The sequence below is a fragment of the Pelodiscus sinensis genome, unplaced genomic scaffold (genome assembly GCF_049634645.1).
Source record: "Pelodiscus sinensis isolate JC-2024 unplaced genomic scaffold, ASM4963464v1 ctg80, whole genome shotgun sequence".
NCBI lineage: Eukaryota > Metazoa > Chordata > Testudines > Trionychidae > Pelodiscus > Pelodiscus sinensis.
The window spans coordinates 20,001-122,168 of record NW_027465901.1 but is presented as its reverse complement, the minus strand read 5'-3'; the positions used below and the strand labels follow the sequence as shown (position 1 = coordinate 122,168).

At 47.0% G+C, this 102,168-nt stretch overlaps 1 protein-coding gene across 5 annotated transcripts; it reads left to right on the top strand.

Moving 5' to 3' along the window:
* Nucleotides 1–1,115: 1,115 nt before the first annotated feature.
* Nucleotides 1,116–94,500, top strand: GPN1 (GPN-loop GTPase 1). Of its 5 annotated transcripts, XM_075916264.1 has the most exons (14): nucleotides 1,121–1,320; nucleotides 1,440–1,533; nucleotides 8,628–8,667; nucleotides 14,748–14,814; nucleotides 26,102–26,139; nucleotides 27,135–27,213; nucleotides 27,314–27,408; nucleotides 39,462–39,507; nucleotides 44,361–44,507; nucleotides 46,585–46,667; nucleotides 58,715–58,754; nucleotides 74,430–74,520; nucleotides 78,616–78,726; nucleotides 93,948–94,500. In XM_075916264.1, the coding sequence occupies exons 1-14, from the start codon at nucleotides 1,234–1,236 to the stop codon at nucleotides 94,031–94,033; spliced, it is 1,104 nt and encodes a 367-aa protein (XP_075772379.1). In that variant the 5' UTR covers nucleotides 1,121–1,233; the 3' UTR covers nucleotides 94,034–94,500. The 5 variants fall into 5 exon arrangements, 4 of the variants coding, with proteins under 4 accessions (XP_075772381.1, XP_075772380.1, XP_075772379.1 ...); XM_075916265.1 differs by lacking the exon at nucleotides 78,616–78,726 and having other exon boundaries at nucleotides 1,118–1,320; XR_012899290.1 differs by lacking the exon at nucleotides 58,715–58,754 and having other exon boundaries at nucleotides 1,119–1,320.
* The last annotated feature ends 7,668 nt before the right edge of the window (nucleotides 94,501–102,168 follow it).

The window sequence follows — 102,168 nt, the reverse complement described above, 5'->3', positions numbered from 1 at the left end:
TGCTGGGGGGCGGAGGGGTGTGGCCGGGCAGGGGGCTGGGCAGTACAGGCTGCGAGGGGAGGTGCTGGGGGATAAGGGGGTGTGGCCGGGCAGGGGGCTGGGCAGTACAGGCTGCGAGGGGAGGTGCTGGGGGATAAGGGGGTGTGGCCGGGCAGGGGGCTGGGCAGTACAGGCTGCGAGGGGAGGTGCTGGGGGATAAGTGGGTGTGGCCGGGCAGGGGGCTGGGCAGTACAGGCTGCGAGGGGAGGTGCTGGGGGATAAGGGGGTGTGGCCGGGCAGGGGGCTGGGCAGTACAGGCTGCGAGGGGAGGTGCTGGGGGATAAGTGGGTGTGGCCGGGCAGGGGGCTGGGCAGTACAGGCTGCGAGGGGAGGTGCTGGGGGATAAGGGGGTGTGGCCGGGCAGGGGGCTGGGCAGTACAGGCTGCGAGGAGAGGTGCTGGGGGATAAGGGGGTGTGGCCGGGCAGGGGGCTGGGCAGTACAGGCTGCGAGGGGAGGTGCTGGGGGATAAGGGGGTGTGGCCGGGCAGGGGGCTGGGCAGTACAGGCTGCGAGGGGAGGTGCTGGGGGATAAGGGGGTGTGGCCGGGCAGGGGGCTGGGCAGTACAGGCTGCGAGGGGAGGTGCTGGGGGATAAGGGGGTGTGGCCGGGCAGGGGGCTGGGCAGTACAGGCTGCGAGGGGAGGTGCTGGGGGATAAGGGGGTGTGGCCGGGCAGGGGGCTGGGCAGTACAGGCTGCGAGGGGAGGTGCTGGGGGATAAGGGGGTGTGGCCGGGCAGGGGGCTGGGCAGTACAGGCTGCGAGGGGAGGTGCTGGGGGATAAGAGGGTGTGGCCGGGCAGGGGGCTGGGCAGTACAGGCTGCGAGGGGAGGTGCTGGGGGATAAGGGGGTGTGGCCGGGCAGGGGGCTGGGCAGTACAGGCTGCGAGGGGAGGTGCTGGGGGATAAGGGGGTGTGGCCGGGCAGGGGGCTCGGCAGTACAGGCTGCGAGGGGAGGTGCTGGGGGATAAGGGGGTGTGGCCGGGCAGGGGGCTGGGCAGTACAGGCTGCGAGGAGAGGTGCTGGAGGGGCGTGGCCAGGCAGCGCTAGAGGGCGGGGTGCTAGGCCGCCTGGGGGAACTGCTGTCGCGGGGTAGGAGCGCTGAACATCCGGGCCGAAGAGTAGCCTGGAGCGAGCCGTTTCCGCTTCCGGTCCCAAGCACCTTTCTGTGTGCCGGAAGCGGAAGGGACAGTAGCGAGATGGCGGCTGCAGCGGAGGAGGCGGCCCCACCGGTCTGCGTGCTGGTGCTGGGCATGGCGGGCTCCGGGAAAACCACCCTGGTGCAGGTGAGGAGATTCGCGCTCCGCGTGAGGCGGGGGCTCCGCTTTCCGGGGGTGGGGGGACGGGAAAAGTGTGTGTGTGGGGGGGTCACTCACGTCACGTCACATCGCCCTCTCCTCCGCAGAGGCTCACCGCCCATCTGCACAGCCAGGGGCGCCCGCCCTACGTCATCAACCTGGACCCTGCGGTGCACGAGCTTCCGTTTCCTGCCAACATCGGTGAGTCGCTCGCTCCGCCCTCGGGCGGGTCTCGCGCTTTTCCTCACGTGCAGTTCGCTGTCTTCTCAGCGCTCTGCGGTGTCTGTGCGTCTTCGTTCAGAGCCGGACGCCGCGCCCAGGCGTGCACAGCTGTGCAGGGCACCATAGGGATGCCCTAAGTTTAGTGGTGCACTGTGTTATGCATAGGGATGGGACGTTAGGCAGCTACAGGCAGCACTAGCTCTGGTGGCCCATCTTTTGGCCCACCACAGGTTGTAAAGTAAAGCCATTGTGGAGAAACTAAATGATTTCTTTGCTTCAGTCTTCATGGCTGAGGTTGGGGAGAGTCCCGAATCTGCACCGTCCTTTGTGGGTAATGAATCTGAGGAGCTGTCCCGGATTGAAGTGTTGTTAGAGGAGGTTTTGGAACAGATAGAAAAACTTTGTTAACAAATCTCCGGGACCGGACGGCATTCATTCAAGGGTCCTAAAAGAACTCAATAGCTCAGCAATTTCCCATTTATCTGTCGTTTGTAACCTATCCTTTAAACCGTCTTCCGTACCTAATGACTGGAAGGTAGCCAACGTGACACCAATATTTAAAAAGGGCTCTAGAGGCCATCCTGGCAATTACAGACCGGTAAGTCTAACTTCAGTACCGGGCAAATTAGTCGAAACAATAGTGAAGAATAAAATTGTGAAGCATGTAGAAGAACATAATTTGTTGGACAAAAGTCAACATGGTTTCTGTAAAGGGAAATCCTGTCTTACTAATCTGTTAGAGTTCTTTGAAGGGGTTAACAAACATGCAGACAAGGGTGATCCAGTAGATATAGTATACTTGGATTTTCAGAAAGCCTTTGACAAGGTCCCTCACCAAAGGCTCTTGTGTAAATTACATGGCCATGGGATAAGAGGGAAGGTCCTTTCTTGGATTGAGAACTGGTTAAAAGACAGGAAACAAAGGGTAGGAATAAATGGTAAATTTTCAGATTGGAAAGGGGTAACTAGTGGTGTCTCCCAAGGATCAGTCCTGGGACCAATCCTCTTCAACTTATTCATAAATGATCTGGAGAAAGGGGTAAGCAGTGAGGTAGTAAAGTTTGCGGATGATACAAAACTGTTTAGGATAGTCACGACAGAAGCAGACTGTGAGGGACTCCAAGAAGATCTCACCAAACTGAGTGATTGGGCAACAAAATGGCAAAAGAAATTCAATGTGGATAAGTGTAAAGTAATGCACATTGGGGAAAAATAACCCCAACTATATGTACAGTATGATGGGGGCTAATTTGGCTACGACAAATCAGGAAAGAGATCTTGGAGTTATCGTGGACAGTTCTCTGAAAACTTCCACACAGTGTGCAGTGGCGGTCAAAAAGGCAAATAGGATGCTAGGAATTATTAGGAAAGGGATAGAAAATAAGACCCAGAATATCTTACTGCCCCTGTATAAAACTATGGTACTCCCACATCTTTAATACTGCGTACAGATGTGGTCTCCTCACCTCAGAAAAGATATTTTGGCCTTGGAAAGGGTTCACAAAAGGGCAACTAAAATGATTAGGGGTTTGGAACAGGTCCCATATGAGGAGAGGTTAAAGCGACTGGGACTTTTCAGTTTAGAAAAGAGGAGACTGAGGGAGGGATATGATAGAAGTATATAAAATCATGAGTGGTATGGAGAGGGCCAATAAAGAAAAGTTATTTATTAGTTCCCTAAATAGAAGAACTAGAGGACACCAAATGAAATTAAATGGGTAGCAGGTTTAAAACTAATAAAAGAAAGTTCTTCTTCACACAGCGTGTAGTCAGCCTGTGCAGCTCCTTGCCAGAGGAGGCGGTGAAGGCTAGGACTATAATAGAGTTTAAAGAGAAGCTAGATAATTTCATGGAGGTTAGGTCCATAAAAGGCTATTAGCCAGGGGATAAAATGGTGTTGTTGGCCTGTGTTTGTCAGAGGCTGGAGAGGGATGGCAGGAGACAAATCGCTTGATAAATGTCTTCAGTCCACCCTCTCTGGGGCACCTGGTGCTGGCCACTGTCGGCAGACAGGATGCTGGGCTAGATGGACCTTTGGTCTGACCCAGTACGGCTGTTCTTATGTGCCCAGCCACTGGCACTGCTCACTGTTTCCTTCTGGTCAGCTCCCCCGCCCCCCCCCCCCCCCTCGTATCTTTCAGCTAGCTCACAGCTTTACAGGGCCATTCCTGGGATGTTGGGACAATACCCCTCCCCCAAGTTCCAGGCTCTTGCACCCTGCTTGCACCCTCCATCCCCCTATTCCTTTCCCCAGTGCCCCTCCCCCATACTCTTGAGTGCAGTGCTGCAGTGGGAGCCTGCAAAATAGAATGAGGTGAGGCCCTGTTGCACCACTGCTTTCCATCAGTGAGTGTGGGAGTAGGCCTGACCCCTATTGTCAGCACCAGCCCGTCTCTCTTCCGCCCCCCCCCCCCCCCCCCATCCTCTGGGTTGCCCTGGGGCCTGTGTTTCTGCATCTCTATGATGTTTGGGGCCTAGCACAGAGTAGTTGCTGGGATGGCTCCACCTGTCCCCCTTCCTGTTCCCCCACTAACCTCTCCCTTGTTCCTGTCCCCCACAACTCCTCTTCTTCCTCCTCCCCACCACAGCCCTGAGCATAGTCACCCCACTGCAGAGGGCGCCACCCTCCCCCCCTTCCCCAGTGGGTGCTCTGGCTGCATAGAGCCCCACAAATGGTAAGGATAGCCATGGTTGGGGTGTTCTCATATTTGAGGAGTCTGAATGCTAATGTGGGGGTTTATTTAGGATAGATTAAGGGGGTATAATTAGGGAGAAATTGATTTTATTTATTTATTGCATTGCATTAGCAACCAGAAACTTTAATTAGGGTTGGAGCCCATTTTTCTGGTCATGGTGCAAATGCTCAGGTAAAGAGCTCCTGAAAAGCTTGCAGTCTAATTTGAGAAATGATATAACTGACCAGAGGTCAGAGAAGCTAACTGAGGTGTCTCAGAGTGGACTATAAAGAATGCAGAACCACTCCCCAAAACTAGCACTTATTTCAGTACTTAGATTCACCAAGCCAGCACAAAAGAGCTTCTATAATTCCTTACTGCTTACCCCAAAGATGAAACACAACTCCTTTAACTTAGCTTTTGGCATCAATCTAGACACCCAAGTCAAATAAAGTTTTGCCAGCCCTATAAGATGGGGCACATTACCTGCCAGGTCAATGAGTAATTCAGATCTTATCCAGATACGTGCTTACAGCTTATCTATTATATATTTCAAAGTTTAAGCAAAATGCAGGACAATGTAGCACTTTAAAGACTAACAAGATGGTTTATTAGATGATGAGCTTTCGTGGGCCAGACCCACTTCCTCAGATCAAATAGTGGAAGAAAGTAGTCACAACCATATATACCAAAGGATACAATTAAAAAAAAGTGAACAAATATGAAAAGGACAAATCACATTTTGTTCACTTTTTTTTAATTGTATCCTTTGGTATATATGGTTGTGACTACTTTCTTCCACTATTTGATCTGAGAAAGTGGGTCTGGCCCACGAAAGCTCATCATCTAATAAACCATCTTGTTAGTCTTTAAAGTGCTACATTGTCCTGCATTTTGCTTCAACTACCCCAGACTAACACGGCTACATTTCTATCATATTTCAAAGTTTGTCTGTCTGTCCAAGAACTTTTTAACAATAAGCTAGGGCCACCAAATTTGGTGCATCGCTTCCTCTTATAACTGAAAGCAAGGTAAGGGTTTGGTTGTCATGTCTGAAGCTCTCCCCCCATCTCCACTAGAATCATCTGGGGACACTTCTGACTGTTCCCATCCTTCATCAGAGATTAAGGGGAAAGTGCACAGTTTCTGATTTCTTCAGTCTGGTTGGGGTATCCAGGGGGCAGATAAACCTAGACCTGCCCCAGCCAGGGGATATGCACCCCTCCCCTAGCTGTGCCTGGTGCAACTGCAGTGTCCATGGAGCGGTGCTTCTCACCTGGCCCTAAGCTGCAGGAGGCAGTCCTCTCTCCCAGAACCATCCTGCATACTGAACCACTCATCCCTGGCCCTACCCCAGAGCATTAATTTAAATGAAACGTCTACATTTTCATTTTATTTTTCAAAAAACCAAATTGAGTTAAGGACCCAAGCAATGCCAGGTAAATCCTCTAGTTCTTATTAAACTAATACTCTCTCTATTCTTTTAAATAAGTAATGGTTAAGAGATCACCATACATACAGACATGATTACAGTTTTGAGATCAGATGCATAGTAGAGATGGTGAGCTTTGTAGTTGGAAAATGTTCTTATAGTCAGTCCATAGGTTATAGTCCAAAGTCCTTATTCAGTGTGATCCAAATGGGACTGGAGATCTCAGTAGTTTTCCCTGATGAAGCATCAAGCAGATCTGTAATAAAAAGGATCAAGACCCAGTGTTTGTTATGCAGTCGCAGGCTTCTTTTCACAGTTCAGAGTCTTTAGGTGAACAACAAGAAGTCCTGAAGATGTACTTTGTAAGCATCATTGGTAATTATCTACAACTATTAACATAAACAATTGCCTGTCATTTGCAGATTTGCTGTACAGTTCAAAGAGAGATAAATATAGTATAGACATTAACATAAGAATGGCCATACTGGGTCAGACCAAAGATACATCTATCCCAGTATCCTGTCTGCCAACAGTGGCCAATACCAGATGCCCCAGAGGGAGGGAACACAACAGGTGATCCCTCTTCTGTCCCCCATTCCTGGACAAACAGAGGCTAGGGACACGATTCCTACCCATACTGGCTAATAGCTGTTGATGTACCTAACCTCCATGAATCTACCTAGCTCTGGTGTCCCTAATGCGGTGCCCGCGGGCGCCATGGTGCCTGCAGGGGCATTTATGTGCGCCCGCCTAGTCTGCATTAGGCACACCCTAATGCAGGGGTGGACTGGCCCGGTGGGACAGAGCCACCGGGCTCCGGGAAAACCACCCTGGTGCAGGTGAGGAGTCTGCGATGGTACCTCTGAGGCACCACCAGCTACCTCCTCACCTCGCAGGATTCAGTTTGTCCTAGGTTGGTCCATTCCCAGTAAAGGAATCCCTTCTCCCACAGGGACCCGGCACCGCCCTGGCCGGCCAGAGCACTCAGCTTCTCTAAAGAGGGATCCCTGGGCAGCTCCATCTGGAACTCCGCTGCAGGGCTGGTGGTTATGGCCCCGGAGGGTTGTTCCTCAGTTCCTCCACCCTGGCCTGGAGGCTCCAGGCTGCTACTGTCTAGACCCGTGGTCCCCAACGTGGTGCCCGTGGATGCCATGGCACCCGCCGGGGCATTTATATGCGCCCGCCTAGTCTGCATTAGGCACACCCTAATGCAGGGGTGGACTGGCCTGGCGGGACAGAGCCACAGGGCTCCACATTCCTGCACAAGAGCCGGTAGGGGCGCTGCTGGCACAGCCCCGCCAGAAGACCCCACCGGGCTGAGGGACTCTGACAAGGAGGCCGGCAAGCTGACCCCGACTGGGGAAGGTACCAGGCCGGGGGAAGGGAAAGCGGGCATGGCTGCAAGAGGCGCGAGCATGCGCCGTCAACCCAGGTGGAGCCAGGGCTGCACCGGGGGTGAAGTCACGTCGGTGTGGCGTTGCGGCACCATTTTTTAAAACTGCCAGCTATGGATCGGGGAAGGAGGAGGAAGGAGATGTGCCGAGTGGGACGTGGGGGAGCAGAGCCTGGCTAGAGGAGGGACGGCGGTGAGCGCACCTGGTGGGGCGGTCGTTTTGTGATGGGCCGGGGCTATGAACACTGAGCGGCCCAGCTCCAGGTCCGGCACATGGTCTGGAGCCCAGGCTGCAGGGACTTCTGGGGCCTGATCGCAGCAGACTCCAGCCTTGCAAACTGGAAGGCAGAGGGGAGGGGAAGAATAGGGAAGAAACTTCCCCAGGTGTATATTCCATAAGTGTCATCTATAGGGTTTCATGAAGCTTTCTGTAATGTATTTGGCATTGACCACCGGCAGGTATGGATGACAGAAATATAGGAATTTTCATTTTAGTCTAGTTAGAATCATAGGGCTGGAAGAGACCTCAGGAGGTCGTGTCCAGTCCAGTTAAGTGGGGGAAACTAATGATGGGGAGAAAGGAATGATCTTGCGGTATGAAAAGAATGTGAACATGAGAGGACCTGGGGGGAGGGAGCTGAGGGGTGGTTGAAAAATGAAAAGGAAGTTTAGAAAATGAGTGAACACAGTGGACAAAGGGGCTGTGTCTAGACTGCATCCCTTTTTCGTAAAAGGGATGCAAATTAGACATATCGCAATTGCAAATGAAGCAGGGATTTAAACCCTGCCCGCTTCATTAGCATAAAAATGGCTGCCGCTTTTTTCCGGCACAGAGTTTTGCTGGAAAAAGCGCCAGTCTAGACGTGGATCTTTCGGGAAAATAAAGCCTTTTCCGAAAGATCCCTTATCCATCTTGAAATGGCCCTCTTGATCCCTTAAAATGAGGGATAAGGGATCTTTCGGAAAAGGTTTTATTTTCTGAAAGATCTGCGTCTAGATTGGCACTTTTTTCCGGCAAAGCTCCGAATCGAAAAAAGCGGCAGCCATTTTTATGGGGGGGATTTAAATCCCCGCTTCATTTGCAATTACGATATGTCTAATTTGCATCCCTTTTACGAAAAAGGGATGCAGTCTAGACACAGCCAGGGAGTGATTGTAGTGAAAGGTCTGCAGTGCAAGATGAAAGGTGAGTTCACAGGATTACAAGCAAACAGTACAGTAGAGAAATATGCATTATGGTGGATCGCCTCACTGTTCAGGTAAATGCACATATTTTGTTCACCATTGTATCTGGATGTAGCTCTTCTGACAACACATGTAGTCCAAATGGTGACTGGCAAACATGTAAACTTTTGGTGGTCTCGTATTGATTTGTTGCTTTTCAAATGTGGTGCAGTTGGAACATACGGCTAGTGTTGCTGAAGCATTAAAGTCCACTGTGAAACTAGTCTCACGTATACTGGCTTCCTTCATTTTGAGGCAGGGAGGGTGAATGCTTAGACCTGAGGAACTGTGTTCCTCTTCTAATTCTAAAACTATAACTTATTCAGTTTATTCCTTTTTTCTTTTCTAGATATCAGAGACACCGTGAAGTACAAAGAAGTTATGAAACAGTATCCTTTCCATGGCTTAATATTACCTGTGCATACTCAACTCCTACAGACATGAACTGTCATCTCTGTACACTGAAGAAAACAGAGCTGTGGATTGGGGTTGTGCATACTTCAAGGCTGCGTCTAGACTGGCATGATTTTGCGCAAATACTTTTAACGGAAAAGTTTTTCCGTTAAAAGTATTTGCCCAAGAGAGCATCTATACTGGCATGTGCCTTTGAGCAAAAGATCTGATTTTGCTCAAAAGCATCCGTGCCAGTGTAGATGCTGTCTTGCGCAAGAAAGCTCCAGTGGCCATTTTAGCCATCGGGCTTTCTTGCGCAAGAAATTAACATTGCTGTCTACACTGGCCCTCTTGTGCAAGAGGGCTTATCCCTGAGCGGGAGCGTCAGAGTATTTGCATAAGAACTACTGATTTTGTACATTACAAAGTCAGTGTTCTTGCGCAAATACTCGCAGCAAGATTTTGCGCAAAAGCAGTCGCTTTTGCGTAAAATCATGCCAGTCTAAATGCACCCTAAATGTAGCCAGAGAGTTAGAATTTAAGCCAGGATATGGTGGACTGGGGTTGGTTGGGAAGCAAGGGCCTTGATCTGCTTGTTGGCTGCTTCTGGGATTTGACATTAGAATGAGTCTATGTAAAAAGGCCTGCATTCCATGTAGGACATATGTTTCCTTCCTGTAGTAATGTGCCCTTTGATCTACAGTTGCAGTTTTGGAGAATGAAGAGTTGCTCTTTGTGCCAGTGATTTTTGTGTCCAGTTAATTGCTTCTGTCCCATTGCTTTTGAGAGGGTATAGATTTGCTTCTTTGGTATGTCACCCATCAACTTTCTCAGATATATCTGCAAATCCAATTCTGTTTTTGTAATTCCCCTCTTTTCCCCAAAACCCTCCTAATTGTTCATAGTGAGGGAGACAAAGCAGTTTTTGCAGAATGTAAGCATTAGGTGTTCACTTTGAGTTCTGAAGAAACTCAAATGTGAAATTGCAGAGCTACTAGCTGTAGTTTGTAACATATTTAATTAAATTAGCTTCTGTACCAGTTGATTGGAGGTTAACTCTATGATACCAGATTTTTTTTAAAAAAGGGCTGGTAAGCATGACTTCATTTCTGGGCAAACAGGCTGAAACTATAGTAAAGAACACAATTGTCAGACAGAGATCAACAAAAGTTGTTGGGGTCAGTTCTGTATGGTTCATATAAGGGGAAATCATTTAACACCAATCTACTATTCTTTCATCAAGCATGTGGAAAAGGATGATGCAGAAAATATTGTGTACTTACATTTTCAGAAAGCCTTTGACAAGGTCCCTCACCAAAGACGCTTAAGTAAATGTAATCTGTCGTGCTATAAGAGGTCCTCTCATGAATTCATAATTGCTTAAAAGATAGGAAACAAAGGGTAGGAATAAATGGTCAGTTTTAGGAGTGGAGAGGGGAAAATAGTGGTGGTCTCAAGGGTCAGTTCTGGGATTTGGGGGGAGGGGGCGGGGCGGGGGAGAATAAAAAGTGTGTGCGCAAAATTTGCAAATCATAGAACTGGAAGGGTCCTCGAGGTAATTGAGTCCAGTCCCCTGCCCTCACAGCAGGACCAAGCACTTTCTAGATCAGTCCTGACAGGTGTCTGTCTAATCTGCTCTTAAATACCTCCTTTGCGGGAGATTTCACAATCTTCCTACACAATTTATTTCAGTGTTTTACCACCTGACAGGAAGCTTTTCCTAATGTCCAACCTAAATCTCCCTTAATGAGCTTAAATTGCATCACTTCTTGTCCTAACCTCAGAGGCCAAGGAGAACAATTTTTCTCCCTCTTCCTTGTAACACCCTTTTAGATACAGGCAGTCCCTGACTTATGCGGATCCGACTTATGTCGGATCCACAGTTACGAACGGGGCTGCCCTGGAGGACACGGACTGCAGGACCTCGTGGTCCTGCCGCCCGTGTACTCCGGGGCTTTCTCCGCGTCTCCCTGGTCTGCAGACCAGGAAGATGCAGAGCAAAGCCGCAGGGGGGCTCGGGCAGCGAGGCAGCCCAGGCATGCCTGGGCTGCCTCGCTGCCGGCTTCCCCGAGGCTTTGCAAAGCCGCGGGGGGGCTGAGGCAGTCCAGACGCCCTGCGGCTGTCCTGCTGCTGGCGTCCTCAGAGGCTTTGCTCCCCGTCTCCCTGGCAGACCAGAGAGACGGGAAGCAAAGCCGTGGAGGACCCAGGTGGCGGGATCGTGGTGCGTCTCGGTCTGCCGCCCGCGTCTTCCTGGTCTGCTGGGGTGAGGGGGGGCGCAGCTAGTACGCCCCCCCCTCCCAGCAGACTAGGCTTTTCTCCAGACGCCTGTGGCAGAGCAGCTGGGGCGCTGCTGGTTGGTCCTGCGGCGCCGCTCTGGGCACTACTGGACCAACCCGGCAGCACCCCAGCTGCTCTGCTCCAGGCGTCCTGATTCAGCCGCTGCTGGTCAGTTTCAGCAGCGGCTGAATCAGGACGCCTGGGGCAGAGCAGATGGGGTGCTGCTGGGTTGGTCCAGTAGCACCCAGGAGCGGCGCTACTGGAGCAACCCAGCAGCACCCCAGCTGCTCTGCCCCAGGCGTCCCCAAGTCAGCTTCTGCTGAAACTGACCAGCGCTGACTACAGGAAGCCTGAGGCAGAGTTGCTCTGCCCCGGGCTTCCTGGAATCAGCTGCTGATCAGTTTCAGCAGCAGCTGACTTGGGGATGCCTGGGGTTCTTAAGTTGATTCTGTATGTAAGTCAGAACTGGCGGTCAGTTTCAGCAGCGGCTGAATCTGGACGCCAGTTCCTACTTACATACAGATTCAACTTAAGAACAAACCTACAGTCCCTATCTTGTACGTAACCCGGGGACTGCCTGTACTTAAACTCTTATCATGTGCCCTCTGTCATCTTTTTTCTAAACTAAACAAGCCCAATTCTTTCAGTCTTCCCTCATAGCTCATGTTTTCTATACCTTAATCATTTTGATTACTCTTCTCTGCACTTTCTCCAATTTTTCCACATCTTTCTTGAAATGTGGTGTCCAGAACAGGGCAGAATACTCTAATGAAGGCCTATTCAGCAGAGTAGTGCGGAAGAATGACTTCTCATTTCTTGCCTCCAATGCTTTTGTTAGTGCATCATCTGTGCTCTGCTGTGTTAGTTTCCCAATATGTATCTGGATAGTTAAGTCACCTATCACTACCAAGTCCTGTGCTTTGGATGCTTTTGTGAGTTGTTTAAAAAAAGCCTCATCTACCTCTTCTGCCTGGGTAGGTGGGCTGTAGTGGATCCTTAGCATGACATCACCCTTATTTTTTACTCCTTTTTAACCTAACCCAGAGACTTTCCACATCTGTCTTTTATGTCCATTTCCACCTCAGTCCAAGTGTGTACACTTTTAATATACGAGGCAACACCATCTTTTTTCCCTGCCTCTTCCCTATGCAAGCTGTACTCTGGTATACCAATATTCCAGTCGTGTGTATTATCCCACCAAGTCTCTGTGATATCAACTATGTCATAGTTGTGTTTATTTATTAGGACATAGTGTTCTTCCTGCTTATTACCTATACTTCTTGCATTTGTATAAAGGCATCTAAGATACTGATTTGATTTTTTTTTTTTTCCTTCCAAGTTCTGCCTTGTCCCTCCTTTATCTCGGCTATTATAGCCCATGGTCCCTCCTATTTCTGACCCATCTCCCAGGTCTCCATGTTTTTCACTTACTTGTGGGCTTTGGTCACCTGCCCCCATTGAACCTAGTTTAAAGCCCTCCTCACTAGGTTATCCAGTCTGTGTCCAAATACTGTCTTCCTCTTCCTTAAAAGGTGAACCCCATCTCTGTTTGGCAGTCCTTCTTGGAACAGCATCCCATGGTCAAGGAAACCAAAACTCTCTTGGCAACACCATCTTTGCAGCCAGGCGTTCACCTCCAGGATGCACTTATCTCTGCCTGGGACCCTACCTTTGACAAGAAGGATTGAAGAGAGAACCACCTACTCTCCAAACTCTTATCAGCTGTACACCTAGAGCCCTGTTGTCACTCTTGTTCTGTTCAAGGTCATACCTTGCAGTATCACTTGTGCCACATGGATGAGTAGCATGGGGTAGAAGGCTGGATAATTCTCAACAATGCCTCCGTAATGTTTTGGATATGGACCCCTGGCAGGCACCATACTTCCCGAGATGACACGTTAAGGTGGCAGATGCATGTCTCTGTCCTCCTCAGAAGAGAATCTCTGACTACCACTACCCTACGTTTCCTCCTTGCAGTGGTGGCTGCAGACCTTCCAGCCTTGGGGGTACAAGGCTTCTCTTCTGCTTTAGGGGGTAATTCCTTATCTCCTGTATCCAGAACAGCATAATGGGCCTACAGAACTACGGAGGGAGGGTTGGGAGCAGTGGTGTAGCACTGCCCACTGCCAGAAATGACAGCTGCCTGTACTGCCCCCACAACTAAGCCATCTGCTCCTCCACCAGTGGTGTGTAAGCAGCCTTTTGTGATGGGATAGCTTCCTCAGCAGTCTCTACATGAATACTATCCTGGAATTCCTCAGTCAAATGCACTTCAGCCTAGCTACCTCCTTCTGTAGCTGTCCCACCTGCTTCCTGAGAGATTCCACAAGCCAGCATCTTTCACATTGGATGGTCTCCCCAGCTTGCAATTCCCAGTAAGTGGGAATTGCAAGCCACAGTCCCTGAAAAAACCATACCATGGTCACGTGGTCTGTCTTGCTACAGACTCAGGTGGAGGAGACAAACAGCGCTGGCACAGGTTTTGCAGGTCTTCCTAACCATATTAGGATTCCCTCTCAAACTCCCCTGTCTGTAGTCTGCTGTCCACTTTGCTGTCCTGGTCGCTCTGCCTCTGGCTTCTAAAGCCCACTGACCTAGGTCAGGCCTACTCCCTTGTTAGCCACACAGCGGGAGGCTGATCAAAAGTAATCAAGGGAACAAAAGATCAAAATGATACAAAACTACTCGAGAGCTAAGTCCAAAGCAGGCTGCAAAGAGCTACAGAGGGAAAACTGGTGACTGGGCAACCAAATGATAGATAAAATTCATGTTGATAAATACAAAGTAACGTACATTGGAAAACATCCCAACTATACATATAAAATGATGGAATTTAAATTAGTTTTTACCACTCAAAGATCTTGGAGGCATTGTGGATTGTTCTCTGAAAACACTCATTATGCAGTGGTAGTCAAAGCTAACAGAATCCAAGAAACCATTAGGAATGACTGATAAGCCAGAAATTATCATATTTCAATTAACAGGGCTTGCCAAGCGGCGGCGAGCCCCACTCGCCAGCTGCGCAGTTCTGCAAGCTGCGTATGTGCAGATTGCGTGGCGCCAGCTGTGCCAGCTTGTAGTCTACTCACCATGGGTGAGTAGATTACGTGATTTGTCGAGCCCTGGCAATTAGAAAAGGTCAACAAAACGATTAGTGGCAGGGAACAGCTTCCATATGAGATGAGCTTAATATAAGACCTGAACTTCTCAGCCTGGGAAAGATGCAACTAAGGGGATATAATTTGAGGTCTATAAATCATGTCAAATCTGCAAAAGCAACAAGGAGTCCTGTGGCACCTTATAGACTAACAGATTTATTGGAGCATAAGCTTTCATGGGCAAAGACCCACTTTGTCAGATGCATGTTGTAACAGTCATGTAACAAATCTGTCGAGATATTGGGACATAGACCAAATACAAAATTTCTCTGCCACTGTTAGCAGCTACATACTTAAAACATTTCTAAGCGTGGTCATTATCCCTGCTCCATTGTAACAAAGTGGACAGAAGAATGGTTAGGAAACATAACCCAGTGAAGAGAGCACTGGACTGGGACTATTCCTACCTCTGGCCTGCTGGATGGATTTGGGCAAGTCACTTCACCTCTCTGTTTCTCATTATGGGGATTACCATGTAAAATTCTTTGCAATCTGAGGGGAAACTCTGTCCTTTCCTATTATTTATTTGGTTGCATCATCTAGGAAACTAGATTATAAACTCTCCAGGGCAGAGGCTTTGTCTTTTACTTGTCACTAACTAGTACATTTCTATAACCTGCTTTCCTGAGCTGTGTGTCCAGATATGGTTTGGGCCCTAATGGTGGAATAGTGACATCTCTCAATCTCTTTGCCACAAGATTTGACCAGGTAACAATTTCTTTGTGCTTATTATATGAGGCTGTGTTGTATGGTAGTAAGAGGCAGCACATTGCTTATAAGCCAGTTTCAAAGTCTTCCACCTCTGCAGTTCCACAGGGCATAGCTTCACTGAGAAGAGAAGTTAGAAGCTGCAATAAAAAGTAGTTGCTTTGAGGCAGGGTAAGTGCGGTTTGTGGCATTTAAATCATATATCTAGTTAATTGACTAAAATGTTAAATTGAGTTTGATCCAATTATTTGTTGCTGTGAAAATAAAATATTCTAGGGATACACACTGGAAGACTACATCTACACTGCAGCAGAAAGTTGACTTTAAAATATGCAACTCTGGCTATGTGAATAATGTAGCTGGAGTCTATGTATCTTATGTCGAGTTACCACAGGATCATAGTATGCTAGAACTGGAGGGGAACTTGAGATGATCAAGTCCAGGCCCCTGCCCTCCTGGTAGGACCAAGCACCACCTAGATCAGGTGTGGTTTGGGTTTGTGGGGATCAACATGCAGCCCGCAGGTGGGATCCTTTGAACATGGCCTCCACTGGGAACATGCTCCACAACGGCAAGGCATCTCCCAGGCGGGGTGAGCATTGAAAGATGCCAGTGGATGGGCTGGCTGGAACAGATGGGTACAGGGTGTTGGCATTTCTAGCTCCTAGAGAGGAGGTGCCAGGAGCACCAGGGCATTGTGGGAAGTTCTGGCTGCTTAGCCTTGTGAGCAGAACCTGAGGTGCGCTGACTGGCTCTCGCTGACCACGTTTTAGTCCGTTGTTGTGGCTGGGCAGCCCTGCCTCTATCCCACATGGAGTGATGGACTCCCGCATGGAGACATCAGCCCTGCTGGGAATTCAGGACAGGGATCCTGGGCACCCGTCCTTTTTTGTCTCTTGTGTTTAGTTTGACTCCCCTAGGTCTGCCGCCTGCAGGTTGGAGTGCTCTGACTTGGAAACTTTTCTTTTTAGGGTAAAATCACTCTAAGAAACTCATAACCTGAAGCTTCAAGCTAAACACCTAAAACACTAGTCTACAATTTTTTTTAAATAAGCATTAAAAATGACAACAGACTCTTGTTGGATGAACACAAGGTTTTGAACCCTGTTTGGGAGATGGAATTTGCTTTTGCAGAGAAATGAAAAACCAATGTATCTCAAAGTTCACAATTCTAAGGGAGGGTAGAAAGGGGAACAGCAAAATAGCAACAATGGATTTCGGGAAGGCGGATATTGGTAAGCTCAGAGAGCTGATAGGTAAGGTCCCATGGGAATCAAGACTGAGGGGAAAAACAACTGAGGAGAGTTGGCAGTTTTTCAAAGGGACATTATTAAGTGCCCAAAAGCATGCTTTTCTGCTGTGTCGAAAAGATAGAAAATATGGCAAAAGACCGCCTTGGCTTAACCACAAGATCTTGCATGATCTAAAAATAAAAAAGGAGTCCTGTAAAAAATGGAAAATAGGACAAATTACAAAGGATGAATATAGGCAAACAATTCAGGAATGCAGGGACAAGATTAGAAAGGCAAAGGCACAAAATGAGCTCAAACTAGCTATGGGAATAAAGGGAAACAAGAAGACTTTTTATAAATACATTAGAAGCAAGAGGAAGACCAAGGAGAGGGTAGGCCCACTGGTCAGTGAGGAGGGAGAAACAGTACAGGCAGTCCCCAGGTTACGTACAAGATAGGGACTATAGGTTTATTCTTAAGTTGAATCTGTATGTAAGTTGGAACTGGCGTCCAGATTCAGTCGCTGCTGAAACTGATCAGCGGCTGATTCCAGGAAACCCGGGGCAGGGGCTTCCTGTAGTCAGCCACTGGTCAGTTTCAGCAGCGGCTGACTTGGGGACGCCTGGGGCAGAGCAGCCGGGGTGCTGCTGGGTTGGTCTAGTAGCGCTGCCACTCCTCGACGCTACTGGACCAACCCGGCAGCACCCAAGCTGCTCTGCCCTAGGCGTCCTGATTCAGCCGCTGCTGAAACTGACCAGCAGTGGCTGAATCAGGACGCCTGGGGCAGAGCAGCTGGGGTGCTGCCGGGTTGGTCCAGTAGCGCCCAGAGCGGCACTACGGGACCAACCAGCAGCACCCCAGCTGCTGTACCACAGGCGTCCGGAGCAAAGCCGCGGAGCACGGGGGCAGCGGGACAGCCCAGACGCGCCGTGGCTGTCCTGCTGCCCTCGGGCTCCGCGGCTTTGCTCTGCTTTGCTCCCCGTCTCCCTGGTCTGCAGACCAGGGAGACAGGGAGCAAAGCAGAGCAAAGCCAAGGAGCACGCGGTCAGCAGACAGCCCAGACGCGTCTGGGCTGTCCGCTGCCCGCGTGCTCCGCCACTTTGCTTCCTCTCCCTGGTCTGCTGGAGACCAGGGAGACGGGCCCCGTTTGTAACTGCGGATCCGATGTAAGTTGGATCCGTGTAACTCGGGGACTGCCTGTAACAGGAAACTTGGAAATGGCAGAGATGCTTAATGACTTCTTTGTTTCGGTCTTCACTGAGAAGTCTGAAGGAATGCCTAACATAGTGAATGCTAGTGGGGAAGGGGGTAGGTTTAGAAGGTAAAATAAAAAAGGAACAAGTTAAAAATTACCTAGAAAAGTTAGATGCCTGCAAGTCGCCAGGGCCTGATGAAATGCATCCTAGAATACTCAAGGAGCTGATAGAGGAGGTATTTGAGCCTCTAGCTATCATCTTTGGAAAATCATGGGAGACAGGAGAGATTCCAGAAGACTGGAAAAGGGCAAATATAGTGTCCATTTATAAAAAGGGAAACAAGAACAACCCAGGAAACTACAGGCCAGTTAGAAGATAATGGAGCAAGTAATTAAGGAAACCATCTGTAAACACTTGGAAGGTGGCAAGGTGAAAGGGAACAGCCAGCATGGATTTGTAAAGAACAAATCATGTCAAACCAATCTGATAGTTTTCTCTGATAGGATAACGAGCCTTGTGGATAAGGGAGAAGTGGTGGATGTGGCATACCTAGACTTTAGTAAGGCATTTGATACGGTCTCGCATTATATTCTTATCGGTAAACTAGGCAAATACAACTTAGATGGGGCTACTATAAGGTGGGTGCATAACTGGCTGGATAACCACACTCAGAGTAGTTATTAATGGTTCACAATCCTGCTGGAAAGGTATAACAAGTGGGGTTCCACAGGGGTCTGTTTTGGGACCGGCTCGGTTCAATATCTTCATCAACAATTTAGATATTGGCATAGAAAGTACGCTTATTAAGTTTGCAGATACCAAGCTGGGAGGGGTTGCGACTGCTCTGGAGGATAGGATCATAATTCAAAATAATCTGGACAAATTGGAGAAATGGTCTGAGGTAAACAGGATGAAGTTTAATAAAGTCAAATGCAAAGTGCTCCACTTAGGAAGGAACAATCAGTTCCATACATACAAGATGGGAAGCGAGTGTCTAGGAAGGAGCATGGCGGAAAAGGATCTAGGGGTCATAGTGGACCACAAGCTGAATATGAATCAGCAGCATGATTCTGGGATGCATTAACAGGTGTGTTGTGAGCAAGACACGAGAAGTCATTCTTCCGCTCTACTCTGTGCTGATTAGGCCTCAGTTGGAGTATTGTGTCCAGTTCTAGGCACCGCATTTCAAGAAATATGTGGAGAAATTGGAGAGGGTCCAGGGAAGAGCAACAAGAATGATTAAAGGTCTAGAGAACATGACCTGTGAAGGAAGGCTGAAAGAATTGGGTTTGTTTAGTCTGGAAAAGAGAAGATTGAGGGGGGACATGATAGCAGTTTTCAGGTATCTAAAAGGGTGTTATAAGGAGGAGGGAGAAAACTTGTTCATCTTGGCCTCTCAGGATAGAACAAGAAGCAGTGGGCTTAAACTGCAGCAAGGGAGGTTTAGGTTGGACATTAGGAAAAGTTCCTAACTGTCAGGGTAGTCAAACACTGGAATAAATTGCCCAGGGAGGTTGTAGAATCCCCATCTCTGGGGATATTTAAGAGTAGATTAGATAAATGTCTATCAGGGATGATCTAGACCGTATTTGGTCCTGCCATGAGGGCAGGGGAGTAGACTCGATGACCTCTCGAGGTCCCTTCCGGTCCTAGTATTCTATGATTCTTTGTCAAAAGACTTATTGCTGTGTTAAATAAAACAAACCTGCAATGGCACCATGAATCTTGTCACCCTGAGTTCAAAGACTTCTATCCACCTGATAGCAATTTAATAAAGTAAAATATGTTCCTTACTAGAAGGTTACTGTACTCACAAGATATGTTCTGTTTGCAAGTGAAAGACAATGTTGCCATTACAGAAGCTTTCTTCAAAATGGCTTGGCACATAGCAGAATCAAAAAGACCTCTTACTGAATGTGAATTGATGAAGCAGTGCTTCTTGGGCTGCAGTGAATGATTTTTTTTTTTTGTGTGCAGAATTTAAAAAGATGGATGATATAGTTAAACATCAATACAGCAAGTGACTGATTCAACTGTAGTAAGACTAATTGAAAGCATTTTTGGCCATGTTTTCTAAATTGCTAAAAGGCATTGACAGCACTTTGTGTTTCAATCTGGCAATGGACAAATATACTGATCAGTCAGACATATCTCAGCTCATAATATGGGTGCATTTTTTCAATGGCTAAAAGTATATAGAAGAAATGCTTACTCTGCTGCCTTTTATGGGTCAAAGTAGGGGAGAGGACGTTTATTCTGCGCTGATAGCGTTTCTTTGAAGGACCAGGAAAATGTAAGTTGCTTCGAATCAATGCTTTGGTAACCACTGATGACATTCTGTCCGTGGTTGGAAAAGAGAAGGAGCTAGTTTCTCTGCTGAAGTAAAATCCAGTATCCAAATTTCTTTTCATCCCATTTCATTCTGCACCAAGAACAGTTATGCAGCAAACTGAAGAGAGGATTTCTCAAGAGCACAATGGATAGTGTCACAAAAATAGTCAACTTCATTGTTGCAAATGCCTTGAAAAGCAGACAATTTCAAGCTTTAGTTGAGAAGTATGAAACACAGTATGACTTTGGCAATGCTTGCAGAAGTTAGATGGCTGAGTTGAGGCAAAGTGTTAGATCGGTTTATGGATCTACTGCCTGCTGTACGAGTGTTTTTTGGAGGCAAAGGATCGCCAGGATTTACTGTCGTCTTTAGATGAAAAGACATTCCTGCTAAACATGGCTTTTCTCACTGATATGAGACACCTCTTAAATGCACTCGATCTTAAACTTCAAGGCAAAGAGAAAAAATCTGCCCCCTCTAATGTGCAGTGTTTCTACATTTGTAACAAAACTGACCCTTTTTGCAGATCAGCTTTGTGAGAGACTTAACTCACTTTCCTATCCTCAACTCGCAAGTGACACAGCTGAGTGAACATGCATCTCTTTTGCCTGTTTTTAAACGGAGTACATCTCAGAGCAGAAAACTAAATTTTCTTCTTTTCTAGATGCCAAATCACTGACAACAGTTCTTGAATATACTGAAAATCCATTTTCAGTTGAGGTACAGGCAGCCCCACCTTCAGCAGTGAAATCTGGTGTTGAGAGGGTCACATTTGAAGAGATGGTAGAGTTGCAAAACCAATAGTATTCTAAAAGCTAGGCATAAGGAAGAGGATACTGAAACATTTTGAATGATCTATGTATAGGAAAACGTGTATCCTGCATTACTGAAATGTGCCAAAAAAGTGCTGACTTGCTTTGAGTCTACATATGTCTGTGAAAGTCATAGGAATCTAGTCAAAACTGCACCTCTCTTACTGACAGACATCTGACCGACTGTCAGTTGTACTGCTACAATGGAATAAAAGTCTGATGTGAAATAGATGGTGAAAAGTTTGCAAACACACTCTTCACATTGATTGTACTTTTACTCCAGTAAATTCCAGTACAGGCAGTCCCCGGGTTACGTACAAGATAGGGACTGTAGGTTTGTTCTTAAGTTGAATCTGTATGTAAGTCGGAACTGGCGTCCAGATTCAGACACTGCTGAAACTGACCGCCAGTTCTGACTTACATACAGAATCAACTTAAGAACCCCAGGCGTCCCCAAGTCAGCTGCTGCTGAAACTGATCAGCAGCTGATTCCAGGAAGCCCGGAGCAGAGCAACTCTGCCTGGGGCTTCCTGTAGTCAGCGCTGGTCAGTTTCAGCAGAAGCTGACTTGGGGACGCCTGGGGCAGAGCAGCTGGGGTGCTGCTGGGTTGCTCCAGTAGCGCCGCTCCTGGGTGCTACTGGACCAACCTAGCAGCACCCCATCTGCTCTGCCCCAGGCGTCCTGATTCAGCCGCTGCTGAAACTGACCAGCAGCGGCTGAATCAGGACCTGGGGCAGAGCAGCTGGGGTGCTGCCAGGTTGGTCCAGTAGTGCCCAGAGCGGGCGCTGCAGGACCAATCGGCAGCGCCCCAGCTGCTCTGCCCCAGAGTCCAAAACAAAAGCCTGGTCTGCTGAGGGGGGGGGGGGGAGCACACTAGCTGCCCCCCCCCCCACAGCAGACCAGGGACACGGGGAGCAGAGCCTCTGAGGCTTTGCTCTGGCAAAGCCTCAGAGGCGAGGGACCCCCCCGTGGCTGCGGCTTCAGTCCGGGAGCCTGTGGTCTGCTGGGGACGGTCCCCAGCAGACCACAGGCACCCAGATTGAAGCGGCAGCAGCGGCGGTTCCCCGCGCCTCTGAGGCTTTGCTCTGGCAAAGCCTCAGAAGCGCGGGAACCCACCCGGTGCCCCTGGTCTGCTGGAGACTGTCTCCAGCAGACCAGGGGCACCGGAGCAGCTTACCAATGGAGCTTTCTCGCCCCGACTTCCGGGGCGAGACAGCCCCGTTCGTAAGTGCGGATCCGACATAAGTCGGATCCGCGTAAGTCGGGGACTGCCTGTACTGCTTTGGCAATTTTCATTAAAATTGTGAAGCCAAACCAAAAAAAGTAGTCAATACAATAGTCTTCTGTTGATATATGCTTTAGTAGCATGGTCATCAACTGGTCGATTGTGAAACCTCGACCAGTCAATCACGAGGCATTCGGGGGCCCCCTACATTTTCCCCCCATTCCCTAGAAGCCCTACTACCTACCTCCAGCAACAATGGAGGTAGTGCCAGCTTCCCGCAGGTGAACAAAAGTCCTGCAGCTTGGTGCCGCTTCCTGAGGTTCTGGAAGTGCACTGGCTGTTATCCTCCCTCAGGTCTGTGGTGTGCTGGGCGTGCTGTGGGAGGAGTGAGTCGGCCCCGGAGGAGGAGCGCGGGGTGTCCCCTGCACCACGGGAGGGGGCAGTTGGCCCCGGGGGAGGCATGTGACAGGAGTTCCCTGCTCTGTGGGAGGGGGGAGTCGGGCCCCGGGGGAGGAGCGCGGGGTTTCCCCTGTGCCGTGGGAGTTGGCCCTGGCAGAGGCACGTGCCAGGTTCCCTCGGGAGGGTTGGGGTGGGGGGAGAATCCTGGGAGGGAGGCGGGTGCAGGGGATTCTCTGCCCTGTCCCCACTCCTCCCGGCACCCCATCCCCACTCGCAGAACCTTGTCTCCACCCTGTCCCCTGCCGAAAGACCCACCAGCACCCTTCCCCAGTGCTATGTCCCCTGCTCCCACCAACACAGTTGGGGTCACATTAGTGAAGCTTGGGGTGGTGGTGGAGGGGAGGGGGTTGGAGGAGGATTTTTTTTGCATTTCACTTGTGTGGCCCCAACTGACTTTTTTCTGTGGGTCAATGACCCCTGACAGGTTCCCTGCCCTTCTCAGAAATAAAGACAATGCAGAAACTTTTTGTGTTTGACATAATATTTTATTTAAAAATGGCCAACAAGCCCCCATCTGGCCACAGCATCATAACACTCCTGCACTCCCTTTTCCACCAAATCCTACATCTGAGCCTATCATACACTGGAACCCCCTGCCCTGAGCCCCTCACATACCCCCAACCCAAATTCCTGAACCCTCACATCCAGAAGTCTGTACCTTGCTTAATACCCTAACACTACATCTGATCCCCAACACTGCCCAGCCTGGAGCCTCCTCCCCGAGCCAGCCTCCCCTTATCGACCTCCTCCTGCATCCAGATTTCCTCCCAAAGTTTGCACCTCTCACTCCTTCCCACACCCCAATCCCTCATTCCCACCCCAGAGTCTACACATCCTGTCTCAACCCAGCAAGGGTACAGCTAGACTGCAGGAGTTTTTCAGGATTCCACAGATATCCTGGAAAAGCTCTTCTGCATCCAGGGATGTGTGTTTTTCCGCTTCTTTTAGTGAAAGAGCAAACAAACAATCTTTCGATCACCCCTATATTCCTCTTTCCATGAAGAATAAGGGAGCTTCCAAAAGAAGGGGTTTTTCTGACATTTGGTCCAGTCTAGACAGGCCAAATTTTGGAAAAATCTCTTCCTACAGAAGAATTGATGGGGGGAGGGGGGAGAGGGAAGCAGCAATATAAGGGTTGGGGATAGGAAGTGATGCAGAGGAGGAGAATAGAGAGGGTGTGGCTTCAAGGAAGGGGCAGGGTGGTAGATCTTGGCTTGTTCTGTCATTTAAAAAGTGATCTTGGGTGTAAAAAGGTTGGAGACCACTGCTTTAGTAGTTAAATTCCTGGACTGTTGTTGCTCATTACAAGTGCTGTCATTATGGGTGGAAATCATGTAAATATTTCATTTTATTAATATTAGCAGAACTGACTTAAATGGGGTCGGCATGTTGTGTAGTCTTACCTTAATCTTGGATTCATGCCCAATGGTGTGAACGAAACTATTTGCATATATATGCCACCACACTTAAGTTGCGGCCCTCGGCCTGTGCTGAGAGTATCTTTGGAAGCCCCGGGGACCACAACGTTGAGTAGCTCTGGTCTAGATCATCCTTGATAGTTGTCTATCCAACTTGCTCTTAAATATCTCCAGTGGTGGAGATTCCACAACCTTCCTAGGCAACTTATTTCAGTGTTTAACCACTCTGATCTACACCATGGGGGGAAAGGGGTTGATAGATTTTTTTTTCTTTTTCTGGGTAGAATAACAAGGTCTACCAGGGAGCAGTGGGGTGGGGAGGAATAGCTCAGTGGTTTGAGCATTGGCCTGCTAAACCCAGGGTTGTGAGTTCAGTCCTTGGGGAGGCTGTTTAGGGATTTGGGGCAAAAATTCATCAGGGATGGTACTTTGTCCAGCTGTGAAGGCAGGGGACTGGACTCAATGACCTTTCAAGGTCCCTTCCAGTTCTAGGAGATAGGCAATCTCCATTAATTTAAATGTTTGTGGCTGATTTGGCAGGTCTTCTAAATCAAGTGCCAGCGGATCAATCTCTGGGCACAGTAGTCTAGATCTAGGTGAAGAGTGTAAACAACTGGTGACCCTGCCCGCTCCACATGGCACATGGTGCTGCCTTCCATGTGTTGCTCCCTAACTTTTGATACCTGACTTAATGTGGGAGGGAAAACATTGTGGAGAGATGATAGTTGAGTTTGTGGTCATGGCCCATGATGATGTTGGTTATAGTAGTGCCCAAGTACCTCATAATCCTAAGCACTGTACAATCACAGAGCAGCAGACAGTATGGCTATCTAGACTGGCAAGTTTTTGCGCAAAAACTTGCCAGCTGTCTACACTGGCCGTTTGAATTTGCGCAAGAACACTGACGATCTAATGTATGATCATCAGTGTTCTTGCGCAAATACAATGACTCTTCCATTCGGGCAAAAGCCCTCTTGCGCAAATGCTTTTGCACAAGAGGGCCAGTGTAGACAACGCGGTATTGTTTTGCGCAAAAAAGCCCCGATGGCGAAAATGGCGATTGGGGCTTTTTTGCGCAAAACCGCGTCTAGATTGGCACGGATGCTTTTGCAAAAACATCCGTGCCAATCTAGATGCGCTTTTGCACAAATACTTTTAATGGAAAAGTTTTTCCGTTAAAAGTATTTGCAATCTAGACACAGCCAAAAAGTCTTGTATTCTCTTCTTTTGTAACTTTCCCTGATAAATGTATTTTTGTGCTTATTTCCTGATATTTTGAAGGTTTACAATAATTACTGTTAAACACGATCTGGAACAAAGGCTAATAAAATACAGATTAGCTTTATTGTTTAGCAAGAAAGATTGCCTGGTTTGATATATTGGGGTGCATTAGTAGGAGTATTGTCAGCAGATCTAGGGAGGTGGTTGTTCTCCTTTATTAGGCACTGGTGAGGCCACATCTGGATTGCGTCCAATTCTGGGCACCTTATTACGGAAAGGATGTGGTCGCATTGGAGGGAGTCCTTTGGAAGGCAACAAAAATACTAGAGGTATAGAGCACATGGCTTGTGAGGAGAGGTTGATACATTTGGGCTTCGTCTACAGAAGAGAAGAGTGAGGGGGGATTTGATAGCAGCCTTCAGCTACCTGAAGAGTGATCTCAAGAGGATGGAGAGAGGCTGTTCTCAGTGGTGACAGATGGCAGAATGAGGAGTAAAGGGCTCAAGTTGCGGTGTGGGAGGTCTCGGTTAGATATTAGGGGGGAAATGTTCCCTAGGAGGGTGGTGAAGCACTGGCAATGGGTTCCCTAGTGAGGTGGTGGAATCTCCATCCCTAGAGGTTAAGTCCTGCTTGACTAGCCCCTGCTTGACTAGAGGGACACAGGGGGAAGAGAAGGGCATGTGCAGGGGTCAAGGACGATGGGGCGGGGGGGCAGGTCCCTAAAGGACTGAGGGGAGTGAGAAGGGCAGGAGCCAGGACAGCAGAAGAGGTTGAGGAGTGGGGAGCAGCAGTTACCAGGGGAGCAGATGAGGAGAGGGGAAGAGGTATGTCAGTAGAGGGAAAAGGGAGAGGTTTATAAGAAATTCATTAATAACTTGGGTGCCACAGTGGCACATCCAAAGAAGCTCAGGTGAACTCAATACTGGTGCACAAGAAAAAACTCACTCTGCTCATGGGTGGAAAATCTTAGAGGGAGCACTGGTGTTGGTGGGGAGGCTGCAGATCCCACAGCTGGTGTGCCTGTGAGCATTTGCAGGGCTGCTACTGGAGCTTGTGGGCTGCTGCAGCAATGCCAGGTAGCTGGGTAGAGGAGTTTAGTGGAGAGGCTGGTGCTGTCCCTCTCCCCCCCCCCCCCCCCCGCCAGAACCTTCCCTAGTCCAGAAATCTCCCTTGCCTGGGACCGGTCAGATTCCAACTTGTATATGCAATGACTGAGTACTTATCCATTTTCTCAACAGTTAATTTCTGTAGCTTTTTTAATGTACACATTACTTGGTGTACGTACATAGTAAACTTAATATGATGTTAAAGCATATCTCTTAATAAATAATATAATCTTTGCTTTGTAATGGATCTGAATAAAAGGCCTATTACGGATTTCTTTCCAATCAGGTGATGAAGTTTATTGAAAAACGACAGAACACATCCCAGTGAGTAAATTCCAAAATAATACACTATTTCTCTGTAGGAAAGCTACTTGGGGAAGCTGCAATACAGGGTCTTTACTTGAGCAAAGCTGTCTGAAATTACTAGTCTTGTGCTGGGAAAGAATCTCCTATCCATGGAAAAGAATTATTTGCCACTTAGGTGATGGTGCTTGAGAAGAGCTACAGCTTGAAGCAGAACCACAACCTTCCAGTAACCAGAGTGCAGAAACACATTTCTAAAACAAGACTGGTAATTTTATCCCCTCCTCCCCAAGGTTGCCAAGAAAGGAAGGAAAAAGTTCAGTGCCGCCTGCTTGTTGATTTTCCTGTAGCCTCAATATTGATAATATCTAAACAAAAGACTTGGAATTTGATGGATACAGGCTGTCCTCGCTATAAGTCCAAGATACATTCCAAAAAAGTTGGACTTCTAGCGAAACAACTTAAAGCAGGGAATCTTTTTTCCTATAGCTGACTTCCATATGCGCAAATTGGATTTTTGTGTGTGTGCAACTTAAGAGTGGGGAATGGGAGGATTTCTATAAACACATGAGTTCCTACAAGCATCAGCAATTTTTTTTTTAAGTATATTGGGGCGACTTATAGCAGGGATGTGCTGTACTTAAAGCATAGTCTTTTGTGATACAGCCTCATTAATAACAGTTTGAAGTTGTTACAGAATGAGTCTGCTGATTTTATGAATTGTATTAATATAACTTTGTAAAGCACCATTGTAATATGTGATGTGTAAACCCAGGGAATCAGTTTTTGTTCTAAAGAGCTTAAAAGTAATGTGCAAAGAACAGTAATGATGACCTTTTGCTAGCACCTTCAGTGAAGGAGATCTTCAGGTTCTTTAAGTCTTGGAACACTTTTGGAGAAAATTGAGCTGTAACATAAATTCACAAGGTCTGCCTGTTCTCATCTTAGGCTAATCACCAGGACATTGTGCTTTTGACTAATTGTTCCTTTGTTTGTGGGGGTTGCTTATTTCACAGATATGTTCTTATTGATACACCAGGACAGATTGAGGTGTTCACCTGGTCAGCATCAGGCACTATTATCACCGAGGCACTGGTAAGTGTTTTTTGCACAACATGCAAGTGAGAGTGACTGAGGTAAGTGGTTGCAGAATGGCATGTTTTATTCAGCTAAAACTTGTTTTAATCTATTTCAGGCTTCTACTTTTCCTTCAATTGTTGTTTATGTGATGGATACATCTCGCAGCACCAGCCCTATCACCTTTATGTCTAACATGTTGTATGCTTGCAGGTAAGAAACTTTGGGTTCAGAAATCAAATCTACATATACTTTCAAAAATGTACATACTTTTCTTATCCTCTCAGAGAAATGAGGGAACCCACATCATCTTGAAAAGATATCAAAATTGGAACAAAGTTACTGGCTTTGACCATTCTTGTCTCACTCACAATATTCTTTCCCAAAGAAAACAGTGCAACACTGACATTCAATTATTCTTCTCAACCAAGATCTCTGAAAACTCTGACAAGCAGCTGTTCCTCCCCACTCTGGGAAGAGGGGATTAGCACATAAGGAGCATAAATCAGGCAATTTGTGGTGCACCAGAAGTGCTGGGAGGGAGGGATATGAGAGGATTATTGGGTAGTTCTGAGGTCTACAATTGGCTCTTAGGACTCCTTGGGCCTGAATTGCACAGACTTGGAATAGTCATGAGAATGATTAAGGGATGTTTTCTAGCCCTTTATAGTGACAGACTTAAAGAGCTCAATTTATTTAACCAAGAGAAGGTTAAGAAGTTATTTGATTACCGTATATACTCGAGTATAAGCCGACCCGAATATAAGCCGAGGCACCTAATTTTACCACAAAGAACTGGGAAAAAATATTGACTCGAGTATAAGCCTAGGGTAGGAAATGAGGCAGCTACTGGTAAATGTAAAAAATGAAGATAGATACCAATAAAATTACATGAATATTTATTTCAAAGAAAAACAATAACCTAGCTCTGTAAGTGGAAAAGGGGATCAACAAAAACAATATCATAGAATAGAATCATAGAATAATAGGACTGGAAGGGACCTCAAGAGGTCATCGAGTCCAGTCCCCCGCCTTCAAGGCAGGACCAAGCTCCGTCTACACCATCCCTCACAGATGTCTATCTAACCTGTTCTTAAATATCTCCAGAGAGGGAGATTCCACCACCTCCCTTGGCAATTTATTCCAATATTTGACCACCCTGACAGTTAGGAATTTTTTCCTAATGTCCAATCTAAACCTCCCCTGCTGCACTTTAAACCCATTACTCCTTGTCCTGTCCTCAGAAACCAAGAGGAACAAATTTTCTCCTTCCTCCTTGTGACACCCTTTTAGATATTTGAAAACCGCTATCATGTCCCCCCCTTAATCTTCTTTTTTCCAAACTAAACAAGCCCAGTTCATGAAGCCTGGCTTCATAGGTCATGTTCTCTAGACCTTTAATCATTCTTGTCGCTCTTCTCTGTACCCTTTCCAATTTCTCCACATCTTTCTTGAAATGTGGCGCCCAGAACTGGACACAGTACTCCAGCTGAGGCCTAACTAGTGCAGAGTAGAGCGGCAGAATGACTTCACGAGTTTTGCTTACAACACACCTGTTGATACAACCTAAAATCATATTTACTTTTTTTGCAACAGCATCACACTGTTGACTCATATTCAACTTGTGGTCCACTATGACCCCTAGATCCCTTTCCGCCATGCTCCTTCCTAGACAGTCGCTTCCCATCTTGTATGTATGGAACTGATTGTTCCTTCCTAAGTGGAGCACTTTGCATTTCTCTTTATTAAACCTCATCCTGTTTACCTCTGACCATTTCTCTAACTTGCTACGGTCATTTTGAATTATGTCCCTATCCTCCAAAGAAGTTGCAACCCCACCCAGTTTGGTATCAACTGCAAACTTAATAAGCGTACTCTCTATCCCAATATCTACATCATTGATGAAGATATTGAACAGTACGGGTCCCAAAACAGACCCTTGAGGAACTCCACTTGCTATCCCTTTCCGGCAGGATTTAGAACCATTAACAACAACTCTCTGACTACTGTTATCCAGCCAATTATGCACCCACCTTATCGTGAACCTATCTAAGTTATATTTGCCTAGTTTATCAATAAGAATATCATGCGAGACCGTATCAAATGCCTTACTAAAGTCTAGGTATATGACATCCACCGCTTCTCCCTTATCCACAAGGCTCGTTATCTTATCAAAGAAAGCTATCAGATTAGTTTGGCATGACTTGTTCTTCACAAACCCATGCTGGCTATTCCCTATCACTTTATTACCTTCCAAGTGTTTGCATATGATTTCCTTAATTACCTGCTCCATTATCTTCCCTGGGACAGACGTTAAACTGACCGGTTAAACCACCACGATTTCAACAGCTTCCACCCCACCATCGACCTCAGCCTGGACCAGTCTACGCAAGAGATCCACTTCCTGGACACCATGGTGCAGATAAGTTACGGTCACATAAACAGCACTCTGTACCAAAAACCTACCGACTTATGCCCGCCTTCATGCCTCCAGCTTCCATCCCGGACACACCACCCGATCCATTGTCTACAGCCAAGCACTAAGGTACAACCACATTTGCTCCAACCCCTCAGACAGAGACCAACACCTACAAGATCTTTACCAAGCATTCTTAAAACTACAATACCCGCACGAGGAAGTGAGAAAACAGATTAACAGAGCGAGACATGTACCCAGAAGCTTCCTACTACAAGACAAGCCTGAGAGAGAAACCAACAAAACACCACTGGCCATCACCTACAGCCTTCAGCTAAAACCTCTTCAGCGCATCATCAGTGATCTACAACCCATCCTGAACAATGATCCCTCACTTTCACAGGCCTTCGGAGGCAGGCCAGTCCTCACCCACAGACAACCTGCCAACCTGAAGCAAATTCTCACCAGCAACTATACACTGCACCACAGTAACTCTAACTCAGGAACCAATCCATGCAACAAACTTCAGTGCCAGCTCTGCCCACATATCTACACCAGCGACACCATCACAGGACCTAACCAGATCAGCCACACCATCACTGATTCATTCACCTGCACATCTACTAATGTAATATATGCCACCATGTGCTAGCAATGCCCCTCTGCTTTATACATCGGCCAAATTGGACAGTTAGATGTCTCCAAGTCACCAGGACCTGATGAAATGCATCCTAGAATACTCAATGAGCTGATAGAGGAGGTATATGAGCCTTTAGCTATCATCTATGAAAAATCATGGAAGACAGGACAGATTCCAGAAGACGGGAAAAGGGCAAATATAGTGCTCATCTATTAAAAGGGAAATAAGACCAACCCAGGAAGCTACAGACCAGTCAGTTTAACTTCTGTGCCAGGAAAGATAATGGAGCAAGTAATTAAGGAATTCATCTGCAAACACTTGGAAGATAATAAAGTGATAGGTAACAGCCAGCATGGCTTTGTAAGGAACAAATCTTGTCAAACCAATCTGATAGCTTTCTTGATAAGATAACGAATCTTGTGGATAGGAGAGAAGTGGTGGATGTGGAATATCTAGACTTTAGTAAGGCATTTGATACGGTCTCGCCTGATCTTCTTATCAGTAAACTAGGCAAATACAACTTAGATAGGGCTACTGTAAGGTGAGTGCATAACTGGCTGGATAACCATTCTGGGAGAGTAGTTATTAACTGTTCACAATCTTACTGGAAGGGCATAACAAGTGGGGTTCCACAGGGGTCTGTTTTGAGACCGGTTCTGTTCAATAACTTATCAACGATTTAGATATCGGTATAGAGAGTACACTTATGAAGTTTGAAGATGATACCAAGGTGGGAGGGGTTGCAACTACAGTAAAACTTGTGTTATCCGACATGCCTGAGGATTAGGGCGTGCCAGTAACCTAAAAATTCTGGTTATCTGAGGGATGGAGGAGGGCGGGAACCATGTGGGGCCTATGGCGGAGGGGAGGGGGGTACAGGAGCCATGCGGAGGCTGGGATGTGGTCTGCTTAAGGGGGGCCACGAGCTGCGGGTGGAAGGAAGGGGAGGATGCGGCCTGGTGAGGGGGGTGGAAGCTGGAAGGCAGAGATGGCGGGGGAGCTGGCCTGCCTGGGGTACCAGGAGCCGTTGGGGGGGAGAGGAGAAACCTGGCCTGCTGGGGGTGCTAGGAGCCGTGGGGGGAGCGTAGATGCTTTGTTTGTCTTCTGAGTGATGTCCCTGTGGGTGCTCCGCTGTAGGTGCTGGGCTTGCCCCAGCACCGCAGGATGGAGATGTTCAGAGCTGTACCTGACTAGACCATGCATGCGTGGCAGGGCGTCTTGTGGTGTTGGTAGTCTTCCGTGCTGTGCGGTCCGGTCCCAACTTGTTCCTCTTCAACCGCCTCAGGCTGCAGATGGAGCACATCTTCTCTCTTCGTTATCCACTGTTTGTAAGACAAAACTGTTAAATTTTTCAACTGACCCTTAGTTAATACCTGTTCCCGTTACGTTTTCTTTTCCTTTTAAAAAAAAAAAATTCTCTTCATAATAGCTTGTTCGAACTCTTCTACAGCTAAGTTTCTGTTTTCCCCTTACCCAGTTACCTGTTGTTGTATATACTTAAAAAAAAAAAAAAAAACCCTTGGAGAAAAGAAGTTTTTCATTGTCGGCTAAAATGCCTGGGTCCCCGGGTTTCAAAAAATGCTCCCTATGGTGTGACACCATGCCGGCGTGTATCCGCTGCCTGGGAGAAAGCCATGTGCCGCAGAAATGCATGTATTGCTCTAAGCTAACGGCAAGGGCTTGCCGCGACTCTGAAATATGGCTAAGGATGATTTTATTTGACAGAGCTCTTCAGCCCCAGGGGATCATCATTGCCGCCAAGCACAAGTCAACAGCCACAAAAGAGGAGTGCCTCCTCACCAACGCGGCCACCTCCAAAGAAGTCCAAGCCATCCCCAGCCAGATCGCTTCCCTTGACCTCTCAGGGCAAGCCTAGCTCAGGAATTAAGTCAGCTGCTTCGTCCACCAGTGCTTGACCTTCCTCTAAAGTTCCCAAAAAGGCAGAATTGGCTAGAACATTGGGCCACTTAGCTGCTGCTTCCACAACGGCGGCACTGATAGTTTCGGCACCACAGCCATCAGCACCGTCCGCAGCGATGGAACCGCAAACAGTCGGCACTGACCAGTGCCCTTCTGGCACCAGAGCTGGACTCAGCACCGACTTGGGCATGGGAGCTCACGGAACCAGCCCCAGCATGAGACCACACGGTACAATCTACAGCACGGAACCATGAACTGCTAAGTCCTCCACGGCACCGTCCGCATGTGGCTGTGATGCGGAACGGAGACGAGATGCACCGTCTTGACCTCATTACCACACGGCCCCCCCTCGGTGCCAGAAAATACAGCACCGGCTTCGGCATGCCCGGCACCCTCAGCACCGGCAACATCAGCACCAGCTAATGCGCAGGCGAAGACTCATCACCTTCCTAGCTCATCACTGCCTTTAGCATTCTCGCCAGCTCCATCTCTCTCTCTCCACCATCACAATCTAGCAGGAGATCTCCATGGCTTTCCCGGAGATATGCAGCACCAGATAGGAATGGTGATGGTAGCCCAACTCCTCCAAGGGCTGCCAGAAGAGAGACTCATTGATTCTCTGCGTCTCCATCACCTCTTCCCATACAATCTTATTCTCCATCACTTCATTCTTGGAGATCCTATTCCAGACATGATTAGCCCAGCTACCACCCCTATAGGCGCTCTCCGTCACGGTCCTCATACTGTCATTGGGACTGCTATGACGATTATCGACATTGCAGGGACTACTCACCTTGTTACCATCGTTCCCGCTATTCGCCCATATCCCCACCAAGATCCATGACCAGATATTCATCCTCCAGGTACTCTCCACTCTCGGCTCCTGCATTCTCAGAACAAAACCCATCTCCTGCCTATCCTCCCCCTTCTGACCAGGGTGAGATGCAATCGAATACGGCGGATGCACAGCCACCAGAGGTATCCCCAACGGATCAGTCTTCCTCACCGGATAAGGCTGTTATACCTGGTGATGTTTCTCCACCAGATGATGAGGCAATTTCAAGGCCTTTTTAAAAGAGTTGTGGCATCACAACAAATACAATTATAAGAAATTAAAGAAAAACAGCTTCGCCTGTTAAAAAAAATTTACAAACAACCCAGAGCGCCATACTAGCTATACCTCTGGATAAGGCAGTATTAGAGATGGCCAATGAATTATGGCAGACACCTGCTTTGGCCCTCCCAACTAACAAGCGCACCAATAAGAAGTACTTTGTCCCCTCCCCCGGAGCTCTAAGTTCTTGTTTTCTCACCCCCAACCCAACTCCCTTGTGGTTGATGTGGCCCATCAGAGGGCAAAGGCACCTCAATATAAAACTAATGCATCTGACAAGGAGGTGAAAAGACTTGATTTATTTGGTAGAAGGGTCTACACTTCTTCGACTCTATACTCCTAAGGATAGCTAATTACCTTGCTCACCTATCCAACCATAATTTTGATAATTGTACTAAATTGACTCCATTAATGGAAGCATTGCCAGAGTCCAAAAGGCCACTACTTAAATCCATCTTCCAGGAGGGTTACGCATCTACGCGGGCAAGTCTGCAAACAGTGATGGATGTTGCTGACGCTGCAGCTTGAACCACCGCTACTGCTGTGGTTATGAGAAGGGCCTCTTTCCTGAAGTCAGCTGGAGTTCCTAGAGAGTTACAAACAAAAGTAGAGGACTTCCCTTTGATAAAGACAAATTATTTGGTGAACAGACAGATTCTGTGCTACATTCCAGTAAGGTCTCTAGAACAACACTGAGATTACTAAGAATGTACACCCCACCATTCAGAAGAAGACTTACTCCATTTCAAAGAAGTTATGATTACTTTCACACCAGACAGCAGTGGCAGCATCAGCCACGACAATTTGATCAACCTCGACACCCCCAACATCAGAGACCTCTGAGACACAGGAATCCGGCCAACCGTGCGCAAACTCAAATCAGGTAACAAGCAGCACGTTTGACATGTTGGTCGAGAGCAGGCAGACAACCCCACAAAACTTCCATATGTTTCACCACCGGCTGAGGCCTTTCTACCATAAATGGCTCAACATTACCACTAACAGATGGGTTCTGGAAATAATCCAGTCAGGATACGCCATCCCATTCCTATCTCTCCCTCCCACAAATCCACCATCCCGTCCCTTTTCAGGGACCCATTTCACAAGGACTTATTACACACCGAGATTACTCACCTACTGCGTATTGGTGCCACCGAAAGGGTTCCTCCTCAGTTCCAAGGGAGAGGGTTCTACGCCCGCTACTTTCTGGTTCAAAAGAAAACTGGTGGATGGAGACCTATATTGGACCTCCGACAACTAAACAAATACCTCCACAAGCAACACTTCAAGATAGTGACCTTGGCTTCCATACTTCCCACTCCTGGAGCAGGGCGATTGGTTTGCTGCTGTCGACCTCAAGGATGCTTATTTTCACGTAACAATTCATCCCACCTACAGGAAATTTCTAGGATTCACAGTTGGTACAGATCACTTTCAGTACCAAGTCTTGCCCTTCAGCCTTGCATCAGCGCCCAGGGTCTTCACAAAGACATTAGCAATGGTTGCTGCACATCTTCGACGCAAGGGGGTGATAATAAACCCTTACCCAGGCAATTGCCTTCTGAAAGCAGGCTCGTCGACGGAAGCATCAGAAATGCTGCAAGTTACAATCAAAACCTTCCTTCTCTTAGGCTTCCTTATCAACAATGACAAATTCATTCTTCATTCAACCCAAAATAGAGAATTCATAGGAGCTTGTCTGGACTCCATTTCATCAAGAGCTTACCTGCCTACCGACAGATTTCAAGCAATACAGACACTGCTGGATGAGCTCCTCTTCAAGTGATCCGTTCAGGTTATAACAGTGCTCAAGCTGATGAGCCATATGGCCTCTATGACATACATTGTACCCCATGCCAGATTACACTTTTGGCCACTACAGCATTGGTTTCTAAAGGTCTACAATCTGATAAGGCACAGTGTGCACAGAACAGTGACTATGCCCGATACAGTCAAAGCTTCTCTCCCCTGGTGGACCAGAGACAACAGCTTGCTCTCTGGTACCCCGTTTTGCCAGCCCCAACCTCATTACCACATAACTACAGATGTGTCTCTTATCGGCTGGGGGTCCATATGGGCAATCTTTCCATTCAAGGCCTCTGGTCTCCGCAGGAGTCTGCTGCACATAAATCTCCTAGAGCTCAGAACCGTCGCCAACACCTGCAACATTTTTATGCACACCTCCGCAATTCTACGGTCACTGTCTTCACAGACAACATAGCGACTATGTACTACATAAATCATCAAAGCAGTGCGCGATCCCACTCGCTCTGCACAGAGTCAACTCGATTATGGAATTGGTGCATTGCCAATGGCATAGCCCTTGTGGCATCCTACTTACCTGGCATCACCAACACAATAGCGGATTCCCTCAGCAGGAATTTTGCAACAGACCACGAATAGGAGATTCTCCAAGGAGTCCTTCATTCCATATTTCAGTGATAGTGCACTCCTCAAGTAGACTGGTTCGCCACCAATACCAACAAAAAGTGTCGTTGCTATGGCTCCAGAGCTGGTCTCGGCCCCAATTCTCTGGGGGACACCTTCCTACATGACTGGGGGGGGTCCCTTCATGCACGCTTTTCCGCCTATGCTTCTTATCTCCAAAGTCCTTCAAAGGATCAAAATAGACAAAGCTACCGTGATATTAATAGCACCCACATGGGCATGCTAACATTGATATCCACTTCTCCTACGACTAGTGCAATATCCTCCATACCATCTCCTGTTAATTCCAAACCTCCTCACTCAGGAGCAAGGCTCTCTTCTGCATCCACAGTTACACTCCCTACACCTTACAGAATAGTACCTAGTTGGCTAAACTCTCCTGAAACCTTTTGCTCTGACCAAGTAATGAACGTTCTCGTTCACAGCAGAAAGCACAACACGCAATTTACTTACCTTGCAAAGTGGACACAATTTACTTCTTGGTGCTCTCAGCGACGTATGGATCCTCAGACAGCTCTTATCCATGTTATCCTGGACTATATAATGCACCTGAAACAGAGTGGACTTGCCTTAGCATCTCTTAGAGTTCATCTCACAGCACTCATAGCCTTTTGGCACTCGATTGATGGCGTGTTAGTGTGTGCCCACCCTTTCACTAAGATTCCTGAAGGGCCTAATGAACATAGATCCACCCACACGGGCTCCCCCTCCTTTGTGGAATCTAGACTTGGTCCTTTGGGCTCTTACAGCACCACCCTTTGAGCCTCTAGCTACGATTTCTCTTCAGACTCTCACGATGAAGTTGGTCTTCCTCATAGCCATCATCTCTGCGCGATAAGAGTTCAGCTCTGATGACAGTACCTCCATATACCATCTTCAACAGAGACAGTGTGATGCTCAGACATCAGCCAGCGTTCATCCCTAAGGTGTCCTCAGAATTCTACCTTGATGAACCAGTGGTGCTATCCGCTTTCTTCCCGAAACCTCATGCATCGTCATGTGAGACTCTTCCACATGCTTGACATCCGTAGGGACCTAGCCTTTTACATAGAACGCACAAAGACCCTTAGGAAAATGGATAGATTAATAATCTTCCTTGCTGAACGCTCTAAAGGGGAGCCCTTACCTTCATAGCATATTTCCATCATTATTGTTTCCTGCATCACCCAGTGCTATGCTGCACTAAGTGTGCCACTCCCACAGTGCCCTAGAGCCCACTCTACAAGGGCAGTAGCTACCTCCACCGCTTTCTTAAAGGGTGTCTTTCTGATATTTTTAGGACAACCACTTGGGCTTCTCACGGCATGTTTGTCAAATACTATGCCATTCAGTGCAGGTGGCTTCTGGATACTTCCGTGGCATCTGCTGTCCTTTCTTCCATTAATAAATAGTAGCCTCAGATTCTCCTCCCCCCCCCCCCCCCCACCTTTCCTTTCCACGGGTGGGTACTGCTACTCAGTCACCTACAGTGGAATACCCAAGGGGACATCACTCGAGGAAGAAAGTAAAGTTACTCACCTCGGTGCAGTAACTCGTTCTTTGAGATGTGTGTCCCCGTGGGTGCTCCACTACCCACCTGCCTCCCCGCTTCAGTCTTTCTCTTTATTGCAGATCCTGAGGCGGGTCAGAGGAACCGGTTGGGACTGGCTCGCGCAGCGTGTCAAACTGCGAATGCCATGAGACACCCTGCCACGCATGCGCGTTCTGGTCAGGTACAGCTTTGAATATCTCTGTTCTGCGGTGCCGGGGCAAGCCCAGCACCTACAGTGGAGCACTCATGGGAACACACATCTCAAAGAATGACAGTTACTGCACCGAGGTGAGTAACTTCATTTTCTGGCTGCTGTTCGCCCTTGCATGCTCGTCTGAGGAACACTTAAAGGGCCAGTTTCCTTTTTGCTTTTCCCGGCATCTCAAATTTTCCTGTTTCTACAGTTTTCCGGATGCTTAAGTTCCGGATAGCGCAGGTTTTATTGTATTTTGGAGGATAGGGTTATGACGGGAAGGCCCCGCCCCACACTCAAGCCCAGGGAAACCACCTGGCACAGGGGGCGGAGAGAGCCCCACCCACGCAGCCCTACTGGGTACGCTTCCAGGGGAGCCAAGGTATAAAAGGCTGCAGGCCTGCTCAGAAAGGGCAGACCTAGTGCCCAACCTCCCAAGTCGCAGACCGGACTGCCAGAGAGGGAGTCGCCAGGCCCACTGAATGCGCCGCTGCCAGGCCCAAGCCGGGCTCAACCCCAACGACAGAGCCGCCAGCCAACCCCCCGTGACCCAGGCACTGGACTGGCCACTGCAAACCCTGACGCTGACTTGGGAAGTACCGTTACCGCCACCTGACTCGTGCCAACAGGTGGGACCACGACGGGCCGGGGGAAGGGGGTAGGAAGCGACCCAGGGCAGGGAGCTGGAAAAGCCCCCGAGGGCTTGGCGCATTGCGGGGAGGACCCCCCGCCAAGCCAGTGGTGGGAGCCGCGTGCCACTGATAGGGCCCTGGGTTGGGGCCCAGTGGAGAGAGAGGGCCTGGGGCCCCCTATCCCTCCTGCCCTGGACCCCGGCGAGTGGGGGTCGGCTGAAGGACTAGGCCTTAGAGCCTGTGTACAAAGGACTAGGCCGGGAGGTCGTATTTCCCCTAATACAGGGGCAGCATACTGTGAGACTAGGCCAGTGGGCCGTATTTCCCCTAATAAAGGGGCATCGTACTTTGAGACTAGGCCCGAGTGGTCTAAACTATGCCCCAGACTTGGGCGGCACCTGCCCTGGACTTGGGCGGCACCCCCCCGAGGAGGGGTGGGGGGGGCTGCCCCCAGACAAGGGTCATAATTCAAAATGATCAGGACAAACTGAAGAAATGGTCTGAGGTAAATAGGATGCAGTTTAATAAGGACAAATGCAAAGTACTCCACTTTGTGTGAAACTGATTGTTCCTTCCTTACAGAATGGGAAGTAACTGTCTAGGAAGGAGTACTGCAGAAAGGGATCAAGGGGTTACAGTGGACCACAAGCTAAATGAGTCAGTGTGACACTGTTGCAAAAACATCAAACATGATTCTGGGATGCATTAACAGGAGTGTTGTGAGCAAGACACGAGAAATCATTCTTCCGCTCTGTTCTGTGCTGAGTAGACCTCAGTTGGAGTATTGTGTCCAGTTCTGGGCACCACATTTCAAGAAAGGTGTGGAGAAATTGGAGAAGGTCCAGAGAAGAGCAACAAAAAATGATTAAAGGTCTAGAAAACATGAGCTATGAAGGAAGACTGAAAGAATTGGGCTTGTTTAGTATGGAAAGTAGAGAGACTGAGAGGGGGCATGTTATCTATTTTCAGGTATCTAAAAGGTAACAAAGAGGAGGGAAAAAAATCGTTCTCCTTGGCCTCTTAGGATAAGACAAGAAGCAATGTGCTTAAACTGCAGCAAGGGAGGTTTAGGTTGGACATTAGGGAAAAGCTTCTTAACTGTGTCAGGATAGTTAAACACTGGAATAAGTTACTTAGGGAGGTTGTGGGATCTCCATCTCTGGAGATTTTTAAGAGTAGATTAGATAAATGTTTATCAGGAGTGGTCTAGATGCTACTGGGTCCTGCTGTGAGGGCAGGGGACTGGACTCAATGACCTATCAAGGTCCCTTCAAGTTCTAGTGTTCTATGATTCAAGTCTATCTGCTTCATGCTTTGTTAAAAAGATATTAATCTGTCTTTTTTCTGACTGCTTCTCCTTCTCTCCTTTCAGTATCCTGTACAAAACGAAACTACCTTTCATTCTGGCCATGAATAAGGTAAGTGGAATCTAGTGTCAATGTCCAAGTGACTAAGTTACCTTTTTATACATTTTATCTAAACACGAATTATTTGCGTTCAATACAGGGGTAATTGGGTGAACCTCTGTGGCCTGTGTTATACAGAAAGTCAGAGTAGATAATGGTTGTTTCTGTTCTGAAGGAAAAAACCCTCTTTGAATAGGAGGCTTATTGCTGATGTAGAAAAGAAAGTCAGTTAAGCTTGGCTGTAAGGTAACTGATAGATATGATTAAATCTAGGTAAGTGACAGCATTTCAAGTTGGTAATCCATTAAATATTTTTGAAGGATGCTAGTTATGTCATCCTATCTGGTATCTCAACACAGGAGTTGAACTGAGTGGAATAGAAGAGTTTTGCTCTCCAGGAAATTCTCTCGAAACTGGATAAATTGCTAGATTCCTTCCTTTTCCTCTTTCTCATACCAAAGTGTTAAACTTTCTGTGATGCCTCAGTCTAGAGATGTTATTTTGTGGGGTCCTTTCCGGATGCTAAGTTTTGTAAAAGCATGTATGCAACTTAGAACACTATACTCCTAAATCACTTAAGGATCTTTTAAAAAAAAAATTCTCACAGAGGTTAGAATCTAAATATAAGATGAGGCACAATAGGTAAAAGTTTGACAGGCAATAATAGGGAGAAGGGAATTCAGGGCCAGGGTAACACTGCTAAGACTCTTCAGCTACAGAGGTAGCTAGTGCACAACATGATTTTTTTTAATTCAGTTCTGCCTTTAAAAATACCCTTTAAAACTGTCTGTTGCTGCTTTTTTGTTACGAACATACTTGTGTGTCCCTACACATAAGTGATCACCCCCATTTCTGTTCTCCCAGTGCCCTTTCCAGAGTTTACAGTGTGCCATCTCCCAGAAGACAGCTTTTCCTTTTTAAAAAAAAAAATCAGAGCTTTTGAAGTACTGAGATTATTTGCCTCTACTGCTCCTTCTCACTGCGCTGGACCTGCCAGACAGAACGTATCCTTTCAGCTAGACATGTAGTTCAATTCCATATCTACCCCCATAGTCCTGCTCTATCCTGATGAATTAGAGAGACTTTTCTAAACCTACCACTTCTCAATAATGGGCTGAGTTTCCTTGCCCAACAGAAAAAGTACAAATGGAATCTTGTAAACAAATGCCTTTCTCTTGCCTAAATCCTTTCATTTATGAGTCTCCTATGCTGTAATGCACATCCTGTGGCAAAGCCTGTTGGTTCTGTTCATTGGCACTACTAAATTGTGCACTTGGCAGACACCAGTCAGCCTAAGGATGTGTTTCCATGCCTGTTGTATATACCAATGTATACTCTTAAAAGGGATGTTGTTAGCTTGAAGTCTAGTCCACTTTTACAAACATGAAAGTTATTTCAGGTGCTGTGTATTTCCAGGTGTTACTCTTACTTCTCTCTCTCTGTTGCCTTGGTGTATCTCTGCCTTGAATGCCAGCCTCACTTCCTCCCTGATCAACAAGCCATTGTCCTGAATGCTCACACTACATTCACCCCTGCTATGGAGGCCACCACTATGTATTACCTACTTGTAAATGTCAGGACTGCCTCTGGATCTTTTTTGTTTGTTTTAATTCAGCATTTCATTAGCTGCCTTCCAGTCATCTGACACCGAGGCTGATTTAAGGGTTAGGTTCTACACCACAGTAGTTCTTCAGTTTTGTAAGAACTTCAGAATACTTTGATAAATACCATGTGGTCCTAGTGACTCATTATTGTTTGTATCAATCTGTTCCCAAACCACCTTATAGAATCAAATGAAATACAAATATTAAATGAATCAACATGTTCCATAGAATCGCTATGGATAGTAATTCCATGCTCCAATAATAAGAAATTAGCAGTAGGGATATATTACTTACCAGGACAGCGATACTGACCTAGAAATACTGAGGGAGATTAGAGAGGCTACCAAAATAAAGAACTCTATAATAATGGGGGATTTTAATTATCCCTATATTGACTGGATACATGTCACCTCAGAAAGAGAAGCAGAGAGAAAATTTCTCAATGGCTTAAATGACTGCTTCTTAGAGCTGCTGGTGCAGGAACCCGCAAGGGGGGAGAGGCAATTCTCGATTTAGTCCTGAGTGGAGCGTAGGATCAGGTCCAGGAGATAACCATTACAGGACCGGTTGGGAATAGTGACCATAATATAATAACATTTAACATTCCTGTGGTGGGAAGAACACCTCAGCAGTCCAGCACCCTGGCATTTAATTTAAAAAGGGGGATTTACACAAAAATGAGGAGGTTAGTTAAACAGAAATTAAAAGGCACAATGGCTAGAGCCAAATCCCTGCAAGCCGCATGGAAACTTTTTAAAGACACCATAATAGATGCCCAACTTAAATATATACCCCAAATTAAACATAGCAAGAGACCTAAAAAAGAGTCACCGTGGCTTAACCACCATGTAAAAGAAGCAGTGAGGGACAAAAAGGTAACTTTTAAGAAGTAAAAGTCCATTCCTAGTGAGATAAATAGAAAGGAACATAAACACTGTCAAATCAAGTGTAAAAATGTAATAAGAAAAGTAAAAAAAGATTTTGAGGAACAACTAGCCAAAAACTCAAAAAGAAATAACAAAATGTTTAAGTACATTAGAAGCAGGAAGCCTGCTGCTAAACCTGTGGGTCCCCTAGACGATTGAGATATAAAAGGAGCAATCAAGGATGATAAAGCCATTGCGGAGAAACTAAATGATTTCTTTGCTTCAGTCTTCACGGCTGAGGACATTGGGGAGATTCCCAAATCTGCACCGTCCTTTGTGGGTGATGAATCTGAGGAACTGTCCTGGATTGAAGTGTCATTAGAGGAGGTTTTGGAACAAATAGAAAAACTTAATGTTAACAAATCTCCAGGACCAGCTGGCATTCATCCAAGGGTTCTAAAAGAACTCAAATGGGAAATTGCTGAACTATTATCTGTGGTTTGTAACCTATCCTTTAAATCGGCTTCCGTACCCAATGACAGGAAGGTAGCCAACATGATACCAATATTTAAAAAGGGCTCTAGAGGCGATCCTGGCAATTACAGATCGGTAAGCCTAACTTCAGTACCGGGCAAATTAGTCAAAACAATAGTAAAGAATACAATTGTGAAGCATGTACAAGAACATAATTTGTTGGACAAAAGCCAACATGGTTTCTGTAAAGGTAAATCATGTCTTACTAATCTACTAGTGATAGAAATGTAGCCGTGTTAGTCTGGTGTAGCTGAAACAAAAAACAGGACTATGTAGCACTTTAAAGACTAACAATATGGTTTATTAGGTGATGAGCTTTCGTGGGCCAGACCCACTTCCTCAGATCAAATAGTGGAAGAAAATTGTCACAACCATATATACCAAAGGATACAATTAAAAAAAAATGAACACATATGAAAAGGACAAATCAAATTTTAGAACAGAAGGGAGATTGGGGGGGGGGAGTAAATGTCTGTGAGCTAATGATATTAGAGGTGATAATTGGGGAAGCTATCTTTGTAATGAGTAAGATAATTAGAGTCTTTATTCAGACTTAGGCGTAAAGTGTCGAATTTAAGCATGAATGACAGTTCAGAGGATTCTCTTTCAAGTGTAGTCTTAAAAGGCCTTTGAAGCAGGATGCAAGTAATCAAGTCGTTGAGACAATGTCCTTTCTGGTTGAAATGGCAAGAAACTGTTTTTTTTTGTGATCCTGTCTAATATCTGTTTTGTGAGCATTGATCCTTTGGCGAAGTGTCTGAGACATTTGTCCAGTGTACATAGCAGATGGACACTTTCGGCACATGATAGCATAAATTATATTTCTGGATGCGCAGGAATATGTGTTCTTGATCTTATAACTCACTTGGTTAGGTCCAATAATGGTATCAGCAGAGTGAATATGTGGACAAAGCTGACAACTATTCTTCCACTATTTGATCTGAGGAAGTGGGTCTGGCCCACGAAAGCTCATCACCTAATAAACCATCTTGTTAGTCTTTAAAGTGCTACATAGTCCTGTTTTTTTGTTTAATCTACTAGAGTTCTTTGAAGGGGTTAACAAACATGCAGACAAGGGGGATCCAGTAGATATAGTATACTTAGATTTTCAGAAAGCCTTTGACCAAGGTCCCTCACCAAAGGCTCTTGTGTAAATTACATGGCCATGGGATAAGAGGGAAGGTCCTTTCTTGGATTGAGAACTGATTAAAAGACAGGAAACAAAGGGTAGGAATAAATGGTAAATTTTCAGAATGGAGAGGGGTAACTAGTGGTGTCCGGCCCCGAGTCCTCCGCCGCTTGCTCCCTATCTCCCTGGTCTGCTGGCCACCCCAGCAGACCAGGGAGACGGGGAGCAGCTTTTCTCGCCCCGGAGGAGGTGGGCGGCAGGACCAGGCGTCCCGCCGCTCCAGTCCTCCGGGGTGAGAAAAATCCCCGTTCGTAACTGCAGATCCGACGTAAGTCGGATCCGCGTAACTCGGGAACTGCCTGTACCCCCAATACATCAATTTCATACACACTGTCAGGGCCTCATTGACTTCAGTGGAACTGTATAAATCCTCCCATGTTGATCAAATTGCAGTAGCACTGCCTTAAACTATAAATCTGACCTTTTAAAATTGGAATACTATTGGGATTTGTGCGCTTTTCAAATTGAAACACCTGAACCGACACAAGAAAGCATGGAATATTTCCGACCAGAGAATGTTTTGGAAAGTTATGAGCATTTGAAAATGGAGATGGAAATAAATGTGTTTACTAACCTTTACTCTCCAGTACTGTCACTTGTCCTTGCTAACACAGAACCAACCAACCACCATTATCTCTGAAAACTGCCTTTTCCTTTCCTTATACATTCCAGACAGATATCATTGATCACAGTTTTGCAGTAGAGTGGATGCAGGATTTTGAGATCTTTCAAGATGCCTTGAATCAAGAGACAACATATGTTAGTAACCTTACCCGTTCCATGAGCCTGGTATTGGATGAGTTTTACAGCTCACTCAAGGTAAGCTTCCTGACCTGTTTCCTGCTGCCTATGCAGGAATCTCTCTTCACTGCTCTGGGCTGTGGGTCCCTTGTTGAGTCCTGCACCATGGGGTATAGAGGGCACTATTTCTCTGCATCATTCTTCAAAGAATAAGGACCAAATACTTTGGATTACTTTATTCTGCCTCCGAGGAAGAGGAGTCTACAAGCTGGCAGAGGGGTAATATAAAATTAAATTGCAAATAAATCACCAGAGAAAGCAAAGAATGAAGTAGAGGTGCTTTTTGGAGTGTCCCTGTGGGTGCTCCACTGTAGGTGTTTTGACACCCCTGTGCTTCTAATCGGAAGTCTTCGGCAGCAGTATTTCCCCCGGGTACTGGCACTGCTTGTGACTCAGTGAGCATTCTGACACGTGAGCACCATCAATCGTTGCCTCAGTTTCTTCTCAACTGCTCCTGGTTTGGTTGGTACAGAACAGCGCTCCATGATAGAAGTTGTTAGAGTTTATGTAGTTTTATTCATGGTTCTCTTTCTCTCTCCTCCTCTTCCCTATTAGTGTAAAAAAAGGGGGGGGATCACCGTTTTTATTCTATAGTTCTTATATAGTTAGGTTCACTGGGCTTCAAGAGATGCCTGGCCGGCAGAATGTCCATTCCAATCTTGGATGGGCATGCCTAGTGCATTAGATGCCTTACTAATAACCATTCACCAAAATCCTGCTACCACTGTAAGAAGCTCTTAGCCAGGTTACTCAAGACGCAAGCTCCAGCATAAGCTTCTTTCTATGGAAAACACTCAAAGACTGGCGTTGGAACCGCCTTCAACTACATTGCCCCTTTGTACATATCCAGCGGCAATATCAGACCAGGGTTCGGCACCGAGGGACGAGCCCTCCAAAAAAAGGTGAAGAGAAAGCATTCTTTACCTCCTGCTGACAGACCTACAAAGAAGACATCCCTGCAGCACAAGCCCTTTTCATCCAGGGCTAAAGCCTCTAGGGAAGTGCAGGTATCGGGGAAGTCCAGCACGGACAAGCCCCGAGGGGCAGGCTCATCTAAGGATGCATGCCCTCTGGTACAGAAGGCCTTGGTTCTGATGAAGCTGGCACCCAGGACGCTATCACAACCTATGGTGAAGGGGTGACCGCATCCGACTTTGATAACTCCTACAAAGTACCAAGAGCCTCCTGGCACCATAGACATCCGAGGCGCGTGAAGACTTGATACCAAGACCATTGACCACTCAGTGAAATTTAGTGGTATGTCAATACTAGGCACGCTGCTCTTCAATACCAACACAACACCATTATCAGTGGGGCATAGCAGATTAGCCACTCCTGCAAGATCGGTACCTCACTTCTCTAGTGACAGTGAGGATGAGCAAGATGTACAGTTCTGTGTTCAAGATACCCTCAGCGTGTAGACTCACAGGCGGTCTTGTCCTCTTCTTATAGTTTATCAATAAAAAAGTCATCTGAAAATGGTTTTACATATATTTTGCAAGGAGAACAGAGTAATTCACAATTCTAATTAGCAGGGATGCAGAGGAGTATGATTTCCCGCCAAGGAGGTCTAGCCTTTTCAGTTTTTGTCGTATGGGATCGACTTCAGTTGTGCTTTTCCTCGTTATTTGCCACATCAACCACCAGAGTTCCGTGGGATGTGAAAAGAGAAACTTGGCACACATCTTCTATTACACTTTTTTTACTGTGATACAGCTAAACATTATGAATTTAAAGTTACGATGTTGTCACGTTATCTTTAATGTTTATGCTATGAAAATGCTTGAGTCCCATGAGAACTGGGATAAATGGAGCTATATTGTGCAGGGCACTACATACATATATAGAAAGGATCTAGTCTTTGCCTCAAAGAACTTAAAGACGACAATAAGTGGGCATAACAGAGTGAGTAAGGAAGAGATGATGAATGTAACAGACACAGGAATGTAGGCTGTATACCATCCTGATAGTTCTGGGTCATTTAAAGGATGGGTCATTTCTGCAGTCATAGCAATGCAAAACTATCTCCAGAATTCCTTTCCCATAAAGTTTATTTAGAACCCCTTATATGAACAGTTTCTCGTTTCTTTTTCAGGTTGTTGGTGTTTCTGCTGTACTGGGTACAGGACTGGATGAATTTTTTGTGCAAGTCTCTGAAGCTGTAGGTGAATATGAGAGGTGAGATGGTGATTTTCAGTGAGAGGAGAAGGTGTCCTTGAGCTAAAGAATGCTATTCAACTACCCGTTCGTGTGCTTGTTGCTTTGTTTGAATGCGTGCTGGTCTTTTGCAGCTCATTTGGCCAAGAGCAATGGTCCCTGAACTGTGGGGAAAGCCCTCGTAGTATGGTCCAGAAGAATGTTGAGTAAGGCGTGGTATGGCTGGGCCAGCCCTCATAGGAGGTGGTGAGAATGTGCTGCACAGTCCCTCCCCCCGCCAGCCCCAAACGCTGCTCTGCTCCTGACCATGGCAGTGGCCCTGACTCTTAACCACAGAGAGGGTAGGGGGAGGGTGTGACCAAAAAGTTTGCAGTCCACTGGTTTTATTTGTTATAAAACACCTATCGTGTGTGTGCTAGAGTACAAAAATAAGACATTCAAAATGCACAAACTGTCCAGCCATTAATTTCAAAATGGTAATTGCTCAGTAGAAAAAAACAACTCCAGAATAGAGAACCCATTCAAGCCACCTCATTCTTGGAAGCCTCAGAATAGACTAGGTTTGCATTGTGTCCAGAAAGCACACATCAGGGCACTGGCAGACTCAGATATTGAGCAAATTCAAGGACCCTTCACAGGAACATCCTGCCAGAAGTTCTCTCCTCTTCAGACTGATGAAGTTCCAGTTGAAGCCTCGCTGAGATTGAAGTTGTGCCTCTTCTCTCATGGAATACTGTCAGACTGTCTGGTTGCTTTGTAAGGTTGAACTCAATACCAGGGGTCTAAGACTCAGTGCCAGTCCTCACATGCCAGCAACCACATGCTGGCCAGATCGTGGAACTGCTTAGGCTGTAGATGGCTCACAAGCCTTGTGTTTGAAACCCCTGCTCAACACATTGAACTCCCTAAAAAGAGTCCTAAAAAGAGTCATCGTGGCTTCACCACCATGTAAAAGAAGCAGTGAGGGACAAAACGGCATCTTTCAAGAAGCGGAAGTCCTATCCTAGTGAGATAAATAAAAAGGAAGATAAACACTGTCAAATCAAGTGTAAAAATGTAATAAGAAAAGCAAAAAAAGATTTTGAGGAACAGCTAGTCAAAAACTCAAAAAGAAATAACAACATGTTTTTTAAGTACATTAGAAGCAGGAAGCCTGCTAAAAAACCTGTGGGTCCCCTAGATGATCGAGCTATAAAAGGAGCAATCAAGGACGATAAAGCTATTGCGGAGAAACTAAATGATTTCTTTGCTTCAGTCTTCACGGCTGAGGACGTTGGGGAGATTCCTCAATCTGCACCGTAACTTTGTGGGTGATGAATCTGAGGAACTGTCCCGGATTGAAGTGTCATTAGAGGAGGTTTTGGAACAAATAGAAAAACTTAATGTTAACAAATCTCCGGGACCGGATGGCATTCATCCAAGGGTTCTAAAAGAACTCAAATGGGAAATTGCTGAGCTATTATCTGTAGTTTGTAACCTATCCTTTAAATCGTCTTCTGTACCTAATGACTGGAAGGTAGCCAACGTGACACCAATATTTAAAAAGGGCTCTAGAGGCGATCCTGGCAATTACAGACTGGTAAGTGTAACTTCAGTACCGGGCAAATTAGTCGAAACAATAGTAAAGAATAAAATTGTGAAGCATGTAGAAGAGCATAATTTATTGGACAAAAGTCAACATGGTTTCTGTAAAGGGAAATCCTGTCTTACCAATCTGTTAGAGTTCTTTGAAGGGGTTAACAAACATGCAGACAAGGGGGATCCAGTAGACATAGTATACTTGGATTTTCAGAAAGCCTTTGACAAGGTCCCTCACCAAAGGCTCTTGTGTAAATTACATGGCCATGGGATAAGAGGGAAGGTCCTTTCTTGGATTGAGAACTGGTTAAAAGACAGGAAACAAAGGGTAGGAATAAATGGTAAATTTTCAGATTGGAGAGGGGTAACTAGTGGTGTACCTCAAGGGTCAGTCCTGGGACCAATCCTTTTCAACGTATTCATAAATGATCTAGAGAAGGGGGTAAGCAGTGAGGTGGTAAAGTTTGCAGATGATACAAAACTGTTTAGGATAGTCAAGACAGAAGCAGACTGTGAGGGACTCCAAGAAGATCTCACCAAACTGAGTGATTGGGCAACAAAATGGCAAATGAAATTTAATGTGGATAAATGCAAAAGTTATGCACATTGGAAAAAATAACCCCAACTATACATACAGTATGATGGGGGCTAATTTGGCTACAACAAATCAGGAAAGAGATCTTGGAGTTATCGTGGATAGTTCTCTGAAAACTTCCACACAGTGTGCACCAGCTGTCAAAAAGGCAAATAGGATGCGAGGAATTATTAGGAAAGGGATAGAAAATAAGACCCAGAACATCTTACTGCCCCTGTATAAAACTATGGCACGCCCACATCTTGAATACTGTGTACAGATGTGGTCTCCTCATCTCAAAAAGGTATTTTGGCCTTGGAAAGGGTTCACAAAAGGACAACTAAAATGATTTGGAGTTTGGAATGGGTCCCATATGAGGAGAGGTTAAAGCGACTAGGACTCTTCAGTTAGAAAAGAGGAGACTGAGGGGGGATATGATAGAGGTATATAAAATCATGAGTGGTGTGGAGAGATTGAATAAAGAAAAGTTGTTATTTATTAGTTCCTATAATAGAAGAAGTAGAGGACACCCAATGAAATTAAAGGGTAGCAAGTTTAAAACTAATAAAAGAAAGTTGTTCTTCACACAGTGCGTAGTCAACTTGTGGAACTCCTTGCCAGAGGAGGCTGTGAAGGTTAGGACTATAACAGAGTTTAAAGAGAAGCTAGATAATTTCATGGTGGTTAGGTCCATTAAAGGCTATTAGCCAGGGGATAGAAATGGTGTCCCTGGCCTCTGTCTGTCAGAGGCTGGAGCTGGATGGCGCAAGACCAACTGCTTGATCATTGTCTTCGGTCCACCCCCTCTGGGGCACCTGGTGCTGGCCACTGTCGGCAGACAGACTACTGGGCTAGATGGACCTTTGGTCTGACCCAGTACGGCCATTCTTATCTTATGTTTTTAGTAGACTAGCCAGCTGGAACCCTCAGGCGGGGAGCAGCACCAAGCCTCTCAAAGCATCTGTGCCTCTCTGTGCTGCGTGCCTGGAGGGGGATGTATTTGCACCCCTAGCACAATCTCTCCATTCCTATTGGCCAATGAGTGGGAGATTATGATGGGAGCAGAGGCAGTGTACAAAGCTCCCCACCCCTTTGGGTGCAAAGCGCAGAGAAGTACACAGAGCGGGCAGATGCTTTGAGCGATCTGGGTCTGTGGCAGACAGGGATCCTGCCTGAATGACCCAATAGGCTACTGGCTGGGAGATGCCTAGGTAAGCATCTCTCAGCGAGAGTCTGCCTCTGGCACCCCACTCCCTTCTGCATCCCAACTCCCAAAAAGCTTGGAAAACTAAGTCCTGCATCTCTCTCTCTTTATTGGGTAAGATGCAAGAAGTGTTCTAAGCTAATGAGCACTGCCAAGAATTAGCCCTTCTAATCAGGCTCCTGAATTCCAAACCTGTGAGACACTTGTCTTTCTCCAACCCTGGTTGTCACCTACCATGCCACACTGGAACCTTTATGGAGTATTATCAAACTACTACAACCCATATTCAATAGAACACTCCACTGCTGCAGTACACCTTTTAGGGTCTAGAGGTCCTACACGTACCTTTTATAACGTGTGGAATACCTCATCCAATACATTTTAAATGCCCCAATAACAGCTATGTGGATGAAACCAGAGAAGCACTATGTTCTTAAATTAACTTTTACAGGAAAATCATAAGCCAACACCTTATCACCTGTGGGTGAACGTTTTTCACAAAATAATCACTTTATATCTGACCTAACGGATGTTAACATTATTAGATGTAGCATTATTAGAATCATAGGAGACTGAGTCCAATCCCCTTGTTAAAAACAGGACCATTCCCAATTAAATCATCCCAGACAGGGCTTTATCAAGCTCGGACTTAAAAACTTCTAGGGATGGAGATGCCATCATCTCCCTAGGTAGCCCATCCCAGTGCTTCACCATCCTCTAGTGAAATAGTTTTTCCTAATATCCAACCTAGATCTTCCCATTGCAACTTGAGACCATTGCTTCTCATTCTGTCATGTTACCATTGAGAGCAGCTTCTCAACATCATCTCTTGAACCCCCCTTCAGATAGTTGAAGGCTATTAAATCCCCCCTCCCTCTTCTCTTCTGTAAGCTAAATAAGACCAAATCCATCAGTCTCTCTCCTCATGTGCTCCAGCCCCCTAATCATTTTTGTTGCCCTCTGCTGGACACTTTCCCCTGTGACTACATCCTTCTGTAATGGAGGCTCCAGAATTGGGCGCATTACTTCAGATGTGGCCTCACCAGTGCTGAATAAAGGGGAATAATCACTTCTCTTAATCTGCAATGCTCCTCAATATGCTGTTAGTCTTCTTGGCTACAAGGGCACACTGTTGACTCCTATCCAGCATCTCATTCTCGGTAATCCTCAGGTCTTTTTCTGATGAACTGCTATTTAGCCAGTTGGTCCCAAGCCTGTGGCAGTGCTTGGGATTCTTCCATCCCAAGGGCAGGACTCTGTACTTGTCCTTGTTGAACTTGATCAGATTTCTTTTGGCCTAATCCTCAAATTTATCTAGGTGAGGGGTGGGCAAGATACCTTTCGCCGGTTAGATCCAGCCTGCCAAGCCACTGGGTCTGGCCTGCGGACACCTTGCTGGGACCCTCAGGCACACAGCAGCCACTGTTTTAGGCAGAGGGCTGTTCCGTGTGCCTTTGCTTTGGAAGGAGGGGGAGGCTTCATATGATCTTCCTGCCCCCATGCCCAATCCTCAACTCCTATTGGCTGGAAACAACCAGCCAATAGGAGCTGAGAGAATGGCCTGGGGGAAATGGGGTCAGCACAAGCCTCTCCCTCTCCTGAAGCTGAGCGCCACATGGAGGGAACAGCCTGCAGTTTTAAGAGATCTGGCAGGGACCCCAGCCTGCCTTGGGGGTGCAGTAGGGCTGCTGGCCATGAAACCGTTACGTAAGTGCCTCCCAGTCCAAGCCTGCCTCTGGTACCCCTACCCCTCCCGCACCCCAACTCCTTTCCCCAGGTCACAACTCTGCACCCCCCTGCCCCGGGTCACAACTCCCTCCCAGACTCTGTTCCCCTTCCTACACCTCTCTTCCAGGCCAGAATCCTCTCCTGCACCATACCCCCTCCCTGACCCTACACCCCAATCTTCTGACCCAGACCCCATCCCCCTCCTTCACCCAAACTCTCTGACCTCACACTGTCGCCTGCACTCTAGTTCCTTAGGGTACAGAAGGGCACACAGGCTAACTCCATCCTAGTCCTCGTACCAGTATCTTAGATGCCTATATACAAATGCGAGAAGTATGGGTAATAAGCAGGAAGAACTGGAAGTGCTAATAAATAAGTACAATTATGACATTGTTGGTATCACAGAAACTTGGTGGGATAATACACACGATTGGAATGTTTGTATGGAAGGGTACAGCTTGCTCAAGAAGGATAGATGGGAAAATGGGAGGAGGTGTTGCCTTATGTATTAAAATTGAACACACTTGGAGTGAGGTGGAGATGGACATAGGAGACAGAAGTGTTGAGAGTCTCTGGGTTAGACTATAAAAGGGATTAAAAACAAGTGTGATGTCATGCTAGGAGTCTACTACAGGCCACCTACCCAGGTGGAAGAAGTGGATGAGGCTTTTTAAAACAGCTAACAATATCATCCAAAGCCCAAGATTTGGTGGTGATGGGGGACTTCAACTAGCCAGATATATGTTGGGAAAATAACACAGTGGGGCACAGCTTATCCAATAAGTTCTTGGACAGCATTGGAGACAACTTTTTATTTCAGAAGGTTGAAAAAGCTACCGGGGGGAAGCTGTTCTAGATTTGATCCTAACAAATAGGGAGGAACTGGTTGAGAATTTGAAAGTGAAAGGCAGCTGAGGTGAAAGTGATCATGAAATCATAGAGCTCATAATTCTAAAGAAGGATAGAAGGGAGAACAGCAAAATAGAGACAATGGATTTCGGGAAGGCGGATTTTGGTAAGCTCAGAGAGCTGATAGGTAAGGTTCCATGGGAATCCAGACTGAGGGGGGAAAAACAGCTGAGAAGAGTAGGCAGTTTTTCAAAGGGACATTAAGGACCCAAAAGCAAGCTATTCCGCTGTGTCGGTAAAATAGAAAATATGGTAAAAGACCACGAGATCTTGGCTTAACCACGAGATCTTGTATGATCTAAAAATAAAAAAGGAGTCCTATAAAAAAATGGAAAGTAGGACAAATTACAAAGGAAGAATATAGGCAAACAACACAGGAATGCAGGGGCATGATTAGAAAGGCCAAGGCACAAAATGAGCTCAAACTAGCTATGGGACTAAAGGGAAACAAGAAGACTTTTTATGAATATATTAGAAGCAAGAGGAAGACCAGGGACAGAGTAGGCCCACTGGTCAGTGAGGAGAGAGAAACAGTAACAGGAAACTTGGAAATGGCAGAGATGCTTAATGACTTCTTTGTTTCAGTCTTCACTGAGAAGTCTGAAGGAATGCGTAACATAGTGAATGCTAGTGGGAAGGGGGAAGGTTTAGAAGATAAAATAAAAAAAGAACAAGTTAAAAATCACCTACAAAAGTTAGATGCCTGCAAGTCACCAGGGCCTGATGAAATGCATCCTAGAATACTCAAGGAGCTGATAGAGGAGGTATTTGAGCCTCTAGCTATCATCTTTGGAAAATCATGGGAGACAGGAGAGATTCCAGAAGACTGGAAAAGGGCAAATATAGTGTCCATTTATAAAAAGGGAAACAAGAACAACCCAGGAAACTACAGACCAGTTAGTTTAACTTCTGTGCCAGGGAAGATAATGAAGCAGGTAATTAAGGAAATTATCTGTAATCACTTGGAAGGTGTCAAAGTGCTAGGGAACAGCCAGCATGGATTTGTAAAGAACAAATCATGTCAAACCAATCTGAGAGCCTTGTGGATAAGGGAGAAGCGGTGGATGTGGTATACCTAGACTTTAGTAAGGCATTTGATACAGTCTTGCATGATATTCTTATGAATAAACTAGGCAAATACCACTTACATGGGGCTACTATAAGGTGGGTGCATAACTGGCTGGATAACCGTATTCAGAGAGTAGTTATTAATGGTTCACAATCGTGCTGGAAAGGTATAACAAGTGTGGTTCCGCAGGGGTCTGTTTTGGGACAGGCTCTGTTCAATATCTTCATCAACAATTTAGATATTGGCATAGAAAGTACTCTTATTAAGTTTGCAGATGATACCAAGCTGGGACGGGTTGCGACTAATCTGGAGGGATAAGGTCATAATTCAAAATGATCTGGACAAATTGGAGAAATGGTCTGAGGTAAACAGGATGAAGTTTAATAAAGACAAATGCAAAGTGCTCCACTTAGGAAGGAACAATCAGTTTCACACATACAGAATGGGAAGCGACTGTCTAGGAAGGAGTATGGCAGAAAGGGATCTCGGGGTTATAGTGGACCACAAGCTGAATATGAGTCAGCAGTGTGATGCTGTTGCAAAAAAAGCAAACATGATTCTGGGATGCATTAACAGGTGTGTTCTGTGCAAGACACGAGAAGTCATTCTTCCGCTCTACTCTGCACTAGTTAGGCCTCAGTTGGAGTATTGTGTCCAGTTCTGGGCACTGCATTTCAAGAAGGATGTGGAGAAATTGGAGAGGGCCCAGAGAAAAGCCACAAGAATGATTAAAGGTCTAGAGAACATGCCCTATGAAGGAAGGCTGAAAGAATTGGGTTTGTTTAGTTTAGAAAAGAGAAGATTGAGAGGGTACATGATAGCCGTTTTCAGGTATCTAAAAGGGTGTCATAAGGAGGGAGAAAACTTGTTCATCTTGGCTTCTGAGGCTAGAACAAGAAGCAATGGGCTTAAACTGCAGCAAGGGAGGTTTAGGCTGGACATTAAGAAAAAGTTTCTTACTGTCAGGGTAGTCAAACACTGGAATAAATTGCCCAGGGATGTTGTGGAATCCCCATCTCTGGAGATATTTAAGAGTAGGTTAGATAAATGTCTATTAGAGATGGTCTAGACAGTACTGGGTCCTGCCATGAGGGCAGGGGACTGGACTCGATGACCTTTCAAGGTCCGTTCCAGTGCTAGTATTCTATGATTCTATTCCTCCATAGAACAGTACTGCCCATGACCATTTTGCAAAATCTTGTAATGACCCTGCCCCCCAGTAAAAATTATTGCCCACCCTTGGTCTAGGTCACTCTGGACCCTAACCCTACTTTCCAGTGTAGCTACCTCTCCCGCTAGCTTTGCGTAATCTGCAAACTTAATGAGGGTGCAGTCTATTTCCTCATACATGTAATTAATCAAGATGTTGAACAAAACCACCTCCAGAACCGACCCTTAGAGCACTCCACTTGATACTGACTGCCAACCAGACATCGAGCTGTTGATCACTACTCATTGAGCCTGATTATCTAGCTAGCTTTCTATCTACCTTGCAGTCCAATTATACAATCCATACTACTGTGCTAGAAACCAAAATGTAGACACTGTGTAGATTCAAGCAAGAGGGTTTATTACACACAGTGCTGGCGTAGTGCCACCTTGCCACTTGGGCTCAGCAAACACTGCCAAGAAAATAATTACAATAGACTATATTGTAATTACAATAGACTGATGGGCAGAGAGAAACAATGGGGCGGGGAGTTCCTGAGCCCCTGGATAGGTTCTAGCAGCAAGGTATTATGATCCAGTGAGCCAATAGTCTAAAAGATTAGATAATAGTTTTGCCCATGTCTCAGGTTAACCCAACTGCTAAATGGAAGTATATGCCCCAACCCCTCCCACCAAGAGTTGCAATCCATAGCTACGTTCTGGTCGGGATCCAGAGAAGTGATGACGGTGCTTTTCCCAACAGGTGCGGGGTATGGTTCATAGGTGCTTGTGTAGGGGTATAAAGCAAAAACAAAACTGAGTGAGGTACGCAGCAAGCAATTGTTTATAATATGCCTTTAGTAAATTTTCAAATTGGGCTTATTAAAGGGGGGAGGTGCTATCTCTAGTTCCTTGGCAGCAATTCGTGGTCGGCCTTGAGAAGGCAGCTCTTGTCTCTTTCCCATGCAGACTGTGAGGCACCTTGCAGGGCCGTAACCTTGAGTGTGTGTGTGTGAAATGCATGATAGTGGTACGCAATTATTGCTTTCCATTTGGTGTTGTGCTGCCTAGCTTATAAACAGACAGGACTCCTTTCCTGTGTTCGTTCTGTTTTCCCAAAGCTTTCTGTTACTGTTTGGCTCACCAGGGCCTTGTGTCTTGGTTCGACTGTATAGCAAGGCCTCTTTGAAGGCTTAACCGGAGACCATAGCCTACCTATATATTAATGGGCTACCAGCTATCCCCACAGTGGGTTAAAAACCTGTTCCTACATACTGTAACTTGGTGCCAAGAATACTGTAGGAGACCATATCAAAAGCCTTGCTAAAATCAAGATATATCCTGTCCACTGCCTTCCCCATGTCCACAGAGCCAGTTACCTTGTCATAGAAGGCAGTCAGGCTAGTCAGACATGACTTTCCCTTGTTGAATCCACGTAGACTGTTCCCAATCACTCTCCTCTCTTCCAAGTGCTTCAAAATGGATTCCTTGATATTCCCTCCATGATTTTTCAAGGGCCCAAAGTGAGTCTGACCGATCGATAGGTCCCCAGATTGTCCTTTTTGCTCTTTTAAAAAGATGGGCACTACATTTGCCTTTTTCCAATTATCTGGAATCTCCCCAGATAGTTTTCAAAGATAATGGTCAACGGCTCTGCAGTCACATCAGCCAACTCCCTCAGCACTCTCGGATGCATTGTATCTTGCCCTGTGAATGTGTGTATGTCTAGCCTTTCTGAATACTTGTTAACCTGTTCTTTCTCCTCTGAGGGCTGCCCACCTCCTTCCCATAATATGCTGTCTAGTGCAGAAGTCTGGGAGCTGACCTCTGTGAAGATGGGGGGGGGGGGAGGGAAGCATTGAGTACTTCAGTTTTACCCACATCATCTGTCTTTGCTTTGTGAAATGTGTTCACCCTAAGGAAACCTGCACAAGCCTTTCAAAAGATGGATCTGGGAGCTTAAATTCATCAGTTAAAAAAAAATCATTGTCTTAAGGACAATATTACAGTGTATATTACAGGGTATATTACAGTGTGTAATCCACTAACCCCCTCGGGTCACTTCACCGTTATTGGTCCCTTTAGGCTAGTCTACACTAGCTCCATGAGAGGCAGAAGCTATGTCAACAGAAGAGCATCTCCTGTCAATATAGTGCCAGTTGTGGACATCACCTACGTCACAATAACTTGCATTACTCAGGAGTGTGAAAAAAGCTTCCACCCCCTGAAGTGATTCAAGTTATAGCAACATAAGCGGTAGCATAGACCTGCCCTTAGAACAGGGGTGGGCAAAAGGGCCTCTGCGGATCGGATCAAGCCTGCCAAATGGGTTCATCTGGCCTGCGGAGGTCATGCTGCTCCCCCACCCCATGGCCAATCAGGGCCTAGGGACAGGGGAGTGTGCAGTGCTTAGAGTAAACCTTGGCAGTTAACCCTAAGCATTGCGTGCCGGAGGGTAGGAAGTGAGAGACTTCGTGCTCCCCCTTCACCCAGGCCAGTCAGGGCCTACGGGGAGGGGGGTGGTGGGGAGGGAGCATGCAAAGTCTGGCCTGGCCTGCCCTGCCCTGCCCTGCAAGGGATCACCACGCTTAGTCACCTGCCAGCTGAGCAGTAGTTGGCGGTTGACTCTTAAGTGCAGAGCCCCTGGCAGGGCAGGAGAAAACTTCAGGTGCTCCCGCTTCCCAGGCCAGTCGGGGCCTGGGCATTGGGAGAAGCACATGAAGTCCCCTGCCCTGCCCTGCCCTGCCCTGCCCTGCCCTGCCCTGCCCTGCCCTGCCCTGCCCTGCCCTGCCCTGCCCTGCAACGAGTGTGCGGTGCTTAGAAGTGCTATGTGTTACTTGCAGGATGGGGGCAGGGTGGGAGGAGACTTTGTATAGTCCCCTCGCCCCCTGGCCCTGATTGGTCGGGGGAGAGCTCATGAAATTTCCTTCTGTCCTGGAAGGGGTTCTGCACTTAGTCAACTGCTAGCTGCTGCTCAGCTGGTGGGTGACTAAGCACAGTGCTCCCTTGCAGGGCAGGGCAGACTTCTCATGCTTCCCCCGCCCCCAGGTGCTGATTGATCCCTCTGGGGGCAGTAGGGGTGTGCACAAAGTCATCTCCCACCACCAGGAGAGGTGGGGGCAAAGACTTCCCATGCTCCCCTGCCCACAGACCAGTCAGTCTGTGGGTGGGGAAGAACGGAAGTGTCCTGGCCTTGCCCCTTCCACCTGAGGCCCTGCTCCTTCTGGGACTGTCTGGGGTCCAAATTTAGTACCCACCCCTCCCTTATAATAGGCAGTAATTGCTTATGCTAAATGATCTATTTGACTTTGTATTTAGCTGTGACGCTCCCAGTAACTTTCCCTGACTTGTAGAAGAGCTCTGTTGTTCAAAAACTTCTGTCTCACCATCAGAATTGATCCAATAAAAGGTATTTCCTCACTCACATTGTTCTCTAATATCCTGGAACCGACATGGCTACTCCAACACTGTGCACAATGTCATCCTCACTAATTCTGGCAGTTTACCTCACTATAGTAGCCTTATCTCAGTCATCTCTGAGTTGAATCTCTGCCGGCTTGCCTCTGTGAGAGAAAGCTGCAGTTTTTGTCGTTGTCCTTATTTTCTCATCTTCTGGGTGAAGAGGGACAGCCCATGTATTGGTCCTATGTTTTTTGAAAAAAATCTTTCTGGAATAAGGTGCCATTGTACACTCAGTTTCTGGTTTTATTGTGGGTAATTGAAAATTCAGGCTGCATTCTAGATGTAGCTATAATGTTAAATGTCTTAATTGTTGGAGTTATGGAAATATGCTCAGAGGTTTAAGTAACGGGTAGATATTGTTTATAAGTAAATGTTCAAAATGTTTCTCTTTTCAGGGAGTATCGTCCAGAATATGAGCGTCTGAAAAAATCATTGGTAAAGATTTACAAATATTTTACATGTTCTGGTTGAATTGTCTGTTCAATTTTCCTGCAGAACCCCAGCTTCTCAAAGTATATTCTGATTCCTAATCTTCTGGAATAAAATTTCCACAATATTTCAGAGGCCCATTATTTAATTTAATCATACTTAGTGACAAGCCCATCCTCCGTTTCTAGAATTGGAATGTTGTAGCTTTAATTTTTAAGGTAGTCTTTTCCACAAACCACACTCCATTCAAATGCATTAGTGCTAGTAAATGAATGTGAAAACATTGGAACACAGTGCCTGAGAGCCATGAGGAAGGCATATAAGGTGTAGAATGTTTACAGTGGGGAATAGATGATAAAGCAAGGAGAGAATAATTCTACTATACAAGCTGTAGAGAAACTACTATTGAGAGTCCTGGGAATGGTAAAAATCCCTTAGCTTCAAGGAGTATTTACCCAAGAATTCTGAAAACTCAAATGTGAAATTGCAGAACTCTCAACAGTAGTCTATAACCTATCATTTGAATCCATTTCTGTACTCAATGACTGGAGATTAGCTAATGTGATGCCAATTTTTAAAAAGGGCTCCAGAGGTGATCCAGACAGTCTGGTAAGTCTAACTTCAGTACTGGGCAAACTGGTTGAAACTATAGTAAGGAACAGAATGGCCAGATACGTAGGTTAACATAATTTGTTGGGAAAGAATCAACATGGTTTTTGTAAAGGAAAATCATGATTCACCAGTCTTCTGGAATTCTTTGAGGGGGTCAACAAGCATGTGGACAAAAGGTGATCCAGTGGATATAATGTACTTAGTTTTTCAGAAAGCCTTTGACACAGTCTCTCAGTAAAGGCTTTTTAGTAAGGTAAACTGCGAGGTCCTCTTGTAGATTGGTAAAATATAGGAAACAAAGGGTAGATAAAAATAGTCAGTTTTCAGGAGAGAGAAAGAGAGAGAGAGGTGAATAGTGGCATACTTGAGGGGTCTGTTCTGGGATAAGTCCTTTTCAACACTATTCCTAAATGATCTGGAAAAAGGGGTAAATTTGGAGTTAGCAAAGTTTGCAGATGATATGAAACTACTTGCAGATGATACCAAACTGTTTAGGATAGTCAAGACAGAAGCAGACTGTGAGGGACTCCAAGAAGATCTCACCAAACTGAGTGATTGGGCAACAAAATGGCAAATGAAATTTAATGTGGATAAGTGTAAAGTAATGCACATCGGGAAAAATAACCCCAACTATACGTACAGTATGATGGGGGCTAATTTGGCTACGACAAATCAGGAAAGAGATCTTGGAGTTATTGTGGACAGTTCTCTGAAAACTTCCACACAGTGTGCAGCGGTGGTCAAAAAGGCAAATAGGATGCTAGGAATTATTAGGAAAGGGATAGAAAATAAGACCCAGAACATCTTACTGCCCCTGTATAAAACTATGGTACGTCCACATCTTGAATACTGTGTACAGATGTGGTCTCCTCACCTCAAAAAAGATATTTTGGCCTTGGAAAGGGTTCAGAAAAGGGCAACTAAAATGATTAGGGGTTTGGAACGGGTCCCATATGAGGAGAGGCTAAAGAGACTGGGACTTTTCAGTTTAGAAAAGAGGAGACTGAGGGGGGATATGATAGAGGTCTATAAAATCATGAGTGGTGTGGAGAGGGCTGATAAAGAAAAGTTATTTATTAGTTCCCATAATAGAAGAACTAGAGGACACCAAATGAAATTAATGGGTAGCAGGTTTAAAACTTATAAAAGGAAGTTCTTCTTCACACAGCGTGTTGTCAACCTGTGGAACTCCTTGCCAGAGGAGGCGGTGAAGGCTAGGACTATAATAGAGTTTAAAGAGAAGCTGGATAAATTCATGGAGGTTAGGTCCATAAAAGGCTATTAGCCAGGGGATAAAATGGTGTCCTTGGCCTCTGTTTGTCAGAGGCTGGAGAGGGATGGCAGGAGACAAATCGCTTGATCATTGTCTTCGGTCAACCCTCTCTGGGGTACCTGGTGCTGGCCACAGTCGGTAGACAGGATACTGGGCTAGATGGACCTTTGGTCTGACCCAGTACGGCCGTTCTTATGTTATATTCTTATGTACTCAGAGTTTAAGTCCCAGGCAAACAGCATAGAGCTATGAAATGATCTCTTTCAGCTGGGTGAGTCTGCAGCAAAATAACAGATGAAATGTAATGTAAGGTAATGCATATTGGAAAACACAATCCCAACTGTACTTATAAAATGATGGGATTTAAAATAGCTTTTATAACTCAAAAAAGAATCTTGGAATCATTGTGAATAGTTTTATGAAAGCATCCACAAAGTGATCAGAAAGTTGGGAATCATTAAGAAAAGGATAGATAATTAGACAGAAAATATCATATTGCCTGTATATAAATCCATGGTATGCCCACGATGTGCAGATGTGGTTGCCCTATCTCAGAAAAGATATATTGCATTTTTCTGAATCTTTTCTGATTCCACCAAAACCAATGAATAAAATAGAATGGCTATATAGAAAGACCGGAAAAGAGGTGTCGTGGGGGGCGGGGCGCTACGATTGCGGTCTATAAAATCATGACTGGTGTAGAGAAAGTAGATAAGTGCTATTTAATCCTCAAAACATAAGAACTAGGGGGCACAAAATGAAATTAATAGGTAGCAGGTCTAAAACAAAAAGAAGTATTTCTTCACATAACACAATCAACCTGTGGAACTGTTTGCCAGAGAATGTTGTGAATAATTAGCATGAATGTGGTCAAATTAAGTATAAAAATATAATAAGAAAATCCAAAAAGGAGTTTGAAGCCAAAAATGCAAAAATTAATCGTAAAATATTTAAGTACATCAGAACCAGGAAGCCTGCTAAACAACCAGTAGGGCCCTTGGATGATAAAGATGTTAAAGGAGCCCTCAAAGATGATAAAGTAATTGCACAGAAGCTAAATGAATACTTTGCTCTAGTCTTCATGGCTGAGAGTATTGGAGAGATGCCCAAATCTGAGGAATTGTCCTAGATTGAGGTGTTTTTGAGATTTGAAGAGGTTTTGAAACAAATTGATAAACTTAACAGTAACAAGTCACCCGGACCAGATGGCATTCACCCAGGAGTTCTGAAAACTCAAATGTGAAATAGCGGAACTATTGACTTTAGTTTGCAACCTATCCTTTAAATTAGCTTCCGTACCTAGTGACTGGAAGATAGCTAATGTAACACAAGTATTTAAAAAGGGCACTAGAGGTGATCCTGGCAATTATAGACCGGTAAGTCTAACGTCAGTACCAGGCAAATTTAGTTGAAACTATAGTAAAGAATAAAATTGTTAGACTTGTATATGAACGTAATTTGTTGGGGGAAAGTCAACATGGTTTCTGTAAAGGGAAATCATGCCTAACTAATCTCTTAGAGTTCTTTAAGGGGAACAACAAACGTGGACAAGGGGAATCCAGTGGATATAGTATACTTAGATTTCCAGAAAGCCTTTGATAAGGTCCCTCCCCAAATGCTCTTAAAGTAAGTTGTCATGGGATAAGAGGGAAAGGCTTTTCAATGGATTAATAACTGGTTAAAAGACAGGAAACAAAGGGTAGGAATAAATGGTAAGTTTTCCAAATGGAGAGAGGTAACTAGTGAGGTCCCCCAAAGGTCTGTCCTGGGACCAATCCTATTCAACTTATCATATATATAGTAGCCTATTGTCTGTGCGTCTGTAACAATGCCGTACACAGCCACGTCCCCCTGGCCGTGTACGTCAGCGCCCTGCCCCCCTCCCCTCCCTCCGTGGCGCGCTGCACCGCTCAGCTGGCTCCCGGCGGGGGAGCAAGCAGCGGCAAGCGGCCGTTTGGGGTCTGTGCTCCTCGCACGGCTGCTTGCTGCCGCTTGCTCCCTCGCCGGGGCCTAGCTGAGCACTCCTAGCTGAGTGTGCCACGGAGGGAGGGGAAGGGGGGCAGGGCTGGCCGGAAGGGGGGACCCGGAGGCAAGGAGGTGGGAAGCAGCGCTCGGGGGGGATGTCTGGGGGCCATGGGGCTGTACCGGAGGAAGGAGGGCGGGAAGCGGACCTGGCCGGAGGGGGGGAGGGTGCAGCCACTGGCCGCAGCAGGAGTCCTTCCAGTCACGCCCCTGGCAGGCACTCCCTTTACTTGCCAGCAGAAGCCTGGTGGGGGTGGGGCTGGGAGCCACTCCCCCCGCCCGGCTTCTGCTCACAACCAGAGGCTCCTATTCGATCGTTAGAAACATAGATAGCTGGGTTTGTGATGACCGGGAGAACCGTATGGTCACTTGCCTGCCTGGTGCGAAGGTTGCGGATCTCTCGAGGCATCTAGATAGACTTATGTGTAGTGCTGGGGAGGAGCCGGTGGCCGTGGTACATGTAGGTACCAATGACGTAGGGAAGGGTAGGAGAGATGTCCTGGAGGCCAAATTTAGGCTGCTAGGAAAGAGACTGAAATCCAGGACCTCTATGGTGGCATTCTCGGAAATGCTTCCAGTTCCACGCGCAGGGCCAGGTAGGCAGGCAGAGCTTCAGAGTCTCAATGCGTGTATGAGACGATGGTGTAGGGAAGAGGGGTTTGGCTTTATTAGGAACTGGGGACACTTTTGGGAGAGGGGGAGCCTATACAGGAAGGATGGGCTCCACCTAAACCAGGGTGGAACGAGACTGCTGGCACTAAACATTAATAAGGCCGTAGAGCAGTTTTTAAACTAAGAGATGGGGGAAAGCCGATTGGTGCGGAGATGCACGTAAATCGGAGGGAGACTTCTCTTAGAGGAAAATCCATTGATAGAGAATCTCTAAGCTATAGTCAGAAAGAGAGGAGGGGAGAGGGCAAACCATAGGCCCGAGCATACAAACAACCGCATACAAAGTAATCCAATGCATCAGGGAAGGGCAGACAAATAACCAGTGGCAAATCTCTAAAGTGCTTGTACACAAATGCTAGGAGTCTGACTAATAAGATGGGTGAACTAGAGTACCTCGTATTAAATGAGGAGATTGACATAATAGGCATCACTGAAACCTGGTGGAATGAGGAAAATCTGTGGGACACAATCATACCGGGATATAAAATGTATAGAAAGGATAGAGCAGGCCGGGTGGGTGGCGGAGTGGCACGGTATGTGAAAGATAATGTAGAATCAAATGAAATAAAAATATTAAGTGAATCAACATGTTCCATAGAATCGCTATGGATAATAATTCCATGCTCCAATAATAAGAAATTAGCAGTAGGGATATATTACCGACCACCTGACCAGGACAGCGATACTGACATTGAAATGCTGAGGGAGATTAAAGAGGCTACCAAAATAAAGAACTCTATAATAATGGGGGATTTTAATTACCCCCATATTGACTGGATACATGTCACCTCAGGAAGAGAAGTGGAGATAAAATTTCTCAATGGCTTAAAAGACTGCTTCTTGGAGCAGCTGGTGCAGGAACCCACAAGGGGAGAGGCAATTCTCGATTTAGTCCTGAGTGGAGTGCAGGATCAGGTCCAGGATATAACTGTTACAGGACCGCTTGGGAATAGTGACCATAATTTAATAACATTCAACATTCCTCTGGTGGGAAGAACACCTCAGCAGTCCAGCACCCTGGCATTTAATTTCAAAAAGGGGAATTACACAAAAATGAGGAGGTTAGTTAAACAGAAACTAAAAGGCACAGTGACTAGAGCAAAGTCCCTGAAAGCTGCATGGAAACTTTTTAAAGACACCATAATAGAGGCCCAACTTAAATGTATACCCCAAATTAAAAAACATAGCAAGAGACCTAAAAAAGAGTCACCGTGGCTTAACCACCATGTAAAAGAAGCAGTGAGGGACAAAAAGGTATCTTTTAAGAAGTGGAAGTCCAGTCCTAGTGAGATAAATAGAAAGGAACATAAACACTGTCAAATCAAGTGTAAAAATGTAATAAGAAAAGCAAAAAAAGATTTTGAGGAACAGCTAGTCAAAAACTCAAAAAGAAATAACAACATGTTTTTTAAGTACATTAGAAGCAGGAAGCCTGCTAAAAAACCTGTGGGTCCCCTAGATGATCGAGCTATAAAAGGAGCAATCAAGGACGATAAAGCTATTGCGGAGAAACTAAATGATTTCTTTGCTTCAGTCTTCACGGCTGAGGACGTTGGGGAGATTCCTCAATCTGCACCATCCTTTGTGGGTGATGAATCTGAGGAATTGTCCCGGATTGAAGTGTCATTAGAGGAGGTTTTGGAACAAATAGAAAAACTTAATGTTAACAAATCTCCGGGACCGGATGGCATTCATCCAAGGGTTCTAAAAGAACTCAAATGGGAAATTGCTGAGCTATTATCTGTAGTTTGTAACCTATCCTTTAAATCGTCTTCTGTACCTAATGACTGGAAGGTAGCCAACGTGACACCAATATTTAAAAAGGGCTCTAGAGGCGATCCTGGCAATTACAGACTGGTAAGTGTAACTTCAGTACCGGGCAAATTAGTCGAAACAATAGTAAAGAATAAAATTGTGAAGCATGTAGAAGAGCATAATTTATTGGACAAAAGTCAACATGGTTTCTGTAAAGGGAAATCCTGTCTTACCAATCTGTTAGAGTTCTTTGAAGGGGTTAACAAACATGCAGACAAGGGGGATCCAGTAGACATAGTATACTTGGATTTTCAGAAAGCCTTTGACAAGGTCCCTCACCAAAGGCTCTTGTGTAAATTACATGACCATGGGATAAGAGGGAAGGTCCTTTCTTGGATTGAGAACTGGTTAAAAGACAGGAAACAAAGGGTAGGAATAAATGGTAAATTTTCAGATTGGAGAGGGGTAACTAGTGGTGTACCTCAAGGGTCAGTCCTGGGACCAATCCTTTTCAACGTATTCATAAATGATCTGGAGAAAGGGGTAAGCAGTGAGGTGGTAAAGTTTGCAGATGATACAAAACTGTTTAGGATAGTCAAGACAGAAGCAGACTGTGAGGGACTCCAAGAAGATCTCACCAAACTGAGTGATTGGGCAACAAAATGGCAAATGAAATTTAATGTGGATAAGTGCAAAAGTTATGCACATTGGAAAAAATAACCCCAACTATACATACAGTATGATGGAGGCTAATTTGGCTACAACAAATCAGGAAAGAGATCTTGGAGTTATCGTGGATAGTTCTCTGAAAACTTCCACACAGTGTGCACCAGCTGTCAAAAAGGCAAATAGGATGCGAGGAATTATTAGGAAAGGGATAGAAAATAAGACCCAGAACATCTTACTGCCCCTGTATAAAACTATGGTACACCCACATCTTGAAAACTGTGTACAGATGTGGTCTCCTCACCTCAAAAAAGATATTTTGGCCTTGGAAAGGGTTCAGAAAAGGGCAACTAAAATGATTAGGGGTTTGGAACGGGTCCCATATGAGGAGAGGTTAAAGCGACTGGGACTTTTCAGTTTAGAAAAGAGGAGACTGAGGGGGGATATGATAGAGGTCTATAAAATCATGAGTGGTGTGGAGAGGGCTGATAAAGAAAAGTTATTTATTAGTTTCCATAATAGAAGAACTAGAGGACACCAAATGAAATTAATGGGTAGCAGGTTTAAAACTAATAAAGTTCTTCACACAGCGTGTAGTCAACCTGTGGAACTCCTTGCCAGAGGAGGCTGTGAAAGCTAGGACTATAATAGAGTTTAAAGAGAAGCTGGATAAATTCATGGAGGTTAGGTCCATAAAAGGCTATTAGCCAGGGGATAAAATGGTGTCCTTGGCCTCTGTTTGTCAGAGGCTGGAGAGGGATGGCAGGAGACAAATCGCTTGATCATTGTCTTCGGTCCACCCTCTCTGGGGCACCTGGTGCTGGCCACTGTCGGCAGACAGGATACTGGGCTAGATGGACCTTTGGTCTGACCCAGTACGGCCGTTCTTATGTTCTTATGTTATGTATGTATGGGGGGGGGGGGGTGGTATGTGGCGGGGAGCCCCCGGCCCACCTGGCTTTTGCGCACGACCACAAGGCTCCCAAAACCAATCATGCTCCGCTTCTCAGTCGCTCCCGCGCCCCCGCCAGGCTTCCCTCTGGCGCCTCCAGCCGGAAATTCACAAAATACCAGACATTGCACATGTCTGGTATTTTCTGAATTTTTCTACTGGGCAGATGGTGCAAATACTGGACTGTCTGGTAGAAAACCGGACACCTGGCATCCCTTACCCCGGCGGGAGCGCCGCTCAGCTGGGCCCTGGGCAGCAAGCGGCCATTTGGGGTCCGCACTCCCCATGCATGGTGAGCGTGGACCTCAAACGGCCGCTTGCTCCCCTGCTGCGGCCCAACTGAGTGGCACTGGCGCTGCACTGCTCAGCTGAGCCCCGGTGGGACGGGAAGGGGGAGGCGGGGGGGGGCCGTGTACGTCACCGCCCCCCTTCCCCTCCTGCTGTGGCACTCAGCTGAGTGCTGCGCCCCTCAACCGGGTCGCTGGGGGAGCCAGCAGCACAAGGGGCTGTTAGGGCTCCCCCACGGTGGGAGCGGAAGGGAGGGCGGTGACGTACACAGCCCCGCCCCCTGGCCTTGTACATCACCGCCCTGCCCCCCTCCCTTGCGGCAGCACTCAGCCAAGCGCCACGGTGGGAGGGAAGGGGGGCGGGAGGCAGGGAGAGAGGCAGGAGGAGGAGGAGAAGAGAAAGGGAGAGCGAGAGGCAGGAGGGGGAGGGAGAGAAAGAGAGGGAGAGAGAGGCGGGAGGCGGAAGAGAGCTCTGAGAGCTGGGTAGGCAGTAGGAGGAGAGAGAGGGAGGGGGTGGGGGAGAGAGGGGAAGAGCTCAGGAGAGAAGACCTGAAAATCCTGTCTTATGATGGGCTAATTGGCTAGTCTACTATATAAAGGAGAATGTTTTTGATTTTGTGTGCTAATAGCTTGGACACCATAAGAGCTACCACAACCAAACTTTGCATGGGTAACTTTTCATCCAGGCGAAGGTTTTACAGTACTTTTGGACCCTATCAGGCCCAAGCTCAAGCTGTAAAGATAAAAAAGTAACCTGCTGCGCTGCAGGGGCTGCCCCGCCCACCCTAGGTCCTGTGTCCACTGTCTGCAGCCTCCAGTGCCATCCGGGATTCGCCCCCTCCCACCCGCAAGGTTACATAAGTGACCCTCTTCTCTCCTCTCCCCCCTACCTTGCGCTGGCACGCAGTGCCACGACCCCCACGCACACAACAACCCTGCCCCCCGTGGCACCTGCAGCCCCGGGCATGAGCTAGGGCACCCCTCCTGCATGTAACCTCCCCTGCACCCGGGGATGATGCAGACTTATATTTTAATCCCTATAGAACTCAGTGCAACTTTTCTACCATTCAAAAAAAGATAATGGACTAGTGTTTTTCTACAATTAGTTCCTCCGGTTTTCTGAGCAACGCTGGGTAACTCCAGCTAGTTTATAAATGAATTAGAGAAAAGGATAAGCAGTGAGGTGTCAAATTTTTCAGATGATACCAAACTGCTCAAGAGAGTTAAGACCAAAGCAGATGATGAAAAGCTTCAAAAAGATCTCACCACACTGAGGGTACGTCTAGACTACAGGCTTTTGTCGACAGAAGTTTTGTCGACAGATACTATCGACAAAACTTCTGTCAACAAAGAGCGTCTACACTACATTCAGTTCTGTCGACAAAACAAGCTGCTTTGTCGACATGGTAGTGTAGACGCAAAGGACAGTTTACATGCAATAACACCTTCTGTCGACAGAAACTCTGTGGACAGAAGGCATTATGCCTCGTAAAATGAGGTTTACCAGCGTCGACAAAACTGCCGAGTTCTGTCGACGTTATGTCGACAGAACTCAGCGGTAGTGTAGACGCAGGTATAGTTTTGTCGACAAAAGTCCACTTTTGTCGACAAAACTCTGTAGTCTAGACACACCCTAAGTGATTGGGAAACAAAATAGCAAATGAAATTTAATGTCGATAAGGTAATGCATATTGGAAAAAAATAATCCCAACTATACATACAATAAAGAGTGTCACAGGGAGGAGGGGGGAAATTGTTTTCCTTGGCCTCTGAGGATAGGACAAGAAGCAGTGGGCTTAAATGGCAGCAAAAGAGGTTTTGGTTGGACATTAGGAAAAACTTCCTAACTGTCAGGGTGGCTAAACACTGGAATAAGTTGCCTAGGGAGGTTGTAGAATTGCCATTTCTGGAGATATTTAAGAGCAGGTTAGATAGACCAGTGTTTCTCAATTTTTTTTTTTTTTTTTAATAAAGTACTCCTTTTATAAAAAAAAAAAAAAAAGAACCCCCGGTACCTACAGTTTTCAGACACACAACATTTTTTTCTACCATTGCAATACATTTGTTTCAACAACTTAATTGTAGCTGAGCAGGCGACGAAATTTTTGGGTGTGTAAAGTACAAAAATAATAACACTGTAAAACTTAAAACAATTCAGTTTTCTCCAAGTTTCAGTTCTGTTGATGTACCCCCCAGACTTATCTTGTGTACCCCTAAGGGTACTTGTGTGACGGACTGGGCCGTGTCTGGGCACAGCTGAGGGCGTCTGCTCAGGGCGAATTGCTCAAATTTGGGGCTCCTTACAGCCCCCAGACTGGTGACCTCTCCAACAGGCCACAAACCAGTCGCACAGAGCGCTTCAGCTGCCTGCCTGAAGCCTCAGAAGCAAAACCCCTCCGACACCCCAGCAATATCCGTGCCCCAGATGGCCCCGGGCCTCCTACACAGGGTCCCAGCACCCAATCCCACCTACCCCGAACAAGTTCTGTCCGGTTCCAAGAAACCAGCCACAGATCCCCGGTCAATTTACCCTCTGGACCTTACCCACAAATCACACTGAGCCAATCCTTTAGCATCTAACAACTAAAGGTTTATTACCACGAGAGAGAAAAGCGTGAGAGTAAGGTTGTTAAAGGAATAGTACATTACATGCATCGAATTTCCCAGTTCTCGATGCAGGCTCTAGCTGAGATGTTACAGCTGCTGTTTTAAAAGTCCTTGTTGCACATCCTAGGATCAGGATGGGTCCACGGGTCTTTCTGGCTCTTCGATCCCTGCATTGCTGCCTCTGGGATGAAGTGCTGAGCTGAAGACCAAGATGGAGTCCACCACATGGCCTATTTATCCCTCCTTCCTCGTCTCCTCTTGGCTACAGCAGGTTACCTGGCCCACGGCTTATTCCTCTGTGTTTCCTGCTGGTAGCCCTTAGGTATGAGTCACCACTCATTCTTTAGGTGTGTCCTTGGCCCATTGAGTGCCATTGTCCCACAGGGCCTCACTGATTAGCATGTCCATAGGCCGGGCTCTGCCCACTGCTCAACCACATGCAGAGAAATATTCAGTATCTACACAGATTAGACTCCTAACTACACACACAGACATTATACAATCACGTGACTAGCGTACATAGGATTAGCAGACAGTAAGCTTCTATTCAATGCCCCACATGGCCCCCTTTTATACCATTTTTGGGGCCCACACCCCCACCTATGGGTGCATCAGTGATCTGGCTGCTCCCCTCAAAATCCAGTAACGTGACAACTTGTACCATTGGTTGAGAAACATTGGTCTAGATAGTACCAAGTCCTGCCGTGAGGACAGGTGACTGGACTCAATGGCCTCTCAAGATCCCTTCCAGTTCTAGTATTCTAGGATTCTATGGTGGGGGCTAATTTGGCTACGACAAATCAGGAAAGAGATCTTGGAGTCATCGTGGATAGTTCTCTGAAAACATCCACTCAGTGCGCAGTGGCAGTCAAAAAAGCAAATAGAATGTTAGGAATCATTAAAAAAGGGATAGAGAATAAGACAGAAAACATCTTATTGCCTCTATATAAAACCCTGGTATGCCCCCATCTTGAATACTGCATGCAGATGTGGTCACCTCATCTCAAAAAAGATTATATTGGCATTGGAAAAGTTTTGGAAAAGGGCAACAAAAATGATTAGCGGTTTGGAATGGGTCCCATATGAAGAGAGAGTAAAACAACTTGGACTTTTTGGCTTAGAAAAGAGGAGACCGGGGGGAGGGGGAGAGGAGACATGGTAGAAGTCTATAATATCATGAATGGTGTGGAAAAAAGTGAATAAGGAAAAGTTATTTACTTATTCCCACAATATAAGAACTAGGAGTCACCAAATGAAATTAATAGGCAGCAGGTTTAAAACAAACAAAAGGAAGTTTTTCTTCATACAGCACATGGTCAGCCTGTGGAACTCCTTGCCAGAGGAGGATGTTAAGACCAGGACTTTAACAGGGTTTAAGAAAGAACTAGATAAATTCATGGAGGTTAGGTCCAACAATGGCTATTGGCCAGGGTGGGTAGAAATGGTGTCCCTAGCTTCTGCCAGAGGCTGGGAATAGGTGACAGGAGAGTGATTGCTTGATGATTCCCTGTTCTGTTCGCGCCCTCTGGGGCATATGGCATTGGATACTGGGCTGGATAGTCCTTTGGTCTGACCCAGTATGGCTGTTCTTATGCATGTTTAGGTGTTAATAGTGTTTGAAGGCCTCTTGCCCACATTTTGTTTGCAGTGGCTCAAGAGTAATTCATTGATGTCAAAAGCTTCAGAGAGATGGGCATGTTAGTCTGTAATTGGAAAAACTTAAACAGTGAACAGTTTAGCAGCACCTTAAAGACAACAAAACATGTAGATGGTATGAGCTTTCATGGGCATAACCCACTTCTTCAGATGAATGGAATATTAAATGTCCAGTTCCAAAATAAATAGGAGATGGGGGAGGAGGAAGTCAATTAGGGTATGTCTACACTACCCCACTAGTTCGAACTAGCGGGGGTAATGTAGTCATCCGCAGTTGCAAATGAAGCCCGGGATTTGAATTTCCTGGGCTTCATTTGCCTGAAGCCGGCCGGCGCCATTTTTAAATGCCGGCTAGTTCAGACCCCGTGCCGCGCGGCTACACGCGGCATGGACTAGCTAGTTCGGATTAGGCTTCCGAACTAGCTAGTCCGTGCCGCATGTAGCCACGCGGCACGGGGTCCGAACTAGCCAGCATTTAAAAATGGCGCCGGCCGGCTTCATGCAAATGAAGCCCGGGAAATTCAAATCCCGGGCTTCATTTGCAACTGCGGATGACTACATTACCCCCGCTAGTTCGAACTAGTGGGGTAGTGTAGACATACCCTCCGAGTGTTCGTGCTACAAGAAGCGGGTAGAGAAAGTGCAAATTGTTCTTAGTACCCATTGTTTGTTTTTTTTTAAAGTCAATAGGATGTGGAAGGAAGTGTGCTAGACATGTCTTTATTCATACCTTTGTGATGGGTCCCTAGCCTGTAAATGAAGTTAAGGTCTAAAGCTTCCCTGTGTATTTGGCTTGTGGAATTGGCCTGAAACAACATGGTGACTTTGAGATCCATTAATGAGTGCCCAGGCAGGTTAAAGTGTTCTCCAACAGATTTTTGTGTGTTGCCTTTTCAGATATCTGATTTGTGTCCATTAATTCTTTCCCGTAGAGACTGTGCTGTTTGGCCTATATACATGGCAGGGGGCATTGCTGGCATTTCATAGAATCATAGAATAATAGGACTGGAAGGGACCTCGAGAGGTCATCGAGTCCAGCCCCCCGCCCTCAAGGCAGGACCAAGCTCCATCTACACCATCCCTGACAGATGTCTATCTAACCTGTTCTTAAATATCTCCAGAGAGGGAGATTCCACCACCTCCCTTGGCAATTTATTCTAATATTTGACCTCCCTGACAGTTAGGAATTTTTTCCTGATGTCCAATCTAAACCTCCCCTGCTGCACTTTAAGCCCATTACTCCTTGTCCTGTCCTCAGAAATCAAGAGGAACAAATTTTCTCCTTCCTCCTTGTGACACCCTTTTAGATATTTGAAAACCGCTATCATGTCCCCCCTTAATCTTCTTTTTTCCAAACTAAACAAGCCCAGTTCATGAAGCCTGGCTTCATAGGTCATGTTCTCTAAACCTTTAATCATTCTTGTCGCTCTTCTCTGTACCCTTTCCAATTTCTCCACATCTTTCTTGAAATGTGGCGCCCAGAACTGGACACAGTACTCCAGCTGAGGCCTAACTAGTGCAGAGTAGAGCGGCAGAACGACTTCACGAGTTTTGTTTACAACACACCTGTTGATACAACCTAGTATCATATTTGCTTTTTTTGCAACAGCATCACACTGTTGACTCATTCAACTTGTGGTGCACTATGACCCCTAGATCCCTTTCCGCCATGCTCCTTCCTAGACAGTCGCTTCCCATCTTGTATGTATGGAACTGATTGTTCCTTCCTAAGTGGAGCACTTTGCATTTCTCTTTATTAAACCTCATCCTGTTTACCTCTGACCATTTCTCTAACTTGCTAAGGTCATTTTGAATTATGTCCCTATCCTCCAAAGAAGTCGCAACCCCACCCAGTTTGGTATCATCTGCAAACTTAATAAACGTACTCTCTATCCCAATATCTACATCATTGATGAAGATATTGAACAGTACAGGTCCCAAAACAGACCCTTGAGGAACTCCACTTGTTATCCCTTTCCAGCAGGATTTAGAACCGTTAACAACAACTCTCTGACTACGGTTATCCAGCCAATTATGCACCCACCTTATCGTGGCCCTATCTAAGTTATATTTGCCTAGTTTATCAATAAGAATATCATGCGAGACCGTATCAAATGCCTTACTCAAGTCTAGGTATATGACATCCACCACTTCTCCCTTATCCACAAGGCTCGTTATCTTATCAAAGAAAGCTATCAGATTAGTTTGGCATGACTTGTTCTTCACAAACCCATGCTGGCTATTCCCTATCACTTTATTACCTTCCAAGTGTTTGCATATGATTTCCTTAATTACCTGCTCCATTATCTTCCCTGGGACAGTCGTTAAACTGACCGGTCTATAGTTTCCTGGGTTGTTCTTCTTCCCCTTTTTATAGATGGGCACAATATTTGCCCTTTTCCAGTCTTCTGGAATCTCCCCTGTCTGCCATGATTTTTCAAAGATCATAGCTAAAGGCTCAGATACCTCCTCTATCAGCTCCTTGAGTATCCTGGGATGCATTTCATCAGGACCTGGTGACTATTTGATGGCATAGATCACATTAGTGGATGTGCAGTTAAACGAGTCTCTGTTGTTGTGACTGATGTGGTTGGGTCCAGTGATGAAATTGCTTGTATAGATGTGTGGATAGAGTTGGCACTGGGGCTGATTGCAGGGGTGGGTTCCTGAATGATTATGATGGAGTTTTGCTGTGAGGTTAGGGGGTTGTCTGTAAGCAAGGATTGGCCTTTCCCCAAAGACCTGTGATGGTGAGGGGTCATTTTCCTGGATAGGTTGTAGATTGTTGATAAAATGTTGGAGGGGTTTAAGTTGTAGGCTGTAGGTGATGACAAGTGGAATTCTGTTGTTTTCTCTTCTTGGCCTGTCTTAGAAGTAGTTCATGTCTGGGTACTCTTCTTCACTGAAGTCAGTGTACCTCTATATGCTTTGAGTCCTGGCTGTTCAAGAAACACTGTTCTCAGTGCAGTAATGGAGGTTCTGCAGCTCCGAAATTCACTTCTGTCCTCTGGTCCAGTAAATTCTGCTATAAAGTCCATTTATTGATTCATGCCTTTACCCAAAGCTTGGGTAGTCCTCTTCTAGAGAAGGAAAATTGTTTATCTTGTATTACTTTAACTATGTCCCTAGATCCTGTGGTGGGAGTTATGTTAACCACACTAAAATGTTTCCTTTTGCAGGAGAGAGCTCAGAGTAAGAAGCAAGAAGAGCAGCTGGAACGTCTGCGGAAAGACATGGACTCTGTGGCTATGGAGAGCAGCTCGCTTACAGGTAATGAAAGGGCTTTGAATGCTGGAGTGATTTAAACTTAGAGTCTTCATAGAGTTTGCCTTAAAGTCTCTTGAGCTTTTTTTCTCTGCCATACAAATATAAAAGCAACTTAGTCCCAGAGAAGGGCCCTGACCATTGTCCTGTGGGGATGGGCAAGAGTCTCATCTTTTATGATTAAGCCATAGTGAGGAAAAGATGAAACTCTGGTGCCTAACATAGGGGAGTGGGCATGCTAGAAATAGATTCAGCTGATGATAAAACTTTCTAGGGAGGGTGACATAGCAGGTAATTGTGGATGAATTAAGCAATATGAGGGAGGCTGTAATCTGGGGTGGTTCTTAGAGTCCTTTTTCACTTTGATTCCAATCAGGTGTATGCACACCTCGTACATGAGCATTGGAAACTTTTCCCCTACCAGCTCCCATAGGGTCGGCCACGGAGACCCCCTAGAGCGGCGCCGCTATATTAGCGCATATATACCACTGCCTTCCCTGCCCTCCCTCAGTTTCTTCTTACCATCTGTGACAGCATTGGAACTTCCTAGCTGTGGCAAGTGTCTAGTCCCTAGCCTATAGCTCTCTTTGTCATCTCTTCGACTAACAGGTTTTCAGTGTTAGCAGCAGCGAGCAAGTGCCCAAGAACTGTAGCCCTCAGGGCACCGGGGCATGACTTTAAATAGTGTGCAGCGTGTAAGCATTACATGCCCAACAGCGATCCATGCAACGTGTGCCTTTGCTGCTTGGATGATGAATACCGCACTGAAAAGTACAAGATCTGCAGGAGTTTTAAGCCCCAGAAAGGACCAGGAGTACAGCAGCTCCTTAAGGAAGCGGCACTAAAACCCCCTCAGACTGAGAAGTTGGCACCTGAAGCCAGCTCGGTGCTCAGTGCTCTGGCCTCCATGCGCAGTAGAGCACCAACATTGAGCTTGGCCCCTGGCGCCAAAGACTGCGGTGTCGAGGCATAAATCCTCCTCACCAGCAGGAGGGAAGACAGGTAGATTTCTTCATGAGTCCCAGCCGAGAAAGGATCAAATGTGTTGGGAGTTTCCAGCACAAGAGGTCCAAGATGTGCTGTCGATTCCGGGACTGACGCTTTTGAGTCCAGCATGTGGCCTGTTACTGAGAGACATAAGTCTGATGTCTATGAGGCAGCCCAAGACCTCATTGAAATTTTAGAGGCTGAGCCATCCAGAGGCTGAGATACTGCACTGCTCGCGGGGGAAGCGAGCGATGCTGCGTTGACCACAGTCTGTAGAATGGCACCAGAACAGGTCATCCTCTGAGGGATCACTTCTGCTGGCACAGCACCCATCACCACTGGTGCTGACTGAGGGCATGGCACCAAGCTCCAGGTTAGCACAAGGAGAACGGCGCTGAGATCGATCTGATGTAGGTCGAGGCCCAGAAGCACTTGGCATCATTCTGGGTCCAGACTATCCAGGTACCACTCAAGATCCCCAAGGAGGTCTCAACATGTGGCACCAACACCAACTTCATCGGCACCTCCGTGGTCATCGCAGTCTGAGTCCGAATCTGATGTTGTGTTGACCCATTCCCGATGGAGCTGCACTGGTTGTGGTAGATGGGGGACCCCTCCCCCCCCCCAGCACCGTGGCAGCAACAGAGGCCTCCACCTCTGTCAGCACTGGCCTTTTTGGGCAGCCTGAGCATAACATCTGTTCCAGGGTGCGCCTCAGTTGATGGCATTGATGAGTCTCAGGTCCAGATCCCCTCAGGTTAGGCAACATTCGAAGGCAGCATCAGCAATGGAATCCCATCCACAGAGATGTGACAGCCCACTGCCTGAACCCCATGATCAGCCTCCCAGGTCAGGGCATCAGACGTGACCAGACAAGGGACCCTGGGCCCAACAACCCCTGGAGCCTTTGGGGGATACTTTGCCTGCTCACGCATATTCCGCCTCGTCCCCAGATGAAGGAGTGGTGGGCGCACATCCATGTCCCCCTCTGTTCAACTATAGGGCTTATCAGGAACTATTATACTGGGTTGCCCAGAACATGAATCTCCCTATAGAAGAGATATGCGAGCCCGAGGACCTCATGGATTCGGCTCTCAATGAGGAGGAGAGGCAAGGTCAGCAGGCCCCAGACCCCAAAGCCAAGGAGGCCAAGAAGACCGACCTGTTCAGCAGGAAGGTCTACTCTGCAGGGGGCCTACAGTTGAAGATTGCTAATCAACAAGCCAGGACCTGCCGGGGCCACAGAATATATTGAGGGATGCCCTCAGCAGGATCTTCATGGTTCCCGAGTGGTCTGTCAGGGAAGATGTGATCAGTTTTCCACAGGTGGGGGACTCCCCACCTAGACCTGTTTGCCACTCCAGAGAACAAAAAGTGCAGGGACTTTTGTTCATTCCAGAATCACTATCAGGGTTCCATGGGCAATAGAAACCTCTCTACCAGGGTGGCATATTTGGCCAGCTGGAATAGGTTTTCAACCTGGTGTGCGAAGTGAAACGTTTCCCCTAGGTGGGTGCCTGTTCCTGTGGTGTTAATTATCCGTTCCACTTATGGACCCAGGGCCTAGCTCCCTCTTTGGTGAAGATACACCTGCTATCTGCCTGCCTTTCACCTACTTGCTCCTAGTGTTCAGGCACTCCATAGTGACTTGCTTTAGGAAGGGGTGGACAGTTAATTCTATCCATCTTATCATTCACCTGTACCTACTCGGGATATAAACTTGGTGCTTAATAAACTTATGGGGCCACCCCTTGAACCAGTGGCTGAGTGTTCACTGCTTCATCTTTCCATAAAAGTGGCCTTCCTGGTGGCCATCACTGCGGCAGGGAGTGAGTTGAGAGCTCTCTCCTCAGAACCCTTATACGCGATCTCCCACAGGGATAAAGTGCAGCTCAGGCCACATCTGTCCTTCCTACCAAAGGTGGTCTCCCAATTCCATCTAGGCCAGGAGATCTTTCTCCCAGTCTTTTATCCCAAACAGCACTCTAGTGCTAAGAAAAGAGCATTGCATATGCTAGATGTATGGAGAGCCCTGGCTTTCTACATAAATCATAGACTCATAGAACACTAGAACTGGAAGGGACCTTGAGAGGTCATCGAGTCCAGTCACCTGCCCTTATGGCAGGACCCATCCCTGATAGATATCTGTCTAACCTGCTCTTAAATATCTCCAGAGAATGGTACTAAGCCATTCTGAAAGTCCATGCAGCTATTTGTGGTGATAGCGGAGCAAATGAGGGTGAACCTCTCTGGACAGTGCATAGTCATGGATAGTACAGTGCATACGCACCTGTTATGACCTAGCAGGAGCCCCACCTCCACCGGTCACAGGCTCTCAACTACACCTCATCGACTGTCTTTGTGGCACAAGTTCCGCTACAGGACATTTGTAGGGCGGTTACATGGTTCTCTGTTTATACGTTCACAGCCCACTATGCTATCAGTACATTTTCCAGGAAGGATGCAGCTGTTGGTAGGGCAGTGCTCCAGTCAGTGTTTCCTAACTCTGACTCCACCTCCATGGGGTAGCAGCTTGGGAGTCACCTGATTGCTTTTGATTGTTCTTATGATTAGAATCAACATGAACAAGCACTTGAAAAAGAAAAGACAATTACCTGTTCTTGTAACTGGTGTTGCTCGAGATGGGGTGTTCACATCCATTCCAATACTCACCCTCCTTCCCCAATGTCAGAGGAGCTGGCAAGAAGGATCCAAGGGAGGGTAGGGTCAGCTGTAATATATATGCGCTAATATAGCGGTGCCACTGGGGTCTCCATAGCTGACCCTATGGGAGCTACTAGGGGAAAAATTTCTGATGCTTGTGCACATGACATGCATACACACCTGATTGGAATGGATATGAACAACACATCTCGAAGAACACCAGTTATGAGAACAGGTAAATGTCTTTTTTACAGGGAACCTGTTGCTTTATAGCATCACACGTTCTAGAGCATCTATTTGTATCTATGGGAGTCATGGGTGTGTACTTGTAGGGTAGGTACCAATAGCTGTGGTTGCTGTGTGGCAGGTGCTTACATTGGGAAATATCAGTGAATTAGGTTCTTGTCAGTATGAGACTTTTTGTCCTTAGAAGCTTCTATTTCTGATTAGGTGCTTCTGAGACTTCTGCATTGGGCCCCTCTGACTTGATCATGACACGAGGAACTGTAGATGAGGAAGATGAAGAGAGAGAGAGTGATACTGATGATATTGACCATCAAGGTAAGGGAAAACAAGACTGCCTGTGGCTTGGAATTACACAATACACCCCTGGAGAAGGGAGATCAGAGGTTAATTGCATGGCTAATATGGTGAGTGAGAGCTGATTCAGGGTTGAAAGGCAAATGAGGTGGTAGGCCAAGTATCAGACAGGTCATCAGTATAGTCATTGAAGACACTGAGGGTGAGTTTGGGAAATTGTGAAGCGAGGAAGAGTGAGAGTTATGAATCCAAAATTGGAAAGGAAGGTGAATGGGTTAGTGTCAGGGAGAGGCAGGTAAATGTAGTTTGGAACAGGAAGGGGGAGTGAGATGGAGTCTGTCTTTAAAAGAATGGGGTGAAGGAGAGGTTGAAAAGGACAAGTGCAGAAGCAGAACTTGTGCCCAACATGTGTGACTGCTCAGGGCGACTGCACCTTTGTTTCCCTTCAGTGGTCCTGCAAAGACCTGTAATTCTCAGGCTTCCAGCTCTCCAGCAAGGTTCCCTGTAAGCTGCACACTCTTGCAGCAATTTTCTGAGCTCTGCTCAGAAGTTCAAAGCTCCTGTGCAGGCAGAGATCTCAGCTGATTAGCAGTGGGGAGGGCCATCTCACTGAGCAAGCAGTTAAACTGAACTAGCTGCTTGCTTGAACTTAGGGGCTCTGGAGCCCGTAAAAAGGGAGATGAGACAATTAGTTGCTGGAGATATGCAGAGGGAGTGAGCGAGTTAGTTAGCAAGTAACTGGCTGATGAGTCAGAGGGGAGCCATTTTCAAATGTGTTTGTTAATAAAAAGTCATATCACACCAGAATATCAAAACATTTCTTTTCGAAAATATTGAAATGAAAGGCTTAAGAGTTTTGGCATTTAATGTTTTTTTTACCTAAGCAATTTGATGAAATCTACAAAAATTTGCAAAAAATTTTGATGCCATTTATGTCAGTTTCATGCAAAACATTCACATTTGTACTTCATATGAATATGTTGATTAGAATGTATGAGATTTTATTAATTTCCTTACCACTTGATGCTTATCTGTTTCTGTTCATTCCCTCTGGGGCATCTGGCATTGGCCACTGTTGGAAGCTAGGATACTGGGCTACATGGATCTTTGGTCTGACCCAATATGGCTGTTCTTATGTTCTAAGGCAGTGTTTCCCAATTTTTTTGACCAATTTTTCAAACTCAGAAAAATTTCAAGGAACCCCCTAGCCAGGGATTAAGTTTGTCGAGCAAAAAGAAACCACACCCAAACACACACAGACTGCCAGTACACCACAATTGGTAGTAATAAGATGCTAAATACGGTCATGAAATCACCATTCATTTATATTCAACAAAAATCATATTAAATATGTACAACAAAATAAAACTATCAAATAATATTAATTATATTCATAGTTTTCAATGCGAAGAATGGTTTTTCTTCTTTTCTTGGCAAATTCTTTTTATATTTGGTTTAATACTAGAAAGTTGGATTCGCATATCTGGCGCAGCATTCAGTCGATTTCTGTATTTCGTTTTCATTGCTGCATAGTTCGAGAACCCAGTTTCGCACAAGTATGTACTGGCAAAGGGTAACAGCTGACTAATTGCGCGTCTTGATAAAGATGAATATTCTTGACTTTGACATAAGTCACTCCAAAATGTAATCAGAGAAACTTCTTTAAATTTTTGTATTAATTGGCCATCTGAAGCGATTTCAATTAGGTTTTCATAATCTTGTGTAGAAAAACTGACTGGCTTTTCTGTTAAACTTAATGGATTTCGAATCCAGTTATTGTTGTCATTGATGTTTGGAAAATACTTAATGATGTTCATGTATAAATCGCAGAGATGATCTGCAATGTCGCTGCGAATATCTTCATCAAGTTTGTATCCATTTTCTTCAAGGAAATCATTCAGAGTTGGTAAACAATCCAAATCATTTCGTCCTACAGATGAGATCCAAAACTGTAGCTTCCGTGACAATGACAAAATTTTGTCTTTCGCATTACAAATATTTACATTCTTTCCTTGCAGCGACAGATTTACTTCATTTAGTTTTGTAAAGATGTCTGCAAGATACGCAACTCTAGATAACCACAAAAAGTCTGTTAAACGATCAGACAGTTGGAATTTGTGATCCATCAGATTTGCGGAGAGCTCATGACACAATTCAAATAATCTAACCAGCACTTTTCCTCGTGATAGCCACCTGACTTCTGTATGTAGAAGCAGGGCTGTGTGCTGACTACCCATATCTTCACACATAATTTTGAACAGTCTTGATTGTAATGGTCGAGTTTTTATATACAGGCAGTCCCCGGGTTACGTACAAGATAGGGACTGTAGGTTTGTTCTTAAGTTGAATCTGTATGTAAGGCGGAACTGGCGTCCAGATTCAGCCACTGCTGAAACTGACCGCCAGTTCTGACTTACATACAGATTCAACTTAAGAACCCCAAGTCAGCTGCTGCTGAAACTGATCAGCAGCTGATTCCAGGAAGCCCGGGGCAGAGCAACTGTGCCTCGGGCTTCCTGTAGTCAGCGCTGGTCAGTTTCAGCAACGGCTGACTTGGGGACGTCTGGGGCAGAGCAGCTGGGGTGCTGCTGGGTTGCTCCAGTAGTGCCCAGAGCGGTGCTGCGGGACCAACCGGCAGCGCCCCAGCTGCTCTGCCCCAGGGTCCACAACAAAAGCCTGGTCTGCTGGGGGGGGGGGCACACTAGCTGCGCCCCCCCCAGCAGACCAGGGACACAGGGAGCAAAGCGGCGGCGGGGGGGGGGTGCCTCGCCTCTGAGGCTTTGCTCTGGCGCCGGACCGCTTTGCTCCCGGTGCCCCTGGTCTGCTGGAGACTGTCCCTGGTCTGCTGGAGAAGGTCTCCAGCAGACCAGGGACACCGCGAGCGAACCCGCAGCAGCGGCGGGTTCCTGCGCTTCTGAGGCTTTGCTCTGGCAAAGCCTCAGAAGCGCGGGAACCCACTGCTGCTGCGGGTTTGCTCCTGATGCCCCTGGTCTGCTGGAGACGATCCCCAGCAGACCAGGGGCACCGGGAGCAGCTTTTCTCACCCTGGAGCTCGAGGTGGCTGACCGCTGCCTGTGAGCTCTGGGGCGAGAAAGCCCCGTTCGTAAGTGCGGATCCGACATAAGTCGGATCCGCGTAAGTCGGGGACTGCCTGTAATTAATAATCTGTACTGCTTCGTCCAACACATTTTTAAGAGAGGGAGAAATATTCTTAACTACCAGAGCGTGTCTGTGGAGAATGCAGTGACTGCTGGTGCAGTTTGGTGCTACATTTTTTATTCGTGTTACAGCGCCAGCCACTGTTCCTACCATTGCTTTGGCACCATCACTGCACACATCAACACATTTTTCCCAGCTTATTTGATGTGTTTTCATAAAGTTATTGATACAATTGAATATATTCTCACCAGTTGTATTGGTTTGCAAAAATTCACATAAAAATAAAAGTAAGTTTTCTTCAATAGAACTATTAAAATCATAACGGACAAATACAAGCAGAACTGCAAGACCTGCAACGTCAGTGGACTCGTCTAATTGTAATGCATATGCATCACATAAATGCAGCTGAAAAATAAGCTCCTTCTCGATGTCAGCAGCAAGATCGTGAATACGACATGTGACAGTATTGTTTGATAGTGGCACAGCCTCAACTTTTTTACTAGACTCCTGATCCAACATACACATCACAATATCTTTTGCACATGGTTTTATGAGTGATTCCCCAATAGTGTGTGTTTCTTCGGCGAGCGATATACGATAGCTTACTTTGTAAGATGCCTCTGTTGCATTTTCATTATCAGATTTGGCAATTTTTGACATGAAGAGTTTACTTTTTTCAAGCAATTCAAGCTTTTGCTTAAAAAAATGAATGTCTTTATCTTTGTATTCTGGATGATTTGTTTCAAAATGTCTTCGCAATTTAGCAGGTACTAAACAACTATTAGATAATATTTTGTTGCACACTACACACTGGGCACCTGGAGCATCTTCATTTCCATTGCTTGTGAATCCAAATGCCAAATAGTCCTCACAATACCTGCGTTTCTTATTAGTCAGCTGAAATTTTTCATAATTAACATGAGCTGCCTCAGTATTTTCCTTGCTGGTTTCAGTAAAAATACTGGAGTTTGAAGTACTCACTTTTCTCTTTAAAGTTCCTTCTTTTAACCAACAATCCATGGGGAATTTTGATATTAGATTGAATTCTTAAACTTAGTCACACACAGGAGCCACGTGTCCTCACAGTGTGTATGGGGATTTGTTCTGATCCTCACAGTTAGTAGGAGTTCCGGTGTTCCACTCACTGATAGTACTCTTCCCCCCCCCCACACACACACACACATGCTGCCTTTACCAAGGGACCTAGCAGCAGCAACAGCTGCTTGTCCCGCTTCTGCCCGATCAACCCAAGATCCCTCTCCCGCATCCCCCGCTGCCACTCTGCTTTTTCCGGTGGTGTGCGCTAGCCAGGTCCAAGAAGGTGGCTCTGTCGGACTTGAGCACCAGAGACTTCCTCTAATCTAAGCATTCCAGGAAGAGATCTTACTCAAAGAAATGGGGGCAAGCACCTAGGATACCCCCTGCACCATATCTATCAGGGCACTGGACAGGGAAGTACCGGGACTGTCTGGTACCAACAGTTCCCGAGCGTCCAAGGACCTTACCAAGACAGGCACCAAGGCTCCAGTAAAGCCAAAGTCTAAATCAGCACCACTGGCAGTCTGAGACCGCTTTGGCACTAACAAAAGCAAAGACCAAACTGGCTGAGGCACCATTAGCACTGAAGGAAGCCAAGCCTCACTTTGTCATCGTTGGCACCAATACCATCTCTGGTGCAGAAGAGGGCACAAACATGCAGCACCAATGGCCTCTCATCTGGCACCAGTGGCACCACAGATTACAGCGGTAACACCCTCCACACTGTCACCAGCTCTTGTGATCCTTGGATCGCTCCCTTTTACTACTGTGGAGGACTTCAGGATCACTTCGGTGCCCAAAACCACGTTACTGAGCACCGACTGCACACCCACATCCAGCAAGTTTGTGCTTTCCACTTCTGCAAGGTCAGCACCACTGTTTTTGAGTGATGAGGATGACAAGCCCTTGGTCGGTACCCACACCCCAAAGCACGCAGAGTAGCAGCAACAACCAGTACTGCAATGGCAACCACCTCAATGGCTGCCCCCTCGTATGCCACTTCCAGCCAATTGGCCTCTAGGCATCATGTTGAGCACAGTAGATACAGCCTTAGCCAACTCCATCAGCACCATCAAGAGCCACTCCTTGCCATCCCTGAATAGGTCAGCCTACCAGGAGGATGATGACCCAACCTCGAATGATGAGGACTCTTCTGTGTCATCTCACCCTGAAACTCATAGAATCATAGAGTTGGAAGAGACCTCAGGAGGTCATCAAGTCCAGCCCCTGCCCAAATCAGGACCAATCCCAACTAAATCAACCCAGCCAGGGCTTTGTCAAGCTGAGACTTAAAAACCTCCAGGGATAGAGATTCCACCACCTCTCTAGGTAACCCATCCCAGTGCTTCACCACCCTCCTCGTGAAAGTTTTTCCTAATACCCAACACAGACCTCTCCCACTATAACTTGAGACCATTGCTCCTTTTTCTGCCATCCATCACTACTGAGAACAGCCTCTTTCTATCCTCTTTGGAACCTCACTTCAGGAAGTTGAAGGCTGCTATCAAATCCCCCCTCGCTCTTCTTTTCTGCAGACTAAACAAACCCAAATCTCTCAGTCTCTCCTCATAGGTCATGCGTTCTAGCCCCCTAATCATTTTGGTTGCCAATCTGCCAGACCCTCTCCAATGTGTCCACATCCTTTCTATAGTGGAGGGCCCAGAACTGGACACAATACTCCAGATGTAGCCTCACCAGAGCCAAATAAAGGGGAATAATCACTTCCCTGGATATCCTGGCAATGCTCCTCCTAATGCACTCTAATACACCATTGGCTCTCTTGGTTACAAGGGCACACTGTTGACTCATATCCAGCTTCTCATCGACTGTAATCCCTAGGTCCTTTTCTGCAGAACTACTGCTTGGCCAGTTGGTCCCCAGCCTGTAACAATGTTTGGGATCCTTCCATCCCAAGTGCAGGACTCTTCACTTGTCATTGTTGAACCTCATCAGATTTCTTTTGACCCAATCCTCTAATCTGTCCAGGTCACTCTGGACCCTATCCCTGCCCTCCAGTGTATCTACCTCTCACCCTAGCTTAGTGTCCTCTGTGAACTTCCTGAGGGTGCAATCCATCCCCTCATCCAGGTCATTAATAAAGATGTTGAACAAAACCAGTCCTAGAACAGATCCCTGGGGCACTCCACTAGAAACCGACCGCCAACCTGACATCAAGCCATTGATCACTACCTATTGGGCCCGACAGTCTAGCCAGTTTTCTATCCATCTTACAGTTCATTTATCCAATCCATATTCCCTTAACTTTCTGGCAAGAATATTGTGGGAGACTGTATCAAAAGCTTTGCTAAAATCAAGGTACATCACATCCACTGACTTCCCCGTATCCACAGAGCCTGCTAATCGTACCTCATCATAGAAGCTAATCAAATTGGTCAGGCTGACTTTGCCTTCTTCCAATCATTCGGGATCTCTCCCTATCTCCACGAGTTTTCAAAGATCATGGCCAAAGGCTCTGCAGTGACATTTGCCAACTCCCTCAGAACCCTCAGTTGCATTAAACCTGGACCCATGGATTTGTGTATGTTTAGCTTTTCTAAATAATTCCTAACCTGTTCTTTCCCCACCAAGGGCTGTCCACCTCCTTCCCATACTGTGTTGCCTAGTGCAGTAGTCTGGGAGCTGACCTTGTCCGTGAAGACAGAGGCAAAGAAAGCATTGAGTACTTCAGCTTTTCCCACATCATCTGACACTAGGTTACCTCCCTCATCCAGTAAGGGCCCCACACCCTCTCTGATCACCCTTATTGCTAACATGCTTGTAGAAACCTTTTGTTTCCATAGAACCACTAATAACTACTCTCCGAGAACAGTTATCCAGACAGTTATGCACCCACTTTATAGTAGCTGCATCTAGAGTGTCACAACAGCTGATCTCACAGGTGCGTAAGTGTGGGATTCCAAGGGGCACTAGGGGTGGCCCTGTGGATACCATTAAATTTCCAGCAACTGTGCATTTGATTTGTGCACAGATAGAATGTGTTGCTCATGTTCATTCCATCTCAAAGAACAACAGGTACATAGGGTTTGTAACTGGTTTTCGTGGAGCAGCACTCAGTTGTCCTAGGTGATGTACAAACAGAGCAGAAAAACACTACCTGCCTCAGAGTTTACAATCTAAATATAGGACAAAAGAGATAAATGGACAGAGGAATACAAGGAGTCAGCCATGTAGCCAATGGTCTTTGCTCAGCGATAGTCAAAATATCGTCAACTTTTTTGTTGGCATCATGGCAAAGAGTTTTGAGAAGGAATTTGAAGGTGAAAATGAGACACCTTTGTGGAAGTTTGTGGGGGCACCACCCATGAGTTAAGAGCAGCAATGGAGAAACACTTTCAAACAAGGACTAACAGGTATGCTGTGGAGGCTGCCCTTGTGGATGGATCAGAGACAAGTATCAGCAGCTCAATAGCAAATGAGATGATTGATGTAGTAGGGATTGATGTTGAATATTCTGGAAGAGGAATGCAAGTAGGTTTGTTTGATGTGATAAGGGAGAGCCAGAAGAAGGATGCAAGAGGAAAAAAGGGAAATAACCCAGAAAACTACAGACCAGTCAGTTTAACTTCTGTGCCAGGAAAGATGATGGAGCAAGTAATTAAGGAAACCATCTGCAGACACTTGGAAGATAATAAAATGATAGGGAACAGCCAGGATGGATTTGTAAAGAACAAATCATGTCAAACCAATCTGATAGCTTTCTTTGATAGGATAACGAGTCTTGTGGTTAAGGGAGAAGCGGTGGATGTGGTATACCTAGACTTTAGTAAGGCATTTGAAACGGTCTTGCATGATGATATTCTTATAAATAAACCAGGCAAATACAACTTAGATGGGGCTACTATAAAGTGGGTGCATAACTGGCTGGATAACTATTCTCAGAGTAGTTATTAACGATTCATAATCCTGCTGAAAAGGTATAACAAGTGGGTTTCTGCAGGGGTCTGTTTTGGGACCAGTTCTGTTCAATATCTTCATCAACGATTTAGATATCGGCATAGAGAGTACACTTACGAAGTTTGCAGATGATACCAAGCTGGGAGGGGTTGCAACTTCTTTGGAGAATAGGGTCATAATTCAAAATGATCTGGACAAAGTGGAGAAATGGTGTGAGGTAAACAGGAAGAAGTTTAATAAGGACAAATGCAAAGTGCTCTATTTAGGAAGGAACAATCAGTTTCACACATACAGAATGGGAAGCAACTGTCTAGAAAGGAGCATGGCAGAAAGGGCTCTAGGGGATATAGTGGACCATAAGCTAAATATGAGACAGTGTGACACAGTTGCAAAAAAAGCAAACATGATTCTAGGATGCATTAACAGGTGTGTTATGAGCAAGACAAGAGAAGTCATTCTTCCGCTCTTCTCTGTGCTGATTAGGCCTCAGTTGGAGTATTGTGTCCAGTTCTGGACACCACATTTCAAGAAAGATGTGGAGAAATTGGAGAAGGTCCAGAGAAGAGCAGCAAGAATGATTAAAGGTCTAGAGAACATGACCTATGAAGGAAGACTGAAAAAGCTGGATTTGTTTAGTACAGGCAGTCCCCGGGTTACGTACAAGATAGGGACTGTAGGTTTGTTCTTAAGTTGAATTTGTATGTAAGTCGGAACTGGTACATATTGTAGGGGAAACTCTAGCCAAACATTTCTCCAGAGCTCAGTTTTATTCTCCCACACCTCACTTCTCTCAGTCCTTTATTCTCAAGCTTTATTCTCAAGACCCTCCTTCGAGCCGACAGCGGGGAGTGTTGGAGCTGCCCAGGGGCGTCCACAGGGCCAATGGACCCAAAGCTGGCGGGGCGGGGTGCCTCCCCCACTGTCGCCGCCTCCCGCGGCGTGGGGGGCGCTTCCCCTGCGGCGCTCGGGGCAGCGGCGGCTGAACCGCCTGTCAGGCGGCGCGTCTCGGAACAGGACCAGGTACCTACACAAAATAAACCCAAGGACAGGGAATAGCAACACAAGTGAGGGATATCTACAGGGTGAAAAACTGCAAACGAGCATTTCTCCATTGAGTGTAGCGCTGAGGGCTCCAGATAGACATGGCTCTGGGACACCTTAAATTTCAAGCTGCTGCCTTTAAAGGCAAGCAAGGGCCTCTACTGCTGCTCTTTGTGCAGCCGTGTGGGAGCCCGGCTGGCGGTGCACAGGAAAGAGCCGCGCACACAGCAGTCCCCTTCCAGCACCCCACCCCACCCCTGGAGGCTCCTCCACAGAGCTGTGCAGAAGCGGGGGTGGGGGGCACGGACGATCTCCCTTACACACGAAATTATTACCAGGAAAAGCGCGGAGGAAGGGGGGAACAGGTAAAATGTCAGCAGGAGCAGAGTTAACCCTTCACTGCAAGCAGAGGTGCCGGGGCAGCCTTTGGAGGCGAAGTGCCGCAGCCTCCCCCCATTGCCGCCGCCGCAGCCCTGGGGAGGGCGGGGAGAGGGTGGAAAGTTCCCCACGAGCGGCACGCGCCAGGCTCCCCGACCAGGGGACTCTACGGCGTGGGGCCCCAGCAGCAACAAAAATGTCGGCGGGTGAAAAATGTAACCTGTCGTCTGCCGGCCTCAGCGCGGGGAGTTTTTTAAAGCGGCCCCGGCAGCGCTTCTCATCCCCTTCCCCCGCCCCTCCCGCGGCCAGGCTCTGGGGCTGGGGCCAAGCGTGCACCCCCACCGGCCGCTGCAGTGCCCGGAGGCTGCAGCCCGGTGCAGGGCAGGGTGTTTAACGGCGGAGGCAGATTCCCCTTTAAATCTCCCCGCCTGCCCCCCTCCCCCCCCCCGGTCTCCCTCTTACCAGCTCGCTCCTCGCCCTCTCTCCGCCTCCTCCCGTGAACGGAACTCCCAGCCCAGTCCCACAATGCACTGGGCACGCCGGGCTCCCTCAGCGCCGCCTGAATGGAAATGCCACCGCCGGGGTGCAGCTAGTGCGGGGTGCCTCCCCCACTGTCGCCGCCTCTGGCAGCGCAGGGGGCGCTTCCCCCCAGCAGACCAGGGAGACACGGAGCGGCTTTTCTCGCCTCAGAGGACATGGGCGACGGGACCACGGCGCGTCTCGGTGGTCCTGCCGCCCGTGTCCTCCGCAGAGAGAAAAGCCGCTCTGCGTCTCCCTGGTCTGCTGGGGGTGGGGGGGCGCTAGCTCCGCATCTCCCTGATCTGCTGGGGGGAAGCGCCCCCCGTGCCGCCGGAGGTGGCGACAGTGGGGGAGGCATCCCACACTAGCTGCGTCCCCCTCCCCCCCATTTGTAACTAGGGATCCGACGTAAGTCGGATTGATGTAACCCGGGGACTTCCTGTATGGAAAAGAGAAGATTGCGAGGGGACATGATAGCGGTTTTCAGGTATCTAAAAGGGTGTCACAAGGAGGAGTGAAAAAAATTGTTCTTCCTCTCCTCTGAGGATAGAACAAGAAGCAATGGGCTTAAACTTCAACAAGGGAGGTTTAGGTTGGACATTAGGAAAAAGTTCCTGACTCTCAGGCTAAACACTGGAATAAATTGCTTAGGGAGGTTGTGGAATCTCCATCTGTGGAGATACTTAAGAGTAGATTAGATAAATGTCTATCAGGGATGGTCTAGACAGTACTGGGTCCTGCCATGAGGGCAGGTGACTGGACTCAATGACCTCTCGAGGTCCCTTCCAGTCCTAGTATTCTATGATTCTAAGAGACAAATGACCTGGTCAAAGAAGCTTGGAAAATTCTTTCAACCAGCATTCTGAATGGATATAAGCAGGGCAAGATTGCATTTTTCAAGGCTAGAGAGAACAATGCTGCAATAATTGAGATGTAAGACTTGGATGGCTGTTTAAACTACGTGGATGGAAAAGAAAGGCTATATCTTAGCCTATGTCTACACTGTGGAGTTTTGTCACAAAGTTTTGCCTTTTTAATTAAAGCACTTTAATTAAACCACTTTTGCATGTCCATGCTATGTTCTTTGTGCCAGCAGAGTGCATACATACAAGCATTGACACTGTGGGTAGCTAGCCCATTGTGCAACTGGCCCCAGAGTGCTTTGGGGAGGGTTTGCAATGCCTCATGGGCTAGCTACAGCATCAAATGATGCAGGTTTCTCAATCCCTTTGTTTCAAGGGCATCCTACTAGATTGCCTGCCACTTTAAAACTGCAATGGGGGAGAATGGGGGAACGTGTGACAGGGAGTTTGGGAGCAAGAGAATGGCAGTGTGTATTGGGGGGAGTATTTATAGAATCATAGAATAATAGGACTGGAAGGGACCTCGAGAGGTCATCGAGTCCAGCCCCCCGCCCTCAAGGCAGGATCAAGCTCCATCTACACCATCCCTGACAGATGTCTATCTAACCTGTTCTTAAATATCTCCAGAGAGGGAGATTCCACCACCTCCCTTGGCAATTTATTCCAATATTTGACCACCCTGACAGTTAGGAATTTTTTCCTAATGTCCAATCTAAACCTCCCCTGCTGCACTTTAAGCCCATTACTCCTTGTCCTGTCCTCAGAAACCAAGAGGAACAAATTTTCTCCTTCCTCCTTGTGACACCCTTTTAGATATTTGAAAACCGCTATCATGTCCCCCCTTAATCTTCTTTTTTCCAAACTAAACAAGCCCAGTTCATGAAGCCTGGCTTCATAGGTCATGTTCTCTAAACCTTTAATCATTCTTGTCGCTCTTCTCTGTACCCTTTCCAATTTCTCCACATCTTTCTTGAAATGTGGCGCCCAGAACTGGACACAGTACTCCAGCTGAGGCCTAACTAGTGCAGAGTAGAGCGGCAGAATGACTTCACGAGTTTTGCTTACAACACACCTGTTGATACAACCTAGAATCATATTTGCTTTTTTTGCAACAGCATCACACTGTTGGCTCATATTCAACTTGTGGTCCACTATGACCCCTAGATCCCTTTCCACCATGCTCCTTCCTAGACAGTCGCTTCCCATCTTGTGTGTATGGGACTGATTGTTCCTTCCTAAGTGGAGCACTTTGCATTTCTCTTTATTAAACCTCATCCTGTTTACCTCTGACCATTTCTCTAACTTGCTAAGGTCATTTTGAATTATGTCCCTATCCTCCAAAGAAGTTGCAACCCCACCCAGTTTGGTATCATCTGCAAACTTAATAAGCGTACTCTCTATCCCAATATCTACATCATTGATGAAGATATTGAACAGTACGGGTCCCAAAACAGACCCTTGAGGAACTCCACTTGTTATCCCTTTCCAGCAGGATTTAGAACCATTAACAACAACTCTCTGACTACGGTTATTCAGCCAATTATGCACCCACCTTATCGTGGCCCTATCTAAGTTATATTTGCCTAGTTTATCAATAAGAATATCATGCGAGACCGTATCAAATGCCTTACTAAAGTCTAGGTATATGACATCCACCGCTTCTCCCTTATCCACAAGGCTCGTTATCTTATCAAAGAAAGCTATCAGATTAGTTTGGCATGACTTGTTCTTCACAAACCCATGCTGGCTATTCCCTATCACTTTATTACCTTCCAAGTGTTTGCATATGATTTCCTTAATTACCTGCTCCATTATCTTCCCTGGGACAGACGTTAAACTGACCGGTCTGTAGTTTCCTGGGTTGTTCTTCTTCCCCTTTTTATAGATGGGCACAATATTTGCCCTTTTCCAGTCTTCTGGAATCTCCCGTCTGCCATGATTTTTCAAAGATCATAGCTAAAGGCTCAGATACCTCCTCTATCAGCTCCTTGAGTATCCTGGGATGCATTTCATCAGGACCTGGTGACTTGCTGACATCTAACTTTCCTACGTGATTTTTAACTTGTTCTTTGTGTATCCTATCTTCTAAACTTACCCTCTCTCTGCTTGTATTCACTACGTTAGGCACACCTCCAGACTTCTCGGTGAAGACCGAAACAAAGAAGTCATTGAGCATCTCCGCCATTTCCAAGTTCCCTGTTACTGCTTCTCCCTCCTCACTAAGCAATGGGCCTACCCTGTCCTTGGTCTTCCTCTTGCTTTTAATGTATTTATAAAAGGTCTTCTTGTTTCCCTTTATGCCTGTAGCTAGTTTGATCTCATTTTGTGCCTTTGCCTTTCTAATCTTGCCCCTGCATTCCCGTGTTGCTTGCCTATATTCCTCCTTTGTTAGTTGTCCTAGTTTCCATTTTTTATATGACTCCTTTTTTATTTTGAGATCGTGCAAGATCTCCTTGTTAAGCCAAGCTGGTCTTTTGCCATATTTTCTATCTTTCCTACACAGCGGAATTGTTTGCTTTTGGGCCCTTAACAACGTCCCTTTGAAATACTTCCAACTCTCCTCAGTTGTTTTTCCCTTCAGTCTTGCTTCCCATGGGACCTTACCTACAAGTTCTCTGAGCTTATCAAAATCTGCCTTCCTGAAATCCATTACCTCAATTGTGCTGGTCTCCCTTCTACCTTTCCTTAAGATCACGAAATAATAGAGTTCATGATCACTGTCCCCTATACTGTCTTCCACTTTCAAGTTCTCAACTAGTTCCTCCCTATTTGTTAAAACCAAATCCAGAACAGCTTCTCCTCTGGTAGCTTTTTCAACCTTCTGAAACAGAAAGTTGTCTCCAATGCAGTCCAGAAACTTATTGGATAGCCTGTGCCTCGCTGTATTAGTTTCCCAACATATGTCTGGATAGTTGAAGTCCCCCATCACCACCAAATTTTGGGCTTTGGATAGTTTTGTTAATTGTTTAAAAAAGGCCTCATCCACCTCTTCCAGCTGGCTAGGTGGCCTGTAGTAGACTCCTAGCATGATATCACCCTCATTTTTTACCCCTTTTAGCTTAACCCAGAGACTCTCTACACAGCTATCTCCTACATTCATCTATGTATGCTGGGCAAGAGTGAATGTGTCAGCATGCTGTCTCCTTAAGTTCAGACAGCAGCCAGACAGAGACACATGCCTGACATCTTCCTTCTGCCTTGATTCTGCTCAGCACAGTAGTTTCTCTCTCTCTCACACACACATGCATGCTTGCAGGACAGCAGAGTTCAAAACAATGAGCAAAATGATCATGGCAGATTGTGGGACACCAGGGAAGGCCAGTTCTGTGATCTAGTAAATGGTAGTTTCTACACTGACACTCATTGAGGTGTGTTTGTCACTGAAACTGAAGAGTTTTTTCACCAAAAAGTGTCATTGCAGTGTGTACACCTCCCCTGTTTTGTTGTCAAAATCTGCCTTTTGAGAATAAAATTTTGCCGTGTAGACAAGGCCTTAGAGACAGAAAAAAATCAGCAAGATTTAGACAAATGTCTGGATTTGAGAACCTAGAGCGAATCTGATGAAGGATGAGTGCCAGGCAGGATAGTGATGTTGAGAGGTGGTGGATTGAGCTGGGGGAAGGGGGAGATGAGAAGTTTTGTTTTTAACTGCATAGTGCTTGAGCTAATGGTTACATATTCATGAAAAGATGTCAGAGGGAGAGGCTAAGATTTTAGAAAGTTAACATTTTAGAAGAGAAATTACGATGCTGTCACTGGCTATACCTTTCACTGCTATGTCAAATTGCTCAGTGTCTTTTCCTCTTTGGCAGTCCCACAAAGTTCTGCTTTTGGCAGCTGTCACCTTTTCCCTTCAGCTTAGGGCATGAGTGACCATATCAACTTGCACCGTTTCTATTTTCCTTTCTGACTTTCTAGCTTCTCATATTCCTTTCCTGTGAGTTCCTAGGACTTGAGTGAGCCAAGGAGATGAAGACCTAGATTGGGGTAGAAAACCTTTTTTGGTCAGTGGCCATTGACCCACGGAGAAATCAATTGGGGAACACACAAGTGCGGAGCAATAAATAAAGATACTCACATTTTGCTCCAGGGCTCTGCTCATGTCGTGGGACTGGAAGTGAGTGCTGGTTTGGCCCACTGCAGAGGGAAGCTCCGAGCCTTGCCAGGGACCAAATCTAAGTAGGCCAGGGACTGGATCTAGCCTGTGGGCCATTGGTTCCACCCCCCCCCCCCCCGACATGTTCCATGTTATTCTATGTTCCCAGTAGCATTACTCCTGCCTTAACTCAGAATCTTATGCAGAATTGATTTATGATTTTTTTTCTCTAGTCACTGAGGAAAGCCATGAAGAACCAGCCTTCAGAAACTTCATGCAGGAGACAAGGATGAAGTACCAAAATAGAAGCAGCCACTAAGAGGGACTTTTAGATGCAGAAGGCTACAACCCCTTTGACTAGAGAGAACAACAAGAGAAAAAAGTCCACCACCTCCTGTGCTATGAAGACACCAGTGCAGCCCTGTATGCATTCTAACTTCTGAGAAGTACTTTATCTTAAATGTCTATGCTTGCAAAATTAGTTGGTTACAGTGAGCTGGAGTTCTGACTTTAGGTGTTTAACCTTTTGCCATTGTGACTTTTAAAGCAAAATAAGGATTGCACTTTCCCATTTTCTCCAAATGGTTGTGAACTTGAATTCCCAGTGTCACAGCATTGTTTCCTGAAGTTTTATTAGAGATTAGAAAGGTCTTTTTCAGGAACTTTTTTCTAAATGAAGTTTTCTCTGAATGACAAACAAGATAACTGAAATGTCACTGCAGTCCCATGTTTGACATTTTATTTTGTTCTGTAATTTATTATAAAATATTTTTTGCTACTGACAAATGACTTAATGGTGATTGGAAATGACAGTTGGACTCTTTTTCTGTGGGAGGTTCATTGAATAAGCTTGCTCTGGATGCTTGTGGCGCACTGACACACACACACTGGAAGTGAGTTGTATTCCTGAAGCTATGTATCTTGAGCTGTAAAGCTAAATGCATTCTCAACTGGTCATTACATGGCTAGGACCAGAGACACTGAAAATGCAGGTGCTGTAGGAAGTGATGTTAGTGATTCAATAGATGGTGTTCCTTCTCTCTGAGTCAGAAATGAACCAAATACACTGCATAGGTTTCATTCTTATTCCAAATAGTTCTAAAACTTTTCATCCTCAAGACAAGCAAAAAATGGAAGGTGCTGTCCAAATTGGAGAGAGGGAAGTCTTCCCATTACCTACTGCCGTGGTCACCAACCCATTGAGTCGATCGCGAGTCCTCGACCAGTCGATCGCGAGGCATTCGGGCACTCCTACCCCCCATTTTCCCCCCAGCTCCGAGAAGCCCCACTACCTACCTCTAGTGTAGTGCCAGCTTCCCGCGGGGTGGACAGAAGTCCTGTCTGAAGCCCGCGTCACTTCCAGGGCTTCCAGAAGTGCGCGGGCTGCTCCCCTCCCACAGTTCTGTTGCGTGCTGGGGGAGGGGGCGTTGGCCCTGGAGGAGGAGTGCAGCAGCTTCCCTGTGCTGCCGGTGCTGGAGGGGTGAGTCAAGCACTGGGGTTTCCCTGCACCACGGGAGCGGGGGTCAGCCACGGGGTTTGGCTGTGCTGCAGGAGGGGGGGTAGGCACCCACAGGGGTTGGCTGTGCTGCAGGAGGGGAAGGGAGGGGGATGGCTGCGCTGTGGGAGAGGGGGTTTGGCCCTGCCGTGGGGGGGGGGGGATTGCCCCCGGGGCAGGTTGCCACAGGGGTTTGGCCCCGGGGCAGGCATGCACAGGGTTTCCCTGTGCTGCGGGGGGGGGGGGGGGAGGAGAGGCGTCAGGCCCGGAGGAGGATGAATAAAAACCAGACCATTTATTTCATAACTATAAACACGTGATTTTAATTTTATATATCGCATAATTTAAAAATAAACTGTTTATCAGAGTGTGTAAATAAGGGCTGGGGATAGCAAGTGATGGACAGGAGGAGAATAGAGAGGGTGGGGCTTCAAGGAAGGGGTGGGGCGGTAGATCTTCACCTGTTCTGAGATTTAAAAAGTGATCTTGGGTATAAAAAGGTTGGAGACCACTGACCTACTGTGATATTTACTTTCTATATACGTTATCCCTTACGGTTTTTTGTTTTTTTTTAGCTTTTAAAGCCAGAAGGGATCATTAATATCAGGTAGTTCAACCACCTATGTACACAGATCATAGAATTGCACTTAGTAATTACTAGATCAGTCCTGTAACTTCTGGTTAATCTATAGCATATATTTTAGAAAGATATCCAGTCTTTATTTATTTAAAAACTTCAAGTGAGAGAATCCACTGTGCTCGTAGTTATGTTGTTCCATTGATTAGTTATGACTACTAGAATCCTAGAACACTTACTAGAACTGGAAGGGACCTTGAAAGATGATCAAGTCCAGTCCCCTGCCCTCATGGCAGAACCAAACACCATCTGAAATGGTCATCCTCGTTTCTAAGTATTGCAGTTGTGCTAGTCCCAGGGTATTAGAGAGCCAAAGTGGTTGAAATAATATCTTTTATTGACCAACTCCTGTTGTCACAAGAGATAAGGTTTTGAGTTACACAGCCTCTTCTGTGCCAGGGAAAATAATGGAGCAAATAATTAAGGAATCCATCTGCAAACATCTGGAAGATAATAAGGTGATAGGTAACAGCCAGCATGGATTTGTAAAGAACAAATCGTCAGACTAATCTGATAGCTTTCTTTGATAGGATATCAAGCCTTGTGGATAAGGGAGAAGCGGAGGATGTAGTATAACTAGATGTTAGTAAGGTATTTGACATGGTCTTGCATGACCTTCTTATCAATAAACTAGGGAAATGCAACCTAGATGGGGCTACTATAAGATGGGTGCATAACAGGCTGGGCAGCCAGTCTCAGAGTAGTTATTATCGGTTCACAATCATGCTGGCAGGGCACAACAAGTGGGGTTACACAAGGGTCTGTTTTGGGACCGGTTCTGTTCAATATTTTCATCAACGATACAGATGACAGCATAGAGACTACACTTGTTATGTTTGCAGAGGATACCAAGCTGGGAGAGATTGCAAGTGCTTTGGAGGATAGGGTCAAAATTCAAAATGATCTAGAACAACTAGAGAAATGGTCTGAGGTAAACAGGATGAACTTTAATAAGGAAACATGCAAAGTGCTCCACTTAGGAAGGAACAATCAGTTTCACACATACAGAATGGGAAGTGACTGTCTAGGAAAGAGTACTGTAGAAAGGGATCTAGGGGTCATAGTTAAACATAAATCAGCAGTGTGACACAGTTGGGAAAACGCAAACGTGATTTTAGGATGCATTAACAGGTGTGTTGTGAGCAAGACACAAGTTATTCTTCTGCTCTACCCTGTGCTGATTAGGTCTCAACTGGAGTATTGTGTCAAGTTCTGGGTGCCACATTTCAAGAAAAATGGAGAAATCAGAGAACGTCCAGAGAAGAGCGACAAAAATGGTGAAAGGTCTAGAAAATATGACCTCTGAGAGAAGACTGAAAGAATTGGGCTTGTTTAGTTTAGAAAAGAGATGACAGAGAGAATATGATAGTGGTTTTCAAGTAGCTAAAAGGGAGGAGGGAGGAAAAATTGTTCTCCTTGGCCTCTGCTGATAGGACAAGAAGCAATGGGCTTACACTGCAGCTAGGGTGGTTTAGTTGAACATTAGGAAAAACTTTCTACCTGTCAGGATGGTTAAACACTGGAATAAATTGCCTAGGGAAGTTGTGGAATCTCCCTCACTGGAGATATTTAAGAGCAGGTTAGACAGACACATGTCAGGGATGATCTAGACAGTGCTTGGTCCTGTTGTGAGGGCAGGAGACTGGGCTCGATGACCTTTTGAGGTCCCTTCCAGTTCTAGGATTCTTCAGGTCTGGGAAACAATTCAATGTGACATGACTAATTTGCACCTCTGCAGTCATAGGACAAAAAAGAGGTTAGTAGGTTACAGGTTATTGTCAAAAGCCATGTCATAGAATCAGAAAATCCTATGGCTGGAAGAGACCTCAGGAGGTCATCGAGTTTAGCCCCCTGCCCAAAGCAGGACCAACCCTAACTAAATCATCCCAGCCCGCGCTTTGTCAAGCCAGGACTTAAAAACCTCTAGGGATGGAAATTCCACCACCTCCATAGGTAGCCCATTCTATAGACTTCCAGATGAGGTAGATGAGGCTTTCTTCAGACAGCTAAGAGAAGCTTCCAGATCACAGGCCCTGGTTCTCACAAGGGACTTAAATCACCTTGATATCTATTGGAAGAGCAATACAACGGTAGACAGACAATCCAGGAAGTTTTGGAGAATGTTGGGAACAACTTATTGGTACAAATATGAGGGGCTATGCTCAACTTGTCCTACTACTCACAAACAAGGGAGGAATTAGTAGAGGAAGTAATACTGGTGGAAACCTGGACAGCAGTGATTATGAGATGCTTGAGTTCAGGATCCTGTCCAAAGGATGAAAGGAGAGCAGCAAAATACAGACCCTGGACTTCAGACAAGCACACTTTGAGGGCACCATGCAGGGGACACAAGGTCCCATCCTAGCAGACAGGGGGACCCAGGGGGCCAGGCTCAACAGAGGTGGAACCCTGGACGCAGGCAGTGGGGGAGGGGGCCTGGGGAAGAGGTCCCTATCCCTGCCCCAGCTGCTGAATTCTAGGCCGAGATGTAGGCAGATCCCTCCTTGCAGAAGCTGAGCGACCGATCTGGCCTCGGTGCAGCTCAGTCCCTGGGGGGAGACTGACAGGAAAGGTTCGTGTGGGAGAGGGGATCCCCAGGGAAGGCTGAGTCATGGGGGCCCCAGCAGCTGCTGGCTCCCCAAAGGTATCGCCATAGGCTGCTGTACCTGGCTCATGATGTCCCATTCTCGGGATCTAGTGCACCCCGCTGAGGCCGCTGCAGAATTTTTACTGGCCAGGGATCTTTGCAGGTGTGCAGCGGTCCTGCTGGTCTTGTAACTCCAGCCAGAGGCTGGGAAAGCCCTAGAGAGGAAGAAAGCTGCCTTGGGGTCCCAGCCCATCATAGAGGAACCTTTCCAGAGGGTGGCGATGGATCTAGTGGGGCCCCTCAGCAGGGCAACCCAGACAGAGGAGAAATACATCCTGGTAGTGGTGTATTTCACTACTTGCTACCCCGAGGCTGTGGCTCTACCCTCTCATGAGGCAGACACGGTGGCAGATGCAGTGCTTGCCATTATCAGCAGGGTGGGGTTCCCCAAGGAGGTCCCTCGTGGACCAGGGATTCATATCCGCCCTGCTCCGGTGCTTGTGGGAGAAGTACGGGGTCTGGCTCTCCTAGGCCTTGGCATATCACTCCCAATCCATGGGGCCACTGGGGAGGTTCCATGGGACACTAAAGCAGATGCTGAAGACCTTTATGCACCAGCACACGTAGGACTGGAACAAGTACTTGCCCCACCTGCTGTTTGCACACAAAGTGGTGCCCCAGGGGTCTACCAGGTTCCTCCTGTTGGAGCCGTGGTGCGGAAGAGGGAGAGGACCTCTGGGCTTCTGAGGGTATGTCTACACTACAGCGCTAATTCGAACTAACTTACTTCGAATTAGTTAATTCGAACTAAGCTAATTTGAACTAGCACATCTAGAACTAAAAACTAGTTCGAATTAGCATTTTGCTAATTCGAACTAGCGCGTCCACACTGATTGGACGCGGGGGGGGCATTTAAGGGCAGCTGAAACCGGTTCTGGCAGGGCATCAGGTCAGTAGTTGCTTTGTGTGGCTGCTGTCTGAGGCTATCTGAGGCTCGTGCTTAAAGGGACCCCCCTGGACAACCGGTACTCAGTTTTTCCGCTTGCTTGCCTACCTCGCCAAGGGACAGCAAAGCGTTTTTCTCTGCACCCGTCTGTGTCGGTGCTTCCCTTCGGGGACGCCGCCGCAGGTGGCAACATGGAGCCAGAGCTCACCCTGCACTTTCTGGTGCAGTTTATGGACTTGCTGCTGCAAGCCTGCCAGCAATGGCTGGAGGCTGCCTCTCCGCCTGGCCACCCTGGGGGCCATGGAGCAGTTGCGGCAGCGCCCGGGCGCCGGCATGCCCCGCCATGCCCCGCCGCATCTGGCGTCTGGACACCAGCAGCGACTGGTGGGACCGCATCGTCCTGGAGCGCTGGGGAGACCGACAGTGGACCCAGAACTTCAGGATGAGGAGGGACACCTTCCTGGAGCTCTGCGAGTGGCTCGCCCCTGCCCTGCAAAGAAGGGACACTCGCATGAGACCCGCCATCCCCCTCCAGAAGCGGGTGGCCATCGCCCTCTGGAAGCTCTCCACGCCGGACAGCTACCGATCCGTCGGGAACCAGTTCAGCGTGGGGAGATCCACCGTCGGCGCGGTGCTCATGCAGGTATGGCACTTGTCGGCCACCGAGCCGGGGGGGAGGGGGGCTGCGAGGAGGGGATGGGCCGCCCCAGGGACAAAGGGGGGGGGGCGGGAGGAGGCGAAAGCGCCCCGCACCGGAGGGGTCGGGCTGTCCCGGCCGTACTACACGCTGCCAGGGGGGTTGCTTCTGGGAGTGGGGTGCGGGGCACTGCCAGGGCACGCACGCTCCCAGCCACCCGGGCGCCCCACTGATTGGCGCTTTGCTGTGTCTCTCTCCGCAGGTGGTCAAGGCCATCAACCGGGTGCTGCTCCGCAGGGTGGTCCGCCTCGCCGACCCGGACGCCGTCATCCGGGGATTCGGCACCCTCGGCTTCCCCAACTTCGGGGGGCCATCGACGGGACGCACCAGGCGTCCTGGTATGTCAACAGAAAGGGGTACTTCTCCGTGATCCTGCAGGCCATGTGTGACCACCGGGGACAGTTCACGGACATTAATGTGGGCTGGTCCGGCAAAGCACACGACGCCCGGGTGTACCGCAACTCCTCCGTGTGCCAGCGGCTGCAGGACGGGGCCTTCTTCCCCGACCGCCACATCAGGGTTGGGGACATGGACATGCCCGTGTGCCTGGTGGGGGATGCCGCCTACCCACTGCAGCCCTGGCTCATGAAGCCCTGCACGGGGCACCTCAATCCCTCCCGCCAGGCCTTCAATGCCAGGCTGACCAGGGCCTGCATCGTGGTGGAGGGGGCCTTCGGGCGACTGAAAGCCCGCTTTCGATGCCTCCTCACCCGTCTAGACCTGGCCGAGCACAACATCCCTCCCGTGGTGGCGGCATGTTGTGTGCTCCACAATTTGTGTGAGCGGAAGGGGGAGGCTTTCCTGCCAGCCTGGATGGCTGAGGCTGACCGCATGGCTGGACACTACGGTCAGCCCCGCACCACCGCCATCCGGGAAGCCCAGCGGGGGGCTGTCCGGATCCGGGAAGCCCTGCGGGAGAGCTTCCTGGTGGAGGAGGAGGAGGACTGACCTCTCCCTGCATGCCCCACTGGGGCCTTCTTCCACCCTACCCCCCTTCCCCTTTCCCCTCCCTACCTACTGTACAATAAAGACACCTGTTTTTGAAACAAAAACGTCTGTTTATTGAACATAACTGGGTGCGGGAAGGGAGGAATGAGGGTGGGAGAGGGGAGGGGGAAACCTGGGACGAGGGAGCTGGAAGGGGAGGGAAGGGAGGAAGGGAAAGGAAAGCTTCCCTCGGTGGGAGTCCGGCTGCCTCTCCTGTCTCGCCACACTGCGGGTCCGGGGGTGTCGGTGGGAAATGGTTGTGGAGGGGGGGCAGGAGGGACAGGGGGTGTGGAGGAAGCAGGAGTGGAAGCAGGAGCGGGAGCGGGGGGAGCAGGGGGAGCAAGAGGGGGAGGAGGAAATGGGCACCTCAACCCCTCCCGCCAGGCCTTCAATGCGAGGCTGACCAGGGCCCGCATCATCATTGAGGGGGCCTTCGGGTGACTGAAAGCCCGATTTAGGTGCCTCCTCACCTGCCTCGACCTGGCCGAGCACAACATCCCTCCCGTGGTGGCAGCATGTTCTGTGCTGCACCATTTGTGTGAGAGGAAGGGGGAGGCTTTCCTGCCAGCCTGGATGGCTGAGGCTGACCGCATGGCTGGCCAGTACGCTCAGCCCCACACCGCCGCCGTCCAGGAAGCCCAGCGGGGGGGCGTCCAGATCTAGGAAGCCCTGCGGGAGAGCTTCCAGGTGGAGGAGGAGGACTGAACTCTCCCTGCATGCCCCACTGGGGCCTTCTTCCACCCTCCCCCCCCTTTCCCTTTCCCCTCCCTTCTTAATGTCAAATAAATACACCTGTTTTGGGAAAAAAAAACCTCTATTTTACATAACTGGGGTGGGGGGAGGGAGGAGTGAGGGAGGGAGAGGGGAGGGGGAAACCTGGGAGGAGAGAGCTGGAACTGGGTGGAAAGGGAGGAAGGGAAGGGAAAGCTCAGGCTTGGCGGTCCGGCTGGCTCTCCCGTCTTGCAACACTGCGGGTGTGGGGACCTCGGGGGGGAGTGGGTGTGGAGGGTGGGGCAGGAAGGATGGGGGGTGCGGAGGAAGCGGGAGAGGGAGCAGGGGCAGCAGGGGTGGGAGGAGGAGCGAGAGCTGCGGCAGCCGCAGGAGC

What these genes read in the sequence shown, in the direction of transcription:
- GPN1 (XM_075916264.1), top strand. Translation starts at nt 1,234, where the DNA reads ATGGCGGCTGCAGCGGAGGAGGCGGCCCCACCGGTCTGCGTGCTGGTG. An exon ending in TCATTCTGGCCATGAATAAG is followed by an intron (nt 39,508 to 44,360) that starts GTAAGTGGAATC and finishes TATACATTCCAG; the next exon opens with ACAGATATCATTGATCACAG. An exon ending in GCTGTAGGTGAATATGAGAG is followed by an intron (nt 46,668 to 58,714) that starts GTGAGATGGTGA and finishes TTCTCTTTTCAG; the next exon opens with GGAGTATCGTCCAGAATATG.